General features: G+C 40.9%; 4 protein-coding genes, 1 non-coding gene and 1 pseudogene across 31 annotated transcripts; 1 reads left to right on the plus strand and 5 right to left on the minus strand.

Moving 5' to 3' along the window:
- Positions 1-20,576: 20,576 nt before the first annotated feature.
- Positions 20,577-56,886, minus strand: TIA1 (TIA1 cytotoxic granule associated RNA binding protein). Of its 26 annotated transcripts, none has more exons than XM_036262566.1 (14): positions 44,737-44,839; positions 41,647-41,745; positions 40,504-40,558; positions 40,299-40,331; positions 38,979-39,066; positions 35,781-35,856; positions 30,337-30,408; positions 28,172-28,280; positions 27,690-27,785; positions 27,066-27,150; positions 26,585-26,708; positions 25,602-25,747; positions 24,248-24,358; positions 20,577-20,604 (listed from the first exon to the last, which is right to left on the minus strand). In XM_036262566.1, exons 1-14 carry the CDS (start codon positions 44,752-44,754, stop codon positions 20,592-20,594), a joined length of 1,125 nt encoding a protein of 374 aa, XP_036118459.1. In that variant the 5' UTR covers positions 44,755-44,839; the 3' UTR covers positions 20,577-20,591. The 26 variants fall into 26 exon arrangements, 24 of the variants coding, with proteins under 24 accessions (XP_036118459.1, XP_036118467.1, XP_036118477.1 ...); XM_036262576.1 differs by lacking the exon at positions 20,577-20,604 and adding an exon at positions 56,634-56,860 and having other exon boundaries at positions 24,124-24,358; XM_036262577.1 differs by lacking the exon at positions 20,577-20,604 and adding an exon at positions 56,634-56,886 and having other exon boundaries at positions 24,126-24,358; positions 44,743-44,839.
- A 333-nt stretch (positions 56,887-57,219) lies between these two features.
- TRNAG-CCC lies at positions 57,220-57,290 on the minus strand. The gene has a single exon. It is a non-coding gene; the product is annotated as a tRNA-Gly (tRNA).
- A 6,570-nt stretch (positions 57,291-63,860) lies between these two features.
- Positions 63,861-66,374, minus strand: LOC118630548 (annotated as a pseudogene).
- Positions 66,375-66,727: 353 nt separating this feature from the next.
- PCYOX1 (prenylcysteine oxidase 1) lies at positions 66,728-81,144 on the plus strand. Its single transcript, XM_036263018.1, has 6 exons — positions 66,728-66,897; positions 68,005-68,211; positions 69,258-69,432; positions 79,063-79,274; positions 79,615-79,767; positions 80,349-81,144. The coding sequence occupies exons 1-6, from the start codon at positions 66,786-66,788 to the stop codon at positions 81,005-81,007; spliced, it is 1,518 nt and encodes a 505-aa protein (XP_036118911.1). The 5' UTR covers positions 66,728-66,785; the 3' UTR covers positions 81,008-81,144.
- Positions 81,145-85,247: 4,103 nt separating this feature from the next.
- On the minus strand, positions 85,248-90,283 carry SNRPG (small nuclear ribonucleoprotein polypeptide G). 2 transcript variants are annotated; one of them, XM_036263047.1, is made up of 4 exons: positions 90,163-90,213; positions 88,860-88,905; positions 88,047-88,171; positions 85,248-85,631 (listed from the first exon to the last, which is right to left on the minus strand). In XM_036263047.1, exons 2-4 carry the CDS (start codon positions 88,876-88,878, stop codon positions 85,581-85,583), a joined length of 195 nt encoding a protein of 64 aa, XP_036118940.1. In that variant the 5' UTR covers positions 88,879-88,905; positions 90,163-90,213; the 3' UTR covers positions 85,248-85,580. The 2 variants fall into 2 exon arrangements, with proteins under 2 accessions (XP_036118940.1, XP_036118939.1); XM_036263046.1 differs by having other exon boundaries at positions 85,344-85,631; positions 88,860-88,882; positions 90,163-90,283.
- A 3,295-nt stretch (positions 90,284-93,578) lies between these two features.
- FAM136A (family with sequence similarity 136 member A) lies at positions 93,579-96,785 on the minus strand. The gene is made up of 3 exons (XM_036263040.1): positions 96,680-96,785; positions 95,648-95,788; positions 93,579-93,811 (listed from the first exon to the last, which is right to left on the minus strand). Exons 1-3 carry the CDS (start codon positions 96,764-96,766, stop codon positions 93,623-93,625), a joined length of 417 nt encoding a protein of 138 aa, XP_036118933.1. The 5' UTR covers positions 96,767-96,785; the 3' UTR covers positions 93,579-93,622.
- Positions 96,786-144,179: the final 47,394 nt, after the last annotated feature.

Genomic DNA, 144,179 nt, shown 5'->3' on the forward strand with positions numbered 1-144,179 from the left:
AAAAGTTAAATAACTTGCCTGAGGTCACCCAGCAATATTAGCTATGTGGTTTACACTAACCCAGTATCTGTTAAGAAGAGTATGAATCTCTGCTTTTGATTTCCCCCCATTATGAACATTTTCAAACCTATTTAAAAAAATAGCTTATAGCCTGGCCGGCGTGGTTCAGTGGATTGAGTGTCCCATGGACTGAGAGGTCCCGGTTCAATTCCCAGTCAGGGCACATGCCTGGGTTTCAGGCTCAATTCCCAGTGGGGTGCGTGCAGGAGGCAGATAATCGAAGTATCTCTCTCACACAGATATTCCTATCTCTCTCTCTCCCTTATTCTCTCTCTAAAAAATCAATAAAAAACATAGTAAAAAACAAACAGATTATACAGTGAACCTCCATATACTCACCCACCAGATTCTACAATTAACATTTTACTGTATTTGCTTTATCACATATCTATTTCTCCATCACTCTCTCCATCCATCAATCCCCCTTTAACTTCGACACATTTCAAAGTAAGTTTCAGACATCAGTCAGCATGCATATTATTAATTAAGGTTCAACATTTTAAATGCTCTTTTAAAAAGGTATTCTGGCCCTGGCTGGTTTGGTTCAGCGGTTAGAGTGTCGGCCTGCATTCCAGAGAGACCTGGGTTCGGTTCCCGCTAAGGGCACGTACCTTGGTTGCAGTTTGTCCCTGGCCCTAGTTGGGTCGTGTGGGTGGCAGCCACTCGATGTTGTCCCTTTCATGTCATTGTTTCTCTCTCTCTCTCTCTCTCTCTCTTCTTCTCTCTCCCTCCCACTCTATCTGAATAAAAAATGAAAAAATGTCCTCAGATGAGAATAAAAAATTAAAATAAAAAGATACTCTGCTTGTGATTTTGATATAAGCTGTTAGCATCGCTTTTCCCCTTACATCTTCTATAGTCCACGGATGAATAAATTGAAAGGTACAAATACGAAGACTAAGAATGCCCAGCTGGTGTGGCTCAGTGGATTGAGTGTTGTTGTACTAGGGATTGAGAGGTCCCAGTTTGATTCCTGGTCAGGGCACATGCCCAGATTGCGGGCCCAGGTAGGGGGCATGAAGGAGGAGGCCGATTGCTGTTTCTCTCTTACATCAATGTTTCTCACTCTTTCTGTCTCTCTGCCTCTCCCTTCCTCACTCTAAGGTACAAAGATAATACAGAGGGTTCCTGTATACTTTCTGCCCAGCTTTCCCAAATAATAACATCTTAATAACCATCGGACATTTGTCAGAACTAAGGTTTTTGTTGTTTGTTTTTTCAAATGTTTTTATTGATTTTAGAGAGAGAGGAAGGGAGACAGAGAGAAACATCAATGAGAGAAAAGCATCAACATCAATTGGCTGCCTCCTGCACAACCCCTACTGAAGACTAAGCCCAAAACCCAGGCATGTGCTCTGACTGGGAATCAAACTAGCAATGTCTTGGTGCACGAGACAATGCTCAACCACTGAGCCACACCAGCCAGGCAGTGTTTTATTTATTGATTTTAGAGAAAGAGAGGAAGAGAGAAATAGCGACATGAGAAAGAAACATCAATCAGTTGCCTCCCATATGTACCCCTACCAGAGATTGAACCCACAACCTGGGTATGTGTCTTGATGGGAACCACATCTATGACCCTTCAATGCAGAGAACACTGCTCCAATGGAAGGAACCACACCGTCCAGGGCAAAACTAAGGTTTTAACATATGTACAATACTATTAACTCTACTACAGATTTTATTTGGATTTCAGCAATTTTTTCACTAATGCCCTTTTAACTTCATTTTAAAAAAAATAATTTATTAATATTTTTAGAGATAGAGAGTAGGGAGAGAGAGACATCGATGTGAGAGAGCAACATCAATTGGCTGCCTCCTGCACACCGCCCACTGGGGGCTGAGCCTACAACCGGATATGTGCCCTGGCCAGGAGTCAAACTGGCAACCTTTTGGTGCACGGGATGATGCCCAACCAACTGAGCCACAGTGACCAGAGCTAATGCCATTTTTTAAAAAAATCCTCACCTGAGGATATTTTTCCACTGATTTTCTTTCAGATAGAGTGGGAGGGAGGAAGGGGTAGGGGGAGAGAGAGACGAAGAAACATTGATATGAGGACATACTGATTGGTTGCCTCCTGCATGACCCAACAAGGGCCAGGGATCAAACTGAAAACGAGGTATGTGCCCTTGACCGGAATCAAACCCGACTCTTTGGTCCTTGGGCCAACGCTCTAACCACTGAACAAAATCCGGCCAGTGCTAATGCCAATTTTTTTTTTATCCTCACCCGAGGATATTTTTCCATTTTTTGTTTAGATAGAGTGGGAGGGAGAGAAAGAGAGAGACATCGATATGAAAGGGACACATCGAGTGGCTGCCACCGGCATGACCAACAGGGCCACAGACAAACTACAACCAAGGTACGCACCCTTAGTGGGAACCGAATCCGGTTCTCTGTGGACTGCAGGCCGACGCTCTAATTGCTGAGCCAAACCAGCCAGGGCTGCATATTCCTTTGGACTGAGGAAGTTTACTAATAAGAATTTATCTTACAAATATACTTCCACATGTATAATGAGTAACATACATACTCACTGAAGCATTTTTGTAACAGTAAAACATTAGAAATAACTTAATGTCCATCAAGAAGGAATTAAATTAATTATGGTACATGCGTATAATGGAATACATTCCAAAAAATAAAATACTTTATAGCCATTTAAAAAACAGACTGAGAAAGTTATGTATGTACTGATCTTTCAGAGCTTAAGAAATATTAAGTAGAAAAGCAAATACAGAACAGCATTTATAATACGCTGTCAACTGTGTATTAAAAAGGGGAAACATTTATGTTTATTTGGTATTAGCTTGTAAATGAAATACAAATGCTTAAAACTCTCTAAAAGGATAAACTAATAGGAATAGGGACCAGTAAGGGGGAAATTTTTTACTATATACCTCTTATAGGTTATGTTTGCTGACTTTAACCTGTTAACCGGGGAATTCCCTTTTTACTGTATGCAACATTTGACGTATTTATACGTCCCGCTCTGTTAACAGGTTAAACAAATAGTCAGGTATTTCTCCAGCAAAATGGGTTCATTCAGGAACAAAAAAGAATTATAATTTGGGACATGCAAACTTATGGCGAACTAGCAAGTCCAGAGAAACCAAAGAGAGAAATGCTCTTTTTATGGACTCCTGAGGGGCTACTGTAAATAAGGAGTCCATTGGAGGAAGTTGGAATTATAGTTGACTTTTCATTGGCTGAGTTATGGCAGTCTCCTGTTGGCTGAACTGTTACTAAGCAAGGAGGAATCTTTTTTCCCTCCTGCTTAAGTATAAAGTAATATTTTCTTTGGGAGATGCAAGGTAGTCTCTTCTTGTTGGGATCAGTAATGTACTTAAGTGACACGCGCTTGAGAGTTCTCTCTTTTAGCTTCCTGACTCCATTTTATTTCTTTCTTTATTTTTTTTTATTGATATTAGAGAGAGAGGGAGAGACAGAAACATCAGTAAGCAAGAACATCGACTGGCTGTCTCCTGTATGCCCCCACTAGGGATTGGGCCCACAACCTGGGCATATGCCCTGACCAGGAATTGAACTGGCGACCTCCTGCTGCATGGGTTGACACTCAACCACTGAGCCACACCAACCGGTGCTGACTCCATTTTAAAAGAGGTTTCTGGCCCTGGCCGATTTGGCTCAGCAGTTAGAGCATCGGCCTGCGAACTCATGAGTCGAGGGTTTAATTCTGATCAAGGGCACATATCTCTGTAGCAGTTCATCCCCAACCCTAGTTGGGGTTGTGCGGGAGGCAGCCACTCGATGTGTCCCTTTCATGTCAATGTTTCTCTCTCTCCCTCCCTCCCACTCTATCTGAACAAAAATGAAAAAATGTCCTCGAGTGAGGATTAAATAAATAAATAAAAATAAAAGAGGTTTCTGCCCTGGCCTGTGTGGCTCAGTTGGTTGGAGCATTGTCCCATGCATCAAAAGGTGGCAGGTTCAATTCCCAGCCAGGACATATACCCAGTTTTCAGGTCCAATACCCAGTCTGGATGTGTGCAGTAGGCAACCGATTGATATTTCTCTCTCACATCGATGTTTCTTTGTCTCTCTCTCTCTCCCCCTTCTACTCTTAAAAAATTTTTTTTTTAATGTTTAAGAGGTTTGTTTATTAATTTCCAAATTTTGAACCATTTAACCATATGAACTTTTAAAAAATGTAAATTAAAAAAATTTTAGAGTCATCTTACAAAATGATAATGCAAAAGCAGACTAAAAAGCTAATGACCCCTATAGTCACATTCCTACAGCTATCATTATACCTACCCAGCCCCCCATCCCACCCCCAAAAGAATCCCCACTCCTAAAGAGGAACTACAGTCAATAGGCTGGTGTATATCCACTAGTTTCTTTTTTTATGTTTATAAATAAGTAAATTTATGTACAGATGCAGGTTTTTGATTTTTAGAACAATTGAACTATATTATACACATTGCTCTGAAGTTCCCTTAACATTTTATCATAGATTTCTTTCCACGTCAGCACAAATGGCTCTGAACCCCATTTTAATGGCTGTACAGTAATCTGTAATGAGAATATACCACAGTTTGACCAGCTCTACCAATGGGTTTTTAGTTCTAGACAATGCTACAATGAAAATCCTAAACATTTATCTTAGTATATAGATACAAGTATTTTAATTTTTTTTTTATCCTCACTCGAGGACATTTTTGTATTTAACTTCAGATAGAGCGGGAGAAAGAGAGAGAGAGAGAGAGAGACATCGATGTGAAAGAGACACATCGAGTGGTTGCCACCCACACAACCCCAACTGGGGCCAGGGACAAACTGCAACTGAGGTACGTGCCCTTAGCAGGAACCAGACCCGGGACTCTCTGGTCCATGGCTGATGCTCTAACCGCTGAGACAAACCAGCCAGGGCTAGATGCAAGTATTTTACTAGAATAGATCCTGAACACTGTTTCTAGTTTCCTTAAAAATTTTTATTTGGGTATAGAATTAGATTTTATGTTTCTTTATTTTTTTAATCCTCACCCGAGAATATGTTTTTTTATTGATTTTAGAAAGGAAGGGAGAGAGTGAGAGACAGGAATCATTTTGCCTCCCATACATGTCCCAACCAGGGATCAGACCCAAAACCTAGTCATGTGCTCTGACTAGGAATCGAATTCACCACTTCTCGGTATATGGCACAACACTCCAACTAAATGAGCCATACCAGCCAGGGCCAGAGTAAGATTTTATTGGAAGAAAAAGGTTTAGTTCTAAAAATGTTTGAAAAACAAATCAGTGATATTGATTGATTGATTTTTATTTTTTATTTTTGTCCTCACCCGAGGATACTTTTTGATATTTTGTTAGATAAAGTGGGAGGGGGAGAGAGAGAGAGAGAGAGAGAGAGAAACATCAATGTGAAAGGGACACATCAAGTGGTTGCCACCCACACAACCCAACCAGAGCCAGGACAAACTGCAACCAAGGTACATGCCCTTAGCGGAAACCAAACCCGGGTCTCTCTGGACCACAGGCCAAACTCTAACCATCGAGCGAAACCGGCCAGGGCTATTTATTTATTTATTTATTTATTTAATTTTTAAAACTCACCCAAGGACATTTTTTTCCATTTTTTGTTCAGATAGAGTGGGGAGGGAGAGAGAGGAAGAGAGAGAGAGAGAGAAACATCGACGTGAAAGGGACACATCGAGTGGCTGCCACCCGCATGACCAACCAGGGCTGGGGACAAACTGCAACCGAGGTATGCGCCCTTAGCAGGAACCAAACCCAGGTCTCTCTGGACCACAGGCTGACGCTCTAACCGCTGAGCCAAACCGGCCAGGGCAGTGATTTTATTTTTATTTTTTTATCCTCACTCAAGGACATTTTTGCACTTATCTTCAGACAGAGTGGGAGGGAGAAAGGGAGAAAGAGAGAGAAAAATATCGATGTGAGAGAGACACATCAATTGGTTGCCATCCTCCCGTTCCCATTCAGGGCTGGGGACAAACCTCAACTGAGGTTCATGCCCTTAGCAGAAACCAAACCCAGGACTCTCTGGTCGGTGGGCCAACGCTCTAACCGCTCAGCCAAACTGGCCAGGGCCACATCAGTGATTTTAAATCCCTGTGAACAATAGGAGGTCCAAATAATTTTAATCAATAAACTAATTTACTACATTTAAAAAAATATTATACAATATAAAAGGAAAAGTTAAGGCTAAAAATTATCATTAAAAATATCATATTGCCCTGACCGGTTTGGCTCAGCGGTTGGAGCGTCGGCCCGCAGACCAGAGAAGCCCAAGTTCAGTTCCTGCTAAGGGCACGTACCTCGGTTGCAGTCCATCCTTGCCCCGGTTGGGGTTGTGTGGGTGGCAACCACTCGATGTGTCTCTCTCACATCGATGTTTCTCTCTTTCTCTCTCTTCCTCTCTCTCTCCCTCCCCTCCCTCCTGCTCTATCTCAAGATAAATGCAAAAATGTCCTCAGGTGAGGATTAAAAAAAAAAAATATATATATATATATATATATAGAGAGAGAGAGAGAGAGAGAGAGAGAGAGAAAACTCATTCTGTTTCACTTTCTATACTTAAATAAATTACAGGCACAGAAATACAAAAAGTAGAACTGTTAAGATAGTAGAATTAAAAAAGGGGAAAATTTTAAAAATATATATATATATATTTTTTTTATCCTCACCCGAGGATATTTTTCCATTTTTTGTACAGATAGAGTGGGAGGGAGAGAGAGGAAGGGAGAGAGAGAGAGAAACATCGACGTGAAGGGACACATCGAGTGGCTGCCACCCGCACAACCATCCAGGGCCGGGGACAAACTGCAACCGAAGTACGTGCCCTTAGCGGGAACCGAACCCGGGTCTCTCAGGACCGCAGGCCGACGCTCTAACTGCTGAGCCAAACTGGCCAGGGCTAAAAATATATTTTTTAAGGATATCAGAATGAGGATGGTCTAAATGACACAAACCCCAGATTCCACAAAATACTGATTAAAATTTTACCTGACTGTACCAGTGTTTTTAAAAAACACCTCTTTATTGAGGTATATTTTACATACCATAAAATTCACCCATTTAGGTGTATAATTCAATGACATGTATTAAATTTATAGAGTTGGACACCCTTCACTACAATCCAGTCTTACAACACTACCATCACTCCAAAAAGATCCCTCTTGCTGTTTGGAGTCAATCACCATTCCCACCCCCAGGAAATCACTAATCTGCTTTCTGTCTATAGATTTACCTGTCTGAACATTTCATTTAGATGGAATCATACAATATGTGGCTTTTTTTTTGTCTGGCATCTTTCACTCAATATGTTTTCAGGATTCAACCACATTGTATCTATATACTTTATTCCTTTATATTGTTGGATAGTAGTCCATCATATAGATATGTCATTTTGTTTATCCATTCACAGATATTTGGATTGTTTCCAGTTTTTGTTTTTTTTTTCCCATTATTCATTTTAGAGAGGAAGGGAGAGAGAAACATTGATGAGAGAGAACATCGATTGGCCTCCTCCTGCATGCCCCTTACTAGGGATCAGGCCCACAACCTAGGCATGTGCCCTGACCGGGAATCGAACCCTCAACCTCTTGGTGCATGGGTCACTGCTCAACCACTGAGCCACACTGGCCGGGCTGTTTCCAGTTTTTGACTATTATGAACACTGCTGCTGAGAAAATAAATATGTATGTCTTTGTGAAGACAAATGTCTTTATTTCTTTGGGCAGATACCTAGAAGTGGAATTGCTGGGTCATATGACAAGTTTGTTTAATTTTTTAAGAAACTGCCAAACTGGCTTATCATTTTACATTCACATTGGCAACATAAGAGAGTTCCTGTTTCTCCACTTCCTGGCCAACACGTTAGTCTTCTTGATTATTGCCATTTTATTATAGTAGGTTGAAATGGCATCTCACTGTGGTTTTAACTTGCATTTCTCTAATGCATAATGATGTTGAGCAACGTTTCGCATGCTTATTTAGCCATATATCTATCTCTTTGGGGAAAAAGCTATTCAAATATTTGTCCATTAAATTTTTTTTTTCCTTTATTGATTTTAGAGAGAGAGGAAGTGAGAGGGAGAAAGAGATAGAAACATCGATGAGAGAGAACATCGAATGACTACCTCCTACATGCTTCCCACTGGGGATCTGGCCCACAACATGGGCATATGTCCTGACTGGGAATTGAACTGGCGACCTCTTGGTGCATGGGTCGATGCTCAACCGCTATTTTGTCTATTTTAAAACTAAAACTGATGATATTTGATTGCATAAAAATGAAAATTTTTTGTATGTCAAAAATCACTATAAGCTGCCCTGGCCAGTTTGGCTCTGCGGTTAGAGCATTGGCCCATGGACCAGAGAGACCCAGGTTTGGTTCCTGCTAAGGGCATGTACCTCAGTCGCAGTTTGTCCCTGGCCCCGGTTGGGGTTGTGTGGGTGGCAGCCAGTCGATGTGGTTCTATCACATTGATGTTTCTCTCTCTCTCTTCCTCCCTCTCTCCCTCCCGCTCTATCTGAGGATAGATGCAAAAATGTCCTCGGGTGAAGATAAAAAAAAAAATTACTGTAAGCTAAGTCCAAAGAGGAAAACAAGCTGAGCAACAAAAGCAGTGCAAGACTTGTACACTGAAAACTACAAATCATCACTGAAGGAAATTAAGGACCTAAAAAAAATGGAAGAATAGCTTATGTTGATGGACCAGAAGACTTAATATTGTTAAGATGACACTACTCCCCAAATTGATCTACAGATACAATGCAATCCCTATCAAAATCCCAGATGCCGCCCCCCCCCAACAAGAAATAAACAAGATGATACTAAAATTAATATGGAAACACAAGAAACCTGGAAGAGCCAGAACAATTTTGAGGAAGAAGAACAAAGTAGAAGGACTCACGCTTCTCGATTTCAAAACATATTACAAGGCAAAACATACTGCAATGTGGACAGGGAAGGATAAATACTGTATGATATCACTTTTACATAAAATCTAAAAAAGCTGAACTCATAGAAACAGAGAATGAAACAGTGGTTTCCAGGGACTGAGGAGTGGGAGCAATTGGGAGATATCAGTCAAAGGGTTAAAACTTCCAGTTATGAGTAAATTCTGGGGATCTAATATACAGCATGGCGATTATAGTTAATAATACTACTGTATTATATACTTGAAAGTTGCTGACAGAGTAGATCTTAAATGGTAATTATGTGACACAATGGAGGTGTTAGCTAAGGCTATGGTGTAATCAGTTTGCAATACATATGTATCAAGTCAACCTGTTGTACATCTTAAACTTACACAATGTCAATTATATCTTAATAAAGCTGGGAGTAAAAAGACAATCTGGCCCTGGCAGGGTGGCTCAGTTGGTTGGAGCATGGTCGTGTATACCAAAAGGTTGTGTGTTCAATTCCCAGTCAGGGCACCTACCTAGGTTTTGGGTTCAATCCTCAGTAGGGGCACATATGGGAGGCAACTGACCGATGTTTCTCTCTCACATCTATGTTTCCATCTCTCTCCCTCTCCCTCTCTCTAAACTCAATAAAAAAAACAACAACAAAAAATCCTCAAGACAAAGGACCCAGCGTGTGCTCTCCCTCTGGGGAGCATGGCCTGTGCCATCCGCTTTCCCCTTTTCTTCACCAACAGGTGTGCATCTCCTAAACTCTAAGGGACCCTGTGAGATTTGCAACCAGGGGAGCAATGGCAGTGGCAGTTCAGCTCGTACCAAGCTAACCCCTTGAACCTGTCTCAAAGGTCCCCTTTTCTCTGACTTCCCACTGAGCTCGGGCAGCCCAGCCTAGACTTTCCTATTGCTTTTTCTTTTCTTTTTTTGTTATCCTCACCTGAGGACATTTTTCCATTTTTTTGTTCAGATACAGTGGGAGGGAGAGAGAGGAAGAGAGAGAGAGAGAGAGATCAACGTGAAAGGGACACATCAAGTGGCTGCCACCCGCACAACCCAACCAGGGCCGGGGACAAACTGCAACCGAGGTACGCACCCTTAGTGGGAACCAAACCTGGGTCTCTCTGGACTGCAGGCCGATGCTCTAACCACTGAGCCAAACTGGCCAGGGCTCCTGTTGGTTTTTCTATGTTCAGCCCTTCCTTTATTCACTGTCCCCAGGATTCATGTTGTAAAATCTTTATTACACAAAGTCAAGAACCCACACAGTACTTCTGGCCCTAGGCAGATGCGCTCAGGGCCAGGCCCCCTGTCCAGTAATAGAAGAGAGAGTTACATTTCACTGTTTTCTAATATTTGAACTTTAAACATGTACTAGTATTACCCAGCTAGTGTGGCTTAGCAGTTGAGCGTCGATCCATGCACCAAGAGGTTGCTGGACTGATTCCTGGTTATGGGCCAAATTCCCAGTGGGGGGCATGCAGGAGGTGGCCTACTGATGTTCTCTATCATAGATATTTCTCTCTCTCTAAAATCAATAAAAAAAATTTATACATTTACTAGTATCATTTATTACAGATTCTATATTGAAAGCATATACAAACAACTTATAACGAATCTGTATTTGTATCCTGCTTATAGAAGGGTGTCTCAGCGCCCTGGCCGGTTTGGCTCAGTGGTTAGAGCGTCGGCTGCATCCAGAGAGACCCAGGATCGGTTCCCACTAAGGGCACGTACCTCGGTTGCAGTTTGTCCCTGACCCTGGATGGGTCGTGCAGGTGGCAACCACTCGATGTGTCCCTTTCACACCGATGTTTCTCTCTCCCTCCCACTGTATCTGAACAAAAAATGGAAAAATGTCCTCGGGTGAGAATAAAAAAAAAAAAGGGTGTTTAAGCAAGATGGTGTAAAGGGAGTGGTGCTGGAAGAGCTAACCCACAAATACTCACTGGAAGGTGGGTTTTTAACCATTTACTATTTGGCTGTAGAGTTATACATCTTGGTGGATGCTGTTTAATGTTTGTGAAGCATACTAAGCATACTAAGAGAACAAAAATGATCACCATGAATAAAACATAAAACAGACTAATGTTTACTGAGTACAAGTCAGCCCTTCCCATGCATTTTACTGCTCACCATTGTGGATGAAAAAGAGCTACATACTAAACCTGAAAAGCTCAGAGGAGGTCTGCATGGCAGGCCTTACAAACTCAGACAACTAACCACACAGGATGGCCTAAAATAAAAAATTCCTAACTAAAAGCGAGTCATGGCTGTAGTCATGTCCTAAGCCAGTATGTTTCTTGACAAAGGTCAATCTTTACCTTAACTGAGCCTGTCTATTGGGGTTTTTTTGTTGTTGTTGCATCTACTGATAACATACGTTTGGAATATCAGGATATTTCTTTTTTACAGACCTCTCAAAGCACAACCTCCCACCAAAGCAGACCACAGAGCCCTTCATTATTGCGTTAACTGTTAACTATTCTGTACCCACCTATGTAAAAGAAGTTCTGTGTCTATTCCTTTTATTCAATCCCAGAGATTTCCCAACTTTGTTTTCCTCCCACCTCCCTAATCTATCACCAAGGGATTGCATGTAACTCCTTTACATCTTCATCTTTTATCCTAATGTATAAAATAAGGTGCAAGTCTTGGCCTGTTTGGCTCAGCAGTTACAGTGTTAGCCTGGGGACCAAAGAGTCGCAGGTTTGATTCCAGTCAAGGGCATGCGTTGGTTGCAGTTCTGTCCTCTGGTCGTGTGGGAGGCAGCCAGCCCACGTGTCTGGATGTTTCTCTCTCTCCCTCCCACTCTATCTGAAGATAAATGGGGAAAAAAAGTATCCTCAGGTGAGGATTAAAAATAAATAAAAAAAATAGCCCTGGCCAGTTGCTCAGTGGTTAGAGCATCCATCCGCGGACCAATGAATCTCGGGTTTGATTCCGGTCAAGGGCATGTACCTTGGTTGTGGTTCCGCCCATGGCTCTGATCAGGATGGTGTGGGAGGCAACGGGTTGATGTGGCTCTGTCACTTCATGTTTTTCTCTGTCTCTCCTTCCCTCCCACTCTATCTGATGGAAAAACATCCTCAGGTGAGGAATAAATTAAATAAAATAAGGTGCAAAACGGCCATTCTCTGGAGCATATTCTCAATCCACTGAGACTTTGCTTCCAGGCAATTGTAGTCAGTTTGGCCCAAATAAACTCATACAAATTCTTACTGGTTTGGACATTTCTTAGTCAACACCATGATCCTGTAAAGTAGGTACTACTACACACTGCACTCATCTTTAGAGATGAAGCAATTGACTCAGATAAAGTAATGATGTGATGAATGTCTCACAGCCAACCACCAGATATTCTAACGTGAATTTGGAATCTGCTGGATTCCTTGGACAAACTACAAGTGAGAGGAAAAGGCAGGCCTAAAGGCAGAACTCCCGACTTCAGATCCAGGGTGCTTCCGTTGGCCTTGTGCAGCCTCAGAATAACGCAGGAAGGCCAACAGAAAAATGCAGAAATGTGTCTGGGAAACGGGCATCCAAGACTCGTACCACCCGCCTGAATTCCGGGACCCAGCCCGCTCTGGGACGCACCACCCTGGACCTGTTTCCCGGCATCCTCCCCGCGCGAGGGCTCACTTCCGGTTCTAAGTAGCCCCAAGCAGAAGCAACGCCTGGCCGGCACCCTGCTCCTTAGACACGCTCCGCGTGGGGATTCCAGGCTCTACTCCCGTTCCACCGCCGCCCCCGCCTTCTGTCAACACAGCCCCCTTACCTGCCCTGTGCCCCCACCCCACACCCCGCGGCCCCAGGGCCCTGGGTGATGACCGCCCTCACCTTCTCTCTCTTCGCCTGCCGCGGTCTTTTACAAACGCGACCAAACTGTTCGCTGTAACGACAGTCGTTATTGGTCAGGTCCAGCCACGTGCGCTAAGTACCCTCCCACCCCAGTTCGCGTTGTCTGATGGGAGTTGAAGTTTCCTCCTCCTGCAAGCGGCTGAGAATTGCTGCGGAATGCAGTCCTGTGTAGCAGAATCTGCGCCTACCGAGGGAGTTTCGCTGAGGTTCTTCATTGGGGCTGGAGTGTTTCCGGCCGACATTGCTGGTCCGGAAGGCATTGACACAACTCCAGTTCGGAAGCGTGGGTCATGACTGTTTCAGGCCTGAGAGAGTCCTGTTTTTGAGTAGAGTTCCATTTGTAATGATTAAAAAAGTCGCCTTAGATTTTCTACGTTATTATCAGATGTCGGTTGCGATTTAGCGTTCTGTCTAAAGAATTCTTGTTCACCAAAGTATGCGCTGTGTCTATCACTTTTGTGTTTATATCAAGTTAACTTTTTCTCCCTTAACTAGAGTCTGACATATTATTTTGACGTTTTCCCTTATAATGAGTTGAAATCTACTTCCTATGTCCTAGTTCTGGTCCTTGGAACCACACAGAATAAATCTAAATGCTCTTTGATTGAAGATAGCTCCTGAGTGCAATGTGTTAAGGGTGAGTGGTCCTGCTACTTACTAGTGGTGGAGCTGTGAGCCATTAGCCTGGAAAATGGTCCTTTCCCGGACTAAGGTTTATTATGTTGTTTCTTAAATTGGAGGGAGAACGGCACACTTTTTCCAGGAAAATTTTCCAATTTTTGTCATTCTATTTCCATTATAAATTTTTTGTTTTGTTTTGCTTTGTTAATCCTCACCCGAGCCTAATTGGTCTGGCTCATTTATTTTTAAAATTTTTTTATTTTTGGTATGTGCCCCTAGCGGGAACCAAACTGGGGACTCTCTGGTCTGCAGGACCATGCTTCAACCGCTGAGCCAAACCGGCCAGGGCTCAATTATAAGTTTTTAAAGTGATCATCAGTAAATCCTCAATCATCTGATGATGACCTTTTAAAAAAATATTTTGTCTTTATTGATTATAGAGAGAGAGGAAGGAAAGGGGAGAGAGAGAGACAGAAACATTGATGAGCGAGAACATCGATTGGCCGCCTCCTGTATGCCCACCACTGGGGACCGGGCCCACAATCTGGGCATGTGCCCTAACTGGGAATCGAACCGGCGACCTTTTGGTGTATGGGTTGATGTTCAACCAGTGAGCCACACCGGCCAGGCTGATGATGACCTTCTAACAATACAATGGGGTTTCTTTCTTTCTCTCTCTCCTCCCTTTCTTTCCTTCTCTCTCTCTCTCTCTCTCTCTCTCTCTCTCTCTCTCTCTACTTTATCTCTTTCTCCTCACTCAAGGTTATTTTTCCATGGATTTTCTAGAGAGAGTGGAAGGGAGGGAGAGAGAGGGGAAGAGAAACATCGGTTAGCAGCCTTCTGCATGACCCCAAGGTGGGGCTGGGATCCTGCAACCCAGGTATGTGCCCTTAACTAAGAATCAAACCTGAGAACCTTTGGTCTGCCGGCCTGTGCTCTAACCCCTGAGCAAAACAGACCAGGGCCTATGGGATCTCAATGCCTGGTTGTGTTTGTGACTGTATTGGTGCCAAGTGGTTATCTACAGTATTTGTTCTCATCTGGGAGCACTGCTACTGGCATCTAGTGAGGAGACACCGTGGATGTTAAGACCTATAATGCACAGGACAGCCCACACAAAAAAGAATTATCTGGTCCCATATGTCAATATTATAAAGAGAGAGTGTTTAGGTTTTTTTCAATGGAATGGTCCAAGTTCATTCTAAGAGACCTGTGAGTTTTTAGTTGAGACACATTGTATGTTCCAGTCAGGAAGGGAGCTACCAAGCTACCCCAATGTAAAAGAGGTTTCTTCTAAGACAAACACTCAGAGTTGTCCTACTTCTTCCAAGAAAGGACGTTGAAGAAACATTGCCATCATACAAGTCCTTTATGAGGCCTCTTCTCACAGAGAACTCTCCGAATTTTTTCTTTTTAGATCCTCACCCGAGGGTATTTTTCCATTTATTTTCAGACAGAGTGAGAGGGGGAGAGAGAGAGATATTGATGTGAGAGGGACACATCGAATGGTTGCTTCCCACACAACCCCAACTAGGGCCAGGGACTGACCCGCAACCAAGGTACATGCCCTTGACCGGAATTAAACCAACTCTTTGGTCCATGGGCCGACACTAACCGCTGAGCCAAACCAGGCAGGGCAGAACTCTCAGAATTTGATAATACTCTCAAGTTATGGTTTGACACAATAAGCATTCTTTCCCTATTCTCTGAACTTTATTATTTCAGGCTTGAAGTAGATACACCTGAGTCAAGCTATTAATTCAGTGAGCCTCCCTGGCTTCACAATTTATTGTAGTAGTGTGATTATTATACTACTTCGAGGAAATAAAAACATTAGAGAAGTAGTATTTTATTTTTATTATTATTTTTTTTATCCTCACCGGAGGACATTTTTCCATTTTTTGTTCAGGTAGAGTGGGAGGGAGAGAGAGGAACAGAGAGAGAGAGAGAGAAACATCGATGTGAAAGGAACACATCGAGTGGCTGCCACCCGCACAACTGACCAGGGCCGGGGACAAACTGCAACCGAGGTACGCGCCATTAGCAGGAACCGAACCCGGGTCTCTCAGGACCGCAGGCCGACGCTCTAACTGCTGAGCCAAACCGGCCAGGGCGAGAAGTAGTATTTTAAAAGTTTCAACTTGTAGCAAACCACAATATGAAAAATAATAGCAGTGACTACTTATTAAGCACTTAGCAATGTTGCATGCTTTGGCCTAAATGCTTTCCATCGTCATTCAAGTCTCATAACAACCAGCATTTCTATGAAACCATTAAAAAAAGATAGTGTCCTGGCTGGTGTGGCAGTTAGTTGGTCCCATGCACCAAGAGGTACCATGGAATGAGAGGCCCCAGTTCCATTCCTGGTCAGGGCACATGCTTGGGTTGCGGGGCTCCATCCCAGTGCGGGGCGTGATCAATGTTTCTCTCTCATATCAATGTTTTCCCTCTAAAAAAATCAATAAGAACATATCTAAAAAAAAAAAAAAATGAGAGAGGTAAACAAAAAGATAGAAAAAATTAACAAATGATAGAAACAGATGATAGGAGATCTAATATATAATTGGAGTTTTCAATAAAACCAAAACAATTATTAGTATAAATATTTACAATCAGAAAAACTCCTGAAATATTTTTTTATTTTTTTTATCTTTATTGTTGAATGTATTACAGATGTTCCTCATTTTTCCCCCATTGACCCCCTCCTCCCCACTCCCGCCCCTCTCCTGCCTTTGCCCACACTGTTGTCTGTGTCCATTGGTTATGCATATAAGTTTTTGGTTTATTTTTTCCCACCCCTACCCCCTTCCCTTTGAGGTTTGTCAGTCTTAGCAACCAATCTGTACTTCTTAATCCCTTCACCTTTTCCACCCATCCCCCCAACCCCTCTCCCATCTGGAAACCAACAAAATGTTCTCTGTATCTATGAGAATATTTCTGTTCTGCCTGTTCATTTTGTTGGTTGATTCCATTGTCGATAGATATGTATTCATTGCCATTTTGTTTGTTCATATATTTTATCTTTTTCTTCAAAAAGACCCTTCATCATTTTATACAATAATGATTTGGTGGTGATGAACTCCTTTAGCTTTTCCTTGTCTGGGAAACTCTTTATATGGCCACCAATTCTAAATGACAGCTTTGCAGGATAGAGTAATCTTGGTTGTAGGTTCTTGCTTTTCATCACTCTGAATATTTCTTACCACTCCCTTCTGGCCTGCAAAGTTTCTTTTGAGAAATCAGCTGACAGTCTTATGGGAACGCCCTTGTAGGTAATTAACTGCTTTTCTCTTGCTGCTTTTAAGATTCTCTGTCTTGAACCTTTTGCATTTTGCTGATGATGTGTCTTGGTGTGGGCCTCTTGGGGTTCATCTTGTTTGGGACTCTCTGTGCTTCCTGGACTTGTATGTGTTTCCTTCACCAAGTTAGGGAAGTTTTCTGCCATTATTGTTTCAAATAGGTTTTCAATTTCTTGTTCTCGCTCTTCTCCTTCTGGCACCCCCAAGATGCAAATGTTGGCACACCTGAAGTTGTCCCAGAGGCTCCTTACACTATCCTCATTTTTTTGGATTCTTTTTTCTTTTTGCTGTTCTGATTGGGTGTTTTTTTGCTTCCTTAGATTCCAAATCAATGGTTTGCTTCTTGGCTTTACCTACTCTACTATTGAATCTGTGTAAATTATTCTTTATTTCAGTTTGTGCCTCCTTCATTTCTGACTGGTCCTTTTTTATGCTCTTGAGGCCCTCACTAAGTTCGCTGAGGTTCTCACTAGTTCACTGAGCATCTTTATAAGCAGTATTTTGAACTCAGCTTCTGTTAGGTTGCTTATCTCCATTTCGCTTAGTTCTTTTCCTGGAGTTTTGTTCTGTTCTTTCATTTGGGACCTGTTTCTTTGTCTCCTCATTTTGGCTGCCTCCCTGTGATTGTTTCTGTGTATTACTTAACGAGAGGTATGGAGCTAGCTGAGGCCAGATGCTGCTTGTTTGAAAGAATTTAGGAAAACCTGAAGCAGGATCCAAGACAGGCCAATCCTATGGTTAAGCAACTGGCAACAGCTAGGGTGGGTCTGAAAGTTGGGTGGGGCAGGGTCTCAGGGAATCACCAGGGCGGGGCAACCAGTGTTAGCCAGGTTGCTGAAGTCCCAGATATGGCAACTGTCTGCCTCCCCAGAGAAGGGCTCACCAAAGGAACAAAGGCCTCTGACAGCAGTTTGTCCCAGAGAAAGCCCTCTCTCCAATGCCAAACAGCTCAGTTCTTCCCTGTATGTCTGTGGTGCCCCTCGAGCTAGCCCCCCTCCAAGCTTAGAGGGAGTGAGTCCAATAAGTCCGTGCACGGGCCCTTTAAGAGGAGCTCTCTGGGGCTCCAGCCACCTCAGCCTCCCTGTACCTCAGTTCCCGCTGGTTTTTTCAGCCAGAAGTTATGGGGATTCTCTTCCTGGCACTGGAACCTTGAGCTGGGTGCCTGGTGTGGGATGGGGACCCCTCAGTTCTCAGGGAGGACCTTCCCAGACGTGGTGTCCTCCTGATTTTTATCTGCCACATGTGGGTGTGGGACCAGCCCTCCCTCCCCTCCTACCAGTCTCGATGTGGCTGCTTCTTTAATTCTGTAGTTGTAGGACTTCCATTCAGCTTGCTTTCAGGCGGTTTTGAATGATAGTTGTTCTGTAGTTTAGTTGTAACTTTGATGTGGTTGTGGGAGGACGCGGTACTGCGTTTACCTATGCCGCCATCTTGACCAGAAGTTGAAATATTATCTTAATGCATTTACTTGGCTCAGGAGGGAACATATCCTTTCTTGTACAGTGTTTTTCCTGACAATTTCCTCTTTTCTTTTCCCTGATTTCTTTTTTTCATTTATTTTCAGATAGAGCAGTAGGGAGAGAAACATGTGAGAGAGACACGTCAACTGGCTGCCACCCATACAACCTCAACCAGGGTGGGGACAAACTGCAACTGAGGCATGTGCCCTCAGTGGGAACTGAACCTGGGACTCACTGGTCCACGGGCCGATGCTCTAACCGCTGAGCCAAACTGGCCAGGGTTGTTTTGTCTGATTTTCATCTGGTGTTTAAATCTTCTCACATCCTCTGTACTATGTAACTATCTGCATAGCCCAACCTGTCTGATAATCAAGTCTATCCATCTGAACATCAGTCTGGACTAGAAGCCAGGTTGCTTCACAGCTGTTATCATTCATTTGTGGGATTCCAGTTCTAAACACTACATATTTGTTCTTGAATTACTTGCTTGTTTTGACAGAATGCATCCAGTAGATTAGAACCAGTGAATAGGAAGAAAATCTGAGAGCTTGTATGTCTAAAAATGTTTTTATTCAATTTGCATCATGACAGAATAATTGGGTAGATAATTCAAACTTGTGAAGACAGTACCCCATTGATCCTATTTTCAATGTTACTGTTGAGTATTCTCAACCCTTTTTGCTATGTGGTAAATTTTAGAATATTATCTTTATGTCAAGTCTGATGTCCTAAAATTCCATGGTGATATGCCTTTGTAAGAGTCTTTTTTATTTATTGTGCTAATTTAATATTAGCCTTTTTTCAGTCTTGAGAATTTCATTAGGGAAATTTTCTATAAATTCCATCCATTCCCTTGTTTTCTGTTCTCTTCCTGGAACTCCTATTGGTTGTATATTAAGCCTCCTGAATTGACCCATATTTATTTTTTCCCTCTACTCTGTATTTGTTTTAGAACATTTGCCTTAAATTTTTTTTTCTTCATTGATTTTGAGAGGAAAGGAGAGGGAGGGAGGGAGGGAGGGAGAGAGAGAGAGAGAGAGAGAGAGAGAGAGAGAGAGAGAAACATAGATAAAGGAGAACGTCAATTGGTTGCCTCCTGCATGCCCCCCACTGGGGATCTGGCCCACAACCTGGGCATGTGCCCTGCTGTGGAATGGCAACCTCTTGGTGCATGGTTCGACGCTCAACCACTGGGCCACACTGGCTGAATAGAGCATATGTCTTTTTTTTTTTTTTTTACCCTCACCCGAGGACATTTTTCCATTTTTTGTTCAGAGTGGGAGGGAGAGAGGGGAAGAGAAAGAGAGAGAAACATTGACACGAAAGGGACACACTGAGTGGCTGCTACCTGCACAACCAACCAGGGCCGGGGACAAACTGCAACCGAGGTACGTGCCCTTAGCGGGAACCAAACTCGGTTTCTCTGGACCGCAGACCAACGCTCTAACCGCTGAGCCAAACTGGCCAGGGTAGCACTTTTCTTTTAGTGCTCACTGAATTTATTCCTATTTTAGTTTCTTCTGACATTTCACCAGTATCCTGTTATAATTTTTTTTTTAATCCTCACCAGAGGACATTTTTCCATTTCTTGTACAGATAGAGTGGGAGGGAGAAAGAGGAAGAGAGAGAGAGAGAGAGAGAGAAACATCGATGTGAAAGGGACACATCGAGTGGCTGCCACCCACACCACCAACCAGGGCCAGGGACAAACTGCAACGGAGGTACGTGCCCTTAGCGGGAACCGAACCCGGGTCTCTCCGGACCACAGGCAGACGCTCTAACCGCTGAGCCAAACTGGCCAGGGCCTGTTATAATTTTTTTAATACATCTTTCATCTCAGGATACTCTAGTTCTTAGAAATTTTCTGATTCTTGATGGTTGCTTTTAGTTTGTATCTACCTTTTAAAATAAAAGTTTTCCTCAGTTTCTGGTGATCTTTGGCTGTCCTTATTTAAAAGTGAAGCACTAGCCCTTGCTGGTGTGGTTCAGCAGTTAAGAGTGTTGGCCCAAAGACCAATGGGTCATGGGTTCAATTCCTAGTCAAAGGCATGTACCTGGGTTGCAGGTTTTATCCTTGCCCTGGTTGGGGGCATGTGTCTCTCTCACACTGATGTTTCTCTCTCTCTCCTTCCCCTCCTTCCAATTTCTCTCTAAAAAAAACCAACAAGGGGAAAAAGTGAAGCACTAAAAACCTGTTTGGAAGATTCGTATACATGGGAAGGGTTAATGACTAGAACACAGCACTCACTGTAGAGGGATTGGTGGCCATTTGGCTTTTTGGTGGGGACCCTCAGATGTCAGCATTTACCTTTTCTCTCGAGTTTAGTTTTTCCACAGAAGGGTCCTCCAAATCCTGCCTGGTGTGTGCAAGTGTGGCCATTCATATTCTAGAACTGAATAGGAGGAGGAGCAGCAAGGGCTCATTAATGCCGTATGTAAAATTGTGTTTAATCACTTATTTTCTGCACAGCAGCTCACCGTAGCCTAGTAACCCTGAGTCAGACATCTACTTTTTCCTTTACTTTAATTACTATTAGAATAACTTCAGCCTCTGCCCAGCCAGAGTGGCTCAGTGGTTGAGCATCAACCCATGCACCAAGAGGTTGCCAGTTTGATTCCTGGTCAGGGCACATGCCCAGGTTGTAGGCCAAATCCCCAGTGGGAGGTGGGGGCATGTGGGAGGCTGCTAATCGATGCTCTCTCTCATCGATGTTTCTATCTCTCTCATTCTCCTTTCCTCTCTCTCTAAAATCAATAAAGAAAAAGAAAAAAAAGAATAACTTAAGCCTCCAACTTTAGAAGCCATAATGCAAAATCCTATTCAACTGAGACACATTCACATACATTTTATTAAGGCTCTAAAATTAAAATTTCTTGTTTTAGAGGTATATTCTTTAAGTTCTAAACACAACAATAACATGCAGTGACTGGAGAAAATATAATAACCCCCTACAAAAACTGATTTTGCTTTAGAAATCACTCTTTCATTGAAAGGGTATGCTTTTATTTTCCTATAAACACATTTTATTTTTCAGACACTCACTGTGACCTCAAGAGCACCCTATAGCACTTGGTAAACCTAACTCTTTGTATATGCAATCTAGTCCTATCAACTGTCTTCTCAAATGTAATAGAACTCTAACACATATACAAAAGGAAGAAGAGCAAGCACAGGGATAAAACAGGAGAATAAAATGACAATGTGAATCTCATTTTCAATGAGGTAACATCAACAAGGAAAATGAGATCTTGGCTCATAATGAGTTGAATCTAGATAATTCCAATTCTTTGCTGTATTCAACAGTAACACAATGCAAACCATGATTTTTGGAATAAGATTTTAAAAAATTTAACAAATATCTGAATGAATATAACAATATGGCTAGACCAAAAAGAAAAAAAATCTATCACACAATAATCACTGCAAGAAGATCCCACAGGTTATAGAAAACATAAAGGAACTTTAATATCCAAACAGTCAGGGCAAAGAATACTGGATTAATGACCCACTAAGTGAGAGTCACGTCAGGTTCTTTACAGTACCAGATGTATTTTAAAGTAAAATCTGAATGCATATCGCAGATAATAAAAACATTTAAAAAACTTGTAATTTCCTTACCTGATACTAATGCCAGTAAGTTTAGACTGAAAAAAAATCTTTAAGTGATTTGTTTTAACATTCAGAGTAAGATTTAAACCAAAGTTAGCAATGCTCCTGAAATATGAATTTGTTCAGTAGTAACCTTTTCATCATGAATAATACCACTTTCTTTTCAAAAAGTAGTCAATGTACATTTTAAGATTTGTGCAATAAAAAAATATACTGGCTAATAAAAAGTGTTATTACTTGAGATAGTAAAAATGAAAGAAAAACTATACTTTTGCTTAAATTATTTATGCCCAAATAATTTACCCTGCACTCCACAGATGTGTAGTAAGTATTTCTGAAACAGAGAAAAAGAAGGGTCCTAAAATAGAAACATAAGCCAGAAGAATTTAAAAATAGCTTCCTGATATTTTATTTTTTGAGTTTTTCACTTAAGCTGCTTTTGCTTGTATGCCCTGATCTGTAGAAGTTAACAAGGAAATACAATTTCCAAGTATTTAAAAAATTTACTCATCTTTCACAAAGCAACTTTTAATGTAGCAAGACTTAAAAATACACAGTGACTTAATGAAACATCAGTACAACTGCATAGAATTGAGCTCCAGAGAATTATATGCTTATGAGTTGTCTTTCCTGGGCTCTGGTTTACAAGATTATTGGCTTAGAGACCATCTTAGAGTCATTTGCTCCCACTTGGAAAATAAAGGCCAGGAAACTAAAATTTCACAGGCGTTTTCTGTTCCTAAATAAAGTACTAGGAGCTCTCTGAAGGTCTTCAAAACAACTAACCATCCAAATATGTATACTGGGGATCCTTCCCCTTTGTGAGTCAAGGAAGAGAGTTTGTGACTTTCACTGAAAACAAAACAAAACAAAACAATATCTCCCATAACTATCTAACAGACTCTGAAATGTACTAAAAATTTCAAAACTATAACAGTGCCATCAAAGATTAAACCTCTTAATGCTCGGAGCCACCCCAAAATAATAAAATTGGGAACTCCAGGAAAACAGGTACCAAAATCAAAATAATGATTGCACTGAGGATTCTCCTCTTTGAAGGCTGTTTAAGGAGGTAGGATTTTAAGGTTTTTTTGTTTATTTATCTTTTGGCCTCTGAACATTTAAGAAATGCTTTTCTTGGCTGGTCCTTCAGGCTAATTTTGGAGTTCACAACAATCCCCAAGCCTGACATAAGGATATTCTACAGTTTCACAGCTATCATGTGTAAATATTAAAACTGATTTACTCTTTTTGAGTAAATATAAACTAGAAATGGCAAATTAATATATACCTTTACATACAACTTTGTGTCAAAATTCTCAAAAAATAAGAGCAGATGACTTTGTATTCAAAGACTACCAAAGTGTGTATTTGATATTCACATGCAAACAACTTAAAACCTTATAAATCTCCTGTCAACTCTGCATGATACCTTTAAGAAGGAAAAGACATACAAAGTGTGCTAACTGTGCAAAATATTTAAATGCTAAAACATTTTACATAATGAAATAATACATGTAAATGTAGAAGTTGACACATGAAATTAGCATGAGTTCATAAGAACTTATCACATTTCAGAGATTTTCTTTAGTAACAAGTTTTTGTTTTTATATTTCCTGGTACACAGCAAAATTTATCACAGAAGATAAAAATTATTTTAAACAAAGTCAACAGGGAGTTCTTGAGGCACCTTCTCATATAAAACACTAGATGAATGCAATTAACAATCCATCTGAGAAAAGTTTTCAATCTAAGTGAACATTTGTTTTTCCATTTAAGTATATTTTACAGAACTTTAATAAGGCAAGACAAATTTGTGAAAAAAATGTAGGTACAAAAACGATGTAAACTAATAATTTATATTTAAAAATCCCAAAGGGAAAACGGTGAAGATGGGCTAGTTCAAACAATACCTTTGTAAAAAAACCTAAACAGAATTGTGCACAAGCTGAAGATTGCAAAGAACTTCTAGACTCTGCACAGTTTTGGTTTTTAGTTTTGTGTGTATGTGTGTTTTAATATCTTTATATTACATGTTTTAAATCATATCAGGAATGCAAACTAGAACTGCACACTACTTTAGTGGAAAAAAGTTCAACATTGTGCAATTTTCTGCCTCTTAATTTTAAAAAAGTGGCAGCAATCCCTGCATTTGTATTTGAAACAAGGATCTGAAAAACTTTATTAAAAAAGATAATGAAGGCAAAAATTGGCAGACATCCAGCATCTTGTTTCTTTTTAAAACAATATGAATGATTAAGTAATTTCATGATTTAAAAAATGAACCTTTTAAATAAATACATTGTATCTGACATTTGCACTGACTGATTTGATAAATCTTTAAGTAAACAACGGCTTTACTACACTCTCTGTAGCCTCAAGCCACTGGCTTTAGATTCCGGGTCCTTTTTCACTGGGTTTCATACCCTGCCACTCGATATCCTGCAGGCTGATTAGGCAACATGCTGCCATTCTGTCCTGGAGGAGGCTGCACACCATAATTTGGTCCCATCCACGGTGCAGAAGACTGTGTCTGACTGGTTGAGCATGTGAAAAAAGGAGAGGGGAGGGAAATCCACTGATTAAAATAAAATGTAACACCAAGAACAAATAACATATATAAAGGAAATATACTTTTTTCTTTTCTTTTTTAATATCTAAAAAAGACATGTATTATTTTATTAATTTAATCAATGGGCAGAATGGAGAAAAAGAAAGTTCAGAAAGCATTAAGAAAAACAAGAACAAAAATAGCTAAACTTAACTAATTAGCATAATGGTAAATATACTAAAACCACATAGAAACAAATCCTGCAATGCCAAAAATAAAAACAATAAAAAAATAAAAAGGCATAGTAAAGCAAGTTTACCAAGAAATAAAAAGACAGCCCAGCATTAGAAAAACCTAATTATCTAAAGGAATTAACATTTAAATTTTTTGGAAATATACTTTTTCTTAAGCTCAAATATAAGAATTGTTACGCCAACGAAAGCAAAGGCAAAGATTTTTTCTTCTTCCTAAAAAACAAGCATCCTCATAGGTTTAATTTGTGCAGTTTAATTTTGTTAGTTTAATTACTTCTAAGAAAATACCCTTAACCTGGAAACATTTATCCTCTTTGACCTCAGAAAAAAAACTCATCTTTCATCTCAGGAAGGAATACTGTACAACTGGCTTAGACATACATTAAACAAGCCACTCCCTGTAAAAAACCTGACCATTAGGTATAAGACTAACATTTATATTACTCAAAAAAGAAAGCAAATAATTACTAACACATGGATGCACATATATTTTTCCAACATTTAAATACAAGATTCCTTTTTAATAAAAACTGTAAAGTATTTTATTTTATTTTTTGTTAATCCTCCCAAGGATATTTTCCCATTGATTTTTAGCTAGAGTGGGAGGGAGAAAGAGAGAAACATCGATGTGAGAAGCACATGGATTGGCTGCCTCCTGCACTATCCCAACTGATACCAGGGACTGAACCTGCAACCAAGGAATGTGCCCTTAACCGGGAATCAAACCCACAACCCTTCAGTCCATAGGCTGATGCTCTCTCTAACCGCTGAGCCAAACCAGCCAGGGCACCTAGGCAAAACTTTAAAGAGCTATACCTAAAACTATAAATTAAAAACCACTCTAAATCAAATCCTTCAAAGGCTAAAGCTATGCTTTAGAATAAGGTTTACACTACCTACTAATTACTTAAAATCTCTTCCTAAGTTCTTGACGTTTCAAAGGCTAATAATAAAGGAAAAGAGCAAATAGCTTACTTAAATCCCTGCTGGTTCCATGCCTGGCCATACATTCCATATGCAGGTACTTGCCAACCATTAGGCATATACTGGCCAATTTGTTGTGCATTTCCATACCACTGGCCCCATTGGCCATAAGCTTGTGGATATCCAATCTGATTCTGCTATTAAGTAAAATTATAACATAATTTAGTATTATTTGAAGTTGTATGTCCTAATACACCACAAATAACTAATATACATAGCCATAACACATTGGGCCATCATTACAATTAAAATGAAAGGATAAATAAGAGTTTAGAAAGCGACTGCTAAAAAAAGAGGTAATTTTGCTGTAACTTGATGTGATGCTCTGATAGGCATATTCTTTGTAAGGCACTGGGTAATGTTCTAGTAAGAAATATTAAACTCAGTATAATGTTTAAGTGTTTTGTAAACTATTCACATGACTGTTTCCTTTAGATAAGGATGATATAAAGATTATTTATTTCTATATTCAGTTAACTTACAAAATTTATATTTTAGGATTCTCTTAATCCTATCTTAATGCTCCATTTACAATTCCCTCATAGAAATCTTTGTGGGATCAAGTTAACCACTAAAGCTGCCTAGAAAAACAAAAGTGGCAAAATGCCAAAGTCCTAAACATAATTAACTATATTTTTATTTCAATCATGTCAACAATGCTTGTGAGTTCTCCATATGGTATGTAAATAAATCTACCAAGTATTAAGAAAAAATTTAATAACCTGCTAGGTTTGTCAAAGCATTTTAAAATCCACTGTGTATGAGACAATTGAAGTAGTCACATTCATGTCACCACTGCAACCCATGAGCCACCACTCTGGAACTATAATATGTGTAGGAAGAGCCTTTATATACTTTCATTTTAGTATGAACTAAAAACTTATTAACATGGATTATAAGCAATTTCATTATAAAATAACCTTATTATTAGTATTAGCCTAGTAAATACTTTGCAAAGTCAAGAACCCTCTCACCTGTTGCACGGGATTTATCATATCAAGAGTTTCTTTGCCCCAATAGCATTTCACAACATGACCTTCAATAGTAGTTCCATTAACAGAAACAATTGCATGTGCTGCACTTTCATGGGAGTTGAACCTATTGAAAACAATATTAAGAATCATCAATATAAATTGTTTAAAATACTTAAGAATAAAATGTATATTTAAAAATAAAGTTTAGCCAGACAGTTCATATAAAATACAATGACATATTTCCTTTGCTCCCCCCACAAAGATCTTGTAATTTTGAAGAAACTTCTACTAATTGAGGATGTTTTGCTGGCTATGTGTTAGAAGAACGGAGCTTTTTTTTAAAAAAAGTGGTAAATATGCTAAATGCTAGAGAAATTTTTATTTCTTTACAACCAAAGGTAAATTTTTAAGAAAAGCACTAAGTTAAATATCTAAAAATAATTTGAGGAATAAAAGAGGTTTTTTAAAAAACCACCCCTACCGAACAAATGAATATCCTTTATCTGGAAAGACTCGAATTTCCATTATTTGGCCAAACGGTGAGAAAGTCTGACGCATTAGTTGTTCTGTTAGAAGAAAAAAAAACATTAACTTTTATTAAAATCCAATAATTAAGCTTTTCAGTTTAAAAATTAATCTCAAGCCCTGGCTGGTTTGACTCAATGGTTAAAGTGTCAGACCAAAGAGTCGTGGGTTTGATTCTGATCAAGGGCACGTACCTCAGTTGCAACTGGGTCCCTAGCCCGGGTCAGGGTTGAGTAGGAGGCAACCAATCAGTGTCTCTCTCTCACATCAATGTCTGTCTGTCTGTCTCTCTCTCCCCCTCCCTCCCTCTCACTCTATCTGAAGATAAATGGAAAAATATCCTGGGGTGAGAATGAAAAAATAATAATAAAAATTAATCTCAAGCCCAGCTGGTATGGCTCAGTAGTATGAGCATCATCCCATGGACTGAGAGGTCCCGGTTCAATTTCCCAGTCAGGGCACATGCCCACATCACATCGGTGTTTCTGTTTCTCTCTCCCTTCCTCTCTCAAAAAAAATAGAAACATATTTTAAAAATAAAAATTAATCTTAACATGCCACACAGGTAAAGTTCCCATACCTGTAAGCCCAGAAGTGACACCTCCACAATACACAGTACAGTTGCTTGGACTAGACTGATTTACGACCTCATCATATGACAGCTGTTTGGTGTTTGCTGGGGATGAAAAGTTTTATGTATTTAATTCATTAAATAAAATGTTCAGAAAGAGAAATGCAGCATTAACTATACTACTGTAATGGTAATATTTACCTTGACCAAAATACTTATATAATACATATTACATGACTGAAAATTAAACCTCCCCCAAGAATGTCTAAGAAATTACTCAATATTCTCTATTTAATAGGAGACTTGACATTAGAGATAATATTTATTATTTGTAATTACAAAAATGAAAACTAAGTACATTTTAGAACAGTAGTCTTGCTTTGCTTCTCATCTATTTCTGCAATAAGTCTCCGGGAACAGCTCTAACATTTAAAATCTAGTGTATTTTCCTCCAAAATTCCATATTTCCTTTTCTTCTCCAATACACCTACACTCATATGTACTCTTTGGAGCTGGAGGCTTTCGGGTTGCCCAGTTAGTTCTGATTTGTCTTCCACCAAGCCACTGGCCACCCATCTGTTGAATGGCGTTTTCTGCATCCTGTTGCACACATTAGAAATGACAAAGAAGCCACTATTAGTTGATGTTAAACTGTTAGCAGTAGAGATAACTCATGTTTGCTTTTCACAAATGATTTTTGAATTAAAATGCTTTATGAGATACACAATATATGACAGTTCACCTAAAATGCAACAGCACTTTTAAATTATCTTTCATTTAGATATCAGACTTTGGCTATGTTAATCACCCAAAAAGTCCAAAGTCGAAAAGCCCTTCTGAGGTAACTATTATAAAGTTCATGTAACAATGTAAGACTATTATGGACAAAAATCTCACTTTATACAATCCAACAAAAGTAAATATTGAATAGTTATAATGTTCTAGGCAGCAGGCAATGTGTTAGGGATACATTGCTGAATGGGGCAGACACGGTCTCTGCTGCCATGGAGCTTACATTTTTAAGGTAACAAATAAAATAATTACAAATTGTAGCCCAGCTGGTGTGGCTCAGTGGTTGAGGGTCAACCCATGCACCAAGAGGTCGCCGGTTCCATTCCCAGTCAGGGCACATGTCCAGGTTGTGGGCCTGATCCCCAGTGGGGGGTCGTGCAGGAGGAGGCCAATCGATGTTCTTTCTCATCGATGTTTCTATCTCTGTCTCCCTCCCTCTCTCTCTAAAATCAATAAAGACAAAAAAAAAATTTACAAATTGTGTATTCCATGATAGAAACAAAAGGCGGAGATAGAGATATATGGACATGGGGGTCTACTTTAGGTAGCATGATTAGGGAAGACCTCTTTGAAATGATATTTTAGCTGAAATTGAGAGGAACAGGAACTAACCAAGTCAAAACACCAGGGAAGAAAGCCCTCATAGAGGGAAAAGCATTGTAAACTGTGTAAAGGCAGCAAAGAGATTAGTATGCATCTGAAAGAAGAATGTGAAAGATGACTAAATTTCAGTGGAATCTAGTAAGCAAAAACGAAGGGTACCAGAAGAAAAAACTGAAAGATTTTACGTGAGAGATTATCATGATCTAATTTATGTTTTAAGAAGGCCATTTTTAGTGCTAGGAGAATGGTTTAGGAAGATGGATAATAAAAGTAATAGATACTTTATAAGACTAATATTCAGATTTAAAAAACATTGCTGGTCAAGATTAGTACAGTAGCAGTGAACAGTGGCAGTGAATGTAATCTAAAAAAGTCAACAGAACTGGGTTTAAGGGGTGCGCAGTAAGTAAAAGGAGAGGAATCAAATATAACGCCTAGATTCTTGCTTGGGCAGTAGGGAGGAGAGTGCTAGCATTTACTGAAATAAAAAGCCTGGGAGGGAGGAGCGAAACAAGTCTGAGGAAGAAGCAAAGAGCTCCACTGAAGACATACTAAGTTTGAGATGTCTATAAGACAAATAAATGAAGACCATTTACTTATAATGTGTGGAGCACAAAGAAATAAACTGAACTGTAGAAAGAAAAGAAAGCATCCTGTTACAGCTCTGAAAAACAGCAAAATCTGAAAATATTTGAATAAAGGAAAAAGTTGCTAGCTAAGGTGACTAAGGAGGAGCAGCTAGTGATAAAGGAAGAAATCCACAAAAGTATACTGTCACAGAGCCAAGGAAGCCAAAGTCAAGATGTGAAGTGAACCTGAAAACAGTAGTGTTGGTAGACAGTGGCAGAGAATTGGTAGAGGACGAAAGCCAGTGTACTGAATGGAAAAGTGAGAGGCGTGTAGCTTTCATCTGCAGGTGTCAAATGTGGGCTTAAACTAGCAAAAGAACTGGCAAATTCAAGGCTAAAAGCTATTCTGAGACATACAAAAAGGAAATGCACACTGTAGCTTCCCCTTATCTGTGGGGAATATGTTCCAGGATCCCTAGTTTATGCTTGAAAATGCAGATAGTAGCAAACACTATATATGCTATTTTTCTCCATGTGTACACACACACGCACGCCTATGATAAAGTTTAATTTAGAAATTAAGCATAGTAAAAGATTAACAATAACTAATAAAATAGAATTAAAACAATATATCATAATAAAAGTTATGAATGTAGTCTCTTTCTCAAAATATTTTACTGTACTGTACTCACCTTTTCACTTAAAGAAAGCATTTTATGGCTTCTCTTTGACATAGCTGAATTGCCAGCATCACTATTCTTGTGCTTTGGGGCCATAATTAAGTAAAATAGGGTTAATTGAACACAAGCACTGGGATACCACTATAGTTGATCTGATAATCAAGATAGCTAATTGACTAACAGGCAGGTAGTGTATAAAGTGTGAATACATGGACAAAGGTATGCTTCATGTCCTAGGGGGGTATGGAGTGAGATTTCATCACACTACTCAGAATGACATAAAATTTTAAATTTATGAATTTTATTTCTGGAATTTTCTATTTAATATTTTCAGATAGTAGCTGACCTTGGGTAACTGAAACCAAGGAAAGTGAAACTGCAGATAAAGAGGGGACTGCTCTATTCTTCAAAAGAAACAAACGTTGCCCTGGCCAGTTTGGCTTAGTGGCTGAAGCGTTGGCCTAGGGACCAGAGTCCCAGGTTTGATTCCGGTCAAGGGCATGGGCACGTGCCTCGGTTGCGGTTTCATCCCCAGCCCTGGTTGGGGTCCGGTGGGAGGCAACCTGTGGATGTGTCACTCTCACATGGATGTCTGTCTCTGTCTCTCTCTTTCCCTCCTCTCCTCCCCTCCCACTCCTCGGGTGAGGATTAAATAAATAAATAAATGAAACAAACAAACATTGTTTACCACACTAACCAGTTTGAACTCCATTAGATCTTTAACAACTGTTATGGGTTGAATTGTGTTCCTTAAATTGATGTAAAGTCCTAACTAACACTGACCCCTGTAACTGTGAATGTGAGCTTACTTGAAAATAGTTTTTTTTCACATGTATTGGTTAAGATGAGGTCATAATGGATTAGGGTTGGCCCTAAATCCAGTATGACTGATGTCCTTATAACACAGAGGCCAATGTGGATACACACAGAGGGAAGAGGACCATGTGAAGACGAAGGCAAAGATAGGAGTGATACAACTACAAAGCAAGAAGAGGGAAGAAAGATTCTTCCATAGAGCCTGCAGAGGGAGCATGGCCATGATGACACCTTGACTTTGGACTTCTAATAACCAGAAGTTAGAGAATAAATTTTGTTATTTTTAAGACATTCATCATATGGTATTTTGATACAGCAGCCCTAGAAAACAAATACAACTATTCACTCAAAAAAGAGGGGAAAAAAACAGTTTATGGTGTGTGTACGTATGGTTGTGAATGGAAGATGAAGTGGAAGCATATGCAAACAACTCTTCTGAGAAACTTGATTGTGAATTATAGCAGAGAAATCAGAATATAGGTAGGGAAGGGATAAGGAGGTCAAGTGTTCTTGTTTTTAAATTCATTTGAGAGAGAGAAAGAACATTGATTTGTTTCACCCATCCATGCATTCATTGGTTGATCCTTGTATGTGCCCTAATCAGGGATCGAACCTGCAACCCTGGTACATCAGGACGATGCTCTAACCAACTAAGCTACCTCACCACGGCTAGGACATGCTTTTTAGTTGATAGAAATGATCCAGTAGAGGGGGAAAGACTGATTACACAGGGTGAAGAAACAGAGCACATATACAATTCCATTTTATAGAATATGTTTGGAACAGGGAAATCTATACAGACAAAAAGTAGATTAATAATTGCTCAGGGCTGGGAGGGGAGAAGGTGTAGAAGGAAAATGACAGCGACTGCTAATAAGTACATAATTTCTTTTTAGGATGGTGAAAATATTCTAAGATTGTCGTATGTGATCGTCTCATAACTTTGTGAATATTCTAAAAAAACTAGTGAATTGTTCACCTAAAATGAGTGGATTTTATGGTATGTGAGCTGTATCTCAATAAAGCTATATTAGAAAAAGAATAAGCACAGGATCAAAGTCCTTGAAAAGGCAAGGGAGGTGGATCCCAAATGTAAGTGATTTGACCTTTTACAGGAAGGATTTTTCCTCAACTGTAATAGGAGGAAGAAGGGGAAGACAGGTGAATTATGTAGGTTTGGTGATTAAAAGCTGAGGAATAGCTTCTATTTTCTCAGAGAAGCATAAGATTGGCAGGTCAGGGTGATGGTGGAGAAAAGAGTGAAGAATACCTGAGGAGATAGGAAGGGACATGAAATTGTTATCAAATGGGAAATCAAACTTACTAGAGAAACACAAGTTTGCAAACATAGCACCATGTATTCATTTAACGTGTGTGACCATTAAATTAGAAGTGAAACTAGTTGACTCAGTCTTTCTCCAGCAACTATGGCAGTCTAGCAGTTATGGCAGACTACGCAGAAACACTATGTTCAAGCATTATTGGGGTTTGCCTAGCATGCATAACACAGGTAGAGGCAACAGGACTGGAGATAACTGCAGTCAGGGCTGTGGCACTTCACAACACCAGAGTGCCTACTGATCACATATTAGAAATTTTATAAAAGCTGAAATGTAGTCCAGCCGGTGTAGCTCAGTGGACTGAGAGAAGTCCTATGGACTGAGACGTCCCAGTTCAATTCAGTCAGGGCACATGTTTGGGTTGTGGGCTTGATCCCCGGTGGGAGTTGTGTGCAGGAGGCAACTGATCGATGTACCTCTTTCACATAGACGTTTCTATCTCTCTCTCCCTTCCTCTTTCTCTAAAAAAAAAAATTCATAAAAAAATATTTTTTTAAAAAAAGTTGAAATGTAAACTCAGGAAGATTAAATGAAATCACTCAAAGTTATGTCTATCTTATGATGATTGCCAGGACTCAAATTCATCTCTAGCTAACTCCAGAGGCCACACAAACTTTGCTATCTTACTCTATTTCATACTAAATATACATTTAACAGTAATTTTTATATAGCAGGGGTCTTTATTCCAAAATCAGAAATAAAATTTCTAGTCCAAACAAAGCCCTCAACCTATTTTCTCAAATAGCACAACACTAAAATCTTACATATATCAACCCTCCAAGGAACTCACACTAATTGTGAATTCTTAAATATTATGCTGTAATTAACCGTAAAGGTTTCAAAACCAACTACACGCTCATAGTTATTCTTTTCTCATCTCACAGAAAAAAATCTTATAATTGGTAGTTGGAACACATACATGGTGGAGCTTTTATCTTTTCACCTCTCAATATGCTTTACTATTTCCAATTTTTCTTCCAATATGTGGGTTCTTCCTGACCTCTTAGTTTTACCAACTTTCTTCACAGGTTTTTCAACTTACTTTTTCTTTACTGATTTTAGAGACAGAGGAAAGGAAAGGGAGAGAGAAAGAGAAACATTAATGAGAGAGAACATCGATTGGCCGCCTCCTGCATTCCCCCCACTGGGGATTTGGCCAACATCCTGGGCATGTGCCCTGACCAGGAATTGAACCAGTGACCTCTTGGTGCATAGGTCGATGCTCAACCACTGCGCCATATCAACCGGGAGGTTTTTCTACTTTCTTGAAAGACATTTTCACTTCATGAGAGGAAGATAGCTATACTGCATCATACACTTAAATAACCCAACCACAAGATACAGTCCCTATGCAAACTGCTGAGATACAATTGCATTCTACATTCCCTTGCCTAAACTTGCAAACCATTTTTAGGGCAGGTTTTTTTTTTTTTTATCCTCACCCGAGGACATTTTTCGATATTTTGTTCAGATAGAGTGGGAGGGAGAGAGAGAGAGAAACATCGACGTGAAAGCGACACATCGAGTGGTCGCCACCCACACGACCCAACCAGGGCCGGGGACAAACTGCAACCAAGGTACGTGCCCTTAGCGGGAACTGAACCCGGGTCTCTCCGGACCGCAGGCCAACGCTCTAACCGCTGAGCCAAACCGGCCAGGGCTAGGGCAGGTTTTTTATCTGAAAAGTAAATTTTGGGCAAAATGGTTGCAAGCTGCTATAGTGGGTGTCTGGATAGTAAGAGCTCATGGTGAGGAATAACTAGATATTAGTTACAATGTAAGTAGACACAGGAACTAGAGAAAACACAATAGTTTCACACTATTTGGCAAACTGCAAACAGAGGTATTTTTAAAAATCCCAGAAGGACCTAACTGGTGTGGCTCAGTGGTTGAGCATTGACCCATGCACCAGGAAGGAAGTTGCTAGTTCAATCCCAGGTCAGGACACATGCCTGGGTTGTGGGCTTGATCCCCCAGTGGGAGGTGTGCAGGGGGCAGCCAACTGGTATTTCTCTCTCTCTAAAAATCAACAAAAACATATTTAAACACACACACACACAGAAGGAACTGGCACAATAACTGATGCTCATACACTCAACCTAAAGCCATCAAGAAATAATTCATCTATTCCAAATACTCCATTTAATAAAGAAAAGCCTTTCTAAACTATATTTCATATTATCAAAAACTTTTAATGGTTCATTCAAAGGCACTCCTACACAGTAAGTATAGTGTATCTTTACTTATCATTGGCAAAAAAATAACAGTCATAGAGGCAGTACAAGAAAACCCAAAGTCAATGAAACCTTAGTATATACTCCATGATTAGTGTGTATCAATTTTCCTACCCCTTTATTTTTGGAAGTATAATATCTCTGCATTTAACAGTTTTGAACCATAAGTTATTACACTAAAAAAAATAATTTATTTGAATTTGTAACAGGTTTACAAGGTTCAAACTTCAAATCATACAACATACAGAGAATCTTTCCGCTCTATCCCCAGAAAACCCTGAAACAAGGTTCTTGTTTATCAGTAAAAGAACACATGTGTGTGAGTACACATGCAACATGCAGGCACACACTCACACAACACACAAACATATGCTGTCTTCCTGTTTACACAAATGAGCTTTTCCTCCTAACAATATACCATGGAAATCTTTCCATAATCTGTACTTACAGAGCTTACTCCTCATTCTTTTTCTTTTCAACAATGGCACAGTACTGTATAGTATGGAGGACATGCCAAAGATTTTAGCCAGCTGTCACGAAATATTGAGCCTTTTCCTTCTTTCTATACCCTACTCTCACATCTCATTGACAAACTGCACTGTCCTTTCCTTTTTCTGCAAAAACCAGAACTTTGAAGTCCATGCAAACTGGTATTCTGTAAATGTTTGTTGAATGAAATGATGAGACATTATGAATACATTAATAAACAATTTAAAAAGTCCCTGCCTGGAGCATTTTATTAGCTACTCTTAAATTATCATGGAAATGTAAAACAGGGAGATAACAAATTAAATTTATGATATTTTCAGTATTTACCTTTGGCTAGTAATTTAAACATCTCTCCTTTCTATATTCTGAAAACATTTTATCAGCACTTTGTATGCATAGGTACTAAATAAAATCTGAATGAATGACCAAATACGAGAAAGAACATATCCTTTAGTGAGGGTAGTTAATTATAAGTGAAATGAACAAATGGCAGATAAAACATTAATAATTAAGACAAAATAAGTATTTTAATTCTTTACTCTTGAAACACTGCACATAAACTTTTCATTGAGCTCACCCATTTGTTGAAAAAGGAGACAAAGCCATATCCCTTAGATTTTCCTGTTGCCATGTCTTTTACCACTCGGGCATCTCTGAAATCAGAACAATCAGAAGTTTAGGTTTGCAAACTCTCCTGTAGATAACAAGTGAGAATTTTATACACAACTCATTTTCATGTTTCATCTTCATTAAAATAAACCTTTAATGCAAATTCACCTTTTATTTTATAAAATTTATCTTGTATTAGCAAATGAGGCTTAATTTCATAAACATGCAAATCAATAACTTCTTAAACATTATGAATGAATACACTGCACAAAAACTGCCTCCTATTTCAAAGTTTTAAACTTTTAAATATTAATCATGGTGAGGACAGCTATTCAGTTGAATTACTTAACCACTTACAGGGTTGACAGGCACATTAGATGAATGGTTTTCTTTAACCATGCAATTTATAATTTGCCATGTGATACCATATACTACCTAATCATTAAAAAATTAAAATAGAAAACTGAAAACTATGAGAATAAAAGACTTGTATATTCCCTAAATTAAGTAAATTATTTTCTCAGATCAATTCATTCCCCCACCCCCTTTTGGACTATTGGTAAATTTTGAGAACTTGACATTTTCAAAAATGTTAAATAATTGAGGGAAAAACTAGACACACACTTTAATTTTAAATTATATATGCAAGGATTTTATACTGAATTTTAAAATAGCAACCATATAAGATTGATTGGAAACTACAAGATATAAGAGCAAAATTTTTAAAAGTCAGAAAGTAAAAAAGCACGCCAACATTTATCCATTGTGAACCGTAGCTTGTAGTTAGCCAGGGCAATTCTGTCCATTCTTCAGAGATACTCTGCAAAATAACCAGAGCCCTATTATTTGAGATTGAGTAAAAAACCCAACCATGACAGCTAAAACTCCATACCTCAAAAAATTGGACTCAAATTGTGCTTCACAGGCAATCTGCTTTTAAGCTAGCCAGGTATGTAATAATGCTTGTTCTCTCAGGACACATGAACAAAACAGGCACTTTTACAACAAAAACCCAAGTCAGAAAGCCATGCAATATAATTTTGTATTCAAGTATACATAAGCATATTTCGATAAAATTAGGAGTGATTTATGAAGTGTTTAAGGGTCAAAATGACAAAGAGGTAGTGGTAAAAAAGGAAAACTAATGCAAGTCACTTCTTAATATGTAAAAACACTTATTATCTGTATGGTACACATGCATTAATTTGGTAGCTTATTCACTTTTATACCAAAACTCGTTAGATTACCCTAACCTCAAGGAATAAGAAGAGTTTACTATAGAGAAAGAAAGTACTATATTCTTTATACCATTTACTGCGTAGTATCTTCTATAACTCACTGTTGTAGGATCTCTACTGAGACTATCATAAGAACCTTCCAATATATAGTTATCAACTGATCTCCTTTAACAAAAAAAAAAAAAAAAAAATCAGGAAATGATGCTATCCTACTGGAAATGGTTCTTTTAAATTTAGGAACACACTGTTGGGTAGCCTAAAGCTTAAACATTATTTACATATTACCTCAACTGAAAATTATGAAACTTATGGAAAGGCCTTACTAGAGAAAAACTAATATACATCAATAATCATAGTTGGCCATAATAAAATCTGCAGACTATAATTATGATACCAACATATTTAACAAAAAGAAATTATTAATCCATGATTAAAAAATCATGAAATTACTAAAATTTTAACGTCATTTAACTTAAACTCACTGATTGTTAAATAATCTTTTCTAACCCCAAGCTAAAATTCCCATGTTTTCAGAAAAGTTACTTCAATTGAAATTAAAGCCTTTAATAAAATAACTATTTACTCTGTTAAAATATTTAAAAATTTTCTTCCTAGAGTTGTTTTAGGAAATGCTAGCCTTGAAATACATTAATTCTTACTTATTTCTGAAAGGATTCTCTAAGGAAGCAGCAGCAAATACCTAGACCAGGGTTCTTTAATTCTTTTATAGTCCTATGACTACTCTGAAAATAGAATAAACTTATAAACTCTACACCAAAAGGAAAACAAACACAGCACTTTGCATACAGAGATTTATAGAGCCTTTGAGAGGCCAAGGGTTAATACCTCCCAGGCTAGATATTTTAAAGAAAACTAACCATCATCAAAATCATCCTAAAACAAATTAAAAGGAACAATCAAGAAATTAGAACTTATTTTCCTAATAAGAAATGTCACCTAACAGAAGAGTCCATTTATAAACCATAATCTGGCAACTGCCTCTAAAAGTGATCCCTTACTGTGCATATTCATCATCCTACCCATGAACTACAGCTTTTCAAATGAAAACTCTCCCAAAATTCATCACCAATACATTTACTTTTCTTCTCACCTCATCTTTGCTTTTGGTCTGTTCATCAAACCAAACCAAAGCTAGTGTTTCCGTTATGCTTCAATTAAGATAATTTACTACTCTTCTAGCTAGAACAATAATAAAGCAACCAGAAACCCTAAAAAAAATTCTGTTTTCTAAACAGAATTACATGATTATGTGTAAGAAAGTACTATTATCAAATTATTATACTTACTCTATTATGGCATGTTTTTCAAAATATTAAAGTTCTTTTATGATGAATACTACCTTGAGTGAGCTATTTACAAAGGGCTTAAACTGTATGATTAATAATAAATGCAGGCAGGACAGAGCTTCACAAAAAACTAAAAGGCATTATTATTGTTATTGTTGTTAACAGTAACAACAAAACGGTAGACTGCCTTGGAATTAACATTTAGTAACTGTTTCGGGGTTAAAAGGAGGTTTCTTTTTGTTAAAATATAGTAACGAAAAATGCATGGTATCATAGAAGTGACCAAAAGGTCTAAATTCCTTAGTCATAGCACAAGTTCACTAAAGATTATGACCAAGCTAGCAAGACATTTACATATGAAACAGTATGTAGAATAGTAAATTTGTCTCTTAAAATTTAATACTAATTGAAAAAAAGACTAAGATAATTGAAGACCAAAGATTTATTTATCAATGGGAAAACAATCTTTGGCTCTTAACTGCTTGAATAATCTCTAAACATGTAATACATTACATTCAAGTGTTAAAATTAATGTCCAAAATTCACATTAAATTTTTGAAGTACTTCTGAATAAGATTGTTTCTAATTAAAAGTATTTTACTTTTATCTTCTGTTACTTACGATATTCTTCCAAATGGTGCAAACGCAGCTTTTATATCTTCAGTTGTAATTTCTGGACTGAGATCACCAACAAAGACATGGAAATGATCTTATAAGGGGAAGGAAGGGGAAGTGAAAAGAAAAATAAAATTTTAGAATTTAAAAATACTAAAATGTTTTCAATAAATTATTCTTAAAATAATTTAGGGATTATAGTAACATACAAACAAAACACTATTCTATATCTATACAAATCCTATCAATTTTCAACATAATCAATCAACGTGACAATACAGGAAAACTCTCCTAAAGACTGATATATCTAACTGAGAGTTATATTTCCACTTACAGCCAATTATTATACTGATCTAAGAAAATAAACTAATAATATATAACAAGTTCTGAAAAAAATTAATGGCTTAATTATCATTTTAATAATAATTATTTACATATAATCAGCTTACCACTATATTAAAGCTTTACAAATTATAATAAAATAGTGGTATTGTGAGTTATATAGACTAGATTTGCCTCAGTTAAGACAATTCACTGAAGCTAGCTACATGATATACTTGGTTTAACCATATTTTGTGAAGAACAAGCAAAGAAATACCTTGCATTGCAACAGTTTGATGTTAAAGTATTTGACAGTTTTCTCAAAAGCCAACAGTTTTGGTTGCCCAGACATTACACCATTCAGTTTATGTGAATCCATGTGCATGTGAACTAAGACTGAAGGCAACAGAATGAAAACAGTAATCCCTTCACTTTATATTAGAGCCATTAAAAAAGCATTGGAGAAAAATAACGATCCCATGTGAAGTTAAAAAAAAAAAAAAGACAATTCTCAAGAAAAGAAACACTTAAAAAATACGAAATAGTTGAATCAACACTTTAAAATACACATATATATTAATTTTGATAAAGTATATTTGGAAAGAAAAGTTACCCCTACTTGGCAGGCCTTAAGCAACATAATGCGTTGCCATTTGGGAAACACAGTTTCTGGAGCAACTCAAGCAATCTGAAGATCTGGATATGGAGCACAGACTGTGACCTCAAGGAAGCAGGGTATCTTGCCCTTTAGTTGGTGAAAGTATTTCTAAGGCATCAGCTGCCTCCAAGAGGGTCAGAGAGCTTGAAATAGCACCAAAGTAGTGGACAAGCCACACTTGGTCAACACTGGGAAGAAGGGGGAAAAATATTGCCAGAGAGACAAATAGAAATACGACTTCCTCCCTCCCCACTCCCCCCAATATCAAACAAACAAAAAAAAACTTCAAGTGGTTAGTGAATACCCTTTCAAGAGATTTCATTTTATGTTTAAGAAGATACAATTACCTTGTGAACGCTGTGTGCTGACAACGGTACTACCTGATGACAAAGATTAGATTTGTTCTTAAATTTATTAACACAAACACATTCAATCATATCTTAGGATAACGATCAAAACATTACTGCAAACATGTATGATGTTTATATGCTTTACAATAAAACTACTGTGCATAACAAATACAAACGTTCAAAGAGTATAAAATATACTTACTGCTTGTATCTTTCTTTTGACTGCTGGGGGTTGTTGCCCAATTCACTTTGACTTCCTAAAAAAATGTTTCTACATTTATATTCCATAAAAATAAAGCTCAAAATCAGATATTACAAGATCTTCATCTACATTCATACAGGACTGTGTATGTTTGAGATGAAATAGATACCAGTTCTGGTCACAGTTTCTCATCTTTTAAACTAGTTATGCAAATAATGTTGCCAAACCATAATCTCACATACTTCTCTGTTAACATTCAACAAACCTTTCTTATTTAAAGTACAATGAATTTTTGCCTTTTATTCTTCCCCATTAGTATGCAATGTTCCTAGATGTTTCATCCAAGTTTGAGTAATTCAACAAATATTTCAGTATTTACCATGTGCAAGGCACCATGAAAAATACTAACATAAACATGCCCTCTAAAATACTTATCCCACTTTTTTTTTAGAAAAGGTGCAACCTGCCCAGCCAGTGTGGTTCAGTTGTTGAGCGTCGACCCAGAGGTTACCAGTTCGATTCCCGGTCAGGGCACATGCCCAGGTTGTGGGCCAGACCCCAGTGGGGAGCATGCAGTAGGGGGGGGTCAATCGATGTTCTCTCTCATCGATGTTTCTCTCTCCCTCCCTCCCTTCCTTTCACTCTAAAAATCAATAAAGAAAAAAGAATTTAAAAGAAAAAGGTGCAAGCCAGGCATGTGTCCCAACTGGGAATCGAACCGGGACCTTTCAGTCCATGGGATGACACTCAATCCACTGAGCCACACCAGCTGAGCTATCCTATATTTTAAATAATGAACAGGATCTTTTGCTATAAAGTGAATATATAATGCTTCTAGAAAGGAAACAAGCCTGACTGGTGTGGCTCAGTGGACTGAGCATTGTTCCCATGGACTGAGAGGTCCTGGTTCGAGTCTCAGTCAGGGCACAGGCCTGGGGTTGTAGGCTTGATCCCCAGTAGGGGGCATGTAGGACGCAGCTGATGCATGTTTCTCTTACATGTCAATGTTTCTACCTCTCTCTCCCTTCCTCTCTCTCTCTAAAAAAATCAATAAAAACATTTTAAAAAATAAATATAAAAATGAAACAAAATTATGTAACTTAAAATTTCTAGTTCAAATCACCTTTAGTTATGATAGCTTACCTTACCCATTATCTTCCGCCCATTCATAGCAGCTAGTGCTGCAGCTGCATGACGATGCTCATAAAACTCCACAAAACAGTATGGATCATTTCCAGCTGTCTGTTGAAGAATAAAACAAAATAGCCAACATTAACTTTTATATTCCCATTTCCTTAAAATTATAACATCTCATTACCAGGCCATGAAAAATAGAGGGTCCACTCAACAAGCAAATCTTTGGATAAGGAAGTAAACACTTAAAAATGAGCTATTTTTAGCCCTGGCCAGTTTGGCTCAGCAGTTAGAGCGCTGGCCCAATGAGCCACGGGTTCAATTCCGGTCAAGAGTACATACCTTGGTAGCTGTTTGTCCCCAGCCCTGGTTGAGGGTCATGTGGGAGGCAACCAGTCCATGTCATTTCACATGAATGTTTCTCTCTCTCCTTCTCCCTCTCCCTCTATCTGAAGATAAATAGAAAAATATCCTCAGGTAAGGATTAAAAAAAAAAGCTATTTTATAGAAAGCTATCTTCATCAACAAATTATACTATGTTACTATATATAATTTAATCTTTTATTAATGACTAAGTGTCCTAATTATGGACAAATGAGTATCTGGCTACATTCTCCCCATCATCATATAATACAATCTTTTCTTTAAGCTACAGAGGTTAAGTTTGACTAGAACTCAACGTTTTCAAGAATTGCTACTGGCTTTTCTATCTGTTCCCTATGGTGTTACTTTTTATTGCTATAAATATACATATATTCGTGCTACCTTTAACTTAATAAACAGCAGAAAATATCAACCAACTATCTTAAGCTTGTTTCTAAAATATAAATAGGCTCTGAAGCCTGTTCAGAGTGGCTCAGAGGATTGAACATTGTCCCATGACCTGAGAGGTCCTGGTTCAATTCCCAGTCAGGGCACATGCCTGGGTTTTGGGCTTGATCCCCGGCAGGGGTTGTGCAGAAGGCAGCCGATAAATGTTTCTCTTTCACATCAATACTTCTATCTCTCCTTTCCTTTCTCAATAAAAAAATCAGTAAAAACATATTTTTAAAAATAATAATAAATAGGCTCTGAAAATTGAAGAGGTTCTCTGGTAAGTAAAGTTTTATAATAGGTTATAGGATCTGACATAATTTTTTAGCTGCTTAGTAGTCTTTTAGAAATTCTCTCCTCTTTTCTGCTAGTGTTCCAAGTAGTTGACATTTGATGACACACGAAGCCTGGATGTTTTATTTTAAAGAAAAAAAAACACCCAAAGTTTATAACAGTGCAAAATACCAAATGACTTCATAGACCATTTTAAAATTATTTCTATAATCTTTTAAGCAAGGATGTTAAATTAGGAAACCAAAAAATTATGATACTAGAATAAAGAAAGATACCATTTTGTTTCAAGCACAATTAGTAACTTTAAAAAGTCATTAAAAATGACTCTTTTTTTGCTGTTAATCCTCACCAGAGGATATATTTTCCCACTGATTTTTAAATAGAGCGGGAGGGAGGGAGAGCAAGTGAGAGACACATTGATTGGCTGCCTCCCACACAACCCCAACTAGGGCTGAGTATCAAACCAGCAACCCAGATACGTGTCCTTGACAGGAATCGAGCCCAACAACCCTTAGATCAGAGGGTCGACACTCTAACCACTGAGCAATACTGGCCAGGGCTAAACAATTACTTTTTAAATACCTAGTAAAAAGAGAGAAAAACTAGAAAACAATAGAAAAGAAAGTAGCAGATACACATATACACATATATGATTTTCTTTCTTGGGGAAAAGAAAACCAAAGAAGACTGAGATAAAAGCACTCTCTCCCTTTTCAATATGTTTTTATTGATTTTTTTTTGAGAGAGAGGAAGGGTGATAGAGAGATAGAAACACTGATGTGAGAGAGAAACATCAATCAGCTGCCTCCCTACTGGGGATCAAGCCTGCAATCTGGGCATGTGCTCTGACAGGGAATTGAACAGGGACCTCTCAGTCCATAGGATTACGCTCAATCCACAGAGTCACATAAGCTAGGCAAAAAGGACTCTCTTTAGCATTGTCTTTTCCATAAAAAAAAAAATTTTAATGTCTTTTTTGTACATATTATGATGCAGGGCTAACACCAATTAGATGAATTAATTCAATGTTTTTTCTATACATTAAGGTCTGATGGATGATAATCGCCCTAATGCAAGAAAAACTTGAATCATGTCCTTTATAAACAAAGTAAAAAACATTTCACAGTTTATTTTTGACCGAATGTCCCAATCTAATTATAATAACTGAATTTCTAGATTAGCCTATAAACTGATACTGAATATAAACAATTCTGATGCTTCGATGCACCTTAAAAAAGAATATGTGTGTGTGCATATTTCTCATTTGCTCTAGAAATGATTAGTTCTGCTCTTCATTTTTTTTCGAATTTTTTTTTTTTTAATCCTCACCCAAGAAAATTTTTCCATTTTTTTATTCAGATAGAGTAGGAGGGAAAGAGAGAGAGAAACATCGATGTGAAAGGGACACATCGAGTGGCTGCCACCGGCAGGACCCAACCAGGGCCAGGGACAAATCGCAACCAAGGTACATGCCCTTAGCAGGAACCAAACCCGGGCCTAACAGGACTGCAGGCCGACGCTCTAACCGTTGAGCCAAATCGGCCAGGGCTCTTCTTCCTTTATTTATTTTTATTTTATTTATTTTTATCCTCACCCGAGGACATTTTTCCATTTTTTGTTCAGGTAGAGTGGGAGGGAGAGAGAGGAAGGGAGAGAGAAACATCGATGCGAAAGGGACACATCGAGTGGTTGCCACCCGCACGACCAACCAGGGCCGGGGACAAACTGCAACCGAAGTACATGCCCTTAGCGGGAACCGAACCCCGGTCTCTGTGGACCGCAGGCCGACGCTCTAACCGCTGAGCCGAACCGGCCAGGGCACTTCTTCCTTTATTTAATAAAACAAGTTAAACTCAGTGACCAAAACTGATTCACTACAAATTCACTAAAATCCCTATGAACTCAGACTACATAAACTAATTTGAGAGTTCCTGCAGTAATGGATTTAAATAATGCATATAAATAAGGAGAAAGTTAACTTAAGTAAAATACCCTTACATCCATAATCATTTTGCAGTTTTTACAAGGTCCAATCTGGCTAAAGAGCTGGAGAATTAGAGCTTCTGTCACATCTCTGGAAAGGTTACCAACATACCTGAAACACAAAGAAGAACATTTACCATTTTCAATTTGCTTCTTTTGATCAGTTTCTAAAGTTGGTTACTGAAAATGAATTTAGGAATAGGTAGATCTTTACCTTAAACTACACTATTTGGGAATAGCTTATAAAAATTTGCCAAAACTTTAAAATATCTTTCAAAACAGATATAATATATGCAACCTTCAAGAATATTAACACTGCTAGTATAGGGGAAGTTAGTGTGTGTTTTTAGTCAAGGTGTTGCAAATTAAACCTGTTATTTCTAAGTTCCTAGGCTTACGTTAAGAAGGTATGCTTTAAAAATCTCTCAAATGAATCATTAGATATATAGAACATTTTATACAATCAATCCTGAAAAGCTTTGCAATTATTTCTACTACAGTATTACTAAGAACATTAAAATGTCCTCAAAAAAATTTTTTTTTCTTTCTTCTCACCCGAGGATATTTTTCCATTGATTTGTATAGTGAAGGGGGTGAGGGGGAGAGAGAGAAACATGGATGTGAGAGACACATTGACCAGCTGCCTCCCGAAACACCCTGACCAGAGCCAGGGATTGAACCTGCAACCCAGGTATGTGCCCTTGATTGGGAATCAAACCCGAGACCCTTTGGTCAGCAGGCCAACACTCTAACCAGTAAGCCAAACTGGCCACAGCTTCCATTTATTTTTAGAGAGAGTAGGAGGGAGAGAGAAGCATCCAGAGAAAGACACCATTGGTAGCCTCCTGTAGATGTCCTGACCAGGGCTGGGGATCAAACCTGCAACCCAGTTACATGCCCCTGACCAGGAATTGCACCCAAGATCCCTGGGTGTGAGGGCTGGCACTCTAACCACTGAGCACACAGACCAGGGCAAAATGGCCTCGATTTTTTTGTTAATCCCCACCCAAGAATATTTTTCCATTGATTTTTATTTTTTATATATTTTAATCCTCACCTGACAATATTTTTCCATTTATCATCAGATAGAGTGGGAGGGGGAAAGGAAGAGGGGGGGAGAGAGAGAGAGAGAAACATCGACTTGAGGGAAACACATCGACTGGTTGCCTCTGCATGACTCCAGCTGGGGCCAGAGATCCCATGTGCCCTTAACTGGGAATCAATCTCGAGACAGCCAGGGCAATGTCCTCAATTTTTAATTCATGATTTGCCTAACACTGTCCAATTTAGGTATATTTTGGTTTACACAATAAACTTATTTCTGAAAAACCACAGGTAAATCATTTATCAGGTGTTGTAAATGCTCACAAATGGATAGAAAACCTTTCAATGAATTATCATTGATCAGTGGATGTGGGGGAGTAGAAAGATTCCAGGAGAGGCCTTTAACAGTATGAATTGGTGACAAGCAAACTTAACTGGGGTAGTGTATTACAAGACCACATGACTGGTATAATTTTTATTTAAAGAATTTATAAATAAATTTTCTAAATGGGATTTTGAAACGAGATTAACTCTAGACTTGTTAGAAGTTTATTACTTCTGAAATCAGAGCATGTAGCCTCTTAACAACTGTAGTTTCTTACTCTTCTGCTAAAAATTCTTCAGAAAACATGTTGAAAGATATGGATTCTTTTCAGAAAAATAAACATCTATACATGTCAGAAGGCGTGGATTCAATTCCTTCCTTCCATTTACCCATTCCAACAAGGGTATACTGAGCGAATACTATAAAGGCCCTGGAATAGGTTAAAATGGAAAGGGAGTAAGTGCTAAATCTATCAAGTAGAATAATGATACTAAAAAAGCAAAACCAACAATTACCCAATAGCAATTTTTCCAGAATCGCAGAATATTACACCAAGTCCTCGTTCTAAAAATCAGTAATTAGAGAGTAAGAATTAAGCATTTACCTTGCTTTTTGAGCAGAAATTCCAGTGTAGTGTAATCTAATAGCTCTAGTTGATGACAGAAAAGCTCTTCTTTGACTAGAAAAATGCTAGTCAATAAATTTTGACAGACCACATTAAATTAACTATGTTTAAGCTCTATGGGTATTATACTACAAATATTTGAAGGGTGCCAAAGTTATCACATAGATCACTCAAATGAAAAGGGAAAATACTCTTTTAAAAAAAATACATTTTTATTAATTTTTTAAGATAGAGAGGAAGGCCCTGGCCGGTTTGGCTCAGCAGTTAGAGCATCGGCCTGTGGACCAATGAGTTGGAGGTTCGATTCCAGTCAAGGGCACATACCTCAGTTGCAGTTCGTCCCTGGCCCTGGTTGGGTCGTGCAGGAGGCAACCAGTCGATGTGGCTCTATCACATCGATGTTTCTCTCTGTCTCTATCTCTCTCTCCCTCCCTCCTACTCTATCTAATGATAAATAGAAAAATATCCTTGGGTGAGGAATTAAAAAAATAATGAAAGCACCATGGTCATGAAAGGCATTGTCTCATATTAAAAGAGAACAAAGAGACGTAACTACAGTGGTATCTTGGAATGAATCCTGGAACAGAAAAAAAAAAAGTAGAAAAACTGGGAAACTGGAATAAAGCTTATACTGTACCATGCTAAATTTTCTTAGTTTTGATAAATATATAGCATGGTTATAAAAGTTGTTAACATCAAGGGAAGCAGCGTGAAGGTTATATGAGAACTGTACTTTATAACTCTTGTGTGTCTATTCTCACTTGACTCTCGCACCCTTAAGAAACTGTCAAGATTGCAATGTCTAAAAAAAAGAAAAAGGCTCTTCGAGGGTGGGGTAGGAGATGGATGGAGGGTTATAAAGGTGAGGGAGGAAATGGGGGACATATGTAAAACTGTCAACAATAAAAATCTATACATTTAAAAAATGACTCTTCTGAAAATTTAATTCCAACATCTGTGTACTTGCATAAAGTTAGATAACCTAGTGACAAGTGTACAGTATTTGGGGAACCTGAATTTTATCATTTACTCTTTGTAAAATTGTCTAAGATTTTCTGAGAAATATTTTGAGTGACATTAACTAGTACGAAGATGTGAAATTATAAAACAAACAGCCTAGCAGGTGTGGCTCAGTGGACTGAGCGTCATCCCATGGACTGAGAGGTCCCAGTTTGATTCCCACTCGGGGCACATGCTTGGATTGCGGGATTGATCCCTAGTGGGGTGTGTGCAGGAGGCAGACAATTGATGTTATCTCTCTCCCTTCCTCTCTTAAAAAAAAAAAAAAATCAATAAAAACATAAAACAACAAACAAACAAAACCATACTTTAAAAAGCACCATGGGGGCCCTGGCCAGGTGGCTCAGTTGGTTAGAGTGTCATCCTGATATGCCAAGGTTGTGGGTTTGGTACCCAGTCAGGGCACATATAAAAGCAACCAGTAAGTGGAACAACAACTTGATGTTTCTCTCTCTCTCTCTCTCCCCCTCTCTAAAAATAAACAAACAACTAAATAAAGTACTATGGTCTGTATTACCTTTACACTTATTTATCATTTTAAGTATTTGTTTTTTAGAGAGAGAAGAAGGGAGAGATAGAAACATAGGCAAATGGAAGAAACATAGATCGGCTGCCTCCTGCACGCCCCCTACTGCAGATGGAGCCTGCAACATGGGGCATGTGCCCTGACTGGGAATTGAACCAGAACTTATCAGTCTATGGGACTATGCTAAATCCACTGAGCCACACCAGCCAGGCATGTTTGTTTATTAGATGTAAGCTCCAGGAACCTCTATCAATTAACTCTACACACAGCTGTTTAGAGAAATGCTTTTCAAAGGAAGTTACAGAAACAATTTACTCTTAGCCTTAGGCACCATTGTAGTAAACTATAAGTAACATACATAACATTTTCATATAAAAAAAAAAATCAAAAGACAACATCTCTTTTTGTTCCTTATGCTAATACAAATACCCCATTACATTCGTCTTTTCTTTTTACCAGTAAGTTAATCATTAATACCTATCTCAAATTTTCAGACCAACTTAACAATGTTATTACTTTTCAAGTCTATTCACTAAATAAGCAGGAGTTTGAGACAGAACACCCAAATGTGAAATCTGCAGATCCTTTTTCTTTTAAAATTGTCTTCTTTATTGATTTTAGAAAGAGAGGAAGGGAAATGGAGAGATAGAAACATCGATGAGAGCCCTGGCTGGTTTGGCTCAGCGGTTAGAGTAATGACCTGCGATCCAGAGAGACCCAGGTTCAGTTCCCGCTAAGGGCACATGCCTCGGTTGCAGTTTGTCCCCAGCCACTGGCTGGGTTGTGTGGGTGGCAACCATTCGATGTGTCTCTCTCACATCGATGTTTCTCTCCCCACCCCCATCTGAACAAAAAATGGAAAACTGTCCTCAGGTGAGGATAAAAATAAATAAATAAAACTGTTATATATATATATATAAAAAAAGAAATAAACATCGGAAACATCGATGAGAGATAACATCAACTGGCTGCCTCCTGCAGGCCCCCCACTGGGGATCTGGCCCCACAACCTGGGTATGTGCCCTGACTGGAAATCAAAACAGCGACCACCTGGTGTAAACAGAGATATCAGTCCTGAACATAAGGATTAAAGAAGCAGAGTTGAAAATAACACATTTTGGTGGCAAACAGCAATGAGTCCATGTCCAGTGAATTTGGTCCTCAGTGGACTCCATACTAGTATATTTTCTGGAATGGCCTGTGACTTGATTAGGACTATGGCCTAACAGTTCTCTTCTTTCCTGAATGTTTCCTTTTTTGCGTGCGCGTGTTTCATCCTCACCTGAGGACATTTTTTGCATTCATCTTCAGATAGAGTGGGAGGGAGAGAGGGGTGAAAAGAGAGAGAGAAACATTGACGTGAGAGAGATACATCGACTGGTTGCCACCCACACAACCCCAACCGGGGCCTGGGACAAACTGCAACCGAGGTATGTGCCCTTAGTGGGAACTGAACCTGGGCCTCTCTGGTCCACTGGCCAACGCTCTGACCACTGAGTCAAACCGGCCAGGGCTCCTGAACATTTTCTAAGACAGGTTCTGTAATCCTCCTGCAAATTTTGTAGTGTCCTTTATTTTCTTAATAAATTCCTTTTATTGTTAAATTTTTTTTTTTTTTTACTGCTGGCATTTAAGAAAATCCTGATAGCCCTGGATGGTTTGGCTCAGCAGTCAGAGCATTGGCCTGCAGTCCACAGAGACCCGGGTTCGGTTCCTGCTAAGGGCACGTACCTTGGTTGCGGTTTGTCCCGGCCCTGGTTGGGTCATGCGGGAGGCAGCCACTCGATGTGTCCCTTTCACATTGATGTTTCTCTCTCTTTCTCTCTTCTCTCTCCCTCTCACTCTATTTGAACAAAAAAATGTAAAAATGTCCTTGGGTAAGGATAAAAAAAAGAAAATCCTGATAAGACACAAAAATTGATCCTCAGCCCTGACTGGTGTCACTCAGTGGTTAGAGTGTTGGCCTATGGATTTGATTTCCAGTCAAGGGTATGTACCTGGGTTCAATTCTCAGCCCTTAAGGGTCATGTGGGAGGCAACCAATCAATGTCTCTCTCACATGGATGTTTCTCTCTTTCTCTCACTTTCCCCCTCGCCCTCTCCCCCTTCCACTCTATCTAAAAATCAATGAAAAAATATCCTCGGGTGAGGATTAACAAAAATAAAATAAAATATTTTAAAAATCTGCCACAGCCTGGCCAGTGTGGCTCAGTGGCTGAGTATCAACCCATGTACCCAGAGGTCGCTGGTGTGATTCCTGGTCAGGGCACAAAGCCGGATTGTGGGCCCGGTCCCCACTGGGGGGGGGGGGCATGCAGGAGGCGGCCAATCAATGTTCTCTCTCATTGGTGTTTCTCTCTCTCTCCCCCTCTCCCTTCCTCTCTCTCTAGAGTCAATAAAGAAAAAAAAAATCCACCACATGTTGGTATGGGACCAGCCAGTTCCATGCCTCCACCCCTCCTACCAGTCTTGATGTGGCTTCTTAAAAACACGAAAACAAAAAATCAATACTCAGAACAGTTATAAGCCCAGGTTCCCTAATATGATGTTCTATTGGACTACTAAACAAAATTGTAATTTTCTTACATTTATTAGTTTTTATTTTTCAAAATGTTTTGGGAATAACATTAAAATATCCCTTTTTAGCTGTTCCATGGACTTCTTGTTACAGCATGGATTGAAGTATCCCATGTTATATCACCTCTGAGATCATAAATCAATCTGTGCAGAATGGAAAGTAAAAACAAGAGTAGAAGAGAATTAACTTTAAGGCAAATAGACTTCAAAAAACTAAAAAATGTCTTCCTGCCCCGGCCAGGTTAGAGTGTCATCCCCCATACACCAAGGTTGCAAGTTTGATCCCCGGTCAGGGCACGTACAGAATCAACCAATGACTATGTGAATGAGTGGAGTGACAAACTGATGTTTCTTTCTCTCTCTAAAATCAATAAATACAGATTTTTAAAAAAAATTAGTTTAAAAAAATTGTTGCCCTGGCCAGTTTTGCTCAGCAGCTAGAGTGTCGGCCTATGGACCAAAGAATCGAGGGTTCGATTCCAGGCAAGGGCACGTACCTCGGTTGTGGTTGGGTCCAGGCCCTGGTTGGGATTATGCAGGAGGCAGCCAATCAATGTTTCCTTCTTACATCGATGTTTCTCTCTCTCTCCCTGCCTCCCATTGTATCTGATGATAAAAGAATATCCTCAGGTGAGGATTAAGGAAAAAAAAAAATTGTCTTCCTTGGCCAACTGGATAAATGAATATGAACTATGATCAGTTAAAAATACTGTATCGCCCTGGTCAGTTTGGCTCAGTGGTTAGAACAGTGGCCTATGGAACGAAGGGTCAAGGGCTAAATTTCTGGTAAAGGGCACGTACTTGGATTGCATGTTCAATTCCCAGTCTCAGTTGGGGTTGTACGAGAGGCAACCAATCAATGTGTCTCTCTTGCACTGATGTTTCTCTCTCTCCCTCCCTCCCTCCCTCCCTTCCACTCTATCTACAAATCAATGGAAAATTATCCTCAGGTGAGGATTAACAAACACATAAACAAAAAAATATTGTATCAATGCAGTCTCCTTAATATGAAAATTGTATCATGGTTATATAAGAAAATGCCCTTGTTCTTAGAAAATACATGTTAAAGTAGGCCTAAACTGTAATGTCTTCTCAAATGGTTTAGAAAAAACAAATAACTGCATTCTCAGAATTATTTTTGAATATTTGGCTATTAGCAACCGGTAAATACACTAGAAAGTTATTTAACTCGCCCTGGCAGGTATGGCTCAGAGGTTAGAGCGTTGGCCTGCGGTCCAGAGAGATCCGGGTTTGGTTTCTGTTAAGGGCACGTACCTCGGTTGCAGTTTGTCCCTGGCTCTGGTTGGGTCATGCAGGTGGCAACCTCTTGATGTGTCCCTTTCATGTCGATGTTTCTCTCTCTCTCTCTCTCTCCCTCCCTCCCTCCTACTCTATCTGAACAAAAAATGGAAGAATGTCCTCGGGTGAGGATGATAAAAAAAAAAGTTATTTAACTCTTCAAAGTACTATTTTTGTTACTTTTTTGCAGGTTTTAAATTTTTCAGAATAGCTCGGCTGGTGTGGTTCAGTGGATTGAGCATAGTCCCATGGACTGAGAAGTTCTGGTTCAATTCCCAGTCAGGGCAAATATGTCTAGGTTGCAGGCTTGATCTCCAGTAGGGGGCATGCTGGAGGTAGCCAACTGAGGTTTCTCTCTCTCTCTCCCTCCCTTCCTCTCTCTAAAAAATCAATAAAAACATATTTAAAAAAACATTTTTTTTCAGAATAAAAAGGTACCTGAGAAGATTCAGTGGAGGAAGTCACCAATATTACCAATGAAAACTTGACATTCTGCCAGGGATAGGATTTTATATCAATTTAATAACATATTTTTGAAGTTGATAACTACGCTCAAACAGGTATAAAGCTGGAATCTAAAACATTAAAAATATTAATTTATATTACTACAGCTCTAGAAAATTTAACCTAAAGAAAATATTTACAAAGCAGAATGCTGTATTCAGCTGTTTTGAACCACGATCATTGTATAAAAATGGAGAATTTTATAGAAGGCATCTGTGAACATTTGAATAAAAAACATAAATAAACAGGTATTTAGTTAATGATAAATTATACACACACACACACACACACACACATATATTTGTTGTTGTTAATCCACATCTGAGGATATTTTTTCCATTGATTTTTAGAGTGAGTGGAGGGAGGGAGGAAGGGGGTTGTGGGAAAGAGAGAAACATTATTAATGTGTCTCTCAATTGGTTGTCTTTCATACGCGCCCCTACAGGGGGCCGAGGATTGAACCTGCAACCCAGATATGTGCCCTTGACTGGGAATCGAACCTTTGGTGCGCAAACCAACACTCTAATCACTGAACCACACCAGCCAGGGCAAGAAATGTTTATTCATACTATATATCTACTGTCTAGAACCATGCCTGGATCACTATAAATGCTCTGTAAATATCTTTATGAAGCGATAACTGCACTCACAGAATTACTTTAGAATATTTGCAATTTACTAGGAAATTATCCCACTTTGCCTGAGTTACTCTAGTTCAGGGGGGAAAAGTGCATAGCTTATACTAATTAAAAAATTATGTAGCCCTGGCCGGTTTGGCCCAGCGGTTAGAGCATCGGCCTGTGGATCAGAGAGTCCTGGGTTCGGTTCCCGCTAGGGGCACGTACCAAAAAAAAAAAAAAAAAAAAATGTAGAACAGTAAATGCTCATACACACACGTACACACATATATGCATTTATATAGGCGAAAGTAGGCACAGAGTTGTATGCTATTATTATTGTATTATTTCCTTATGAACTGTAAACCTACATTTGCCAATACACAGCACACACACACACACTATATACCAGCATTCTAACTTTACTATTAAACTGTCTACTCTTCAAAGGATAGTGTGTTGCATGATAGCTGAAACCCTCTTATGTTATTAGCTACCATCACCTTCACTTGAAGATCAGACTAAACATATACAGACCAGCCTGAACAAATGTATTTAACACTATGCCTGAAGATATCCTAGAAATTCATGCTCTCAAGACTGTTCTCATTTTTACTTATATTTTGCAACTATCATTTTATTTATTTTTTAATCCTCGAATAATCCAAGGATATTTTTCCATTGTTTGTTCAGATAGAGTGGGAGGGAGAGAAGAGCGAGAGAAACATGGATGTGAAAGGGACACATCGAGTGGCTGCCACCCGCACATCCAACCAGGGCCGGGGACAAACTGCAAACGAGGTACACACCCTTAGCGGGAACCAAATCCTAGTCTCTCTGGACTGCAGGCCAGCGCTCTAACCACTGAGAAAACCGCCAGGGCCAAACTATCATTTTAAATAACTGAATTACACATTTGTAAATAAACCCACTTACTGTTGACTTCATTCTCACATCCCACATCCAATCCACTGGTAACTGCTATTGCTCTACTTTCAAAATATCTCCAGAATCAATTCACTTCTCACAATATATTTTTTCCAAAGTACTGCTGGCAAGAAACTGAATATTGGCAATCTCTAACTTAACAAGGTGACGCTGAACACTTACTTGTTGCAAATGAAAGCATATTCTCTGAGCCTTTTAGATACCATAGGTGATACTGAGATTCAGACTACATTTTACCCCCAAGAATGAGTAATATCTGAATTCACTGCTTGGAATTATACCAGTTTTTAAAACAAATTGATCACTTACCACAAAAAAGATACTGTGCTAAGAACATATTAAAAGCCCCTGACTTCCAGGGTCATTAAAACAAACTTTTATATTAAAAGTAAAAACACTGATGGGAAAACTTAGGAATTAGCACCTACTCATGTCTAATCAAGATAGGTCTCACTGGAAGAATGGGAGCTTTGGTTGAAGGCTGTGGAGGCAAAGAAGGACACAGTAGGACATGTTAGAGCTTGGACTTTGGAAAAAGGATTCTTGGATGGGATGTTCTAGTTAAGTATACATGGCAAAATTTGTCATAAGTGTAAGAGCTAAGAGCTGAGGACAGAAGAGTTGCAGGAAGATGAACAAACAGGTATATGACCTTGGGTGACTTCAATTCTAAGCTTAGCTTTTCCTCAGCTGCAAAACTGGACCCATTTACTGCAGAGTTCTAATGAGGATTAAAGAAACAGGTAGAGCACCTTACACAGAACTGCAAATCATAAGCACTCTACGTATTTGTAGAACAAAACCTCCTTCATTATTTCTCCTGTAATGGTTGGTCTCCTGTCCCCAAGCTATTAAACTGCTTTTGTAGAATGGCCTGAGAGAGCTGAAGTTGTCTTCATTATTTGATATTCCCAAATCAACATGCTAAAAAGGTTAAGATCCCGAATATTTCTGGCAGTTTCTGAAACTGAAAATTTTGAAATAATTTAAGAATTTTAAATTTGAAGACATTATAAAAGATGAGCTATGTTTAACTCAATATACTGCCGGCTATCATACTTCTGGCAAAGAGATAAGAGGGAAAAAAGGTTTCCATAAACTCTATGGGGGGGCTAATAGTTTTCTAGGTAGTAGTCACCTACAGATATAATCTTTCAAAAAACAAAGCTCACGTACCAATTGCTGCATCCAATTAAAAAGATACTTAAGGTAACTAACATCATCAGATAAACCAGCAAAAAGTTTGATGTTAAGAAAACAAGTGTGACTATATTTCTCACAAAGATTACAAAAACAGAAACTTTTGGTGGAGAAAAAAATAACTGATTACATTGTACTTCATAACAACTATAATGTCTAGATAGAGTTCCCAAAAGAAACCTAAAATTGTGAGGCACAGAGTTCTTAAACTGCCAATATTTTAAGAATATAAACAAAAAAGCATGTAAAAAAATCTCATCAGATTCCCCCCCCCCCCCCCCGAAAAGCAACAATGACAGAATCAACTCATCCCACCATACTTTGAAAAACAAAGGAGGATGCTGTGGGGGAAACGACACAACAAAGAAAATACCCAAAGCTGAGATCATTTAACACTCACTGTAAAAATTCTCAGAGGTGACTAATTACGTTATGGCTTTTATCAGCTGTTGTTTCATAAAAGCTGCCTGCTCTTTCGGCGACATGTCAATCATAACAGTAGCAAGCAATGATAAAAGTGTATTACGTCTACCTCCCCTCAGTTGATATATACCTCCGGGTGAGAGTTCCATTTTTCAAAAGCAGTTTCAAAATCCTTAGTGTGTCCGGTTTTAGGCTTTTTGGTTGGGGGGTCGGGGGAGGGAGTGCTATTGAAGGAAAGCCAAAGAGAGGTTAAAGAATAATATTTGGCTTTTTTCCACTTGGCAACTGTGAGAATAAAGTTTACCTCACTGAAAATGAGTATAAGCAGCCTCAAAAGAATTAATCAGAAAAACGAAATAAATAAAAGAGTTTCAGTTGGAAATCAACGTAAAATTAAAGGGAGTCGGCTGGACAGATCAAAAGAGTTTAATGAAGAAGAGGGGGCGGGAAAAAAGGAAAGCAAGGGACAAAAAGAAGGTTCGCCGAGTTCTAAAAAGGGGTTTGAATGAAAAAGTCTAGTCTCCAGGCCCGAGACCGCAGAGGGCAGGTGGCGAGGCCAAAGGCCACGCTGTGGTGTAAGGCGAAGGGATTAATTCCAGGGGTTGAGCCCCGAATCCCTCCACCTCGTCCTCTCACAGCCCAGGTTTCGGTCCCTAAGCATCCAGGTGTGCGCTAAGGAGAGGGAATCGTGATATCGCGGCGTCCACTGTGGACAATTGGCTGGGGAGCAGCGAAGGGCCAAGGCCTCCCTCCGGGACGACCACCATCCCGCCCCCCTCATCGTTGCCTCAGACTCACAGAGTCTTGGGCATCTCGTCCTCCATGGCTGCTGCTGTCGCGGCGGCGCCTCTGAGTCCAGCTCCCTAACCTTTACTACCTCCCAAAACGTTTGAGTGGCTCTGGATGCAGAATAGCGGGATTTCTCGGCTGAGCGGAGGTTACTCCGCCTCCTTCTTCGGCGGCAATTACACTAAACCGCCCGGCCCAGCGCGAACAATGAAGCCCCAGTACAAGATGGCGGCGAGCCGGGAGCCTAGGAGCAGCCAGCGAAGTGGCCCGGACCGCGCAGGCGCAGAATAATCTTGCACTTTCAACCTTCCGGCCGCGAAGCGGCACCTCAATCCATAGGTTCCACTTGTTGCGCAGCCTCCCCTGCGTCCGACATTCGGAATGTCTCCGACTGCGCAGGCGTAAGGGTTAACTATTTCGGGACTTGCCTTTTGGTCTTTTGAAAATTTGTCTTCCCTCTCCAGATTCGAGTGTTTCAGCAGTGAATTATGACATGGAAATTTTCATAAAAATTAAAAATTGTAAATGTTTCCAGAGGAAGAAAATTAAAAAAAAAAATCTTCATGTTTATCTCTTGGCGGGAGTGAAAAATGGCTGCGCCGCCCGGGAATCGAACCCGGGTCGCAAGAATGGGAATCTTGCATGATACCACTACACCAGCGGCGCTGTTGGTGAGAAGCTGTGCTGAAATGTTTTAGGACTAAATACAAACGAACATTCGCTGTTCGGGGGATGATTTGTTTATTCATTTAAAAATAGAAGTCTGAGAGTTTATAATCTGTTGTTTTTCGTTGGTATAAAAAATAATTTCTCTTCTCTAATCCAAATACAATTGAATGGATGTTCTTACTTTTTTTCTGTACAGGAAAGGTTCAATTAAATTTTTTTTATTTTAAAAAAGTTTCCAGACAAAAACTTACAACAATATGGTGGTTATCAGAGGGAAGGGGATGGGGGCAGGTGAAGGGTAAAGGAGGTTAAATATATGGTGAGGTAAGAAGATTTGACTTTGAGTGGTGGGCACACAATGTAATATACAGAAAATGAATTTTAGAACTGTACACTGGAGACCTATATAATTTTATTAACCAATGTCGCTCCAATAATTTTAATTTAAAAAATAAAAATAAAAAATCTATAATTTATATCTATTAAAAGTTGTTTTTTTTTTTATATTAATTTTAGAGAGAGAGAGAGAGAAAGAGAGAGAGAGAGAGAAACATCCATGAGAGAGACCATCATTGGCCACCTCCTGCCTGCCCTTAACTGGGGTTCGGGGTAAACCTGGGCATGTGCCCTGATGGGGAATTGAAGCTGTGACCTCCTGGTTGCATGGGTCGCCGCTCAACCACTGAGCTACACCGGCCGGACATATGTATCTATTTTTAAAAAGTAAAAATTTCATCAAGAAGAATTTGTCTTGTTTGTATTAATCAGATTTTTGAGAGCCAGGAAAGTATTTCCAGATCTTTGCTGAATTTTTTTTTATTTGCATTTTTGTGGTATACTCAATGTACATTGGAAAATATTTTTTAAATAATTATTTAATGCAAATTGATCAAAATTATCCTAAAACCAAATGAGTCAGGAGATACAAAATTTCAGTCCTCTTTGAGGGGAAGCAGAAAAATAAGGGCTTTGAAATGTGGTTTAATGTACCCATTATGCATTTTGTATTGCATTTCATAAGTTACGTGAAATTTTTTTTTTAAATATAGGAGAATGTGCACATCCAAAATGTGATGTCCTCTTGGAAGTAGTTCCTTTATACTGTGATACTTTTGGATTTCCGTTTTTGGAATTGTCTTTAGAATCAGTAGCACATTTTTTTGAACTTTATTTAAAGAGATAAATAAGACAAATGTTAACGGTGGATAGTATTTTCTAACAGCTTTTTAATATAATTCACATAACTTACAATTTGTCCATTTAAAGTACAGGTTAGTGGTTTTGGTGTTTTCACAGAGATTTGCAACCATCATTATAATCAATTGTAGAACATTTTAATCACTCCAAAAAGGAAACCCTTATCTATTAGCAGCCAGTCCCTATTCCCCATCCCACCCCACTCTCCAGTCCACTAATCTGACTGTATAGATTTGCCTGTTTTAGACATTTCAAGTAAATGGAATCATGCAATAATGTATGTGGTCATTTGTTATGGGTTTCTTTAATTTAGCATTATGCTTTTTTGGTTAATCCATGTTGTAGCATATATCAATACTTAATTCCTTTTTGTAGCCAAATAAAATTTCATTGTATGGATATAGCAGAAGTCATTTTTAAGCTTTAAAAACTTTATTAGATCTTTATTACTTTATTTCTTATATATTATATTTATTAATAAAGTTTTATTGAAAACTTGATTCGAGTTTCAAAGTTGGAAAAGTAATACATGCTCACTGTGACAAGTGAAACAATATAGGTAAATAAGGAAGAGATTAGTAATTCCCTCATTCTTCCTCTCTTGAGGTAATTAATGTTAACAGATTAGTCTATAAGCTTCCACATCTTACTTTATATGCATACAGATGCACATGTATATAAGTACTCGGGGTTGTTTGTTAATTAAAAAAAATGTGGTTATGCTATGGACATTACTTTGCAAGTTTCTTTTCCAACTTAAACTTACATTATGGGTGTTTCCAGTTCAACTAATACAGATCTAATTAATTTTTAAAATAATTGCAAAATAGTCCATAGAATGAATTTGCCACAGTTTATTCAATGTTAAATTGTTCAAATGACCATAGATACAATATTGATGGACATTCAGGTTACTCCTTTTTTTCCCTACTGCAAACAATATTGTAATAAGCATCCTGTACATATATTTTTATAACTGATTCTTTTATTTCTGTAGAATAGATTCCCAAACATAGGATTTCTGAATTAAATAGTATAGCTATATATCTTTTTTTTTCTTTATTGATTTTTAGAGAGAGAAGAAGGGAGAGGGAGAGAGTGATAGAAACAGGGAGAGGGAGAGAGAGAGAGAAACATCGATGACAGAGGACATCCATTGGCCACCTCCTGCATGCCCCCTACTGGGGACTGGGCCCACAACCTGGGCATGTGCCCTGACCCGGAATTGAACCAGTGACTTCTTGGTGCATGGGATGATGCTCAACCACTGAGCCACACTGGCTGGGCAGTATAGGTATACATCTTAATAAATAACTGTTTTTAGAAGTTTTAGTCATTCACACCCCCACCAACAATATTTGAAAGTCATTTCTCGAGATCTCTAACCACTCTACCGTATTTTCTCCTGCAGTAAGATGTTATTAGTCTTATTAATTTTTGCCCATATCATACATAAAAAATAGTATCTTCTTGTTTTAATTTTAATTCGTCTAAACTACTACTTTAGTCGAGCATCTATTCATGTGTATTTTTTTGAACATTGAACTTGCTTTCTTTTTTATAAATTGTGTATTCATAGACTTGGTCCATATTTATATTGAGTTGTTCATCTCTTTTTAGCAATTTGTAGAACTCTTTGTATGTTTGTGATATATACCACAATCTTGTCTGTTTTTTTGTTTGTTTGTTTTGTTTTGTTTTTTATCCTCTTCCGAGGACATTTTTCCATTTTTTGTTCAGGTAGAGTGGGGGGGGGAGAGAGAGAGAGAGAGAGAAACATCGACGTGAAAGGGACACATCAAGTGGTTGCCACCCACACAACCCAACCAGGGCCGGGGACAAACTGCAACTGAGGTACATGCCCTTAGCGGGAACTGAATCAGGGTCTCTCTGGACCGCCGGCCGACGCTCTTAACTGCTGAGCCAAACCGGCCAGGGCTTCTTGTCTGTTTTATTAGTGGAAAAATTTCTTCTCATGAATTATTTTTAAAAACTTTTTAAATTCTTTAGAAAATGTTTGTTTTTTGTAGTCAGATATGTTTATATTTTCTTATATCAGTTTTGAAATACCTGTCTTGTCTAAGACAGAATTAATATCATTTAGAATATTTAGAATAAGAAAGAAGTGAGATGTGAAGAAGTAAAATGGTATGAAAATGAATTTCTTTAAGGTAGTTTCAAAGAAGAAAAAAGGCATGGAGCAGATACAGAATTATAGATTTGAGTGTTGTCAAAGGTAAAGCCAAACACTAAATTTTAAATTTTAATCATAATATTCTATTACAATGGGGAAAAGAGTACAGCATGAACTGAACTTTGATTTATGCAGAGGTGACTTGGCCCTTTCAAGGAAGAATGAAGAAGTAGGGAGGGGATGAGCAGGTGCCCAGTAAAGTCAGGAAAGTGAAAGATCATAAAAATTGAGAATGGGGGATCGGTATGTATCAGTTAGGCTCCTACAATCCCATAGAGATTGGGACACGGCTCTATTTTCATGTGTTGGATGGAGCAAACAGTAAATTATTTGGGGAACCTTGAGTTTTCTCAGGCACTTTAGGGGGAATTAGGATTATTCCAAAGAGGCAGCTCTGAGCTGTTAGAAACTATGTTAGTACTTTGTTCAAGTCTTTATAGGCCAAAGTTGAGGCCTAGTCAAGAAGAGGGCTCAGAGGAGCGGGGTTAGAGTTTGAAGGAGAGAATCTTAAGTGTTTTGCTTTCTAGGGAGATTGCTTTTTTGAACAGCACTCTTTGAATAAATGTTTGTTACATTACCTTATTATTACCCTTCATATATGAGGTAATATCTCCCCCACCCTCCACCCCGCATGATGTTTAAAAAAATCTGTCTGAGTTTCAGTGGCAGTATTATTTTAAAAGGCAAGAGTGTAGAATAAGACAGCCTTCGATCTACCTCCCACTTCTCCTACTTTTCTTGTCTTTTACACTGTCTCTTCACTGTGTCCTTTCACTAAACTTTCCCAAGGTATCAGTAGCAGAAATGAAATTTTCCAAATATAACACTTGTGTTAAGGTGATTTACATTCTCAAATCTAATTAACCAACAGAAATTTATTGAGGGTGTAGTAGGCTTAATGCACTTAGCTGTTGTGGGCATAATGCAATTTGAAAATAGGAAAGTAAAAAACACACATAGTTTAGTTCTTTCTTTGTAATTTCTAGATGTAATGCAAAAGAGGACTGACTTAACCTTCATATTTTCATGTTCTTAAGTGGAAGTGTTTATTTCTTGTAAGACTTGCATCTTGTTCCATTAACACTTCCACTCCCCCTTTCTTACTCTGCTCCACTGGCCTCCTTGCTGTTCCTTAAACGCACCAGTCTTCTTGCCTGGAAATTTGCTCAAATGCCATCCTACTCAATGAGGCATACCCTAACCATTATATTTAAAATTGCAACCCATTACAATTCCTCATACATGATTTACTTATTTATTCTAATTACCATGTCTCCTTTCACTAGAATGTCAGCTTCATTAGAATAAATATATATATATTTTTATCCATACCCAAGGACATTTTACCATTTTTTTGTTCAGATAGAGTGGGAGGGAGAGAGAGAGAGAGAAACATTGACGTGAAAGGGACACATCGAGTGGTTACCACCCTCACGACCCAACCAGGGCCTGGGACAACCTGCAACTGAGGTACGTGCTCTTAGCAGGGAACCAAACCCAGGTCTCTCTGGACCGCAGACCGACGCTCTAACTGCTGAGCTAAACCGGCCAGGGTTAGAATAAATCTTTTTTAAAATTTGTTTTGTTCACTGATTTTTCTCATATCCCGCCATTTAGAAGGAACTCAATAAATATTCGTCCAGTGAATAAATGCTTTTCCCACTGAATTTTCTACTTCCTTTCTCCACGTTCAATCTTTCTTTTCCTTCTTCCCTCCCTCCCTCTCTCCCTCCTTCTCTCTCTCTCTTTCTTCTTTCTTTTTAGTATCATTTATTTTCCCTAGAATCTGAATACAATTAACTGTAGCAAGACAGTACTCAATACTATTTAAACCTCATTTTAGGTTCTTTAAACTACGAAGTGTTTGTAAATGTGAATTCATATTCCAGTAAAACTGGAAAACTAAAATTTGATATACTAATACATTTACTCAATATTGATGTTAACTACACAATTTTATAAGTAACACGTGGAATTATAACAGAATTTGGCCTTTATAAACTAGCTTACATATAAACTAAGTTACTCTTTGCTTATTTGTACTAACCTTTTTAATGTTGCACCAACAGAATCCCTCCCATAGCTTTTACTATGTAAACAGATCCCTCCCCTAAGACAAAGTGAACAATAAAGTTCCCACCTAGAATAAAACCTTAACAGAATTATCCAATTCTAAAATATCAGCAGATATAACACCAGAAATAGGTTATGGGCAACTCTTAAGTCTTTTACCTAAGTAGCATAATAGAAAGTTAAAGTGTTGATCAAAGGAAGGAACACACAGGTTCAAGATTGTGGGTTTGATCAACCAATGAATGCATAAATGAGTGGAACAACAACTTTATGTTTTTTTCTCCCCTTCCCCTCTCTCTAAAATCAATAAATTAAACATACACACACACACACACACACACACGCAGGTTTCTCATTGTTTTAAGGGATCTCAAAATTCAGTGATGTTCTTGGCCAGTGTGGCTCAGTTGGTGGGGCATCATCCTGTGCACAGAAAGTTTGCTGGTTTTATTCCCAGTCAGGGCACAAGCCCAAGATTCAAGCTTAATCCCTGGTAGGGAGTATGCAGGAGGCAGTGATGGATATTTTGCTCTCACACTGATGTTTCTCTCTCGCTCTCTCCCTCTCCCTAAAATAAATAAATAAAAAAATAAAAATTCTGTGTCAGATTTTTGGTCAAGTTGTTTCCATTAAAAAGTACTGATTTAAAAAATTGCCCTGGCCGGTTTGGCTCAGCGGTTAGAGCGTCAGTCTGCGGTCCAGAGAGACCCAGGTTCGGTTCCTGCTAAGGGCATGTACCTCGGTTGCAGTTTGTCCCTGGCCCTGGTTGGTCATGCGGGTGGCAGCCACTCGATGTGTCCCTTTCTCATCGATGTTTCTCTCTCTCTCTCTCTCCCTCCCACTCTACCTGAACAAAAACTGGAAAAATATCCTCAGGTGAGGATAAAAAACAAAAACAAACAAACAAAAAAATGAATAACTTAAAAACTGCCACACACACACACCAAATGGTCCACAAAACATTCTCCTTTCCTTCTGAAGTTTGTACGATGCATTGTAACCCTCACCAGTCTTTTACTATTAAATTTAAATGGCCAATTGAGACAGTTCTGAGACTGTTCTTCCACTACTATGACTGGCATGGTAGATATTGGGGATAATATTTATTTAGCTTTCTGGACAGACTTAGTGACTTTGCCAGCTCTGGCTGCCTTCTTTTCCATTGCTTTGATTATACCCCCAGCAACTGTCTATCTCATGTCACCAATAGCAAAATGGCCCAGAGGAGGATAGTCAGATAACCTCAGTGCACATGGGCTTGCCAGGAACTATATCAATGATGGCAGTATCACCAGATTTCAAAAACTTTGGGTCATCTACCAACTTTTTCCCAGAATGGCAATCCATCTTCTCCTTCAGCTCAGCAACTTTTCAAGCAATATGAGCTGTGTGACAATCCAGCACAGCTGCATATCCAGCACTAATTTGCCCTGGATGGTTCAGGATAATCACCTGAGCTGTGCAGCCAGCTGCTTCCACTGGTGGGTCATTTTTGCTGTCACCAGCCATATTGCCACAACAAAGTTCTTTGATGTACATGTTCTTGACATTGAAACCCACATTGTCCCTAGGAAGAGCTTCACTCAAAGCTTCCTGGTGAGTCCGGCCGGTGTGGCCCAGTGGTTGAATGTCGACCCATGCACCAACAGATCGTGGGTTCGATTCCCGGTCAGGGCACATGCCCAGGTTGTGGGCCAAATCCCCACTGGGGGGCATGCAGGAGGCAGCCAATTGATGCTCTCTCTCATCGATGTTTCTACATTTCTCTCCCTCTCCCTTCCTCTCTCTCTAAAATCAACAAAGGAAAAAAAAATTAAAAAAAAACAACAACTTCGCCCTGGCTGGTTTGGCTCGGCCTGTGGTCTAGAGAGATCTGGGTTTGGTTCCCGCTAAGGGCATGTACTTCGGTTGCAGTTTGTCCCCGGCCCTGGTAGGGTCATGCGGGTGGCAGCCACTCGATGTGTCCCTTTCATGTCGATGTTTCTCTTTCTCTTCCTTTCTCTCCTTCCTGCTCTATCTGAATAAAAAGTGGAAAAATGTCCTCGGGTGAGGATAAAAAAACAAAAACAAACAAAAAAACCTTTATGGTGCATTTCAACATGATTTCACTTCAGTTGTAATGTAGACTGGAGCAAAGGTTATCACCATGCTGGGTTTGAGAACACCAGTCTCCACTTGACCCACAGGGACAGTACCAATACTACCAATTTTGTAGACTTCCTGGAAGGGCAGACACAGGGGCTTTTCAGTTGGATGAGCTGGTGGCAGGATGCAATCCAGAGCTTTAAGCATCGTGATTCCACTGTCATTGCCATCTTTACGAGTGACTTTCCATCTCTTGAACCAAGGCATGTTAGCACTTGGCTCCAGCATGTTGTCACCACTCCAAACAGAAATTGGCATAAATACTACTGTGTCAGGGTTGTAGCCAACTTAAAAAAATGTAGATGCTGACTTCTTTAACAATTTTCTCATAGCTCTTCAGGCTTTAGGGCAGCTCAGTGAAATCCATTTTGTTAACACCAACAATCAGTTGTTTCACACCCAGTGGTTAAGCCAGAAGGGCATGCTCGTGGGTCTGCCCATTCTTGGAGATGCCTGCTTCAAATGCACAAACACCAGCAGCAACAATCAGGACAGCACAGTCAGCCAGAGATGTGCCTGTAATCACGTTTTTGATAAAGACTCTGTGTCCTGGGGCATCAATGATGGTCACATAATACTTGATGGTCTCAAATTTCCACAGGGAGATATCAATGGTGATACCACGCTCACTTTCAGCTTTCAGTTTATTCAAGACCCAGGGCATACTTGAAGTAGCCCTTCCCCATCTCAGCAGCCTTCTTTTCAAATTTTGAATGGTTCTTTTGTCAATCCCACCACATTTGTAGATCAGATAGCCAGTAGTGGTAGACTTGCCAGAATCTACCTGTTCAATCACTGCGATGTTGATGAGTCTCTTTCCTTTCCCATGTTGGCTTCGATTTAGTGGTGTTTTTCACAACACCTGTGTCTGGTGGCAAACCCATTGTGAAAAAGCTTCATCTTTCTTTTATCCAACGTATTTCCATTTTTTTTTTTCTTTCATCCTCACCCGAGGACATTTTTCCATTTTTTGTACAGATAGAGTGGAAGGGAGAGAGAGGGAGGGAGAGGAAGAGAGAGAGAAACATCGATGTGAAATCGATGCGAAAGGGACACATCAAGTGGCTGCCACCCCCACGACCAACCAGGGTACATGCCCTTAGCGGGAACCGACCCCGGGTGTCTCTGGACCGCAGGCTGACGCTCTAACCGCTGAGCCAAACCGGCCAGGGCTCAACGTATTTTCTCCTTCCACCTATACTGTTCTTCATGTTCATATGTTAATTTTAATTTGGGGGGGGGGGCTAGGTGGGTGGAGTATTTTAATTACAGAAATGGGATCAAATAGTACCCATCACTCGGTCACCCATTTTCTCACCTAACAATACTGGGACAATAGTTACTGGTTCTACATTCTCTTTAATGCTTGCATAGTGTTCCACTGTATGTATGGCTACACTACTTTTTCACTCCCCTCACCTTGGACCAGCCCATCCCAGGTCGCCCTCATTTTTCCTTTCACATAGCGTCATTTACCCATACATCTTGTACCCAACAATCCCTGGAACATAGTGATCACTCAGTAAGTAAGTATTTGGAACTCCACTGGTCTGTTTTAGACAGGGATTAGCTGTGTGCATTGTTTGAGAGGGAGCGATTTAAGTGAAGAAATAGGTGTTTCATCCAAACAGATGGGAAGGAAGAACTCGGTGAACTTCTTCTGGTGCCCTCGGTATTTCGTTGAAGCAGGGTAGGCTTCTCGGGACTCCGGGAGGGACGGGTGGAACTGGGGTGTCAGGGGCGGAAGGGGCAAGGGGAGAACCTGGGCGGGGCTCCGAGGGGCGAGGCCGGCCGGGGGGCGGGGCGCGCAGCTGCGCAGCTGTGGGCTGAAGCTCAGTCCGGCGCTCCCGGTCTCCAAAGTGCTGTGCTGCGTCGTGGGAGACATGAGTCGTACAGCGGAGGAGCTCGTCCCGTCGCTTCTGGGCCTGTGGCTGCTGTTGTGCAGCTGGGTGTGCCCGGGGAGCACCGAACTGCAGGCCCCGCCAGATAAGATCGGTAGGTGACAACGGGGCGGCGCGGAAGGAGGTGCAGGAGTGCGCCCTGCGCGGGGGGCGGCCGCTGCGTAGTGCACCGGGCCCCGCAGCCGCGACGCCCGCCAGGCCGCGCGGACCGAGCCCTCCGCGTCGGTTGCGATTTTCCCGGTTCGCGTCTCAGTGTCGCTTTCCGTGCCTCAGAGACCGTGTTTTTCCAGTCGTGGAAATGTGCCCACTTGAGGAATGGGCTGTGGAAGGGGGACCAGGCGGGCGGACGGCATCCAAGTGTCCCTGCAGCCCCCGTCTCGGAAGCTGGTGGTGGGGGGAGACCGAGCTCCCTTCACTGCCTTCCCCTGCTGCTCCTGGGGAGGCCGGTCTTCTGGTTTGGCTTGGAGCCGCGGGCGGCTTACGCTCTGCAGATGACAGGCGCGTGCGGGCTCAGCACCCAGCAGTCAGTGCAGGCAGGCTGACCCCGTCTGCTGCCCTTCGTCGGGTTGAACCGCCCTCTCCGCTTCCCCTCTCCGCTTCGCTGCGGTCGTCCTGCTCCAGAGGCCCCTGGCTTGCACGGTTTCCCTGCCAGGATGGCTACACGGCTGAAATAATCCTCCCTTTCTAGTTTCAGTTGTTGTTGCTGCTGCTGCTGCTGCTGCTGCTTCCTTTTGGTTTGGTTTTGCTCTGTTTCTTACTCCCTTTAAAACTTTGTTGGGATCACTAACCTGTCTAAATTAATGAAACAAATCTAGGCAAAATGGCGGCCACTTCATTTAAAATGCGTGCTGGAAAGACCCACCTCCTCTGCTCCCATGAGTTGGGTACAAAGAAGGTTGTTCAGGCCCACGGGTGCCTCCACAAAGAACTGTGAGACTCTTTGGGCATCTGGCAAAATAAATCTAATTACTGTCCATTTGTAACTTAATTTACTGCCCCTTTTGTCTGGGGGCAGTGTGTGTGCAGATTCAGAGTTCTGTCTTCTCTGCAAGACAGAACTGGCCTACCTTTATTCAGCCTTCCCTAAATTGTGCCTAACAGCCTTAAGTAACATCCGTTATTGCTTAATGGACTTTCAAAAACAACGAAACTCATAAAGCTGGTAAGAGGGAAATAAATTGTTCCTTTTTTCACCCCATAGCGATCATTGGAGCTGGAATTGGTGGCACTTCAGCAGCCTATTATCTGCGGCAGAAATTTGGGAAAGATGTGAAGATTGACCTGTTTGAAAGAGGAGAGGTGGGGGGCCGTCTGGCCACCACTGCTATACAGGGGCAAGAATATGAAGCAGGAGGTTCTGTCATCCATCCTCTGAATCTACACATGAAGCGTTTTGTCAAGGACCTGGGTGTGTAATTTGGTCTGAGAGATACACAGCTTTCTGCATGACTATCCATGAATATTTTTATCAGATAGGGAATTGAAACTTTTCCACCTTGTTAATGGTCCTTTACAGACAAGTTGGTGAAACTATTTTCCTCACTTTCCTTCTAGCAGTTGGTTCTGCCTTAGTTAGGAGGCATTCTCTGTAATGGGACACTGGTTATCAGTATCTTAAGTTATCTGGAATTACAGCCATGGAGTAGGGGTTTGGGTGGGGATGGTTGCTGTTGTCAGTTCTTCAGCCTGTGGGTTTCTGTTGAATCAAAGAATGGTTTGAGTTAGCAGAAACCTAGTATGCTCATTTTATATTGGGGGAAATGAAGCCCAGAGGCTTGAAGTGTCTGGCTTAAAAGTCATTCACGAAGCTGTGGGTACAGACGTGCTTAGGAGGTGGGACATCTGTCTGACTACTTCCCTACCAGCAGAGGAGCTGGACAGAGGTTGTTAAGGGAAATCTGGCAGGCCTCTGCAGGCCCTTTACTCAAGGAATATTGGGTAATATTGGCCTCCTTCCAGTTATCTGAAATATTCAGTTATGCAAAGTAGTATTCGACCAGGACTAGGATGATGCCTTTCTGTTAGCTACCTTCCACATCTCCTGTGGATGCTTCCTGAGCCTCTGTTTTCTTCATGAGTGCACATGTGTGCCAGGAGCAATTTATGCTGCAAAGATTCATGCCTGATATTTCTGTTTTTAAGTTGACTTTAGTTGGTACTCTGGGTTTTTCTGGACTTTTTAGACTCTTTAGACTAAAAATAGCCACTCTAATTTGGATATTATCTGCATGATCATCTAACCCATCTTTTAGAGAATTTGCTTTTGGGATGTGTAGTGAGTGTGTAGTGTATCATATCACTGTTCTAAAGATAGAGCGTCTTTAATATGTACCCTGATAACTGGGGGAGTTCCCGAATTCACTCACTTCAGAGTGTCCCCAGTAGTTTCAGATTACCTTTCATTTGATCAGCATAGAAACTACTGACTTGGCTACCCTTTCTCTGTTTTTGCAGGTCTCTCTACTGTTCAGAGTTCTGGTGGCCTAATAGGAGTCTCTAATGGAAAGACTCTGGTGTTTGAGGAGAGCAGCTGGTTTATAATTAATATAATTAAACTAATTTGGCAGTATGGATTTCAGCCCCTTCGAATGCACATGTGGGTAGAAGATGTATTAGACAAGTTTATGAGGTAATTTTTTTCCCCTTCCATTTAACCTAAGATGTTTTCGTTAGATGATTGTTAGGAATTATGGTTTCTTGGAACAGTTCTCTACCTAACTGCAAGGCCTTTTTGTTAGGCAAAATGTTTTATATAAAATGTGCAGACCATTTATCCCCTTGGAAATTGAAAAGGTAGTTTATTTTTGCTTCTGAAAATGTATTTTGCAAATGTTTGTTTAGTGTTGTTGGACACTCAAATGCTCTACAAATAGTAACTTCTTGAATTCTCACAATAGCTCTCTAGGTAGGTACTGTTTATTAGCTTCTGTTTACAGATATGGAAGGTGGAGGCATGGAGAAGTTTCAGGTGTGCAAATATACCCACCTGTTAGTGGTAGAACCAGAGTTTTTACCCAGGCAGGCTGCCTCTAGTTTTCCCTCTTAATCTCTGCCCTGTGCTGGTGTTAAGTATTAGATAAATGAGGTCATGTGTGCAAGAGCTTGCAGAAAGGATCAGAAAAATGAGCTTTAATTGTGACATGATGTTTTAGTGAGTCAGGAACTTGATATAGGACATCAGTTCTGTGCCCTAAGAATTTAAATAAAGATGTTAAATTCCAGCACAGACCCGGGGAGTGACAATACAGGTGTTTCTTTTTCTTTATGTTTTTCTGTATTTTCAAAATTGTGTGTATGAACGTGCATTGCTTTGGTAATTAGGAAGAATAACATAAAATAACCAGTATACTTTGAAAAATGCAACCTATTTTTTTAAGTCTACTGCAGTGCTAATTTTTATGCTGGTTTACTTTTAAAATTTTATTTATTGATTTTAGAGAGAGATAGGAAGGGGAGGGGGGAGAGAGAGACAGACAGAGACATCAGTTAGTTGTTCCATTTATTTGTGCATTCATTGGTTGCTTCTTTTATTTGCCCTGACCAAGGATGGAACTGCAACCTTGGCATATGGGGATGATGCTCTAACCAACTGAGCTACGGGCCGGGGCTGGTTTACTAGTTTAGATGGTGGAGATATTCAACTTGTAAATGTTACTAATATTTCATTACTATGACTTTTCCAATGTAATGAAAGAATTATGGAAAAGGTAAAATTACATGTCATATGTGCCTGTTATGTGACAGGCACTATTCTAGGTCCTGAGGATGTTCAATCTGGAACATGCCCCTGCCCTCAAAAAATATACATTCTAGTAGACAGATAAGCAATAAACTAAGAAAAGTAACTAAGAAAAAATATATAGGCATGGGGACTTGGGGCTGTGGTCACCAAGATGGGGGCAGGAGGGTGGAGCCAGGCCCGGGCTGTGGCCTTGGAGTCTCTGTGGCTCAGTGGCTGGACCAGGTGCAGGACGGAGTTCTGGTGCAGAAATCGCCTGGGTGAGCTTAAGGTCCCGGCAGCCACGCTCTGACCCAGTAATTTATAAGCTTAAAATTAAATTTGTTTTTGAACAAATACAGCTCTTTTATTTGAGACAAACCATTTGAAGACTGAGACCACTGGGTTTTATCTTTGAGGATAAAGGAAATCTTTGGGAAAGTGTATTTTTTTTATCCTCACCTGAGGACTTTTTTTTTTTTTTTTACATTTATCTTCAGACGGAGCAGGAGGGAGAGAGGGAGAGAGAAACATCGATGTGAGAGAGACACTTCGAGTGGTTGTCACCCACACAACCCCACCTGGGGCTGGGGACAAATTGCATCTGAGGTACGTGCCCTTAGCCAGAACCAAACCTGGGCCTCTCTGGTCTGTGAGCTGACGCTCTAACTGCTGAGCCAAACTGGCCAGAGTGTAAAGTGTGTTTTATATACCAAAAATGTAAATCCTGAGACTGAATCTCTACAGAGCCTGTACAAGGGAATAGATGTTGGTGGGAGCATTTGCATCCAGTTAGCTTGAAGAGTCCCAAATGGACCCTACCACTGAGAAATCAAGATGGCAGTCCACTGTGGAGAATAGAGGAAACTTGATTAATGCCAGAGTGCTCTGATAATTCACAACCAAGACAGGGTTCTTTTAAAATTTATTTCAAGCCCTGGCCGGTTTGGCTCAGCGGTTAGAGCATCCGCCTGCGGTCTGGAGAGACCCGGGTTCGGTTCCCGCTAAGGGCACGTACCTCGGTTGCAGTTTGTCCCCAGCCCTGGTTGGTCGTGTGGGTGGCAGCCACTCGATGTGTCCCTTTCACATCGATGTTTCCCTCTCTCTCTCTTCCTCTCTCTCCCTCCCACTCTATCTGTACAAAAAATGGAAAAATGTCCTCAGATGAGGATTAAAAAAAAAACAAAACAAAACAAAAAACCCAGGTTCGGTTCCCGCTAAAATTTATTTCAGGCCCTGGCCAGTTTGGCTCAGCGGTTAGAACGTCGGCCTGCGGTCCAGAGAGACCGGGGTTCGGTTCCCGCTAAGGGCATGTACCTCGGTTGCAGTTTGTCCCCGGCCCTGGTTGGTTGTGCGGGTGGCAGCCACTTGATGTGTCTCTTTCACGTCAATGTTTCTCTCTCTCTCTTCCTCTTCCTCCCACTCTATCTGAACAAAAAATGGAAAAATGTCCTCGGGTGAGGATAAAAAAAAAAGTATAAAATGGATTTCAGGAAATGAATGAAGACAACAGGGTTCTTACCCAACATAAATGGACAATGGATTTGATTTTCTTAAGACTTTTTGTGTCATTAAAATAAGTCCATTTTTGACAGCTGGAGATGAAAGACAGGCAGGTTAACAGGGTTCTTACCCAACATAAATGGACAATGGATTTGATTTTCTTAAGACTTTTTGTGTCATTAAAATAAGTCCATTTTTGACAGCTGGAGATGAAAGACGGCAGGTTAACAGAGATGATAGTTTGTATGCCCAGAATATTTTAGTTTGATTTGTATGAATATGACCTTGTGGATTGTTAACTTGAATACAATTTCTAACACTTAAAACAATATATATAGAATTTATGTAGAGACAGGCAGTTACTCTTTGAAGAAGATAGGTATGGGCATGTTGCTACACACTCAGCAGGAAAATCCAGTTTCATTGGCATCAGATGCAGTGCCACCTGTATGTATCATTTTCTTTTGTTTCACATTTATTCATTTTAGAGAGAGAAAGAAACCAATTTGTTGCTCCATGCATTTGTGCATTCACTGGTTGATTCTTTTTTCTTTTAAATTTTTATTTATTGATTTGACAGAGAGAAAGAATAGGGGTGGAGAGAGGGAAGAAGAAAGAGAGATTGAGAGAGATTTGTTGTTTCATGTATTTATGTATTGGTTGATTCTTGTATGCGTCCTGAGCAGGAATTGAACTGACAACCTTTTGGTTCACGGAACAATGTCCAACGACTTGAGCCACACTGGCCAGGGTCCTAATCTTCCTTTTTGGTTTACTTTTTTCCTTAATACTTATCATCCTCTAAATTATGTAACTTATTCAGTTATTTGTTACCTATTTTCTCTACTAGAACACAAGCTTCATTAGGGCATGGATTATTTTTTTCCTCTGTTGTATTGACCTCTGCATCCTTGAACATTGCATGGATCAAAGCTGCTGCTCCATAAATATTTGAGTGAATAAATGAATGAATAAATAAGTGTTAAGGGTTATACAAATATATTTTGAAAAGAAAAAAAGCTGTATAAACAACCCAATTAGCATAACCTGCTAGTTCCTCACATGTTTAACATTTTAGTAAATATGTATTCTAATGCAACTAGTATTGTAAAACAGTTAAAATGCTCCGTGTTTATATGGTGTATGTTGTCTCATGTCACCCTCTAGGAGGCTTTACTTAGGAGGCTTGCTTGAGTGGGGTTGGGGCTTAGGTGGGAGGAGGTGGGGAATCATTTAAAAAAATGTACTGTATCTTGTCCTGGCTGGTTTAGCTCAGTGGTTAGAGCGTCGGCCTGCAGACTGATGAGTCTCAGGTTTGATTCAGGTCAAGGGCACGTACCACAGTTGCAATTCATTACCTGGCCCTGATCTGGGGTCATGCGGGAGGCAACCAGTCAATGTGTCCCTCTCACATCGATGTTTCTCTCTCTCACCCCTTCCCACTCTATCTGAACAAAGATAGAAAAATATCCTTGTGTGAGGATTAAAAAAAAAATGTATCTTTATTGTTGTTGAAAGTATTACAGATGTCCCTCCTTTTATTCCCCATTGACACCCTCCTCCTTGCTCCTCCCACTTCACTGTATTGTTTGTTTGTGTTCATTGGTTATGCATATATGTATATAAGTTCTTTGGTTTATTTTCCCGCACCCTACTAGGTTTGTCAGTCTGTTCCCTACTTCCATGTCTCTGGATCTGTTTTGTTTGTCAGCTTATTTTGTTTATTATATTCCACAGATAAGTGAGATGATGTGATACTTATCTTTCTCTTCCTAGCTTATTTCACTTAGCATAATACTCTCCAGGTCCCTCCATGTCATCTCAAAGGGTAAGAGCTCTTTCTTTTTCACAGCTGCATAGCATTCCATTGTGTAAATGTACCACAGCTTTTTATTTTATTTTTTTATTTTTATTTAATTAATTTATTTTTGTTACAGATGTTTCTCCTTTTTCCCCCCACTGATTCCCCCCTCCCCCTCCCTCCCTGCCCTGTTCCCAGCTTTGTTGTCCATGTCCATTGTTTATGCATATAAGTTCTGTGGTTTATCTCTCCCCCACCACCACCTCTTTGGGCATTGCCAGTCTGTACCCCACTTCCACGTCTCTGGGACTATCCCATTCTTCAGACTGTTATGTTCATTATATTCCACAAATAAGTGAGATCATATGATACTTGTCTTTCTCTGTTTGGCTTGTTTCGCTTAGGATAATATTTTCTAGGTCCCTCCATGTCATCTCAAAGGATAAGAGATCTTTCTTTCTTACAGCTGCATAGTACTCCATTGTGTATATGTACCACAGCTTTTTTATCCATTCGTCTACTGATGGACACTTGGGCTGTTTCCAGATCTTAGCTATTGTAAATAGTGCTGCTACAAACATGGGGGTACATATATTCTTTCTAATTGGTGTTTCAGGCTTCTTAGGGTATATTCCTAGAAGTGGGATCACTGGGTCAAATGGCAGTTCAATTTTTAATTTTTTGAGGTAACACCATAGTGTTTTCCATAGTGGCTGCACCAGTCTGCATTCCCACCAGCAGTGTACTAGAGTCCCCTTTTCTCCACACCCTCGCCAACACTTGTTGTTTGATGATTTGTTGATGGCGGCCATTCTGACAGGTGTGAGGTGATACTTCATTGATGTTTTAATTTGCACCTCTCTGATGATTAGTATGTTGAACATTTCTTCATATGACTCTTGGCCATTTGTATGTCCTGTTTAGAGAGGTGTCTATTTAGTTCCTCTGCCCATTTTTTACTTGGGTTCTTTGTCTTCCTTTTGTTGAGTTGTATGAGCACTCTATATATATTGGAAATGAACCTCTTATCTGATATATCATTGGCAATTATGCTCTCCCATACAGTGGGTAGCCTTTCCGTTTTGATGATTGTATCTTTTGCTGTGCAGAAGCTTTTGAGTTTGATGTAGTCCCACGTGTTCATTTTCTTCTTTGTTTCTGTTGCCTTAAGGGATGTATCATTGAAAATTTTGCTGCATATGATGTCTGAAATTTTGTTGCCTACATTTTCTTCTAGGATTTTTATGGATTCATGAGTCACATTTAAGTCTTTTATCCATTTTGAGCTTATTCTTGTATATGGTGTAAGTTGTTGGTCTAGTTTCATTTTTTTTGAATGTAGCTGTCCAATTTTCCCAACACCATTTATGCAAAAAAATGAAACTAGACCATCAACTTACATGCAAAAAAATTGGACAGCTACCACAGCTTTTTTATCCATTCATCTACTGATGGGCACTTGGGCTGTTTCCAGATCTTAGGTATTATAAATAATGCTGCTGTGAACATAGTGTTGCATATATTATTTGTGATTGGTATTTCAGGCTTCTTGGGATATATTCTTAGAAATGGACTCATTGAGTCAAATGGAAGTTCCCATTTTTAGTTTTTTGAGGAAACACTGTATTCTTTTCCATAGTGGTTGCACTAGTTTGCATTCCCACCAGCAGTGTACTAAAGGTCCCTTTTCTTCATATCTTCTCTAGCACTTGTTGTTTTATGGGAATAAGTTTTTATAACATCATATATAAGTTACTTTTGTCATGCTGATCTAGCCAATGGTCACTCTACGTTTGGCACTCTTTGTTGAATGAGATATTCAGCCTATTCTTTTTCTTTTTTTTTTTTTTAATCCTCATCCGAGGACATTTTTCCATTTTTTGTACAGACAGAGTAGGAGGGAGAGAGAGGAAGAGAGAGAGAGGGAAACATCGATGTGAAAGGGACACATCGAGTGGCTGCCACCCGCACGACCAACCAGGGCCGGGGACAAACTGCAACCGAGGTACATGCCCTTAGCGGGAACCGAACCCGGGTCTTTACGGACCGCAGGCGGACGCTCTAACCGCTGAGCCAAACCGGCCAGGGCCAGCCTATTCTTTTTCTAAAGAACCCCGTTCATCCGACTTTTTCCAAGTTCTTAGTACCCAGAAGCCAAATGATATAGTTGGAAGGAGTTATTTTAGTTTCTCAGTTTTTGCACTTATATTATTTTTCCCCACAAAAATTTATTTAACATTTTGTACACTACACTGGTAAACAGTAGGTAATATTGAAATGGTTATGACACTGTCCCCAGTTTATTTTGGAGAAGAAAGTTGATGTAAACCTCTCTTTCCTTGATCACTGATAGAGATTTTTTTTGGCACTTATTTCTTCCTTTTTTTTCATATACTTGTTGTGCATGTATTACCTGTTCCTACTGTAAGTAAGCTTGAAGAAAAGGAACTGTGTCTTTCTCATTTTTGTATCACTTCTTTCTTTTTTTTCTGGTAACTTTATATATTTATTTTTTTATCCTTACCCGAGGACATTTTTGCATTCATCATCCCAGCCAGGATGTCATGGGGGCAGCAGTCTAGAAGGTAGCTCTTACAGACTTGGTCATCTGTAAACTTCACCCTCTGTCTAGTTTTATCTCAGCTCAATGAACATGAGGCTTTTCTACAACTCCCTTGCAGATTGATGTAGGCAGGCAAAGATACACTGAACTGTCCCGGGTCGTCCCCATGAGCTGGTCCAGCAGGGCCTGCATCTGCACCTGGGCAGACATGGTAGCCAGCAGGGCTGACAGGTCCTCTCAAACCAGCAGCCCCGTCAGCCTCGAGCCCACACGGTCCTTGCCTTCACGGGGGAAGTCAAGAGGAAGTCTGTATCACTTCTAATCTGAAAAATTATGTATTGAATTACTGTATGAACTAAATGTATGTGGATATTCTTTTTAAGTCCATAATGTGCAGAGAAATATCAGGTGATATTTTCTAAAAATTAAATAATACAATGTAGTATATAAATGATGAATGAGCGGCATGGGTGCTAAGTTTTGTGGGACTTTTGGAGATGATATCACTGAACTGAGAAGTTGGGCAAGACTTTGCAAAGGAGGTGTGATTCAAGCTGTGAAGGGAGTGTAAGTGTTCTGTATTTAGGAATGGGAAGTGTAGTCCAGTTGGAGGGAAGAGGTAGTACAATTTTGGGGAATAATATGCAGAGTATATTTGGAGACCAGTGAATGAGTCAGGTGTGCTCAAGTGGAGGGGATGTGTGTGTATATGTGTGTGTGTAGGGGGGTTGAGGGTAGAGGGGGCAAGTTGTGCTTGAGACTTCTACTTGCCATGTGATTTTTCAACAAGTTATTTCATTTTATTTCTTAAAAGATTTTTACCCTGGCTGGTTTGGCTCAGTGGTTAGAGCATTGGCTCGTGGACCAATGAGTCTCAGGTTTGATTCCGGCCAAGAAAATGTACCTTGGTTACAATTGGTCCTAGGCCCTGGTCGGGATCATGCGGGAGGTGACCAGTTGATGTATCCCTCTTAGGTAGATGTTTCTCTCTGTCTCTCCTTTTCTCTGCCCCTTTCTCCCCGTTTCCCTTTGTGAAGATAAATAGAAGAATATCCTCGGGTGAGGATTTAATTAATTAATTAAAATTTTTTTTATTTTTTTATCCTCACCCAAGGACATTTTTCCATTTTTTGTTCAGGTAGAGTGGGAGGGAGAGAGAGGAACAGAGAGAGAGAGAGAGAAACATCGATGTGAAAGGAACACATCGAGTGGCCGCCACCCGCACAACCGACCAGGGCCGGGGACAAACTGCAACCGAGGTACATGCCCTTAGCGGGAACTGAATCCGGGGTCTCTCAGGACCGCAGGCCGACGCTCTAACCGCTGAGCCAAACCTGCCAGGGCTAATTAATTAATTTTTTATCCTAACCCGAGGACTTTTTTTTTTTTTTTTTTACATTTATATTCAGATAGAGAGGGAGGAAGAGAGAGACAGAAACATTGCTGTGAGAGAGACACATCGACTGGTTGCTACCTACACAACCCTGGCCCAGGAGGGAACTAACTGCAGCTGAGGTACGTGCCCTTAGCGGAAACCGAACCGGGTCTCTCTGGTCCCCGGGCCGCTAAGCCAAACTGGCCAGAGCTCAGGTGAGGATTTAAAAAAAAAAATTTAAAATTGTTTAAAAAAAGGTTTTTAAAAATTGATTTTTAGAGAGGAAGGAAGAGAGGAGAGAGAGTGAGAGCGAGAGATTGATGTAAGAGCGAAACATGATGGGCTACCTCCTGCACTCCCCCTACTGGGGATCAAGCCTGCAACTTGGGCAAGTGCCCTGACTGGGAATGAAACTGGCAACCTTTCGGTGCACAGGTTGACGCCTAACCAACTGAGCCACACTGACGAGTGCTCAACACATTGTTTTATTACTTCTACTTTGTTTATCTGCATTTAGAGCAAAGGAATTAGAGTTGATGTGTTTGGCTCTAAAATTTATGATTTAAAAAACAGAAAAAAAAAGTCAGGACTTTATTTAGTAAGCAACTGTAAGCAAGATGTATTTTGAATAAATGGATAGATTACAAAATAAAAGAGGTATTTTAGGGCTTCTGGGAGGTTTATTGAAAGAAACTAGAGCAGGTAAATCAGTTACTCATTTTGGTAGTTTGAATATAAATCCTGACTCGAGATCAGGAAAATGAGCATGAAGTAACCAGAGAGATGTTAAATTGATAAGGTTTCCTTCTTGGCTAGGAGAAGCAGAAAGGAGAAGTGAAAACATTTAAGTTTGAAACTGAATGAACTGAGGAGGACATGTAGGATGTTAGGTGTGTCCTGTTATTTTTGTTTGGGATAGGGAGTGGGTGGAGAGGATCAAGCCTGGTGGAAAGATAGTTGTAATTTTAGACATGTCTAAGTGTTACTGGAAGATAAAAAGATGAATGAGAACAAGACATACCCACTTCTGTAAAGGTGCTTCCATGACCATAGTAATGCCGAAGAGTGTATGCAAAGGACAGTGACCTTCCAGAGGAAGCAAAGGGAGAGGGAGGGCTGAGAGCTTCTGGGATATCTGGGGAAGATGGTGGCTGAGGTGTATCTCACATGATAACTAGGAACTCATCAGAGAAACATGAAAGTCAGTTTGAGTCTTATGATGCTATTTCCCTTCTTTATGCATCCCCTTACCCCTGTCTTGTTTGGTGTTTAATGGCCATTTCTCTTTTTTTTCAAAAGGATCTACCGCTACCAGTCTCATGACTATGCCTTCAGTAGTGTAGAAAACTTACTACATTCTCTAGGAGGGGATGACTTCCTTGGAATGCTTAACCGAACAATTCTTGAAACCTTGCAGAAAGCAGGCTTCTCTGAGAAATTCCTTGATGAAATGATTGTTCCCATTAATAGACTCAATTATGGCCAAGGCACAGGCATCAATAGCTTTGTAGGTAAGCCACAGCTTGGAACAGTTATAAAATTGGTTCACAGAGGGGCTTACCTGGTGTTATGATGACTCCTGACCTAAGCCATGAGTTGGAGAAGGCTACCTTTCTCTGTGAAACCTTAGACATTGTTGGCAAAATTGTGTAAATGTGCAATTTTATGGGGAGAGAGTCCTTAGCTTTCATTAGTTGAATGGTTCTCAATGGGGAGATTTTGTCCCTAGAGGCCATTTGGCAATGTGTGGATACATTTGAAGGAGAACTCACCTAATTGGGAAGGGAGAGTGGGTGGAGGGCCTCTTACAGAGGTAGGATTAAAACACATTTTTTTCCCTACTGCTTACAGGTGTAGTTTCACTAGCTGGTGCTGATTCTGGCCTTTGGGCAGTAGAAGGTGGTAATAAACTTGTTTGCTCAAGGCTCCTTCAGGCTTCCAGAAGCAACCTTATATCTGGCTCAGTAATGTATATAGAGGAGAAAACAAGGACCAAGCAGACAGGTGAGCTTGAATTTCTGTTTTATTGTTCCTGATTTTTCCTGTAGAAAATAATTGCTCAGGGAGAAAAACCTGTCGTCTTCTATTTCTCACTCAGTTCCAAATGATGAAATTTTAAATTGTATGAGTTGTACCATGTAGAAATATTCCCGTATATATTTAAGTGCAATGGCATGGCTCCTTGGATTTAAAACATTTCATCTCAAAAGTAAAAATTTCTTATTTTGTACTTATTGACAAGATATTTTTGTTCTAAGTAGGAACAGTTTGGGACAGTTAACTTCATGGATAAAGTCTTTATTTTATTTTTTTAGAGAGAGAGAGATAGAAACATTTATTTGTTGTTCCACTTATGTATGCATTTATTGGTTGATTCTTATATATGCCCTGACTAGGGATTGAACCCACAACCTTGGTGTACTGGGATGACACTTTAACCAGTGGATCTACCTGGCTAGAGCTTAAAGGACAGTCTTTAATTCCTTAGGATTATAAACTATTAAGAAGGTATAGAATTATTTTAGGAGATGTAAAATATAGTATGTTAGAAATTAAATAAATGTATGCTTTCTTATTTCCTCTAGGAAACCCCACAAAGATGTATGAAATAGTCTACCAAACTGGATCTGAGACCCGTTCAGACTTTTATGATATTGTCTTGGTGGCCACTCCATTGAATCGAAAAATGTCTAATATAACTTTTCTCAACTTTGATCCTCCAATTGAGGAATTCCATCAATACTATCAACAAATAGTGTCAACTTTTATCAGGGGGAAGTTGAATTCAACTATTTTTAGCTCTAGAACCTTAGATGAATTTGGTCTCACTACAGTCTTAACCACTGATAAATCAGATTTATTTATTAACAGCATTGGGATTGTGTCCTCTGTAAGAGAAAATAATAATCCTCAAGCATCAACAGGTGGAGCTTTTGTTTGGAAGATCTTTTCCCGAGAAACTCTTACTAAAGAGCAAATTTTAAAGCTCTTTGTGTCCTATGATTATTCTGTGAAGCAGCAGTGGCTTGCATATCCTCACTATAAGCCTCCAGAGAAGTGCCCCTCCATCATACTCCACGATCGACTTTATTACCTCAATGGCATAGAGTGTGCAGCAAGTGCCATGGAAATGAGTGCCATTGCAGCCCACAATGCCGCTCTCCTTGCCTATCACCGCTGGTATGAGCACACAGATATGATTGACCAAGAGGACTTATATGAGAAACTGAAAACTGAACTATGAGATAACACTTTCATTTTCCTCCCTTCTGGTTCCAAGTGGAATATCACTGGCAAAAAAGAACACAATCTGAACAGAGATGATTTTGAATCAGATATTTTGCCATTATCATTGTTTAACGAGTAATCCCAGTGAGTCATGAGAAAATACAAGGGTCTAAGTGGGAAGGTGTAACTATTGCATTTATGCCATCTTCAAAATTGTGTGTGTGTGTGTGTGTGATTTTGAGAGTACGTTTATTAAAGTTGGGGACAGTGAAACAAAGGAAGGACTTAGGGTAAGAAGAAGCAATTGGAGAGAGCCTAGGTGATGCTCTGCTTTGGTTCCCTAGAAACATTATAGAAAGAAGTGATCCAAGGTGGGGCTGCTGTTAGCTCACTGAAAAATGAGAGAAAAGGGGCCTTGGAGACAGGTTCAGGGGGTTAGCCCAGGAAGAACTGCTGCTCCCCTGGTTGCAAGTCTCATGGGGACCCTTAGAGTTCAGGAGAAAAAAGTAAAGATGCGTGCCTGAGAGGGAAGAAAGGCATGGGCATGCTCCAGAGTGAGCCCACTCCAAGATTTCTTAACCCTTATCATCCTTCAACAGTGTTTTCCAAACTTGTCTGATTGTAAGGCTCATCTTACAGAATTAACATACAGAATTCCCTAGCTTCTCTGGAGATTTTGATTCAATAGGTCTACAGGTGAGGCCCTCGATTTTGAACAAAACTTTAGAACAATTTAAGCTGAATGCTTGAGGAAGAACTTAGACATACCTTTTAATTGACTAGTTCATTTGTACTTTATAGCTGGATGTGATCTTTAGTTACTTAAGTGAAACCTATGGGAGCTGGTATCTTATGCGTAGCGTTAGTAATTTACACCATTTTTATCCTCACTTGAGGACATTTTTCCATTTTTGGTACAGATAGAGTGGGAGGAAGAGACAGAGAGAAACATCAACGTGAAAGGGACACATCGAGTGACTGCCTCCCACACGACCCAACCAGGGCTGGGGACAGACTGCAGCCGAGGTACGTGCCCTTAGTGGAAACCGAACCCGGGTCTCTCTGGACTGCAGGCCAACGCTCTAACCGCTGAGCCAAAGTGGCCAGGGCATTTATACCATTTTCAAAGTAAATGACTGAAGCCTTGACCTTTAGAATGTTCTTTTGATTCTTTTGTCTTTTTTTTAGGGGTGAAAAAAATCTCCAGTAAAATGCAAAGCAAATATAGACTGTTGATTGAAGAAATTGGCATTCTATTATCAAAACCTCACCTATGGAGCTTTGTTTTTCTTTTTTAATTTTTATTGTTGAAAGTGTTACAGATATCCTCCCTTATTTCCCCCATTTACCTCCCTCCCTATTCCTTTTTTTAATTTTTAAAAATACATTTTTATTGAGTTTAGAGAGGAAGGGAAAGGGAGAGAGAGTAACATCAATGTGAAAGAGAAACATCAGTGGGCTGCCTCCTGCATGCCTCCTACTGAGAAATCAAGCCCGAAACCCGGGCATGTGCCCTGACTGGAAATCGAACCAGCGACCTCTTGGTGCATGGATCAACGCTCAGCCACTGAAGCATACTGCCTGGGCTCACCTATGGATCTTTTATTTATTTTTAAAATCCTCACCCGAGGACATTTTTGCATTTATCTTCACACAGAGCGGGGGGGGGGGGGGGGGGGGGGGCGAGAAACATAGATTTGAGAGAGACACATGGAGTGGTTGCCACCCACACAACCCTAACCAGGCTGGGGACAAACTGCACCTGAGGTACGTGCCCCTAAGGAACTGAACCCAGGCCCCTCTGGTCTGTGGGCCGATGCTCTAACCGCTGAGCCAAACCGGCCAGGGCACCTGTGGAGCTTTTAAAGACACAGATAGCCCTGGTTGGGTTTGCTCAGTGGTTAGAGGGTTGGCCCAAGGACCAAAGAGTTATGGTTTGATTCCAGTCAAGGACACATAACTTTGATTTCGGTTCCATTCCTGGCCCTGGTCGAAGTTGTGTGGGAGACAACCAATTGATGTGTCTCTCTCACATCAATGTTCCTCCCTCCCACTCTATCTGAAAATAAATGGAAAATATCCTCCAGTGAGGATTACAAACAAACAAACAAAATGTGTAGACCTCCCCCACTGCCATCCCCAGGCAGAGATTCTGATTTAATGGATTGAGGATAGGGCCTCACCACTGTAGCTTTTTATTTTATTTATTTTTATTTTTTATCCTCACCTGAGGACATTTTTGCATTTATCGTCAGATAGAGTAGGAGGGAGAGAGGGAGGAAGAGAGAGAAACATCGATGTGAGAGACACATTGATTGGTCACCACCCACATGAACCAGGGCCAGGAACAAACTGCAACTGAGGTACATGCCCTTAGTGGAAAATGAACCCAGGACTCTCTGCTCAGCAGGCCAATGCTTTAACCACTGAGCCAAACCGGCCAGGGCACCATTTTTAAAGTTCCTAATGTGCAACCTGCATTGAGAATCACTGATTTGGGCATCTAAAATGTCTCCAAAGGGTTTGTAGTGCCTTAAAAGTACCAGGAAATCCAGTCTATTATCAAAGCAGATTCATTTTGTGAAGAATGAGTTCTCTCAAGAACTCTAGTAGTAACCTTGATAGTAAGAAGCATTGATTGTAGCAGCAGAGGCAACCTAGATTATTCCAGAACAGTTGACAGGAGTAGAATATTCAGGATGACACCATACTTGATCAAACCCAGCATATGTTCAGACTTCTTAAGCTACTGAGAAACTGGTTGCTGAACTCGAATTTAAGATGGTAGTTCTCCACCTTGGCTGCACTTTGAAATCACCTGTAGGACTTCAAAGCTTCCCAAGTGATTCTGATATGCAGCCAAACTTGAGAACCTGTTCTACATCTACTGTACAAAGATCTTGAATGACTGTCCTTAAAGATAGGGACAGAACAAGTTAAAGCTTGTGAACTCAATAAAAAGTTAACATGTACTGTCTGTCAAAGGGTCAGCTTTTTCCTAATTGTATTTTTAAAAAGTTTTTTTTTCCTTTTGTGGTTTTAATGAAGACAATATATAGAGAATGTATATACTAGATAGGTATTCATGAAATAGTTAATATAATTTATATCACCTGTAGAATTTGCAATGGGATATATTCTTATAAGAACACCAGTTTAGTGTTGACATATCAAACCTGATAACATTTTCCAATGGGGGCATCTGAAATTGCTTCCTCAAAGAGCAGAACAGGTTATCAGTTTGTCAAGCATACTAGTTTTTTTTAAAAATACATTTTTATGGACTTTTTAGAGAGAAACATCAATGTGAGAAAACATCAATTGGCTGCCTCCTGCACACCCCCTACTGGGGGATTGAGCCTGCAACCAGGGCATGTACCCTGATGGGGAATGAACTGGGACCTCAGTCCATGGGATGACAGTCAATCCACTGAGCCACACTGACCAGGCTCAAATATACTAGTTTTCGTGCAATTATAGTACTAAAGAATAATTCTTTTAAATTGATTGAAAAATACTATTAGCTTGTTTACTCATCTTTTTACAGAAGGGACGGGTAGAAATGATGTAGAGGCTGAACCAAAGGCAGTTCTTCAACTTGAGCATGCACTGGGTTTACGCGGAGGGCGTAAAACATTGCTGGGCCTCACCTAGGGAATTTTTCAATAGGTTTGGAGTGGCATATAAAAATTTGCATTTCTAAGTTCCTAGGTGATGTTGCTGGTCCAGGAACCACACAGAACCATTTCTATAATTCAGCTCTATGTGGTTGCAAAAAATAAATCAAACCTATCAACTTCAGTGGATTTAAAATGTATTAGAATAAAAATTGGAATTAAAATATATTGGACTTCACACTTTTATTGGTTTGATCCCTTTAGCTGTTCTTTTGCCATACACTTTATAAATAGGAAATACCATTTGATACATATATGCCATCCACTATGCTGTGTTTTAAGTACCTTATGTACTTGCTTTTCATCAGTTTGTGTACCCTAATATTTGAACTAGATGAATGCATTATGGGCAGCATTATCACTACTCTATAAGAACAATACATTGGAATATTTTCCTCTTGATTCTATTTCTACTCTTGTATTCAAAATATTTTCCCACTTATGTTCCAAATAAACAGCAACATCATTACTTCGTTTTTCTATTGTACTTATTTGAAACGTAGATGTGCTTGGAAAAGCCAGAGTATAAAAATTATAGTTCATGTTTTAGAAGAAACACACTCAGGTTTGCAGGTTTTTTCTCTTTACTCAGTGTTAAAAGATGGGAAAAAGGCATCCTTGCTGTTTTACACTCAATCATATTCTTCTATATTAATGCATAAAAACCTTTGGAAAAAATCAGTCTTAACCAGGAATAGTTCATATAAGAAAAAAAATGAGCTAATATTCTATTTTCAGAACGCCTAAGTTCAGAACATCTGAGAAAGCATTTTTTGACCAATACAAAAGTTTATTTAACAAAAATTCAATGTGAAAATGGACACAATTCTATTTTTATATTGTAGTAAAACAGGTGCTGTGGAGAGGGGACATGTGGAAGCAGTTGATTTCTCTGGTGAATACAGCCATTCTTTATACTCGTTCCAAGGCTTCTAACATGATGATGCTATTTCCTCGTATTACCTAAGAAAGAGAAAAGTAAATTTAAAAAGACCACAAATCACTTAACAGACATACTAATCATGACTAAAGAATTTTCACCAATTCATAAATGGTTTTTCAGTATTAAATGCCAGTTTGAGGCTTTTCCCCAAGCCACAGGGACATCAAATAACTCGTCTTGAATCACTCCGTGAAGCCATTTAAGCCCTTTTTAATGAGATGCACATCTTTTAGACCAAAGGCTAACAACTATCCTTTTGAGATACCAAGTCTCCAATGACTCATTTCACTTCTTAAACTGCAGGACTCAAATAACATGCCCATCACTGCCCCTAAGGGATCCATAAATTAATGGGAAAAATAGGTACAACAGAATATGCATGTTAGTTTATGGGTGTAAGACCATTTAGGGAATAAACCAGAATGGAAGTTATGAAAAGTAAGCTTTATGAAGAGGGCACATTAGCTTGGTTTTGAAAATTGGATAGAATTTTGACAGGAAATTTGACAGATAAAGCCTACTTTTTATCTAGGGTTTAAGAAAAGAACCTAATTTGCAGTAAGAAGTTATGAAGGAAAGTGGAAACAAAGATAGTTTTGCACCTAATCTTAGAAGGCCTCAAACACCAATTTTAAAAGTGTTTGGAGGGGATCATGAAACCAATAATGTGCCAGTGAAAGTTTCACAGTTGGAATGACCACTACTCTGGCAACAGCAAAGACAGTCAACCTTTGAAGACAGGACTTAGGGGCACTGACCCCGCCATGTAGTTGAAAATCTGTGTATAGCTTTTGACTCCCCAGTCCTATCTTGAAGGGGATTGTTTCCAGGACCCCCTGTAGACACTAAAATCCACAGATGCTCAAATCCCCTATAATAATGCATACAGTTGGTCCTCCACATCTATGGATTCCCAACCATGGATTGAAAATACTGTTTTTGATCCACAGTTGGTTGAACCCATGGATGCGAAGCCCAGGGATACTGTGTATTTATTGAAAAAAATCTGCGTATAGGTGGACCTGCAGTTTATAACCATGTTATTCAAAGGTTAACTGTATAAGAGAATGGGAGAGAGCTTGGTGGCAGGAAGAGAAGGTATAAAGAAAAGACCCTAGCCCGGCTGGTGTGGCTCAGTGGTTGAGCGTCAACCTATGCACCAAGAAGTCGCCTGTTTGATTCCCAGTCAGGACACATGCCCAGGTTGGGGGCCTGATCCCCAGTGGGGGGTATGCAGGAGGCGGCCAATCGATGTTCTCACTCATCGATGTTTCTACCTCTCCCTCTCACTTCCTCTCTCTCTTGAAAATCAATAAAGGAAAATTTTTTAAAAAAAATTATTGATTTTAAAGAGAGGAAGAGTGGGAGGAAGGGAGGGGGAAAAGGGGAAAGAGGAAAGAGGTGGGATTTGTTGTCCCACTTATTTATGTTATTTATTGGTTGATTCTTGTATGTGCTCTGACTGGGGATCAAAGCCACAACCTTGGCGTACTGGGACAACACTGTAACCAACTGAGCTACTCAGCCAGGGCTTAATTTGACTACTTTTAAATTTGGGTGCTATTAACCAGAAATCTAGGTTGATGATATCTGCATCACACGGACTTGTTAGAAATGCAAAATCTCAGGTTCCACTTACTCAATTAGGATTTGTATTTTTTACAAGACCATCTGAGAATTTGTAAGTATGTTCTTAACCTTCACTACAAATTAATATTAAAACAAAACAAAAAAAAGCACCACTAGCGATAGTTTCAACTGTTTTGGGGTAGAATCTAGTTTTTGTTTTTTGGGAAAACTCAGGTGATTGTAAATGCTCTATACCGATGGTTAATCTTTGCCTTACATTAAAATCATCTGTAGAACTTTAAAAACTTCTATGCTACATCCCAAATTAATTTGATTCTAAGATGCAGTTAAAATGCTCTCTACTAAAGATCGACTATGGGCTTCTATTTATAGCATCAAGCTAAAATATGATTTTCAACAGCTATTCCAAGCTCAAGGACCTCAGAGGGTTCTATAAAAGACTAATATAACTTAACAGTAATTAGAATATTATCACAGTCGAATGACTGCCAAATGTTAAACTAAAAGGAAGATGGAAAGTCTAATTTTGCCTAACTTCAATTAAAAAAAAATTTTTTTTTTTTAGAGAGAGAGGAGAAGGGAGACAGAAGGGAACATCAATGTGAGAGAGAAACATTGATTGGCTGCCTTCTGCACACTCCCTACTGGGGATCTCTGAAATTGGGGCATGTGCCCTAAGAATCAAACCAGGACATCTCAGTCCATGGGATGCTACTCAATCCATTGAGTCACACTGGCTGGCCTTCCTAATTTCAGTTTAATTCAAGACTTTGATAGAAGGGAAGTTAATGTTTATTCCAAACGAGAAACAAAATCTCTAAGAGAAATCTCACATCTTTACTTACCACCATTCCAATGTTGTTCTGTTGCCCACTAGTTGCCATCTCCACACATTCATCTATCACAAGATTCATAAAGGGATCAAATCCCCGCAATATTCCTTGGACATGTCTGCCACCATTTAATTTCACTATAAAAAAAGGAAAAAAAAGTTTTAATAAAACTGGCCATTAACTATCAAGTATTCATTAAAAATTAAGTGGAGTAAAACCCAGATGTATGAAATATACAATCCACTATCCTTACTACATGCCAAGTACTGGGCTGAACATTTTACATTTACTTCCATATTTAAACTTACAAGAATCCTATAAAGTAGAATTATCCTAACTTTTTGGTTGGGAACTGAAGTGTAAGGCTTTTAAGTAACCGCCTCAAGGTCATACAGCTACTGTGTGGTAGGGCTGGGATTCAAACTGAAGGTTGCTTACTATCTTTAAAGCCATGATCTTAACCTCTACAACATTCAAGTACTATGTGAGTCAGATTTTTGGTCCTTGTCTATGTCCCTTTGCTAAAAAAAAAAAAAAAAAATAGATTTTCCAATGTCACAAAATAGAAAAACCCTGTTTGTGACAGGGAGTGCTCATATGAAATTATGAAAAGTCTGAAGTACTATGAAATTGATTAAATTTCAAAAATTGGGTAAATAAAACTGTCTAGTTAGAATTTTGCTAAATCTGCTTAATAAATGAATATGAATTAGAGGCTCTGTGTGCTTTAAATCTTTATAAAGTTGCTCCAAACATTGTATACTGCCAAGACACATGTTAAAAAAAACCAACAAAACTGAATGAAAAACAAAAATTTAAACTTACACGACAACTTCTTGTCCATAAATCTGAAAAAGCAAAGGAATAAAGGCTATATAAATTATTAAAAACCGTAAGCATAAATAAACACAAAAGTAGGTATATACTTAATTACATAATAATTTGCTAGTCAATATAATTTGTTAAAAGTATATGCAATGTATTTCGGGAAGGGGCAAGATAATCAATAAAAATGGAATAAGTTTATAATATATTAATGGACATTGAGTCTTTATAGTGATGTGAATTACAAAAACATTCTTGTTGTTCAATACTGACCTAATTTTCAATGGCTGGATTTTATAGCCAAAATAGAAAATAAAAGATTTGATTATATTTTGGTTATCTCCAAAACCACACATAATTGTGAAGAAATCAGAAGTTGTATCAAACCACATCCAATCCAATAGCTATTTTACTTTTTCTTTTAAAAAACAAATAGCGTTTGCCCTGGCCAGTTTGGCTCAGCGGTTAGAGCGTCAGCCTGCGGTCCGGAGAGACCCGGGTTCGGTTCCCGCTAAGGGCACGTACTTTGGTTGCAGTTTGTCCCCGGCCCTGGTTGGTCGTGCGGGTGGCAGCCACTCGATGTGTCCCTTCACGTCGATGTTTCTCTCTCTCTCTCCCTTCCTCTCTCTCCTTCCCACTCTATCTGTACAAAAAATGGAAATATATCCTCGGGTGAGGATAAAAAAACAAAAAAACCCCAAACAAACAAAAAAACAAATAGCGTTTGCCCTGGCCGGTTTCGCTCAGCGGTTGGAGCATGGGCCTGCAGACCAGAGAGTCCCGGGTTTGGTTCCCGCTAGTGGCACGCAGCAAGAAACAAAACAAAACAAAAAACAAGTAGTGTTTTATTCAATATGAAGCTTTAATCTTCAACACATAAATATATTTTAACAAAACAAATGCATATTTTGAAGCTTTAAACAATTTAAACAAGAAAATCCATCTCAGCAAGAATACTACACCAGATCTATAACAGGAAGCTATATAAGATGTTCAACAAAGGGTGGCATTCGATATCTTCAAGTAAGGAGGGAGAGCATGAGGGAGAGTAAGGCCGGGAGATTGGCTAGGTCGAGTCGGTTGAACACAGGAGCGCCTCCGCTGCCTAGGGTAACCATGCCGACCAAGCAAAAATGCAACGTCTGCGCGGGTTTCAGGCCCGGAAGCGCGGGACCCTGGCTGGGATCTCGGAGGCCTCCGACCCGAACACCTACGCCAAGCGCACTGACGGGAAATGGGAAATCTAAAGAACTCGAGGCACACAAAAATTTGCTAAATACCCGCGGCACTCGCAGATACTTACTTTTTTAACTCGGGAGGGTGAGCTTTGCTCATTGTGTCTAAGAGAACTCGAAAATAGCTCCGAACGTAGTTCGTGGCCTCTCCTACGCTCACGCGGTATGTCCGGCGTTTTGCGTCTGACGTCACCGATCCCGTTAGCCAATTATTTGCTGGCAACCTTCACATCTCAACTCGCGATATTTAGGAGAAGCCTGAGCGTATGGATCAGTCCTGAACTTCCGGTTGCGTAGCCGGCGATTGGCCAGGATGGAGGGGTGGGGCCTCTAGGGGTCCTTAGTTCCGTTTTCTCTTATGTAAAATTGTGATAGATGTCTAGACTATACCTTGTTCTTTTTTTTTTTTTTTTTCTTCATTGATGTTAGAGAGAGAGGAAGAGAGAGAATGGCTGCCTCCTGCATGCCCCCCACTGGGGGTTTGGCCCACAACCTGGGCATGTGCCCTGACCTGGACTCGACCAGGGGACGTTTTGGTGCATGGGTGGATGCTCAACCATTGAGCCACACTGGCCAGACTGACTCTAACTTCTTAAGACACCAGTCAATCCCAAATCTTAGCGGATCGTATCATTTAGCTTATTAATATATACCAAGTGAAAATAAACTCTAGACAAGTGGGCCCCTGATAGTGTTTTGGAATGTATTCCCACAGCATATTGTCATGCTAAGCCAAGAGTTTCATTAACTTCTCAATTAGTGACCTCTGCAGCAAGGAGTAGGGTGACAGGCCTGTTTCTAATAATTTGAATTCAAGAACAAGAAGTACATTCCTGACTGGATAGTCTTGCTATTCTTGTAACGCTGCCTCCAGCTCCCCACTTAAATGTGAACTGTACCTTGATCCCATACATAAAACATTAAGTGCAGCACACAAACTCTAATATGAGGTATTGATTTTCAAGTCAAGAGTGTAAGTGTAAAAAGTGGTCTGACTTGTTCCCAGTTTAGTTACCCAAAATAGGAAAATCCACATTTATTATTTATTTATTAATTTATTAATAAAGTACTTCAGGCCCTGGCTGGTTTGGGTCAGTGGTTAGTGTCGGCCTGCGGTCTAGATAGACCCGGGTTCAGTTCCTGCTAAAGGCATGTACCTCAGTTGCAGTTTGTCACTGGCCCCGGTTGGGGTCGGGTGGGAGGCAGCCACTTGATGTATCTCTTTCACATCGATGTTTCTCTCTCTCTCTCCTTCCCACTCTACCCGAACAAAAATGGAAAAATGTCCTCGTGAGGATAAAAAAATAATAAAGTACTTCAGGGATTATAGAAGACGGGCCAAAATAGAAAAGCCTTGGTGATTCTAAGTACTGGATGGTTCTCCAAAATTGAATGTATTTCTAATGTTCAGGAATGGGCTCTGCATATTGAAATACCAATCGATAGTAAAGAATTAGTTAAACTAATTGTGTATTTTGTATTCTCTCGGTACTCAAAATCCTAGACACTGCATATTTTCTAGAGGGATCATAACTATCGTTTCTTTTTTTCTTTTGTAATCCTCACCCGAGGATATTTTTTGCATTGATTAAAAATTATTATATCAATTTTTCCTATATATATATTGATTTGAGGCAGAGGAAGGGAGCAGGAGAAACACTGAATGTTTCAGGCTGCCTCCTGAATGTACCTCAACAGGGGATCAAATCAGCAACCTGAGTATGTGCCCTGACTGGGAATCGAACCAGTGACCTTCTGGTGTACGGGACAACACTCAACCAACTGAACCACACTGGCCAGGGCTTTTCCATTGATTTTTAGAGTGGAAGGGAGGGAGGGAGAGAGAAACATCAATGTGAGACAGACACATGGCTTGGTTGTCTTCCAAACACACCCTGACCAGGGCTGAGGATCGAACCTGCAACCCAGGTACGTGCCCCCGATTGGCAATCAAACCTGCGGTCCCTGGGTACGTGGGCTTAACAACTGAGCCACATGGGCCAGGGCTCTTTTCTACCTCTTGCTGTTAGTGTTTAGATGAAACAAGAAACCCAACATAGATACTGAATTTCTTTTTTTAGCCGTATAGTTTCTTTTTACATTAATGGACTTCAAGTAAAAGTGCCCTAGTCTGCCCTCGAAATTTTTCCCATTTACAATGACCAGGTCCTGTATCCAAACCATAATATATAATTTTCACTCTTCTGGACCTCTTAAGAAACTTATTTCACACATTACAAGGAAAACCATTCTTGGAGAAAAAATTAAACCTTATTTATTTTTTAAAACCAGACCACTAGGAAAATATATCACAGTCATGAAACAGCAAACAGACAGGCTATATTATCATTTCAAGTAATAAGTTGGTAAAAAGATGACAAAGTCTTTATCAAAATGGTAAGGTGCCAGAGCTGGGGTAAGAATACTGCATGTTGCAAAGGCCCCAGGCAAAAGTGGTATTTGGTAATGTGGGCTGCCGCTTTTGCTCAAAAGGAGCCACAGCTCACGTGAGTTGCTTACTTTTTCTCCCTTGAACTTCCTGTTGCCAAAGGATTGTCTCAGTAGGGCTCTGTTATTTGAGAGGGCTAAGTGAACAATACTGGGTTTAGGTTTCATTCCTGAAAACCAGGTTTTTCCCAAGTTTAGCACTTCATAACTCTTAATTAAGCAGCCAACAGTTCCTTTTTCACTGTTCATTCCTGATATTGGTATATAGCACAATCAAAACCCCCTTTCCCATCAAGGTAGAGTACCACTGCAAGATTGTCCTGTCACTCTGCTGCAGACAGGCATACGGCCCATCATTGCAGCCAGTGAGAAGGAAGGTCTGCTTCCCGTATCAAGTGTGACACTGCCTCTCATGTCTTTGGAGGGTCTCCGGGCTGGAAGGTGTCATGTGTGAGAATTTAAGAAGTGCATATTCACATCTTGATGGACAGAAACAGATATCCAAAGGAATCTTTCAAAGTTCTTATCCAAACTACCTCTCCCAACTCCACATCTTAAATCAACTTCATGCTCTTGTATATAAAACAAAACCAAGCAAAACAAATATGCAGAAACTCTTTTTCCCCTTCTAAATTAGTGACATCGTGGATTTTGTTTTACAGTTTATGAAAAATGGTGTGGTAATGCTTCTGGTAAACAGGAGGTTGGCAACAAACAGAAACACATCTCCTCGCATTCCACTACATCATTAGCAGGTTAGAGGAACCTGTCAGCCTGTTGGTACCTCCAAGGGCTCTGGCTTGGTGTGAGGGAAATGCCTGCTGCTAGGATAAGCATTTGCCACACAAAATTTAGGCTCTCAATAACTCTGAACCAAATTCTAGCACCAGTTTTTTTTCCATTTCACTTTCTAGGATTAAAACATAAAAGAACCAGTGTCCAGAGGCAAGCGACATGTGCCTTACACCTGCTGCATCCTTAATTTCTTCATGCATAAACTCTGCTTAAAAGACCAAAGTTCTCATTCTTCATTTTGAATAGCTTCCTGCCCTCAGCCTCTATAGCCAGTGGTAAATACTTCTATTTCTGAATGGATGAGAGAGACTCCTTCATCTTCTTGGTCATGGTTGGAATGAGGTTCATATGGTCATCCACACACTTGGTCACACAACTCTCCAGCTGCCGCTTCACCTGAAGCTCTTTATTCCCTGCATCGATTGAATCTTTGGCTTTGTCGTTGCAATGCATGGTGCACCGGGCCAGGCGGTCCTGTGGCAAGAAGGAAGAGGGTAGAGAAGGCTGAGAAGCTGGCCTTTATTTACCAAGTGCTTAACATGTGCCAGGCCCTGTGCTACATACAGTTAAGTACCCACTTAATGTCATCATGGAACTGTGGTGAAATGATGTATAATGAAACAAAATTTGCCACAAGCTAAATGATAATAAAAGAGTTAAGTTACTATGGTATCTCATCAATATTATAACAAAATGATGTTGTTTGAGACACTATAGTGAAATTAACCAGGATTATCCTGATCGAAACAGAGGGTGGCACCAGGAGGGCCCAGACAAAACATTACTAGAAAGCAGATGAATGGCAGAATATATTGTATAGAAGCCCATTCTAGGAAGTGAGAAGTAACTAGAGGCCAGCTACTCAATTACAGAAAGACTTATTACAAACATCTGGATTATTTAATGTCTGTCCTTGCTACAGAAAAACATTCAACTGAAGAATTATTTGACTATCTACTATGTGCCAGGTACTCTTCTAATGGGGGATGCAGCAATGAATAAAACAGATAAAGTTCTTTCCTCATAGAATTTATATTCCAGCAAGGGAAGATAGACCAACAAAATAAATAAGTGGAGATGTTGCGGAAACAGTTGGATATATGAATTTAGAGATCAGGAGTGAAGTTGGTCTAGAGACATGAACGTAGGAGTTGTCAGCATACAGATGATAATTATAACCATGAGACTAGAGAACTAGGTAGAAAAGAGAAAAAGTTCAAGGACAGCCAAGGAGGCCATAAAAAGATGGCTAGGAAGAGAGGTGGGAAACCAGGAAAATGAGGTGTCCTGGTAGCCAACTAAATAAAGTGTTTCAATTGTGCGAATGATGCAGATAGGTTGAGAAAAGTGAGGAATGAGAAATGATCACTGGATTTAGCCCCGTGGACGGGATGGCAAGAGCAGTAGTGGCACAGTAGAAGAGTAAGTCTGATTGGAGAGAGCTGAAAAGTGAATGGAAGGAGAAAAGCTAGACAGCAATTCAAGAATAAAAATTTCGAAGACCCTATTTATAAAATTAGGTGTCAAAATAAACACAAAAACCCTTTGGAGTTTCATGATTTTGGAGGCAATATTCCTGTAATTTTAAAGAATTTTATATAGCAGAATGTAAAAATGTATCACATTAGATATAATTTATCCATGTGAACAGAATCCCAGGCTATGAAAAACTTGTATAGAAGTGGCCCCTGCTTCCCCCAAGTTCCAGAAAAGTATACTCAGACGGAGGAAGTAAAATGAAGTTGTGGCTACCCTTTGCTCCAGACAGGCATACAGGGGGCTCCTAATGACCTCAGAGGGGCTTGGAAGCAGGCATCAGGGAGTCAACAATAATGCTTCATATAAAGGACTGCTCTTTAGTGACATGGGGGCTGCCTTCTGGCAAGTAGGATCAGTCCTGGTGGTGGTAGGATCTTGCTCTAATCTGCACCTTTTTAAGACTAGTCTATTCCACTTTCCTGGGGATTCTACTATTGTAAGAATGAATTAATATGTTTTAGAGAGCTTTGTACTATACAGTATGTGTGTGTGTGTGTGTGTGTGTGTGTGTGTATGTGTATTACATTTGGTAACTACAGAAAAAAAAGCATAAGGCTCTTGGTCATGAACTCCCTTGGTAACTCTGTTTCTATGGGAAATATAGCACTCAATCTCCAGGATTTTGTGCAAAATTTCAAACTCTGTGACGACTGGTTGACCATAGCACTATCACCAATGTTAACAGAACTGAGACAAGAGTTTTGTAACAAATGCTTGTCATCTGCAAAAGATTATGGAGGACTAGAGTCCTTTGTCTGGGACATTGCTCACCTGGAACTTCTCCAACTCGTTGGTAACCAGGGCCTGAGCTTGAGCCAGAGGCGCGTGGCAGCGCTCAATGCACTGGTGCACCTGCTGCATGGACGCCTGGCTGTCCTCACAACAGCCAGCGCTGCACCGGAACATGAGGCCCTGGGAAAGGAGGGCAGAGAGAGGTCAGGTAGGAAAGCCCCAGGGACAGAGATGACCATGCAGTGCAACAGAGGTTAGGAGGAGCTCTATACATTAGCACCTCTCCTTAGACCAGCCGTCAGGATCATAAGACCACAAATGGGAAAATTATCCTCAGTGCCAAGCAGAGTGTTTCATGGCCTTCTTGCTTCTAGCTCAGTGGCATTGTTGCCTCCAGGGCTGGGTGGATTGGGAAGGAGGCAGTGGGTCAGATGAAGCCAAATTCTGAAAACCAGGTGTCTATACCAAAGGGCTAAGAGGTATAGCAATCTATATTCCACCAGGAGGTAACCCATCCATTAATCAATGCCAAGGGGCACTACAAGGAAAACTCACAATCCTTTTGGGACGGGGGACCAATAGCCATAAAACACTTAGGGGATCAAAGCAGAACAGCAAAAAACCCAACGCTCCGTGGTGCGAAGTACTGGGCATGGCCTGGCCATTGCGGAGGCAGAGCACTTTCGCCTTTCCGGTCTTTCACCTTGGCCATGCTCTTTCAACCTCCAGCTGCTCACCTGCAGAAGGGGCCAGGCAAGAAGGGCAGGTGGGGGAGACCAACGCCTCACACCAGGGTTACCCTGGTCCGGGGACCCCCCCCTCACCCCCGTGCTGCTCTGAAAGATAAACGGCCTTGAGCGTGGCGAGGACGCACAGATTTCATGCGCTCAGGCGAACTGCCAGAGCTTCTGTCCGCAGGCGAGGCCTGCTTCCGAGGGCGCCGCCGGGACCCGGGGACTCCCGACCGGGTTCTGCGGGGAGGGGGCGGCTGCGGGAAGAGGGCGGGAATCGAGGGACGGGGCCGGGAATGCCGGGCCGCCGGGTTCCCCCCAATCGGGTCCGGCCCGCTACCTGCATCTTCCGGATATTCTCTCTCTCTAGACTCTTCACCATGGAGTCCACCGCCTCCTGCACCCGAAGCTGCTGCAGGTCCGCCATGGCGACCCCGCGCTGCGCCGCGACGGCGCCCACATGGACTCCGCGTCCAGACCCGCCCCCTCGCCGCCGCTTCCCGGGTCACCGGGCGGCCTTCCCCTGCCCACGCCGCCGCCTAGCGCCGGAGAGGAGCAACTGCACCCCAGGCGGCGCTCTCCGCCCCTTCTCGCCGCGCCCCCTCCGGCCTGTGCCCCCCCCCCCCCCCGCCCCGCAGTGCCTCGGGCAACCCGAGGCTTCTTCACCCGACCTCTGTAGATACCGAGGGCACTGCGACTGCCCTTCTTCCTCCTCTCCCTTCCTTCTAACTCTTAACACATATTTAATGCGGATCATTAACGTGCAGAAAAATGCTCAGGTCTTAGGTGGACCGCCTGATGAATTTTAACAAACCTCTTTCCCTGTCTGGCCCTTTCTCCTTGCTTCCCTCACCTCTTTACCCCATGTAACTGTTGTAAGGTGTCAGCGAGCTAACCAGAGATGCGCAGCCCAGTTGTAAAGGAGCAGTTTATTACACCCCAAGTCCTCTCCCCAAGTCCTCAGCAGCCTGCCTTCTTTGTTGTCCGCTGTTAAAGGCACAAACCACAGAAGAAAAAACTACATTCTCTTGGCACCGCTTTTGGGACCATCAAGGGGTGCTGATACAGAGAAGTGGGAGAGAGGAGCTTGTTAGAGATCAGGGCAACCATTAATCTCTTTCTCTTCATGATTCCTCCAGTTTCCCAAGGCTCTCATTAACCCCTTATCTTTATAGTTTTCTTTGGGTTTCTCAAGGCCCTTATGTTTACGAAAAAAGAAACTGCCCAAGTGTGTACCTGCAGTAACTGGGGGTCAGAATAGAGTTATTGCATAACCACTGAAATGCTTTCTATCACTACATGTTACATTTAACCTTTCTAGAATTTTTATTTATTTATTTTATCTTCACCTGAGGACATTTTTGCATTTATCTTCGGATAGAGCGGGGGAGGGAGGGAAGAGAGAGAAACAGTGATGTGAGAGACACATTGAGTGGCTTCCACCCGCATGACCCCAACCGGGGCTGGGGACAAACTGCAACCAAGGTACAGGCCCTTAGCAGGAACCGAACCTGGGACTCTCTGGTCCTCAGGCCGACGCTCTAACCGCTGAGCCAAACCAGCCAGGGCGTTTCTAGAATTTTTAGAAAAATCCTCACCACAGGATATTTTTCCATTTATCTTCAGATAGAGTTTGAGGGAGGGAGAGAGAGAGAGAGAGAGAGAGAGAGAGACATTGTTGTGAGAGTGACACACTGGCTGGTCACCTCCAGTGCCACCCAGACCAGGGCCGAGGACTGAACCACAACTGAGGTCCATGCCCTTGACCGGAATTGAATCCACACTCTCTGGTCCGAAGCTTTAACTGCTGAGCCAAACCAGCCAGGGTCCTTTCAATAATTTTATATACAAGGGTGGGCAAAGTAGTTTATAGTTGTTCCTAAGGAAAATTATTTAATATTAATAAATAATAATTCAAGAATACACTGTTTTGCATACTCACAACTGTAAACCAACTTTTGCCCACCATCTATATATGTGTGTGTGTGTGTGTGTGTGTATATATATTTTAGTATGTACTCTTTTTGTGTCTTCTTTACCTAGTATAAGCTTTTGGGATCCAGCCCTGTTGTTGATTCCTGTTTGTTGCGTAATGGTGGTCCATTAAATGGACATAGCACAATTTGTTTTTCCATTCCCCTGTTGATATTTGGGTCTTTTCCAGTTATGAATAAAAAAGTGACTATGAACATTCTTCAGCAAGTCTTTTGTAGACATAGATTTCTATTACTTTTGGGTAAATATTTCAAAGTGGAATTGTTGGATTGTTGGTAGATGTATGTTTATGCATTTATAAAATATTATTAGCCTCAAAGGCAGTGCAGAGGCTACAGATATTCAATCAGTGATGGAGCATTTACGTACCAGCAACAGCGAGCTGTTCCTCAACTCCTGGAATGCCCTACCTTCCACCCCCAACTTTACTCTCCTATGCATTCACTTGTTAAACACATATTGGGCCCTTGTTGACATGAGGCACTGTGCTAGGCAGGGGGTAAGGGTTCACAGGGGAGCATTAGTGAAGGTGAGCGGGGCAGACACAGGCAGTATTGGAAGAAATGTGCTACAAGGGGTGGTCCAGACTGGCAAGAAGGACATGAGCAGTTCCAGAGCCTTAGCAAAGCTTTCTTTAGAATTGTTTGCCTGGCACACAGGTGAAGAGAATGCCATACCAGGCTTGGGGAACTCCTGTGAACAAAAGAGAATGTGAAATAGCTTGAAGCTTTGGGGAAGCCAAGTGATTCTGCTGACTTGGCTCCTGGAGTGGAAAAGGAGACTGATGAGTGAGTGGGGGGACACAAGGAAAGGGGTCCCTGACATGGGAATTTAGGCATTTGCTGACATTGGGCACTAGATGGCAGGAGAACTCTGTTGAGGGCAGGGGGAGGCATGTGTCAACCTCCAGTCCTTTAAAGAAAGCTGCTTTCTTGATGGACGAAGAAGGTATTATGCTAAGTAAAATAAGTCAGTCAGAGAAAGACACATATCATATGATTTCACTTATTTGTGGAATCTAACAAACAACATAAATGAACAAATGAAACAGAAACAGACTCATAGATACAGAAAACAGACTGATGATTGCCAGAGGGGCTGGGGGTTGGGAGACTGGGTGAAAAAAGTGAAGGGATTGAGAAGTACAGATTGATAGTTACGAAATAGTCACAGGGATGTAAAGGTCAGCATAGGAAATATAGTCAATCATATTGTAATAACTATATATGATGTCAGGTGGGTACTAGGAATATAAGGGGAACACTGTCGAACCACTATGCATACAGCTGAAACTAATACAAAATAATATTGAATGTAAACTGTGATTGAGAAAAAAAGAAAGAAAGCTGCTTTCTTCAAGCACCAGGCTCCCTCTAGTGCAAGTGCTGATACAATTCCCTGGACACTGCTGCTCAGGGTTTGAGACATCCTTTCCACTTCAAGCCAGATAGCGGTGTCTCCAGCAGCCCCTGGAATCAGCATCAGCACTGTTTTAAGGGCTTTACATGAATGATCTCATTTAATTCCCACAACAATCCTGTGAGGTGAGTACTTTGTTATCCATTTTTCTCCCATTCAGGAAGAAAACTCAGGCTTAGGGAGGCAAAGCCACCTGCCAAAGGTTGCACATTTAGAAGCATGAGCTGATGGAACTAGACTTCCAACCCCAACAAACTGACTTAAGATTTTAGAAGTAGAAACCTCTGTCATGACTCACTTTATGTTTATACTTATGTCTCCATATTCCACTGAGAGGTCTTTCTTCTTTGTAGCACAATCTGAATCTCCTCACTTCCCCCCCTTGTTCCTCATGTCAGACTGAATCGCCAACAAGTCCAACTTGTAGGAGCCCAGTCAACCACACTAAATGAATTAAAAATTCCTTGAGTAATGCAGTAATGTTAGTTTGTGTATATGAAATGAATGGTTCTTTCGTATTAATGGAAAATGATTCAAACTATAGTTGGCTTTGGAAACCAAATGGGAATTATGGTAGAATCAGGGTTTAATATCATTTTAGGAAGCTCAGATACTTGTTTGTGTACTTGGATCCTGGTGCTTTGGGCATAGAAAATGAGGTTTCAGGGTCCAAACTCTTGTTTGGCTCAAGCCATGGTGACTCACTGGAAATAGGTCAGGATCCTGGGTGGTCAGTTATTTAGTCTGGATTCCTTCCTTACCTCCCCTGCATGCCATGCTGTACACTCAGATCCTCATAGTGGCCCAGAGATGGATGGAATACTTTCAGCTACTCTGCCAGAGACAGACAATGGCACTAGATAGACCAGACTCTTTCCTAATTACATACTATATTCAGATATGGGTGTTATAAATGGGGTCTATATGTCTGGGATGATAGAAGGCAGAGACATTTGTTCACTGATGCCACCCTGTCTAAACTTCAGGTTAGCAATGGGTGACAGCCAGAAACGCAGCTACCCCAAACATGGTTGGATCAAAGTCATCATTTGAAATGCAGTTCTTACGTTAATACTTCTAGTCCTGATATTCTTTGGTAGATTAGGAAGACTTGCTGGGGAAAAGAAAACTCCCAAGCAAAGAACACTATTTCCTACAGAATGAGGAATTCAACTTTTTGGAAGTCACAAAAACTTTTATTTTATTTTATTAACAAAAATTTTTTTATAATTCTTTTTTTCCCTTTATTGATTTTAGAGAGGGAGGAAATGAGAAGGAGAGATAGATAGAAACATCGATGAGAGAGAACATCGATTGACTGGCTGTTGCATGCCCCCCACTGGGGATTTGGTTCACAACCTGGGCATGTGTCCTGACTAGGAATCGAACTGGCGACCTCCTGGTGCATGGGTCGATGCTCAGCCACTGAGCCACACTGGCTCGACTATTTTTATTTTTATTTATTTATTTATTTTATCCTCACCCGAGGACATTTTTCCATTTTTTGTTCAGGTAGAGTGGGAGGGAGAGAGAGGAACAGAGAGAGAGAGAGAGAGAGAGAAACATCGATGTGAAAGGAACACATCGAGTGGCTGCCACCCGCACGACTGACCAGAGCCGGGGACAAACCGCAACCGAGGTACATGCCCTTAGCAGGAACCGAACCTGTGTCTCTCAGGACCGCAGGCCGATGCTTTAACCGCTGTGGCTTGACTATTTTTAAATTAAAAAAATTTTATTTTTATTTATTGTTTTAGTTTTTATTTTTTACAGCCACAAAAATGTTTATTAAAATACATTTGAAGCTTTGATTAAATTATTGTATATATTTATGTAATTAAGTATGAAGTAAATCAAATGTTTTATGATTATAAATATCCTACCATTATGTAAATATCTCTTGACTCTATTCACATCTCTCCAGCCTATTGTTATCCTAGATAAGACCACCATAATAATAATTACTATTATTATTTACCTGGGCTATTATAATTGGCTCTGTTTAATCTTTTGCACATCTTCCTATTAGTGGTCTTTTACTCTTTTTTATCCTCACACGAGGACTTTTTTGCATTCATCTTAAGATAGAGCAGGAGGGAGAGAGGGAGGAAGAGAGGAAGAGAAACATCAACGTGAGAGAGACATCTTGACTAGTTGCCACCCACACAACCCCAACCATATATCTCGGGACAAACTGCAACCGGGGTACATGCCCTTAGTGGGAACTGAACCCGGGACTCTCTGGTCTGCAGGTCAACGTTCTAATAGCTGAGCGAACCGGCCAGGACTACTTATTGTTTTAGAATATATTTTATAGTCTTGTAATGAGCTCCTTGTCAGCTATAGGTGTTATGAATATTTTCTCCTGGTTGGTGACTTGCCTTTTCACTTAAAAATTTTTTTTTTTAAATTGATTTTTAGAGAGAGAGGAAGGGAGAGGGAGAGAGAGATAGAAATATCGATGAGAGAGACATGTCGATTGGCTGTGTCCTGCATGCCCCTCACTGGGGATCTAGCCTATAACTCAGGTGTTAAGCCTGCAACCCAGGCATGTGCCCTGACTGGGAATAGAACTGTCAACCTCTTGGTCCATGGGTCGATGCTCAACCACTGAGCTGCACTGGCTGGGCACCTTTTCACTTTTAAAAATGGTACTGTGCCTGTGTACGGAGAGTGATGGGAACTCTGGTAGACTGAGGAACACATTTCTCATTTTTTCACCTTAAATACCATGGGCCTACACAAAATATGGTAAACCTGGTTCTTATGACTCTTCAGTAAAGTTATTTGTTTCCTTTTTGTCACCCCCAACCCAGTCGGTGAGGTATATTGTTCTTTGCAGCTTCCTTAGCATGAATTACAGTATAACACACACACAAATCAGGAGATGTTTGCTGAAGAAAATAATGAGTGGGAAGGTGATGTCTTGACTTTCTGTAAATGTTCTCTCCTTCTAAGTTTGCTTTGTGAGTGGTGTGGCCTCTGGCTTCCTCCACTTGCTGGAACAAGGGGAGGGGCTTTTGGAAAAAGTGGAGCAAAATCAAGCCCCTTGTGGAAAAATAACTTTAATTCGAATCACAGGGAGAAGAAGCTAGTGGGGGTGGGGTAATTTGGTTGGGACCTGGCTGAAAGTTGTTCCCAACTTGACTAGATGCTGGCTGAGACCCTTCCTCTCTCTGGGCCTCAGTTTTCTAACCTGGAAAAAAAAAGAGAGAGGGAGAGAGAGAGAGAGGCAAGTCCATAGTCATTAGCTGGTTTCAGGGAAGTAAGAAGAACAGAGTACGTTTAGATTCTCAGAGGAAAATCTCTTTTTAATACAAATAATACTTATTATCAGCCAAATCATTGAGCTTAAGAGCCACTGCTCACTGGAGGAACAGTGAGGTAAACTGTGGGAAATTTTAGCAATTTTCGCCTGAGAGCAGCTCCTTTCCTAGTCTCACCTGCCAGCAACCGGGTGGGTCCGGGGGCACATCCTCCCTGGAGAGGCTTGCAGCCCAGGTCCAAGGAGAGAATGCAGGTAGGCAAGCATGTGGCTTTTGAAACGCCCCCTTTTATATATTTCCCTTTGTTATAAAATGTACCTGTGAGTGCTCAAGTTGGAAGAAATTCAGCATAATAGTTAGGAACTTGGGGCAGATCTGAATTTGGATCCTGTTTTGCTGCTTACCAGTGATGTCACCTTAGACAAGTTATTTAATAATCTCTATCTGTAAAGTTTGGTAATTAAAGTGCCTGCCTTGCCCGGCCGGTGTGGCTCAATGGTTGAGCATCAACATATGCACCTAGAGGTCACCAGCTCGATTCCCGGTCAGGGCACGTGCCCAGGTTGTGGGCCAAATCCCCAGTGGGGGCAGGCAGGAGGCGGCCGATTGATGTTCTTTCCCATTGATGTTTATATCTCTCTCTACCTCTCCCTTCCTCTCTCTCTCAAATCAATAAAGAAAAAAATAATAATAAAGTACCTGCCTTGCAGTGTAGTTGTTCTGTAACTTTTACCCATGGGTGACGGCTGTGTCCATGCAGAACAGGTCTAGTTCTTTTTTTTTTTTTTTACGAAATAGACTTCTTGATATTTAAAGAGCAATGTCTCCTGGGATGAGTCTCTTCTCCAGATAAATTATCAACTGTGCCTTTGATCAAGAATCCTAGAATTTAAAAGGTCTCTGGAGAATCAGTTTACTTTTACAAAATTTTTAGAAGAATCATTTTTTTGGGGTTGGTTTTCAAACAAAAACGAGGAAAACCCCAATATAAAGGACAGATGAAAATGTTATTTTAAGTCTAAATTAATTTCCCAAGTTAAAATTTCAGATTTCCTTATTGAAAGTTGACTGTCAGATAGCCACTAGCCACATGTGATGATTCGAATTTAAATGGAAAGTAAATAAAAGAAAATAAGTTCGGTTCCTTAGCCACACTAGCCACATTTCAGGCGCTCACTAGTCAAACGTATGTAGATGTAGAATGTTTTATCACTGCAGAAAGTTCTGTTGGATGGCACTGCTCTGGAGCAACCAGGCTGTTTTGTACAGGGTTATGAATGTCATTCCAACCCTGTGGCAGGCAGCTTCCAATTTAATCTTGGCTTTGCTTTAGTTACACAGAATCAAGACAACCTAGATTCTACTAGATAAGTACTTACACAGGGCAGCCCCTTTTCAGTCTCAGGCTATTCTTCCATTGAGCAGAGATGGCAGGAAAAACTTTAGTTTGAGCCTGGACTAAAGCCTGGCAGCACAAGATAATGTCCTAGTGCTGTCTCATGGGCTAACATATGGCATACACAGGCATACCTCAGAGACATTGCAGGTCTGTAATCTTTTTGCTGGTGGGGGGTGTTGCCTTCAATTTGTGAAAAAACGAGTTGCCTGCAAATACTTGAGCAGGTATTTTTTGAAGGGCAGCTGAGAAATTATTTAAAAATATTTTAAAAGTTAGAAATCGTAGTCATCTTGTGGAAACCAGAAGGCCTCTCTGTGGAGCCCTAGGGTGCTGTGGGGTACAATGTGAAAACTCTTGAACCAAGCTAATTTTCTCATGAAACTGGGTCATAAAAAGACAGAAGGTTTTTCATATGGTCACATAGTAGGAGAGATCAGAAAAGAGAGTGAAAATATATTTTTCTGACTCTTAACCCAGTGTTTTCTTTTTTTCAAATGTGTTTTTATTGACTTTTTAGAGAGAGAGATAGAAACATGGATCGGCTGCCTCCTGTACACCCCTATTGGGGATCAAGCCCGTAACTCATGTGCCCTGACCAGAAATTGAACCGGGACCTCTCCATCCATGGAAGTGGCGCTTAATCCACTGAGTCACACTGGACAGGCTAGCCCAGTGTTTTCTGTACACCTCTGAAATGACATGTGAATGTCCTCCCCCCTCCCCATCCTCTGGGCCATGCTGTCCTGAAGCCTCATGTAAGAAGGTTGGGTCCTAGAGCTGAACCCAAGCTGGGAACTGAGTAGGGCCTCACCTTTCTCATCTGGGATGTTACTGTTAATGATAATAACAGTAGCTTCTGCTTACTGAGCATCTATTGTGTGTCAGACTTACTAGGTGCTTTAAGGATAGGACCTTTAATCCTCTTCATAGCGTTGAGGGTGTTACTGTTATCCTCATTCAACATAGAAGCGTTAGATAAAAAACAAAGCCAGACTTAGTAAGGAGACACTTTAATTCAAAATGATTATTGCAATAGGGGAAGGAGGACTGCTTTAAAGTGGGAGGGTACTACCCTAACCAAAAGATCTGCAAACCCCTGGAGAGTTAGGAATGAAAAAATTTTTTATAGAGCAGTAAACAAAGCTAGAAAAACTCAGGTGTGGGAAGTGGGATGAAAGGATGTTTTATCCTGAGGCCAGCCTATTTTCTGGGAGGAACACCGTGGGGGAGCTGTGTGCTGGTTCATGTTGAGGGAGGGCCAAAGTTCAGGGACCTGGAAAAAGAAAAAAAAGCTTCACAAAAAGTTTGGTTGACAGCCCTGGCCGGTTTGGCTCAGCGGTTAGAGTGTTGGCCTGCGGTCCTGAGAGACCCGGGTTCAGTTCCCACTAAGGGTGCGTGCCTCGGTTGCAGTTTGTCTCCGGCCCTGGTTGGTCATGTGAGTGGCAGCCACTAGATGTGTCCCTTTCACATCGATCTTTCTCTCTCTCTCTCTCTCCCTCCCACTCTACCTGAACAAAAACTGGAGAAATGTCCTTGGGTGAGGATAAAAAAAAAAAAGTTTGTTTAACAAACATCTTGTTCAATTGATTTGATTAATAGAGACAAGCAGTTCAGCTAATTACTTATAAGGCAAAGAATGTGAGTTTGGAGGCTCTGTATCTGGCTTGTCATAAGTAAACACAGAATTCATCTATGAATCTCATAAAAGTCTTAGGGGAAGGGTGGTTCCTTGTAGTAGGACTTTTGGAACACAAAGGGTAGGGGGATATTAAAAAAATTTTTTTTTTGCTTTATAGATTTGAGAAAGAGAGGAAGGAAGAGGGATAGAGAGATAGAAACATGGATGAGAGAGGACATCAATTGGCCATCTCCTGCATGCCCCGCCCCCACTTGGGGATTGGGCCCACAACCTGGGCATGTGCCCTGACTGGGAACCAAACTGGCAACCTCTTGGTGCCATATGTCGATGCTCAACCACTGAGCCATACTGGCCAGGCTATTAGAATCTATATTTTTTACTCCCTCCAACATTTTATTTTGAAAAATTTCAAACTTACAAATCAGTTGAAAGAATAGAACAATGAACATCTACATATAGTTTTATCCTAGATTTACTAATTGTTAATATTCCTTTACATTTTCTTTCTCTTTCTATATACATATTCACTTTTCTGAATCATTTGACGTAAATTTCAAACATTATGACCACCCCCAACACTTCAGTATGTACCTCCAAGAACAAGGGTCTTATCTTACATAGTACAATACTATTATCACACCCAAGATACTTAATATGACCCAGTAGTATCATCTAATATGAGAGCATATTCAAATCTCCCTCCTTGTCCTTACAATGTACTCTGTGGTTGTTGTTTTCCTTTCTCCAGCCAGAGTGTAATTAAAGATCACATGTTAAATTTAGTTGTCGTATCTCTTTGGAATCCCTTAATCTAGAACAACCTCTCATCTTTTGTCTTTTATGATAATAAACTTTTTGAATATCTCCAGGCCTAATGTCTTGTAGAATGCTCCACAATCAGGTTTTGTCTGATTGTGCCTGCATGCTTAGATTTGGGTTAAACATTTGGTCAAAAATTCAATATAGGTGAGATGCTACTGCAGGTATACTTCTGCTATTATATCTTTTTTTTTTTAATCCTCACCCAAGGATATTTTTCTTTTCATGTATCTTCAGACAGAGTGAGAGGGAGGGAGGGAGAGAGAGAAACATCGACGTGAGAGAGATACACCAATTGGTTGCCTCCTGCACAATTGGTGGCTGGGGATGGAACCACAACTGAGTAACTGAGTTACGTTCGACCAGAATCGAACTCGCGACTCTGGTCCATGGACTGACGCTCTAACTCCTGAGCCAAACTGGCCAGGGCTCTGCTATTATATCTTTTTAAAAATTGATATTATTATTATTTTATTTATTGATATTAATTAATTAATTAAAGATTTGTTACAGATGTTTCTCCTCTGCATTATATCTTAATCTCACACATCTTCTTCTACTTTTCTCTGTAACCAGATTTATTCCTGCTTTTTTTGGGAGAAGAATCTCATGCAGCCCCTGTCCTTTAGGACTGCTCCTTCATCTTCCCTCTGAAGATACAGTTTTCCATAACTGTGGGCCATAACTCATTAGTGTGCAGTGAAATACGTTTAGGGGATTATATCCAGCACTTTAAAGAACAAAACAGGATAGGCTAGAATGGAAGAGAAAATATTAGAATGCATGGCACATGGTAAGGGTTAAGGACTATTCTATAAAAGCTTTTTTTCCCATTCTCCCTTTGTGGATATACATAAAATCATATTTGTTTAAAAATATTTTCATTGATTTTTAGAGAGAAAGGAAGGGAGAGGGAAAGAGAGAAAGACATTGATGTGAGAGTGAAACATCTATCAGCTGCCTCCTGCAGGCCCCTTCTGGGGATTGAGCCTGTAACCCTGGCATGTGCCCTGACTGGGAATCGAACTGGTAGCCTTTCAGTGCATGAGACCACACCTGACCAACTGAGCCACACCAGCCAGGGCTAAAATCATATTTCTTAAAAAAATTATTTTCTTTATTGATTTATAGAGAGAGAGGAAGGGAGAGGGAGAGAGATAGAAACATTAGTGAGAGAGAACATTGAGTGGCCGCCTCCTGCATGCCCCCCACTGGGGATCAGGCCCACAACCTGGGCATGTGCCCTGACCGGGAATTGAACCAGCGACCTCCTGATGCATGGGTCCACGCTCAACTACTGAGCCACACAGCCTGGGCTAAAATCATATTTCTTAGTGTTGGTAATGGTCAAGAGTTTAGAAAGCCCTGTCCTGAAGTATTATGTAGGTCACAGATCTAGGTTCTGTTAAACACAGGTCTATAGAGTCAGTCTTGGGCTGAGCATCAACCTCTTTTTGTTTTCAGCCTACCTCTGACAATCTAAGTCACTGACAGAGCCACTCCCCCTTTCTCTTCCTTCTTTGTCCTTATATAAATACTATTAACTCTCAGGGGTGTGGTGACAGGCCATGAGTTAGTGTCTCTGAGGTATGAGGTAAATAGTTATTACTGTTGTTGAGAATCCTGTATTTCCCTCTCTCCCACCCTTATTACTTTGGTTGTTATAGTGAAAACAACAGTGATAATGATAATAATAATAATTTGTGGAGCCTGCTGTGGGCCCAGCTTTGGGAGCAGTGCTGGGAGCCCCCATAAGGAAGACATTTTGTGGGGTAGTGTTCAGTTCAGCCTAGAGGAAGAAAGGCCTATCATACATGTTAACTAACCCAGAGGGCTCTGTTTCTCACACAGTGAAGGGCCATTTGGGAAACTGGTTGAAGTCTTTGGATCTCATCTTAGGCCTTTCTTTCTCTAGGACTCAATTTCTTTACCTGTAAAATTAGCAGGATTTGATTAGACTATATGTTTCTCATTAACTTTATCCCTTATGATACCTTTTACCAAAGAGAACGAGAGTCTCTTAGTAATTGGAAAACATACCCGGCCACCTAATTTTGAAGGATAAGAGTGGAGGAGAGATCCATTCTGAGGTTTTCTCCAGACTGGGTAGAAGTGGTAGGGGTTTAGGGGATAGTGATGAAAATAGTGGGCAGTTAGAGGATAAAAGGAGGATGTTGGCTCTTGAGAAAACCAGGGATTGGAGAGAAGTTTTAAGGGGAGATCCAGAGAGTCACAAAGACTGACTTCTACTATAAACACTGGATACTTTATCTGTTGTAAACACCACGCAGTGCCCATATGAAAAATCTACCTGAGTTCATCAAGAAGAGTGACAATAGTTGGCTCGATGTGGTTTCTCTTGGTGACAGGAGAATGTCAGTGGCACCTCACATAAAGTCTAGACATCTCAGACTGACAGGGCACAAGCATCTCATTCCTCATCTGATCCTCATCATGGTGTCACTTAATCCTAGAGAAATGAAAAGGTTGCCTTCAACTTTTAAGAACAAGATTTGTATGCTAACTTGTGTCATGAAATCAACCTAATTTAGTGGGTATTAGGGGGAGTTGCCATTTAGGAGGTCCGTGCTGAGGAGGGGCCTCCAGCTGCAGCCTTGGTCTAGGATCCAAGGTCACAAGGTAGGACCATTAGGTTCCAGCTAAACTCTTAGCAGACCTGCAGGGTGGCTCCATCTGAACAGCACATGGGGTAAGATGCATTTCTTCTCCTGACTTAGGTGATGTTAGTAATAATGGGAAAGATACGCAGCGTGACTTTCTCTCCTTCTTGATGGAAGCATGGAAAGTTGCTTAGCAGGGGCCAGGTGAGCATATTATTATTATTATTATTTTTATTTTTAGAGAGAGAGGAAGGGAGAGGGAAAGAGAGATAGAAGCATCGATGAGAGAGAACATCAATTGGCTGCCTCCTGCATGTCCCCACTGGGGATTTGGCCCACAACTTGGAATTGAACCAGTGATCTCCTGGTGCATGGGTTGATGCTCAACCACTGAGCCACACTGGTCAGGTGATGAGCACATTCTTAATGAAGGGGCAAGAAATGGAAAGCAAGTACCCTTGGCTCACCTGTGCTGGCCTGAGAGGCTCTCAAGCTACCCAGGGCAGAACTGTGCATCCCTCACAGGAATGGGGCATGGTGTGTGGCCCAGGCTGAGTTTCTCCATCATTGGTGTGCAGGAATAATAAAAATAAAATGTATTTGACAGGCAGACATGAAGGAGATAAGGTATTACACAAAAGGACAACCACAACAGGTGGGCTGTATATGGGAGATGTGTGGTGGGTAAGAGAAAGGGAAGGAACTAGCCAGTAGGTATCCAAAGAGTACAGACGTGTTGTGTGTACAGGAGCCTTGAGTGTATTGCAGCGCTGGATTTCCCATACCATTTTGTCCCCCATCACTACTCCACTGGAGCTTCTGTATCCTGATGGCATTTCAGGTTCCCTGTAACCTGGGGGCATGGAAATCATATGGAGTGGTTATCCCTCTGGACTGTGGAAATAAATGAAGACCAACTGAATGAGAAAGCAAAGGCTATTTATTCTGAACGTGATATAGCAAGGGAGTCAGTTACCACCACTTGTATTTGTGCAGAGACTCAAAGAAAGGGAGGAATGGGGAAGATTGATAGTGGAAAAAAGGGACGGCTCCAGGTCTGTACTGATTGGAGGCTGTTGGCATGGGGAAGCCGTAGGCAAGCTAACTAGAAGTGGGGCACCCTGCCCTGGCCAGGTGGCTCAGTTGGTTGGAGCATCATCCTGTATACCAAGAAGGTTGCAGGTTTGATTCCCAGTAGGTGCAGATACGGGGGGCAACCAATCGATGTTTCTCTCTCACATCTCTCTCTCTCTCTCTTCCTTAAATCAATAAAAAACATATCCTTAGGTTAGGATTAAAAAGAAATAAAATAAAAGCAGGTATCCTATGTGATTGTTCAAAAGTGCTTATTTGGCTTTCTCTGGTTGGTCCTAAGTTTGAAGTAGGGAGAAAAATTAGGGAAGCTGTCAGTTATTAACCAAACCCTGGTTGTTTTGGGCTGATTGTTACAGAAGTTATTGTTTACCTTCCTGGACTGTCATTAGAGACAGTGATTTGGCTTCCTGCAAGTCTGACTTAGAGCAGGCTGGCTTCTTGGGTTTATTGTAGATAAGTGGGTTGCTTTCCCATATGTTGCTGCAGGTTGGGGGTCAGAGTTCTGTTTTGTTGTTATTGTTGTTGTTTTTTAATCCTCACCCGAGGATATTTTTCCATTTATCTTCAGATAGTGTGGGAGGAGGAGAGAGAGAGAAACATTGATATGAGAGAGACACATCGATTGGTTGCCACCACATGACCCCAACTGGGGCCGGGGACCAACTGCAACAGAGGTATGTACCCTTGGCTGGAATCGAACTCGGGACTCTTTGGTCCGGGGGCTGACGCTCTAACCACTGAACCAAACCGGCCAGGGCCTGTTTTTACATATGGTCTGGCCATCGTCCATTTGTATGTTCAGGCTCTCAGAACTCTTCTGATAGAAGGGAACTGCAGGGCTGGCCTCCTCTCCCTGGTCAGTTTTCCCTTTGGAGAGCAGAGTGGTTGCATTTTCTGGGATTGTAGCAACATTCTCCTTTTCTCGGCTTGTGCGGTGTGAAGAAGGAACCTGGGTAGGTTGCTTGGAAGAAAAGGGCGTGGTAAAATAGAGCCTAGTTGGCGCCATTCAAAGTTTTTAGAGGAGGAGTTTTATTTATGCTTTGAAGATCAACATTGACGAGAACTTTCTTGTTCTGCTAAACATTTGGTGACCTCAGATGAGATTCCTGAACTCTTGCTTCTAGAAGTGGGGCTCTTGGGCTAACGGATGACTGTGCCAAGGAGGCAGTGGCACAAGTCAACCTGGAGCGTCCTTCCTCCGACTCCATCCTGCCTGTCCTCCAAGGCCCAGGCCTAGACCCACCTCTCCAGAGAGAGGCATTCCTGGAATATTCCCACTCATGATGACCTATCCCACTTCTCTGAATTTCTGTAACACACGCGGGAATGATTTTTTTCCGGTTCCTCATCCCACTCAGCTTTACATGGCCACCGGAGTGTGAACCCAGGGAGTAGAAATCACATCTTACGTTTGCTCTAAATTCCTGCAGAGCCCAGGAATGTCCTGCACATAGTAGGCTTGCCTAATTGCCTGAGGGAGTGGTAGTCTTATGGTAAGAAAAGGATGGTTCAGTTAGTGTACGAAGAAATCAGTGCATAATAAATGCATTGTACTGTCAACTGCCAGACTCTGTTGCCTGAACCAAGATGGTCAGATTCACTATTCACTAGGCAGAGAGTGAGGAGGAAACATGAAGGTATCTTTCATTTTCTGATGAAGGACTCTGTATGGGGACCGATAGCCTAATTTCTTACCACTTTGGCATTGTCACATAGACATGTGTAATGCCACTGTTGGCTGCTGAATGTCTGCAAAGTCCTCCCTACTGGGGCCACCTGTCCTTTAAGATTTAAATAAAGTAGTCTTGAACCCTCAGCCACATCTGCTGGGAGAATGAGCATCACCCAAATTTCTCTGAGAATTGTAAGGGGCTTTCATTTCTTTAACTTAATCCTGGTTGGAACTCCCGGCTCTGTGGCATTCTGTCCTCCTGCCACATCTCATCTCCCGTGTGTGCTATCCCATTCCTGAACCCTGCCTCCTTGCACTAGAATCTGCCCTGATTCCTATATATCCTCTCAGAACCAGGACACAGTGGAGCGTGTGGGTGGCAGTTCTTGACCGAAAGTCTGCAGCCACTGGAGAGGTCATACATGTCACAGTGCAGCAAACACCTTGAACTTGAACATAGGATAGTGTGGTTTGTTAGTGTGGTTCATAAGTCTTCAGCCATTCCTGTCTTCGCTGGAGAAGTAGAACATCCCACCTGCCATGGGGTTTGGCCCCTTTTTTTTCTCCAGCCCTTTTCTGTGAGTTTGTAATAGTCCTAGTAAAAAATATAAGAGAGAAATAAGTGGAGAAGACTACGAGCCCCATGATCAACCTGGGACATAGAGGAAATAGGCCTGGTGGTGGGGAAAGTTTAATTTATTTATTCACAAACACCTACTCTGTGTGAGGCATTATTCTAGGTACTTTGCAAATACTTATCTATTTAATCCTATAGGGTGTTATTTTTATTCCCATTTTACAGATGAGGAAACAGGGAAGTTAAGTACCTTGTGCAAAGTCATGTGTTTGCAAGTAGCAAAGCCAAGATTTACATCCAGGTTAACTGGCTCTGCAGGCCACACACTTACCCACCAGGCTTTCATCCTTCTTTACACTGGTCCCTGGATCAGTGGGGTTCAAGGCAGCGGTGGCAATGGGGCGTTGAGTCTTAGGAGGCTGTAACAAGACAGCAAAACTTTAGTGGTTTAGGAGTGTCAGCAAAGTTCTTTATAGATACAAGAGGTGTTGGCCTGGTAAAACTGGGCTGAATATGAGAGGAGGAGGGGAAGGGTAGACCTGGTGGGCTGCCAGGGAGCTGTCTGTCTATAGTCTGGCTGTGGCTGCAGCCTCAGTAAAATTTGCAAGATTTGTTATAGATGTTAAGTAGGGCTGAGAGCTACCAGGTATGTTCTGACCAGGAATCAAACCAGCAACCTCTCGCCCTGGCCGGTTTGGCTCAGTGGTTGGAGCGCAGGCCTGCGGTCTGGAGAGACCCGGGTTCGGTTTCTGCTAAGGGCATGTACCTTGGTTGCAGTTTGTTCCTGGCCCTCGTTGGGTCGTGTGGTTGACAGCCACTTGATGTGTCCCTTTCATGTCGATGTTTCTCTCTCTCTCTCTCTCTCTCCCTCCCACTCTCTCTGAACAAAATATCGAAAAATGTCCTCAGGTGAGGATAAAAAAAACAACAAAAAACCCAGCAGCCTCTCAGTTCATAAGACAATGCCCAACCAACTGAGCCACACTGGCCAGGGTGCCCAACAATTAGGAGGACACTAGGGGGATAATCAGACATGTTTGGCAAAATACGTGAACAAGGATGTTTAGTCCAGCATTTATAATAGTCCATATTTGGAAACAACTAAATGTGTAACAATAGAAAACTGATGAAATAACTACTATAAGTATCATACAATGGAGCACCTTTCAGACGTAAAGAATGATGCTATAGTAGTATTTTTTACTAACATGGAAAGATGTATGTTACATTTGAGTGAGTGAAGAAATCAAGTAAAAAAGTTCTGCACCTCATGATTTTTAAAATTTTTTATAGGAAACAAAAGTATATGTGCATAGAAGAAAGTGTGGAGAGTCACACAATACAATGTTAAGGTTTGTTACCAACAGGTGATGGGATTATAAATGATTATGATTTTCTTCTGAATATTTACATGGGATGTCTAAGTTTTCTCCAATAAATATGCCTGCCTTGGATATATACAAATTCTCTCATGTCGAATCGTTCTATCACAATTGATGAGCAAGAGAGTAAGTATGGATCAGCTCATGTAAGACTGCAGCTCGCTCAACAACAACACTTTTAAATTATTATTATTTAATCTGTCAGGTGCTTTTCCCACAAAGCCTTAGGGCCAGGTCACTGCCCAGATATACTAGTTGGAGTAGCATGGGCAGCATGGGAATGGCTCAGCCACATGTTGGGAAGCTGGCTGTGTGGATTTTGGTTTTCATCCTGACAGGCTGGTCCATCTGTAATCATAGCTCTGTCCAGATTGCCTTAATGATAGCCTCGCCTCACCTGGCTTCCTGAGCAGATGCATTCCTTCCCACTTGGGTCACATAATGCTATTCTGATTCTCCAGAGGCTGGGCCTGTCCTAGCTCAGTCCCTGCTTGCCAAGGACCTGTCCTGAGTCACTCTATCTTTCGGACCGACAATCTGATTGCTTCAATGAGATTTTTTTTTCTTACCTCCTTCAACTTGAAGAAAACACCCTCCTACTCACTTCTTCCTCTGGCCTGCCCATGTAAATCATTCCAAGATTTAGCAGAATTGTTTTTCCTCTGTAACTTTGGGAAAGCAGGTGAACTGGCTGGAGTATACTGGGAATATAGGGGCTCGCTGGAGCTTTGACTTCTGTTCTGATGGGAATGCCGAAGCATGTGAAGTACTTCTGATAGGAGAGACACCTGCTGACTTGTTTACAGTAGTTAATGATGAGGATCAGCTGTTAACCTCTCTGTGTATATATGTGCACACACCTACCCACACCCACACCAATATGTTAAGACCTATAAAATGCTCTACAATTGTTGTGGATTCTTTTATTAGGGATGCTTTTGGCAGACTTTTCAATTTGATTTTTCTGAGCACATCAAAGAAATGGAAACCAAAAAGATCAAGGATAGACATTGAAATAGCTTTTCCTTTTAAGGAGAAATTTATGGCCAGAGCTTAAGCCTCTCAATGGGGCCAGGTTCAGCAATGTATTCTGATTTTTGTTGTTGTTGTGAATCCTCACCCGAGGATATTTTTTCATTGATTTTTAGATAGAGTGGAAGGGAGGGAGGGGGAGAGAAAGAGAGAGAGGACATCAATGTGAGAGAGACACATCAATTGGTTGCCTCCTGCAGGACCCCAACCGGGGCCCGGGATTGAACCTGCAATCCAGATACGTGCCCTTGCCCAGGAATTGAACCTGTGATCCTTTGGTCCTTGGGCCAACGCTCTAATCACTGAGCCAAATGGGCCAGGGTTGCAATATATTCTGTGTTCCTTAGGGACCATTGGCATTTACTGAGCACCTGATATGTGCCAGGCATCCTTATGACCACCTTAGTTTCAAATGAGCATGTTAAAACATTTTGGATTACTTATTTCATTTCTCCCCAAATGGTGTCTTTCTGGGTTGTTCTGAGGAATAAAAGAAATAACCATGTTATTGGGACTGGCACAACATATTCAGTGGTCAATAAATAGGTCACTTACTCACCAAAGTTTGTGTTGATCATTTGACAAAAATGTTGTGACCAGAGGCTCACAGGAACCTCTCCCTGTACTTTCCCCTAGGAACAACAGTTCAGTATTTGCTAATTTGGTGTTAGTGGCAAATTTATAGAACATAACTATGTGACTAGCAAACTGATTGTACTTTGCCTTATCAAGATAGTAGACCTCTGCCTATGAATATTCATCAGATCCTAAGAAGGTTTGAATGGTGAGCTAGGCAACTAGAGAACATTTCAAGTAAGGCGTTACTTTTCCAAGAGGCTGTAGTGTGAGTCTTGGGGGCAGGCCCTGCCTTGGCCTCCAGCACTTGGCCTCTGCATTCTGCTGTCCAGGCACCAGCATAAAATTGCTGCCTGCATCTCCAGGCAGCCCAGAGGTGCCTCTGGAACCCATGGCTTAAGCTTGCTATCATTGGACATGCCTGATTCTAGAGGCAGGATGAACTCTTCATGTTCTTCCAGGGCTACAGAGAGATAGCTATTTTGGTGTCACACTGGGTGAGAGTAGAGAGGACGGTTCCCCTCACAGCTGGGGCAGAATAGCAGGATGGAGACTGCCTCTTAGTAGAGGAGAGAAGTGGAAGTCATGGTTGGAGACACTATGTGGGAGGTGCAAAGACAGGCTGTAAATTGGATTTGAACCATGAGGTTAGGAGCTGATTAGCCTGGGAGCAAGTTGGACGGAGCATATTAAACAGAAAGACATTCAACAAAAGAACACCAAGTAGATTAACAGAGGTGAGCAAAACAGACTGAATGAAAGATTATAACCAGGTGACAGCTTTTCACCAGCTTCCGGGTGTGAGCTCAAGGGAAGTCAGGGCAACTTAGAGCCGGTTGTTTACCCCAGGAGGGCTGTATAACTATGCCAATGTGCATAGCAGAGCTGAACAGATCTGATTTTACTGTGGCTTCTGCCAGTATTGTCACAGTGAGTGGGAGTGTGCCGTCTCCCAGAGTCTTGCTGGGACTAAGAACAGACATATTAGACCCACTCAATTAGACTGTAAGTTATTTATAAACTCTCTAGATGGTTATTTAAATTAAGAAAATAATAAAGTCTGGCTGGTGTGGCTCAGTGGATTGAGCATTGTCCCATAGACTTGAGGCCCCAGTTTGATTCCTGGTCAGGGAACATGCCTGGGTTTTGGGCTCATTCCCCAGTGGGGGGCATGCAGGAGGCAGCAAATTGATGTCCCTCACATCGACGTTTCTCTCTCTCTCTTCCTTCCTTTCTCTCTAAAAAAAAATCAATGCAAACATATTAAAAAAAGAAAAAGAAAAAGAAAATAATAAAATATCTAAATAAGGCTCAAGAACCAGATCTATGTCTTAACTATTTAACATTTTGAAAATTGTAGCAATAGCTCTAGTTCTTTTGATTTTTCCCATGACTCCCAGCAGCCCACCAGTGTGTTATGGGCCCCCTGATGACTGAGACCAGGCGGTCCTTAGCACGCCTGTGAATCTTCTCCAGATATTTTTTCCTCCTGAGAATCGGAAACAAAGAAGAACCTACCATCTTGGGCAGGTCTTTTAGACTCAGTTTTCCCAGCTGAAAATGAGGTTAAATCAATGTTTCTAAATTTCTGTTTTGTGAGGTGAACATTCTAAAACCAAACTCCTAAAATAATTCAGGTAATATTTTTTCTTCATTGCATTTAAAAACATGTAATAAAAAAGCCCTGGCTGGTTTGGCTCAGCGGTTAGAGCGTCGGCCTCATCCAGTAGGAACTTAGAGATCTACCGATCAAGGCAAAGGGAGCGTGCCACTGGGTGTGCAGTGTGTGTGTGTGTGTGTGTGTGTGTGTGTATGTAAAAAACTCTGAAGTAAGCCTGGCCAGCATGGCTCAGTGGTTGAGCACTGAATCATTCACCAAGAGGTCACTGGTTCGATTCCTCGTCAGGACACATGCCTGGGTTGCAGGTTCTGTCCTTAGTAAGGGATGTGCAGGAGGTAGCCGATGGATGTTTCTCTCTCATTGATGTTACTATCTCTCTCCCTCTCTCTCTAAAAGTCAATAGAAACATATTAAAAACAAAAACCCCTTTAGTACAAGGAGGCTTAAAATGAATAGCTAAGGACTGCTCCTGCAGCTTATCAGGAAATTTTTTTTTTTTATAATTTTTTTTTTTTTTATCCTCACCGGAGGACATTTTTCCATTTTTTGTTCAGATAGAGTGGGAGGGAAAGAGATGAAGAGAGAGAAACATCCACGTGAAAGGGACACATCGAGTGGCTGCCACCCACACGACCCAACCAGGGCTGGGGACAAACTGCAACCGAGGTACGTGCCCTTAGCAGGAACCGAACCCAGGCCTCTCCGGACTATAGACCAATGCTCTAACCGCTGAGCCAAACCGGCTAGGGCAGGAAATATTTTATCTAAAGGGCCTTCCCAGGAATCCTTCTGTGGCCACACACACACCTAGAAACACACACACAAGACAGAGACACTCAGACAGGCACACACAAACACAGACACACACAGACATAGGTAGGCACAGAGACACACACAGACACTGTTTTATGTTCTTTTAGGAGAAGGTCAGTTAGGTGCAGCCACAAGACACCAGGGTGATCAGGAGGCAGAAATGAGGGGTGTGCTGAGCCCCTCTTTTAGTGGAGTTTCCCTGGCAAAGGCAAGGCAGGACAGGAGAACAATTTAGGATTGGCTAGTTTGAATAATTTCATGGGGCTCTTAGCTGTAGGGGTCCTGGGACAGGCTGGGCAGTTGGTAGATCACTCTTTATCAGTTCAAATCTGCTCCTAATCAGGGTGGAAAGGGCGCTGAGAAGGGACAGTTTTTTTTTTATTTTTTTTATTGTATTTGGCCTCGGGATAATTAAGGCACAGGAACAGTGCTTCGGGGCCAGATCGAGGGGGTAGTCTTCGGGGCCAGGGAGCGGCAGTCTCTTCTCAGCCCGAAAGGTTTTTTTTTTTTATCCTCACCCGAGGACATTTTTCCATTTTTTGTTCAGGTAGAGTGGGAGGGAGAGAGAGGAACAGAGAGAGAGAGAGAAACATCGATGTGAAAGGGACACATCGAGTGGCTGCCACCCGCACAACCGACCAGGGCTGGGGACAAACTGCAACCGAGGTACATGCCCTCAGTGGGAACCGAACCCGGGTCTCTCTGTACCGCAGGCCGACGCTCTAACTGCTGAGCCAAACCGGCCAGGGCCCGAAAGGTTTTTTTAAAAAAATGTCGAACATCATCATATATAGAAAATAACAGTTATAATAATAATATATCTGAATGTGTTCTGTAATATATATATAATATATTAAAGTGCTATATTGTAATACATTATACATTATAGAACATATTCAGACAACACAGAGAAACACATGCAGGCACAGACATATACTCCTCCTCAGAAATACAATTTCTTTTTTTAAAAATGGGGGAGTTCCCACCTTGGCCCTCTCCCTTTAAAGGAGTCCTGGATGAGGTTTCTGGACAATTAGGGCTATTTTCAGTTACATTCATGGTGCAGTGAGAACTCTCAGAATCTTTGCATGATAGAGTTAACCTTCATTTTCTAGGGGAATTTGAGTTTAAAATATGCTGATAGTCCTCCCTGTGACTCAGTAGATCTCAGACTTTAGTATGCCATGACCAGGGAGCTGGGTCTTGGGCTCCACGCTTCTGATACTGTAGGTTCAAGGACAGGCCCAGAAATCTGCATTTTATAGGCCCCACGTGACTCAGATGCAGGAGTTTTATGGAGAAACATGCCATCAAACTGTCTCAGAAATCCCATTAATGAAACAGTATTTACTGAGAGACTCAAGATCCTAAGTATTATGGTAAAAATATACAAGGACCACCTGGAACTCCTTTGCTAGGAATCACCTTCTTTCTTGCTCTCACAAGCAGAAGGCATCTGCTCCTTTCTCTGGTCTAGATGATAAAGCTAAATGAGCCCACCTGTCACATGCTTGCAAGGTACTAGAATTCCCAGCCTTGACTCACTGCAATGATGTTGGCCTCTGTGGGCCTTGGTTTTTATAACTTCTGGGATTGCAATAATAGTCTAGTCTCTCATAACTTTAAAATTTGTATATGATTCACAGGAACAAACACTTTTACTTCTTGATCCAGCATTACATGTACAAACATACATTTTACATTCTATTCTGTTTTGTTCTACTTAGTTTTTTTTGATACTCACCCGAGGATATGTTTATTGATTTTAGAGAGAGAGGGAGGGAGAGAGAGAGAGAGAGAAACATTGATGTGAGAAAGAAACATTGATCAGTTGCCTCCCATATGCACTGCGTCCAGGGATCAAACTCTCAACCCAAGTATGTGTCCTGACTGGGAATCAAACCTGAAACCTTTTGGTGTACAGGACAATGTTCCAACCGACTGAACCACCCAGCCCGGGTGGTTTTAGTTAAAAAAAAAAATACTGGTCATGATATGCCAGACTGAATTCATGACCCACTATTCTAGTTATCTACTGCTGCATAAAAAAATCAACCCAAAACTCAGTGTCTTAAAACAGCACCAATTATTTTATTATCTCCCTTGTTTTCTATGGTGCAGGAATTTGAAAAGGGCTCAGCAGGGCTGTTTCGATTTAGGTCTCTAAGTGGTTATAGTCAGTTAATGGCTGGAGCTGGAATAGATCAGCTGTCTCTCAAGTAGGTTCTTCATGTGTTCTCTGTGTGGGCTAGCATGGCAGCCTCAGGGCAGTTTAATTTACAGGTGGCTCACTGCTCCAAAGCCAAGAACCAGAGAGAAGATAGCTTAGCTTTCGAAGTCACATAGCATCTCTTCGTAATCCCAAGCTAACCTCACCTGAAGAAGAGAGTATGTAAACTCCACCTTTTGATGTACCAAGTGACAAAGTCATGTTGTAAGAAAAGCAGGTGTGATGGGAGATAACTTCTGTAGCCATTTTTGGAAAATGCAATCTGACACACTCTCTTAGAGGGCACCAGTGCAATTTGAAGAATATTCCTCTAGAGGGCACTGTAGTCATGTGAGATCGGATCCATTTCACTTTGGAGGACCTGATAGAGTGATGGGTAGGGTGTTGGGAAGAGAGACAAAGGAATTTGGGTGTTGGCAAAGGTGGAGCAGCTCATCCTTTTTGAATTATTCTTTTTGTTGCATAGAACATGTGATGGCAGGGATGGGTGTGTGGGGTCATGTGGATATCCTAGGTGTACAGGTGTAGATGGGAACAAAACAAACTCCATCTCTGTGTCCTGAATTTCATTTCATTTTTTAAGTTTCATACTGTGACCCTTGACCAACCTCACTGTCCTTAGCAAGCATATCAAAGCTTTCTAGTTGCTGATTATCTGTGTTTCTTAAAATGTAGCCATAAGTATTTTTGTTAGAAATAGCCAGAATGGCATGACAACCAAGGTAAATATCAAACTGGAAGCAATCATCTACCACAAGACCATCAGGAGGTACGGCCCCTGGTACTACTGCATTCTTTATCCCTTTGTCTTGTCAATCATTACTACTCGAGTTATACTATAAAAGAGTACTGTAACGGGTCTGTTAGCGGAGAATAATTTGTGCAAAACTGCAGGGCCATCTGTCAACTCTGGCTCAATCTTCCTGTAAGTAAATTACCATAAAATAAATTCTGTTATAATCTATGGAGTTGCCTACTTTGTCTTTTGGTCTGAGGATACTTTTTGTCGTGTTGACTAGTACACCTTTGCCCCGCTGTTGGACACAGGAGGAGGGCTGGTGATGAGCTAGCAGAGCTTTAAGTCTTTGTGCACACCCCACCCCATGCTGTTGCCCCCCAGCCCCAAACAGAAGGCCTTGCACATGGATCCACTCTGACAACTAAGCATAGAGTGCTTGTCAGTCTCCAGGCAGAAGTCCAAGGTTTGGGTAGGATAGTGCTACTCCTGGTGTCCTCACAGAACCCACAATTCCCAATAAAGCATGGCTGGCTCCATGCCTCCAGTGCTCAGGGACTGGAAATGAAGATTTGGAAGAATATTAAAGATTTGTTAGGGGGAGAGCTTTTCCAGGAAGAGTATAAAGTGAGAAGAAAAAGATGCCAAGGAGAGGAAACTGGGGGCCTTCAGCAGCTAAAGAGAAGAAGAGTGAGTGACGGAGGAGACTGAGAAGGTGGGAGATGGTCAGAGGCGCAGGAGAGCCTGGTGAGAATGGCACACTGGCCGGGACAGAACAGGGAGTGGCCCTGAGGGTCCAGCGTGGCAAAACGAAGGCTAAAAATAGGTCCTTGGTGACTTTTATGATGACATTTGCAGGAATCCAGGTGGGTAGGGCATTAAAGGGGTTCAGTAGTGATGGAAAGAGGAGTAAGGGGTGGAGACTTGAGAGGAGAACAAGGTCAAGAGGATTGCTTTTAATTTTATTTTTTAATCCTCACCTGAGGATATTTTTCTCTTTATCATCAGATAGAGTGGGAGGGAGGAAGTGAGAGAGAGAGGGAGAGAAACATCGATATAAGAGAGACACACTGACTGGTTGCCTCCAGCATGACCTGACCAGGGCCAGGGATGAACCTCAACCAAGGTATGTGACCTTGACAGGAATTGAACCCGCAACTCATTGATCTGCAGGCCGACACTCTAACCATTGAGCAAACAGGCCAGGGCAAGATGTTTGCTTTTTTTTTTTTTTTTTTGTTCAGGTAGAGCGGGAGGGAGAGAGAGGAACAGAGAGAGAGAGAGAAACATCGATGTGAAAGGAACACATCGAGTGGCTGCCACCCACACGACCGACCAGGGCCGGGGACAAACTGCAACCGAGGTACGCGCCCTTAGCGGGAACCGAACCTGGGTCTCTCAGGACCAAAGGCCGACGCTCTAACCGCTGAGCCAATCCGGCCAGGGCAAGATGTTTGCTTTTTAAAAATTGTGGGCAACACCCGGCTGGTGTGGCTCAGTGGTTGAACATTGACCCATGCATCAAGAGGTCACCAGTTCGATTCCTGGTCAGGGCACATGCCCAGATTGTGAGCCAATCCCCAGTTGGGAGCATGTAGGAGGCAGTCAGTCAGTGTTCTCGCTCATCAATGTTTCTATCTCTCTCTTCCTCTCCCTTCCTCTCTCTCTAAAAATCAATAAAGGAAAAAAATTAGAAAATCATGGGCAAGACTAAGCCTGTGCATAGGTGAAGGAAAGGAGATGGGGGAGGAAAAACCAGACTAAAGAGGAATAATTGACATAGCCTTGCACAGAGGGGAGTGGGGTCCAAGACCCGATGGAGAGCCTTGGAAGGTGGGCTTCCTCCTGAGAGAGAGGAGGACCCAAAAAATAGGGAAGAGGTCAAGGTTTAGGGAGAAGGGGTAGTTGGCTGAGCTAGTTCAAGTGGCCTCTTGTTTCCAGTGGGAGAGCCAGGAGGGGGGAGAATACTTGAGAATAATTTACCAGCCAGTTAGAGATGAGTGAAAAGCCTACCTAGTTTCAAGTTACACACACTTAGGACCTACTCTGTTCACCGTTTTCACAGAAATTACTTTATCCTTCCAGAAATATATGAACTAGAAAGCATTCCTATTTGTAGGCTCCAACCTCTTCCTTGGTGAGTTCCTTGCTTTACCTAAGCATGAAAAGAATATGCTGTGAGGAATAGAGGGTGTGGTCATTCCAGGTCAGTCCTGAGGCTCAGAGAACGGATATCATTGAACCCAGAAATACTTGGTCAGGCAAATTGCCTACTTGAGACAAAGAAGAGCAACCATGATTGTTCTGAGTCTGGGAAGAGGGGCCAGTGTGGAGGAAAGGGTCTTTATGACCTTTGCCCAAGGTCTAGTCAGAGGGAGGAGGCTGAGGTGGTAAAGTTTGCCTTCAGAACTAAATGTGGAGATAGACCACTGGAGCAGGGTGGTGTAGTGCAAATATTATGGCCTTTGCTCGGCTCTTACTAGGTTTGCACCCTTAGACAAGTCACTTACTACTGAGCCTTTTTTTATTCACTTGCAAAAAAGGGGTCATTCTACCAAACCTGTGCATTTGTAGAATGCAAATTACCTGAAAATCTTAGAGACCCAATACATGCTATCATCATCATCATCATCATCATCATCATCATCATTTCATTTACTATCTCAGAGAAAATCCAGGAACAGGACTCAAGATCAGGACTGTAAGAATGAGGTAAGATTTTGGAATATTTGTAACATGTATTATAAATTTTATCATATTTTATATCCCTTATTATCTTATAGTTAGGATATTAGCAGTGAAATGTTCAAAACCAAGATTCCTGGGTACTTTATTTGTGGGGAGTAATACAGAAAGGCGCTAGGGAGACTGACTTATTCCACTGTTTGGATTGGGGTAGGGTGAACTGCGGAGGAGAACCAGAGGCCAGAGTGGCTGCAGCTGGGAGGAAAAGGGACTCTGTAAGTGTTCAGGAGAGACCTGGGAGCTCAGCTGAAAGGAAAGACTTTGAGGGGACCCAGGTGACACCAGCTTTGGACAGCATGTCATGTCCAAAGGGAGGGCTTCCTTGTCACTCCCCTCTGGTGTGCCACCTACACTGCCTAGAGGCTGGACTACCATCCAGATGGTTGGCTTCTGTGTTGCCCCTGCTGTGCTTACCCTGCTCATAGTATGGAGTCCTCTGTGCTCACCTCACCTCATTACTCATCAGTCAGGAGCTCTTGGAGGGTTGGGACAGGTAACTCGTTCACTGTACACTGCTGAATCCCCAGCGCTTATTCCTCAGTGCCTGCCAGGTGCCAATCTCCATAAATGTGATTTATTGATTGATGCCTGCCTATAATGAATAATAGTAGAATAACAATGAATGAATAACAATGAAATGAATGCAAGAACTTTGCCTCAGCCTGCTTTGAGTCTATTGAAGTGTTGCCCAAGTGTCAGCCAGGGTCACCTGATTCTTGAACTAGATAAGATTCCTTTGAGCCATCTTTTTCATATCTAGGAAACCCAGATTTCCCCTAAAATTTCTGTGGATCCTTGGGGCTGTGGGCTAGAGTGGGGATGGGGGAATGGAGGAAGAGAGGCTTATGGTCTCTACTGACTCTAAACTCCTGGGATGTCTCCTCTACTCTGCCTTGTTGCGTGTCTAGAATGCAATCTCTTCCTTAACTTCCACACAATCCATGCTCCCACCAAACAAGGGAATTTTTGTGTGTAGCAGAATTTACTGAGTTTCTGGAGAAGGGGCAGAGGAGGAGTTCAAATTGAACATTATTCTTAAAATCCATTGACACTCCACCTCTGGAGATTTCTTGTTGGTCTCTTTATTTGCAATGGACCCTAGTCTTAACACTGTCTTACAATTTCCTCTTTCCTTGATTTCTCGCCTCTTCTTTTCTCCTCACCTTTTACACTCCAGATTGCTTTGAGGAACTTCACAGTTATCTCTCTGTATTTTGAAATCAGTTTACCCATCAAGAACATACTTGATAATAACAATTGTAGAGTACTTTATAGCTCTTAATATAGAGGGTGTCCCAAAAACACATATGCAGTTGTCTGTAGGTTCTATTACATTTTGAAAATGAAATTTATTTTAATAAACACTGGCTTTATAACTATACTTTTTTTTTGGTCTATACATTTTTTTTTGGGGGGGACACCCTATACATGTACATGTGTGTGTTTGTGTGTGTGTGTGTGTGTGTGTGTGTGTGTATGTGTGTGTGTGTGGTGGGGGAAGATTTTAGTGGCCTTTCTCATCCAATCCAGGAACACTAAGGTCAGACCTGACACAGTTCTTCCTTATCTTATTCAGAATAAACAGCTGAAACAGCTCTGTGGGCCAATAAACATAAGCCTGCAATTTCCACTGGCTGTAGGAGGTACCTGAGCAAACCCTAGGGCCAAGGGATGGGGCCAAGAATTAGAGGGTCATTTACCAACTTCGGCTTTGCTTATTCCAATCAATGGGCCTCTGCTTTAAGAAGCAGGATGCTAAATGCTTCATGGGACTGGCTGGGTCATGGGTTGACAATGGCTGCCATTCTCTGTTGAAGGTCATGCTCCCATCGAACAGTTCTCTCCCGTAGATGTGGGTCTCTCTGGGTTCCAGTAATCACTCCCTCCTGTTCCACCCAATAGGTCTAGAGATAGTAACAGCTCTCCACCCTTGTTAGTCGCAGGGTGCAGCACAGGACTGTTGCTTTCCCTTAATCCCACCCACAGTGTTGTAACTGATCTCTTTATTCCATTCTCTTCATTGCTGCTGGGCATACCCTCTTTTTTCAGCTCAGATTCTTCTTTGAATCCTTTGTGCCTCAGTCTTACTTTTTTAAAAGTCTGGTCCAGCTTTATGAGTCCTGGAGGGCTTCTCAGGTGTTTCTGAGTTTTCTAAGAATTCCTTCCCTGAGGCCCTAGAGATAAGAGGATGGAAGAATAAGGTTTTGTAAACAATTATGCAGTCCCCTTGTCCTCCCACCCTACTTCCCCCCAGAGGCCCTAAAACCCTGCCATGGGAGGGTCTTCCTCAAGAAGCCCAGGCATATGCTCTGGAATAAAAACGTTGCTCATAGGATTTTTAGTCTGTTCCCAAGGCCCAAACCTATTTATTTATTTATTTTTAAATTTTCCTTTATTGATTTTAGAGAGAGAGGAAGGGAGAGGGAGAGAGAGATAGAAGCATCGATGAGAGAGAACACTGATTGACTGCCTCCTGTATGCCCTGCACTGGGGATCGGGCCCACAACCTGGCCCACAACCTGGGAATATGCCTTGACTGGGAATTGAACTGGTGACCTCTGGGTGCATGGGTTGATGTTCAACCACTGAGCCACAATAGTCGGGCCCCAAACCTATTTAGAACAAACATTAGAATAGGACATACTGTTAAGAAAGATATCAGTTATGAAAAAGCACACTTGGTATGATTTATATAAAGTTCCAAACTAGGATGTTTCTGTTTGCTAGTTTTATGTATGGATTATGTTTGTGAAAGTTCATCAAGTTGTACATTTTTGATTTGTGCATTTTATCATATGAATGCTATACTGAAAAACAAAACTCAAAAAATATTTATGCTGTTTTCAATAGTGACAAAAACTGTAAGTCCATGAATTAATCTAATAAGCAAAACCTTTATGGAGAGCATAAAAGAAGATCTGAAAACATAGACAGTGTGATGGTTAATTTTATTTGTCAACTTGGCTATACTATGGTACCCAGATATTTGGCCAAACAGCAGTCTAGATACTGCTGTGAATATATTTTTTCAGGTGAGATTTACATTTAAATCAATAGACTCTGAGTAGTGCAGATTATTCTTCATAACCTGGTTGGATCTCATCCAATCAGTTGAAGGTCTTAAGAGAAGAAACTGAGATCGCCAGAAGAGGAAGAAATTCTGTTTCTACATTGCTTTCAGACTCAAGACTGCAACATCAACTTCTACTGGAATTTTTAGACTGCAGGCCTGCCCTGCAGATTTTGGACTTGCCATGAAGTATTAAAGGTAATGAAAAACAAGGATCTGAATCCAAGACTACTCTATCCAGCAAGGCCATCATTCAAAATAGAAGATAAAATAAGTAGCTTCCCAGACAAAAAAAAGCTAAGGGAACATATTAGCATGAAATCAGCACTGCAAGAAATGTTAAAAGGACTGCTGTAATAAGCAGAAGAAGTAGGGAGTGAAACATAACCATAGTAAATAAAAATGGCAATAAATAAGTGCATATCAGTAATAACCTTAAATATAAATGGATTAAATGCTCTAAATCAAAAGACATAGAGAAGCCAAATGAATAAGAAAGCATGACTCATGTATATGTTGCTTACAAGAAACCCACCTCACAACAAAATACTCACATAGGTTGAAAATGAAGGAATGGAAAAAATTTTTCCAAGCAAACGGAAAGAAAAAAAAGCTGGGGTTGCAAAACTCATATCTGATAAAATACACTTCAAAATGAAGGCCATAACTAGAGACAAAGAAGGCTACTACATAATATTGAAAGGATCTATCCGATAGGAGGATATAACCTTGGTAAACATATATGCACTCAGTATAGGAGCACCAAAATATATTGAAAAACTTCTAACAACAAAGGAAATTGAAGATGTAATTAAGAAGCTCCCAGCAAACAAAAGCCCAGGCTGGATGGCTTCATGGGGAAGTTTTACTGAACATTCAAAGAAGATCTAATACCCATTCTTTACAAACTATTCCAAAAAATCCAAGAAGATGGGAGACTCCTAAACTCATTTTATGAAGCCAGTATAATCCTAATTCCAAAACTGGATAAAGACACTACAAAGAAAGAAAACTACAGGCCAATATCCCTGATGAACGCAGATGCTGAAATCCTTAACAAAAATATTAGCAAATCAGATCCAGCAATACATCAAAAAAATTATTCACCATGACCAAGTGGATTCATCCCAGGGATGCAAGGATGGTACAATAAATATTTGCAAATCAATAAATGTGATACACCACATAAACAAAATGAAAGATAAAAACTACATGATCATATCAATAGATGCTGAAAAAGCATTCTAGAAAATCCAGCACCCATTTCTGATAAAAACAATGTGGAAATAGAGGGATCATATCTCAATATGATAAAGGCCATATATGAGTAACCATACTCAATGGGCAAAAACTAAAAGCATTTCCCTTAAGAACAGGAACAAGACAGGGACGTCCACTTTTGCCGCTCTTATTTAACATAGTACTGGAAGTTATAGCCACACCAATTAGAAATGAAGAAAAAATAAAAGGGATCCAAATAGGAAAGGAGGAAGTGAAACTGTCATTATTTGCAGATGACATGATATTGTACGTAGAAAACCCTAAAGACGCCATCAAAAATCTACTAGACTTAATAAATGAATTTGGCAAAGTAGCAGGATACAAAATTAACATCAAGAGGAGATTTCCGGTCAAGATGGCAGCGTAGGTAAATGCGGTATCGCGTCCTCCCACAACCACATCAAAGTTACAACTAAATTATAGAACAACCATCATTCAAAACTGCCTAGTATCAAGCTGAATGGAAGTCCTACAACTACGGGATTAAAACAGCAGCCACATGGAAACTGTTAGGAGGGGTGGAGGCGCGACGGGCTAGTCTTACACCCACATGTGGCGGATAAAAATCAGGAGGACACCTCAGCTGGGAAAGTCCTCTCTGAGAACTGACGGGTCCCTGTCTCACACCAGGCACCCAGCTCAGGGTTCCAGTGCCAGGAAGAGAAGTCCCCATAACTTCTGGCTGGAAAAACCAGCGGGAACTGAGGCTCAGGGAGGTTGAGGCAGCTGGACCCCCAGGCAGCTCCTCTTAAAGGGCCTGCGCATGGACTTACTCAGACTCACTCCCTCTAAGCTCAGAGGGGAGGCAGCTCGAGGGGCGCCAGAGACATACAGGGAAGAACTGACCTGTTTGGCACTGGAGCGAGGGCTGGAGAGAGGTTTTCTTTGGGAGAGACGTGCTGTCAGAAGCTTTTATTCCTTTGGTGAGCCCTTCCCTGGGGCAACAGACAGCCGCCATATCTGGGACTCCAGCAACCTAGCTTACACTGGTAGCCCCACCCTGGTGATTCCCTGAGGCCCCACCCCCATCCAACTTTCAGGCCTACCCAAGCTCTTGCCAGTTGCTTAACCTTGGATTGGCCTGTCTTGGATCCTGCTTCAGGTTTTTCTAAATTCTTTCAAACAAGCAGCATCTGGTCTCAACTAGCCCCTTACCTCTCGTTAAGTAATACACAGAAACAAACATAGAGAGGCAGCCAAAATGGGAGACAAAGAAACAGGTCCCAAATGAAAGAACAGAACAAAATTCCAGGAAAAGAACTAAGCAAAATGGAGATAAGCAACCTAACAGATGCTGAGTTAAAAATACTGCTTATAAGGATGCTCATTGAACTTAGTAAGAACCTCAGTGAACTTAGTGAGGTCCTCAAGAGCATAAAAAAGGACCAGTCAGAAATGATGGATGCACAGTCAGAAATGAAGGAGGCATTAACTGAAATAAAAAATAATTTACACAGATTCAATAGTAGAGTACGTAAAGTAAAGAAGCAAACCATCGATTTGGAATATAAGGAAGCAAAAACACCCAATCAGAACAGCAAAAAGAAAAAATAATCCAAAAAAGTGAGGATAGTGTAAGGAGCCTCTGGGACAACTTCAAGCGTTCCAACATTCGCATCTTGGGGGTGCCAGAAGGAGAAGAGCGAGAACAAGAAATTGAAAACCTGTTTGAAACAATAATGGCAGAAAACTTCCCTAACTTGGTGAAGGAAACAGACATACAAGTCCAGGAAGCACAGAGAGTCCCAAACAAGATGAACCCCAAGAGGCCCACACCAAGACACATCATCATCAAAATGCAAAAGGTTCAAGACAAAGAGAGAATCTTTTTTTTTCAATTTTTTTTATTAATTAATTTTTGTTACAGATGTTTCTCCTTTTCCCCCCACTGATTCCCCCTCCCTCCCTGCCCTTTCCCCAGTTTGTTGTCCATGTCCACTGTTCATGCATACATGCATATAAGTTCTGTGGTTTATCTCCTCCCCACCCCCCCCTATTAAGGGGATTGTCAGTCTGTATCCCACTTCCACGTCTCTGGGACTACACCCTTCCTCAGACTGTTATGTTCATTATATTCCACAAATAAGTGAGATCATATGAAACTTGTCTTTCTCTGTTTGGCTTGTTTCACCAAAGAGAGAATCTTAAAAGCAGCAAGAGAAAAGCAGTTAATTACCTACAAGGGCGTTCCCATAAGACTGTCAGCTGATTTCTCAAAAGAAACTTTGCAGGCCAGAAGGGAGTGGCAAGATATATTTAGAGTGATGAAAAGCAAGAACCTACAACCAAGATTACTCTACCCTGCAAAGCTGTCATTTAGAATCAATGGTCATATAAAGAGTTTCCCAGACAAGAAAAAGTTAAAGGAGTTCATCACCACCAAATCGTTATTATATGAAATGATGAAGGGTCTTTTTGAAGAAAAAGATAAAATACATGAACAAACAAAATGGCAATGAATACATATCTATCGACAATGGAATCTACAAAGAAAATGAACAGGTAGAACAGAAACATTCTCATAGATACAGAGAACATTTTGTTGGTTGCCAGATGGGAGGGGGGATGGGGAAATGGGTGAAAAAGGTGAAGGGATTAAGAAGTACATATTGGTTGCTAAACTGACAAACCTCAAAGGGAAAGGGGTTGGAGGATGGAAAGAAATAAACCAAAGAACTTATATGCATAACCAATGGACACAGACAATAGTGTGGGAAAAGGCAGGGGAGGGTGGGAGTGGGGAGGAGAGGGGCAATGGGGGAAAAATGAGGAACATCTGTAATACATTCAACTGTTATAACCCAGTAATTCTCCATCTGCTAGAAGAAGGAATCTCTCCCGGGTTCCTTGAGCCCAAGTTGTTTTTACAAAAATTCTTGAAGAGATGGATCAGCCATGACCATGAGCTTAACTAATCAGGAGATGCCAGACGGGACAATGAGGCATTCAAGGCTAGAGTTTAGTAAATGTTAAGAAATATAAAACAAACAACTTGTACAGTTACTAACAGCTGATATCGGCTTCTGTACACGTAGCTTGCTTGCTCTGCTAAAACTCTTGAGTAACCCCTGTCCTATATAAGCAACCCTCCCCCTGAGCTCGGGGCTGCAGTTCTCCTCTGTGTAGGTTGGCTGCAGTCCCTGCGCAGGTAATAAAGCTCCTAATATTCAAAATTACTTAATGTCTGAGTGAGGATGACTCTCCTGGGTTACAACACAACAACAAAGATTTAAAAAACAAAACAAAACAAAACAAAACAAAACAAAAAACCCCAAAAAAGAAAATTAACATCAAGAAATTGATGGCATTCTTATACACCAACAATGAACTCACAGAAAGAGAAACTCAAAAAACAATCCCATTTACCATCATGGCAAAAAAATTAAGATACCTAGGAATAAACTTAACCAAAGAAGTAAAGGATCTCTTCACAGAAAGCTACAAGTCGTTGAAAAAAGAAATAGAGGAAGATATAAAAAAATGGAAGCATATGCCATGTTCATGGATTGAAAGAATAAACATCATTAAAATGTTCATACTACCCAAAACTATCTGTAGATTCAATGCAATTCCCATCAAAATAGCAACGATATACTTAAAGAATTAGAAAAAATACTCCAAAAGTTTTAATTTACCTTTATTGTTGAATGTATTACAGATGTTCTTCATTTTTCCCCTATTGACCCCCTCCTCCCCGCTCCCGTCCCTCTCCTGCCTTTTCCCACACTGTTGTCTGTGTCCATTGGTTATGCATATATGAATATAAGTTCTTTGGTTTATTTCTTCCCAACCCCCACCCCCTCTTCCCTTTGAGGTTTGTCAGTCTAACAACCAACTTGTACTTCTTAATTCCTTCACCTTTTTCATCCATTCCCTCCCATCTGGCAACCAACAAAATGTTCTCAGTATCTATGAGAATGTTTCTGTTCTGCCTGTTCATTTTCTTTGTAGATTCCATTGTCAATAGATATGTATTCATTGCCATTTTGTTTGTTCATATTTTTGATCTTTTTCTTTAAGAAGACCCTTCAACATTTCATATAATAACGGTTTGGTGGTGATGAACTCCTTTAGCTTTTTCTTGTCTGGGAAACTTTATATGTCCATCGATTCTAAATGACAGCTTTGCAGGATAGAGTAATCTTGGTTGTAGGTTCTTGCTTTTCATCACTCTGAATATTTCTTGCCACTCCCTTCTGGCCTGCAAAGTTTCTTTTGAGAAATCAGCTGGCAGCCTTATGGGAGCTCCCTTGTAGGTAACTAACTGCTTTTCTCTTGCTGCTTTTAAGATTCTCTCTTTGTCTTGAACCTTTTGCATTTTGATGATGATGTGTCTTGGTGTGGGCCTCTTGGGGTTCTTCTTGTTTGGGACTCTCTGTGCTTCCTGCACTTGTATGTCTGTTTCCTTCACCAAGTTAGGGAAGTTTTCTGCCATTATTGTTTCAAACAGGTTTTCAATTTCTTGTTCTCGCTCTTCTCCTTCTGGCACCCCCAAGATGCGAATGTTGGCACGCTTGAAATTGTCCCAGAGGCTCCTTACACTATCCTCATTTTTTTGGATTCTTTTTGCTGTTCTGATTGGGTGTTTTTGCTTCCTTATATTCCAAATCAATGGTTTGCTTCTTGACTTTACCTACTTTACTATTGAAATCTGTGTAGATTATTCTTTATTTCATTTAGTGCCTCCTTCATTTCTGACTGTGCATCCTTCATTTCTGACTGGTCCTTTTTTATGCTCTCGAGGCCCTCACTAAGTTCACTGAGGTTCTTACTAAGTTCAATGAGCATCCTTATAAGCAGTATTTTTAACTCAGCATCTGTTAGGTTGCTTATCTCCATTTTGCTTAGTTCTTTTCCTGGAATTTTGTTCTGTTCTTTCATTTGGGACCTGTTTCTTTGTCTCCCATTTTGGCTGCCTCCCTATGTTTGTTTTTATGTATTACTTAACGAGAGGTATGGGGCTAGTTGAGACCAGATGCTGCTTGTTTGAAAGAATTTAGGAAAACCTGAAGCAGGGTCCACGACAAGCCAATCCTATGGTAAAGCAACTGGCAAGAGCTTGGGTAGGCCTGAAAGTTGGGTGGGGGCGGGGCCTCAGGGAATCACCAGGGTGGGGCAACCAGTGTGAGCTAGGTTGCTGGAGTCCCAGATATGGCGGCTGTCTGTTGCCCCAGAGAAGGGATCATCAAAGGAACAAAGGCCTCTGACAGCATGTTTGTCCCAATGAAAGCCCTCTCTCCAGCCCTCACTCCAATGCCAAACAGCTCAGTTCTTCCCCATATGTCTCTGGTGCCTTTCAAGCTACCTCCTCTACGCTGGAGCCTGGAGGGAACAAGTCTGAGTAAGTCCATACGCAGGCCCTTTAAGAGGAGCTGCTTTGGGGGCTCCCACAGCCTCAGCCTCTCTTAGCCTCTGTTCCCGCTGGTTTTTACAGCCAGAAGTGATGGAGATTCTCTTCCTGGCACTGGAACCCTGAGATGGGTGCCTGGTGTGGGATGGGGACCCCTCAGTCCTCAGGGAGGATCTTTCCAGCCGAGGTGTCCTCCTGATTTTTATCCACCACACGTAGGTGTGGGACTAGCCCGTCCACCTCCACCCATCTTACTAGTCTTGATGTGGCTGCTTCTTTAATTTCGTAGTTGTAGGACTTCCATCCAGCTTGATTTCAGGTGGTTTTGAATAATGGTTGTTCCGTAGTTTAGTTGTAACTTTCAGGTTGTTGTGAGAGGACGTGATACTGTGTTTATCTACACCCCCACCTTGACCGGAAGTTGCCACAGCAATCTTGAAAAAGAAGAACAAAGTAGGAGGGATCACAATACCAGATATCAGGTTATACTACAAAATCACTGTAATCAAAAAAGCCTGGTACTGGTACAAGAACAGCCACATAGGTGAATGGAACAGAACAGAGAACCCAGAAATTGACCCAAGACAGTATGCTCAATTAATATTTGACAAAGGTGGCAAGAGCATACAATAGAGGCAATATCGTATAACTCTTCAATAAATGGTGTTGGGAAAACTGGACAGCTACATGCAAAAAAATGAAGCTAGACCGCCAACTTACACCAAACACAAGAATAAACTCAAAATGGATAAAAGACTTAAATGTGACCTGTGAATCCATAAAAATCCTAGAAGAAAATGTAGGCAACAAAATTTCAGACATCATATGCAGCAGAATTTTCTCTGATACATCACCTAAGGCAACAGAAACAAAGGACAAAATGAACACATGGGACTACATCAAACTAAAAAGCTTCTGTACAGCAAAAGAAACAACCATCAAAATGGAAAGGGAACCCACTATATGGGAGAGCATAATTGCCAATGATACATCAGATAAGGGGTTAATTTCCAAAGTATATAAAGTACTCACACAACTCAACAAAAGGAACACAAAGAACGCAATTAAAAAATGGGCAGAGGACCTAAAGAGACACCTCTCCAAACAGGACATACAAATGGCCAAGAGACATATGAAAAAATGCTCAACGTCACTAATCATCAGAGAGATGCAAATTAAAACAATGAAGTATCACTTCATACTTGCCAGAATGGCCGCCATCAACAAATCATCAAGCAAATAGTGCTGGTGAGGGTGTGGAGAAAAGGGGACCCTAGTACACTGCTGGTGGGAATGAAGACTGGTACAGCCACTATGGAAAATGATATGGTGTTACCTCAAAAAATTAAAAATTGAACTGCCATTTGACCCAGTGATCCCACTTCTAGGAATATACCCTAAGAAGCCTGAAACACCAATCAGAAAGAATATATGTACCCCTATGTTCATAGCAGCATTTTTTACAATAGTTAAGATCTGGAAACAGCCCAAATGTCCATCAGTAGACGAGTGGATAAAAAAGCAGTGGTACATATACACAATGGAGTACTATGCAGCTGTAAGAAAGATCTCTTATCCTTTGAGACGACATGGAGGGACCTGGAGAGCATTATGTTAAGCAAAACTAGCTAAGCAGAGAAAGACAAATATCACATGATTTCACTTATTTCTGGAATATAATGAACTAAACAAACTGATAAACAAAATAGACCCAGAGTCATAGAAGTAGGGTACAGACTGATAATCCTCAGAAGAGGGAGTGGGGGGGGGGAGGGCTAAACCACAGAATTTATATGCATGTACGCATAACCAATGAACATAGAGAACAAAGCTGGGGATGGGGGGGATGGGAGGAGGCTGTCAATGGGGGAAAAAAGGACAAGAATAAATTAATAAAAAAATTAAACAAAAACTTCTGGAGGACTTCAAAGAAGAAATAGACAGCAATACAGTTATAGCAGGGGACTTCACTAAGTAGATCCTCTGGACAAAAATTAACAAGGAAACAGATTTGGGACTTCCAGCCCCCACCACTGTGTGAACCAATTCCTTGAAATAAATCTCAATTTCTCTCTCTCTCTCTCTCTCTCTCTCTCTCTCTCTCTCTCTCTCTCTCTCAATTCTACTTCTGTGGAGAAGCTAGACTAATACAGAAATATACACTATGTTCATGAATGAGAACAATTCTTTCCCAACAACAAACTTTGAGTAGGATTTTCATGGAATTTGACAAAATTAATCTTAACGAGTTAAGGGATCAAGATGTACTAAGAATTTTGAAGAAGAGTATAGTAAGTATATTTGCCCTTAAGTTATTAAGACATCATAACACTGCAGAAATTAAAACTGTGTACCTTTTGCAGAGGGATGAATTTCTGAGGTCTCCATTTGTATATGGGAACTTGAATTTAATGGCAAGGTACTATGAATTATAGGGAACAATGAACTATTCAGTAAATACTCTGGGACCAACACTCTCTATGGAGAAAAATAAACTTAAATCCTTATCTGATAGCATGCACAGAGTACATCTCATGTGCATTAAAGACCAAATGTGGAAGAAAAGTGTAAAGCTTTAAAAAGAAACACAGAAGGATATTTTTTATAGAGTGATTTCTCACACAAAACAAAAATACTCCATGCATCATAAAGGAAAATTAGACAATATTAAAATTAAAACCTAGCAAATACTAAAACACATTTAACCAAAGTGAGAAGACAAGCTGTAGACTGAGTGAAGCATGTTTGTAATTCATGTAACTGACAAATGATTAGTATCCAGGATATATGTAGATTTACAAATCAATAAGCAAAGGACAAACAACCCAGTAGGAAATTGACAATGGATGTGAATGGGTGATTCATAGTGAAACAACCTGAATATCCATAAACTTATGGCAGATGCTCGACTCCATTGGTGATCAGAGAAATGCCCATTAAAATAACAATATAACATTGTATAATCATCATGCTGAAAAAAATTGATATACTAAGGGTTGGTAGGATAAGGGCAAATGGAAACTGTTACACATTGCTGATGGGAATGTACATTTCAACTGTTTTGAAGAATAATTAATCAATGTCTAGGCTAATAGACTATATGCCTTATGACCTGGTAATTCCACTCTAGTCTATCTCCTAGAGAAACTCTCACACTGGTGCACAAGTAAATGTGAATGAGAATGATTATTGCAATTCCTTTGTAGAGGGGAAAAGTGAAACCAACCTGAATGTTCTCAGTAGGTAGATGCTGTATTATTTTCTATACTTTCTCTCTCTCTTTTTTTTTCATTCAGGACATTTTTTTCATTTTTTGTTCAGATAGAGCAGGAGGGAGAGAGAGAGAGAGAGAGAGGGAAACATCGACGTGAAAGGTACACATCGAGTGGCTGCCACCCGCACGACTCAACCAGGGCCAGGGACAAACTGCAATTGAGGTACATGCCCTTAGCGGGAACCGATCCCGGGTCTCTCTGGACCGCAGGCCGACGCTCTGACCGCTGAGGCAAACCAGCCAAGGCTATACTTTCTCTTTGAACAGTTTCTCTCTCTTTCTCTCTCTCTCTCTCTCTCTCTCACACTCTCTCTCTCTCTCTCTCTCTCCTTCTCTCTTTCCATCTCCCTCTATTCCCCCACCCCATCTCTCTCCCTGGATCTGGCAGGGTGGTGCTGGGGTGGGGAGGCCCCTGGACTGGGATCCATGTAGTCAAGAAGCCCAAGAAGCTCAAGGCAAACAGCTCGGTGAGAAATGTCTATGAAAGCCTCTGAAGCTTGTCATAAAAGTGGGAGGAAACGAGGCCATTGGCAGGTCAGGATACAATTAAAAAAACAACAGCAGCAGCTTTATTGAAATATAATTCTCATACCATATAATTCATCCATGTGAAGTAAGCAATTTAATGTTTTTTAATATATTCATAGAGTTGTATAACTGTCACCATAATTGATCACTGTAGACTTTATTTTTGGCTTACAACAATAGAAATTTATTCTCTTATAGACAAGTTAGAATTCAGAAATCAAGGTGCCGATAGGGTTGTTGCTTCCTGGAAGCCCTGAGGGAGAATCTCTCCGCCCCTCTCTCCTAGCCTCTGGTAGCTGCCGACGGTTCTTGGCATCGCTAGGCTTGTGGCTGCATCACTTCAAGCCTACCTCCCTTTTCACATGGACTTCTCTCTGTGTCTGTGTGTCCTCTCCTCTTCTCATAAAGACACTAATCATTGGATTGAGGCTCCACCCCCATCCAGTATGCAGGTCAGCACACAATTTAAGCCTCTCTGAGGACACACATTATCATGGCAAACAAGGACAGAATAAGGAAAAAGAGAAAGAAAGGAGAAAAGTAGGTCCTAGATGAAGAAAAAAGGTGTGTGTGTGTGAAAACAAAGAGTGAAGGAGGACAAGAAGAAACAAGGAGAAGACCTTATAGCAAATGAAACAGAATGCCCCTAGGGTCAGGCTCCTAGAAGTTTGGAACTTCTACCTCTGCACAGCCTCCTGAAAGTGCTTTAGCAGAGCAAGAAGGACAACAGACATCCCTTCCAGAGTTTTTTTTTTAAGAGATTTTATTTTATTTATTTATTTATTTATTTATTTATTTATTTATTTATTTTTAACTCATCTTTATTGTTGAATATATTACAGATGTCCCCCCTTTTTTCCCATTGACTGCCTCCCCCCCAATCCCACCCTTCTCCTGCCTTCCCCCCACTATTGTCAGTGTCCATTGGTTATGCATATATGCATAGAAGTTCTTTGGTTTATCTCATCCTGCCCTCCCCCCCTTCCCTTTGAAATTCATCAGTCTAACAACAAATCTGTACCTCTTAATTCCTTCATCTTTTAAAAAAATAGATTTTTTTTTTTTTTTATCCTCACCCGAGGATATTTTTCCATCTTTTGTACAGATAGAGTGGGAGGGAGAGAGAGAGCGAAACATCGACGTGAAGGGTCACATTGAGTGGCCGGGGACAAACTACAACCGAAGTACGTGCCCTTAGCGGGAACCGAACCCGGGTCTCTCCGGACCGCAGGCCGATGCTCTAACTGCTGAGCCAAACTGGCCAGGGCAAAAAAAGAGATTTTAAAGAGGAGCTTTAGGTATACAATGAAATTGAGAGCAATGTAGGGATTTCCCACATACCCTCTGCCCTCACTCATGCATAGCCCCCCTCCCCCATTTTCTTTCTTTCTTTCTTTTTATCCTCATCTGAGGACACTTTTCCATTTTTTATTCAAATAGAGTGGGAGGGAGAGAGAGAGAGCGAGAAACACGAATGTGAAAGGGACACGTAGAGTGGTTGCCTCCTGCACAACCCAACCAGGGCCGGGGACAAACTGCAACCGAGATACATGCCCTTAGTGGGAACCGAACCCGGGTCTCTCTGGTCTGTATACCGACGCTCTAACTGCTGAGCTAAACCGGCCAGGGCTCCTCCCCCATTTTCAATATCAATCAACAGAATGGTACTTTTTTTCTTTTTACCCAAGGACAAGCTTACATTGACACATCATAATTACCCAAAGTACATAATATATTTTAGGGTTTACTCTTAGTGTTTTATATTCTATGGGTTCCAATAAATGTATAATGACATAGATCCATTGTCATACACAGTATTTCCACTGTTATAAAAATCCTCATTTTGCCTATTCATCTCTCCCCCATCCTCCATCCCTGGTAACCACTGATCTTGTTATTGTCTCCATAGTTTTGCCTTTCCTTGCAGAAGTTTTGAGTCAACAGATAAAACAATCACAGAGAAAGGACCTAAAAGTTTTCTTTTCATTTTCTATTACTCCAGACTACTCTAAAATCATTAAACAGTAGTGACTTTAGTACTATAAAAGAAGAGATCTAAAATAGTGATCACCAGCCCATAGAAGGACTAGACGTTAACTTAGAACAAACGTGTACCAATGCTATGCTTTACAACAACAGAAACCACTCATTACAAAGCTACAAAGAGGCTATTGAGCTTAGCGGTGCAAACTCAGATCAAGAATCAGTACATAATCTTTTTTTTTCTTTTATCCTCACCTGAGGACATTTTTTCATTTTTTGTTCAGATAGAGTGGGAGGAAGAGAGAGGAAGAGAGGGTGAGAGAAACATCAACATGAAAGGGACACATCGAGTGGCTGCCACCCGCACGACCAACCAGGGCTGGGGACAAACTGCAACCGAGGTACGCGCCCCTAGTGGGAACTGAACCCGGGTCTCTCTGGACCGCAGGCCGATGCTCTAACCGCTGAGCCAAACCGGCCAGGGCAAGAATCAGTTCATAATCTTTATGGTGAAGTCACAAAAGATTAAGAGAAAGATAAATGCCTTTCAGAAAGGGAGGACCATGGATGTTGGCAAAGGGAGTAAGAAGAACCTATAGACTCTGATGTCAATGTCTTCAAAATTTCCACTGAGGAAAGTAAAAAGAAAGTCAGAGATATACTTGACAACAAATGTAAAGCAATAATTTAGAAAGAGAACAAGGGCAGACTGGCCCCATAGTTAAAGAATTAAGAGGAAATCTGGCCTTCGGGCTTGCTATGGTTAATTGAGTTTGAAAGAAGGTTAAAAACACTGAGCCTTTTGCACTCTGAGGAGGTTGTGGTGGGACAACCAGGCCACTTCTGTAAGACAGGGATGACAACTCAGTGGCTTCAGTCTGGAGTGAATATTGACGAGAGGTCAAAGTGAATCCCATGGCTCCACTTATCTAGCCGTTCATTGGGTAGCCACAATTTTGAGATAGTGAACTAATGCTTAGGGGCATTTTGCCCTAGGATCACAAAGTGAACCCTTTCAGCAATGCAAAAAGATAGGAATTAGTAATCCCGGTTTGCAGATTGAGAAACAGAAACTCAGAGCAGTGGTTATACTGCCCCAAGTGTTGAAGTTGGGAAGGGCTCCCAGAAATGTGTGTCTTCAGTGGCATGAGGCCTGGGGACAAAAAGTGACATTGGAAGCTATACAGAAATCAAAGGGTTCAGGTGAATGGCATGAAAGGTTTGTTTCACTAAAAAAATGTCTTTGTTTAATCAGTTATCACATTCTAGGGAGGAGGCCTCAGTCTAGTTATCCTTTTTATAGAAAGGTCAGCTTTGTGGTCAGGCAGCTAAGGAATGTGTGCTTTTTTCATGAATTCAGGCTTCCTGATTCATGGATTGAAATTTAGTTTTCTTATTGCCTCTCTGAGAAGGATGAGCTCATTGGTGGTGAGAAGAGCAGCCCTCTGTCCTTCCTTTTTTTCTCCAAATGCTGGAAGAAGTGGGATGTAAACTCTAAAATGTCACAGAAGCCTATGAAATGCTGACTCCCAGATGCCAGGCATAACTGGGGTTGGCTCAGAACGTGGAGACAGGGCAACGCCATCATCTGCTAAGAATTCATTGTTTTGCAGCAAGCCTGGACACAATGGTAAGACTGAAACAGGAGGGATAGATGTGGGGCGGGGTGGGGGCAGGCGAGCTGGGTGTGTCTTTGCAGACTGGCCTTCTTGGGGCTTGGGAGAGGGGCAGTGCAGGATTAGTCAACATGCAGACTGTGTGTGGGTTTAGGACACCAAGAAGCAAGGACACAAAAACCCCTGACAGAATAAAGCAAAACAAAACAAATATCCAAACAAAGAAAGGGAGGGGGAGCATTGGTGTGAAAAGATTTTGATATTCACTGCTTTAAAGAAAGTATTGAAGTAATTATGGAAAAACTCAGAACTTTGGTTAGAGTTAGGTGTTTTGAATCACAAATGGTGGGTGGGCACCATGAGCTTTACAAAGTCTAGGTTGCTATTTGGATTAGGAAGTCTGCTGGGTTGAATGGAGCCAGATTCCCTTGTGGGCAGAAGGGCAGCAGATGGCTTGTTGGGTGTGCTTTGAGCCACCCTGAGCTGACCCCGGACCCTTTCCAAAAGGGCTCCAGAGGATTAGCAGTTAAGGTGAGATTGGGAATTATTTTATTTACTTCTTTGTCCTTTGTGCATTTTCCAAATTTTCTTTTGAGTGTATGTATATGCACATATATTTTTAAGACCTCACTTTTATAAATGTAAAACCACATAATTAATATGTTATTGCATTCTTCTTGAGCAAAATGACTATTTTATGATAAGAATAAACTAAGTTTCCTTTAGCCATTGCTCCTTTTGGGGCTTTTCCTATGCATTCCTACACACTTATTGAAGCACACAGGTGAAAATCAGATTGTTTTGTGTGAAGGGCATTTTTAAAAACTTAAATGGCATTGGACTGTACCTTTCTTTCTGCAAATTGCATTTTTCACTCAACAACATGTCTTGTTGGGTATTATGACACGTTGATCTTTACTCTTTTTCTTTTCTTTTATTGATTTTGGAGAAAGATGAAGTGAGAGGGAGAGAGAGAGAGAAACATCGATGAGAGAGAACATCGATTGGCCGCCTCCTGCATGTCCCCCACTGGGGATTGGACCCACAACCTGGGCATTTGTCCTGATCAGTAATTGAACCAGTGACCTCTTGGTGCATGGGTGGATGCTCAACCACTGAGCCACACCGGCCCGACTGCTTTACTCTTTTAACTACAGCATGCTAGTCCACAGAATGACTTTATTCCAATTTAGCTACTCTCTTTTTATGGACATTTAGATTGTTTCTAATTTTCATCATTGCAAACAATGCTTCAGTCAACATCCTTGAACACAACTTCTTGGGCATAGGTGCACTAGTTTCCTCAAGGCAGATAAAGAACACTGCGTTATAAGATTTTAAATTTAAATAGATACTGACAATTGGCCTTTCATAGGGGCTGTAATAATTGATAATTGAGATCCTCACTGCAGTATTAAAATATACATTTTCCACACTTTGTCAACACTTTATAAGGAAAAAAAAAATCTCCAGTCTGATGAATGAAAAGTGACATCTCATTGGTTTTCTTTGGCGTTTCCCTGATTTCCAGTGAAGCTATTTTTATTTATTTCTTCATCCTTTCCTGTATTTAACTTTTTCCCTCAGGAAACACATGCTACTTTCATAATATTGAAAGAAGTTTTCTCCTCTTCCTCGTTGTTGTTAAAACAGACACAGCACATAGATGAGGATTATTAGCTCTGATTGGACCATTTAAGTCAAGGTTCCGGTCATTCCCCAACCTGTCACTATTAGGAGATGGGATAACCTATCACTGTGAGGAGGTGACTGGAATCCGCCTGACTGGCTTGCAGACCCTCCTGGACAGTCTCATGGCTGCTGCTGAGTAAACAGGGGTTTGCTTTATTTGCAGTGACCCTTTCTAGTTCTGATATTCTTGAGAATAAGAAGTACTGACATTCTGCTTGTTTAATGAATGATCTTTCAGTTGAAAATAACCTACTCAAGCTAGATCAAGTGATAAGTGGGATTTATTTTGGGGTGAGGGGAAGCAGAGGGTTATCTTCTGGAACACTGGGCAAAAAATAGAGCAGGGCTGGGGTAGGAACCAGAATGCTGGCAGAAACAAATGCCATTCTCTCTCTCTCTCTCTCTCTCTCTCTCTGCTTTTCTAGACACATCTTCCCCTTTTCTTCCTTTTCCTCCTGACCAGCTGCTTCTGCTCACATACTTTGTGTGCGGCTTAGACTGGCCATCTCAACTCTGATTTAAGGTCTTTTTTCCATAAGTACCCACCATTTATTTCCTGTAGTTCAATTAAAAAAATATTTTTACTGATTTATTTTTAGAGAGAGAGGAAGGGAGAGAGAAATAGAAACATTGATGTGAGAGAGAAATATTGATCAGCTGCCTCCTGCACGCTCCCGACTGGGGATTGAGCCAGCAACCTGGGTATGTGCCCTGACTGGGAATCAAACCAAGACCTCTCAGTCCATGGGACAATGCTCAATCCACTGAGCCACACAAGCCAGGCTCCCCTAGTTCAATTTTTTTTTTTTTTAATCCTCACCTGAGGACATTTTTTGATATTTTGTTCAGATAGAGTGGGAGGGAGAGAGAGGAAGAGAGAGAGAGAGAGAAACATTGACATAAAAGGGACACATCGAGTGGCTGCCACCCACGTGACCCAACCAGGGCCGGGGACAAACTGCAACTGAGGTACGTGCCCCTAGCGGGGGCTGAACCCAGGTCTCTCGGGACCGCAGACCGATGTTCTAACCGCTGAGCCAAACCGGCCAGGGCCCTAGTTCAATTTTTTTTTTTTTTTATCCTCACCCGAGGACATTTTTTGATATTTTGTTCAGATAGAGTGGGAGGGAGAACTAGAGAGAGAAACATCAACATGAAAGGGACACATCAAGTGGCTGCCACCCGCACAACCAACCAGGGCTGGGGACAAACTGCAACCGAGGTACGTGCCCTTAGCGGGAACCAAACCCGGGTCTCTCGGGACCGCAGGCCGATGCTCTAACCGCTGAGCCAAACTGGCCAGGGCCCGAGTTCAATTTTTAAGAGGATAAAAATATGATTGGTTTCTAGCCAGCCAATGGATTGTCTGGTTTCTGGTCATGTGTTCAACCCTGATTCAATCAAATTGT

The sequence above is a fragment of the Molossus molossus genome, unplaced genomic scaffold (assembly GCF_014108415.1).
Source record: "Molossus molossus isolate mMolMol1 unplaced genomic scaffold, mMolMol1.p scaffold_m16_p_15, whole genome shotgun sequence".
Classification (NCBI taxonomy): Eukaryota; Metazoa; Chordata; class Mammalia; order Chiroptera; family Molossidae; genus Molossus; species Molossus molossus.

Bases quoted from the DNA above. Each gene is read 5' to 3' on its own strand.
- TIA1 (XM_036262576.1), bottom strand. From the start codon at position 56,659: ATGGAGGACGAGATGCCCAAGACTCT. The intron at 39,067-40,298 runs GTAATTGTATCT...TCCCCTTATAAG, and splicing joins CAGCACACAGCGTTCACAAG to ATCATTTCCATGTCTTTGTT. The intron at 27,151-27,689 runs GTATGGGAACTT...TTCTTCTAACAG, and splicing joins TGTCACTTCTGGGCTTACAG to AACAACTAATGCGTCAGACT.
- PCYOX1 (XM_036263018.1), top strand. From the start codon at position 66,786: ATGAGTCGTACAGCGGAGGAGCTCGTCCCGTCGCTTCTGGGCCTGTGG. The intron at 68,212-69,257 runs GTGTGTAATTTG...CTGTTTTTGCAG, and splicing joins GCGTTTTGTCAAGGACCTGG to GTCTCTCTACTGTTCAGAGT. The intron at 69,433-79,062 runs GTAATTTTTTTC...TTTTTTCAAAAG, and splicing joins GTATTAGACAAGTTTATGAG to GATCTACCGCTACCAGTCTC.
- SNRPG (XM_036263046.1), bottom strand. From the start codon at position 90,194: ATGAGCAAAGCTCACCCTCCCGAGTTAAAAAA. The intron at 88,883-90,162 runs GTAAGTATCTGC...TTGCTTTTTCAG, and splicing joins CACCCTCCCGAGTTAAAAAA to ATTTATGGACAAGAAGTTGT. The intron at 88,172-88,859 runs GTAAGTTTAAAT...CTTTTTTTATAG, and splicing joins TATGGACAAGAAGTTGTCGT to TGAAATTAAATGGTGGCAGA.
- FAM136A (XM_036263040.1), bottom strand. From the start codon at position 96,766: ATGGCGGACCTGCAGCAGCTTCGGGTGCAGGAGGCGGTGGACTCCATG. The intron at 95,789-96,679 runs GTAGCGGGCCGG...CTCCTTTCCCAG, and splicing joins AGAATATCCGGAAGATGCAG to GGCCTCATGTTCCGGTGCAG. The intron at 93,812-95,647 runs GTGAGCAATGTC...TTCTTGCCACAG, and splicing joins ACGAGTTGGAGAAGTTCCAG to GACCGCCTGGCCCGGTGCAC.